Source organism: Cynocephalus volans, chromosome 8 (genome assembly GCF_027409185.1).
Source record: "Cynocephalus volans isolate mCynVol1 chromosome 8, mCynVol1.pri, whole genome shotgun sequence".
Lineage (NCBI taxonomy): Eukaryota > Metazoa > Chordata > Mammalia > Dermoptera > Cynocephalidae > Cynocephalus > Cynocephalus volans.
Window position 1 is genome coordinate 101,079,566 of NC_084467.1, and position 121,896 is coordinate 101,201,461.

At 36.3% G+C, this 121,896-nt stretch overlaps 1 protein-coding gene across 4 annotated transcripts; it reads right to left on the reverse strand.

The window, feature by feature from the left end:
* Positions 1-13,807: 13,807 nt before the first annotated feature.
* On the reverse strand, positions 13,808-119,360 carry TRIM33 (tripartite motif containing 33). 4 transcript variants are annotated; one of them, XM_063104392.1, is made up of 21 exons: positions 118,797-119,360; positions 61,661-61,779; positions 61,084-61,228; positions 60,784-60,916; positions 42,980-43,096; positions 40,262-40,376; positions 37,909-38,055; positions 37,327-37,444; positions 36,087-36,361; positions 35,107-35,271; positions 31,808-32,008; positions 28,249-28,311; positions 26,702-26,834; positions 25,185-25,248; positions 22,819-22,978; positions 21,144-21,493; positions 19,993-20,116; positions 17,889-17,963; positions 15,931-16,083; positions 14,450-14,500; positions 13,808-14,370 (listed from the first exon to the last, which is right to left on the reverse strand). In XM_063104392.1, the coding sequence occupies exons 1-21, from the start codon at positions 119,326-119,328 to the stop codon at positions 14,158-14,160; spliced, it is 3,453 nt and encodes a 1,150-aa protein (XP_062960462.1). In that variant the 5' UTR covers positions 119,329-119,360; the 3' UTR covers positions 13,808-14,157. The 4 variants fall into 4 exon arrangements, with proteins under 4 accessions (XP_062960462.1, XP_062960464.1, XP_062960463.1 ...); XM_063104394.1 differs by lacking the exon at positions 28,249-28,311; XM_063104393.1 differs by lacking the exon at positions 14,450-14,500.
* Between the last annotated feature and the right edge of the window lie 2,536 nt (positions 119,361-121,896).

A 121,896-nucleotide genomic window follows, 5' to 3' on the forward strand; every position in this document is an offset into this window, starting at 1 on the left:
ATCTATTCAGATCCTTTGGCCATTTATTTGACATATAATTATTGAGTTTTAAGAGTTCTTTATATATTCTGGATACAAGTCCCTTATCAGATACATGATTTGCAATTACTTTCTTCCATTCTGAGATATTTAGTCATCCTCAGTGGATATTTCTGAACTCTCAGTTCTATTCCATTGATCTATTTCTGTCTTTGTGTCTTTTATTGTTGCTTTGTAGTAAGTTTTGAAACTATGAATCCTTTTACTTTATTCCTCTTTTTAAAGATTATTTTAGCTGTTCTGGGTCCCTTGCAATTAATTCTATGTGAACTTTAGAATCACCTTGCTAACTTCTATCGTCAACTGGGATTTTGATAGGGATTGCACTGAATCCATAGATACATAAATTTGAGGAGTATCACCATTTTAAACAATGTTAAGTCTTCTGATCCATGAACACAAGGTATTTTTCCAAATATTTAGATCTTAATTTCTTTCAGCAATGTTCTGTAGGGTATTTTTTTTAAAGTTTTTATTGAATCATAATTGATTATACTTATTTTGGGGTATCAATGTTGACATGTTGATCAACTCAATATTACTAGCATATATATTGCTACTAACCATACTTATTCTTTATGCCCCTTGTCCAATCTCTCCCCATCCTCCTCTCCCTCCCCCCTCTGTTTACCCTAGGTTTCTTCTCTCCTTCTGAAAAGAGTAATGGTTACTCTATTGATTTTCTGCCTAGATTATCTGTCCAATCTCTCCCCCAATCTTATCATAGAGCAGATGCTTCTTCTGTCACTCTGGAATGAGCTTTGTGGAGACATCCTCTTCTTTTCTTTGGTCTCTGCTGGTGACTCTCCTTGTGTCAATGTACTCCAGGGGCTAGTGGACCATCTGCATGGTGGTTGTGGCATCCAGCCACTTTCATGGCAGCCATGGTTATTGTGGGGCTGTGGTGAGCCACCCACATGGAGGTGATGTTTTTGGCATGCTCCTTGGTGCTGGCAGTGTGCCTAGCGGTGGAGGTGGTCTAGTCCCTGTCTCCATATCTCAGGTCCCAGGTGGGCCCCAAGGTGCTGGCCGTGTGCTTGGTTGTTGGAGAGGGTTCCAGTCCCTGGATCCATACCTCAGGACCCTGGGCAGGCCCTGAGATGCTGGTGGTGTGCCGGGTTATGGGAGGGGGTTCCAGTCCCCAGATATATGCCTCAAGTCCCTGGGTGGGCCCTGAGGCACTGGCAGTGTGCCTGGTTGTGGGAGGAGGGATCCAGTCCCTGGCTCTAGGCCTCAGGTCCCCAGGCAGGCCCCGAGGCACTGTTGGTGTGCCTGGTTGTGGGAAGGGGGGGGTCCAGTCCATGGCTCCATACCTCACATCCCCAGGTGGGCTCCAAGGTGCTAGCAGTATGCCTGGGCCAGAAGTAATTTTTTGTCCTTTGCTTACTTCTAAAATTGGGGAAATTCCTGTGGGAACCAGTACTTGAGCTGTGTGGTTTAGCTAAATTGCTGCTTTGCTGCTGATTCCCTAGGAAGGCTTTTGTGTAGCTCAGGTTTTAATAGTTGACTTTATAGGTACTTCTGGCTCTCCAGAGACCTGGTGCACCTGAGTTACGTAGAAACTCTGATATGGGCCTGAGTCTTTTCATCAAATTGCATCCCATGCAATTCTATACTCCTAACCAGTCTCCTCGGAGTGGTACTTTGCTGATTGGGGTGCCAGTCAGCTGTCTTTGCTGTGCTCCATTGTTCCCCCAGTGGACCCGCCTCCCCCACCACCCATGCTGCAAACACTTCCCATGGGACGGGCCACTCAGTAGTCCCTTGTGATGACTCACCAGCCTCTGAGTGGCTCCTTTTTTTTCAGTTGTTGTGGCTCCTTGCTCCTATGTGGGTCCACAGGAACCCTATTAGTGGTCTTGCTGGCCTGGGGACCACCAAGGCCCTCTTCTCTCCTGCCACTTCCAAGCACCTTCATCCGAAGGGCACAGCTGTGGCTATTTCTGGCTCCTGCTCAGTACACTTAGCAGCTCCAGCCTTAAAGCAACCAAAGCATGAAATGGTCAGAGCGGTTTTTTCTTTCTCTCATTGTGGCTTCTCTGGCCTTCATGCACTCTGTAGGCCTCTCCTCCTCTTCCCCTGAGCTCTAGTGGCCCCAGCTTGGCTGTTGTTGCTTTTTTATAGTTGTAAATTGGTTGATTTGTGGGAGAGAGTGACGCTGGGGACTATTTCACCATTTTGGCTGGAAATGTGTTCTGTGATTTTCAGTGTAAGTTTTGCACTTCTTGTGTTAAATTATTCCTAAATATTTTTATTCTCTTTAATGCTACTGTGAATAAAATTGTTTTAAATCTCATTTTTAGATTATTCTCTACTAGTGTGTAGAAATACAATTGATTTTTGTATACTAATCTTGTATCTTGCAACCTTGCCAAACTTGTTATTAGTTCTAATATTTTTTAGTGGATTCCTTAGGATTTTCTAAACATAAGATCATGTTGTCTGTGAATAAAGATAGCGTACTTCTTCCTTTCCAACTTGGATGACTTACTTTTACTTTTTTTTTTTTTCTTCCCTAATTGCCCTGGCTAGTACCTCCACTACATTGTTGAGTAATAGTAAGAGCAGAACATCCTTACCTTTTTCCTGATATTCAAGAGAGAGCATTCAGTCTTTCACCAGTAAGTATGAAGTTAGCTGTGGGTTTTTCATAGATGCCCTTTATCAAGTTGAAGAAGTTCCTTTCTATTCCTGTTTGTTGAGTGTTTTCATCATAAAAGGCTGTTGGATTTTGTCAAATGCTTTTCCTGTTTATTGAAATATCGTGTAATTTCTGTCTTTAATATATTAATATGATGTATTACATTGATTTCCAGATGTTGAACCAATCTTGCACCCCAGGGATAAATCTTACTTGGTCATGCTGTATAATTCTTACGCTGCTGAATTCAGTTTGCTAATAATTTCTTAAAGATCTATGCATTCACATTCATGAGAGATATTTGGTGTGTAGTCTTTTCTTGTGATGTCTGTCTGGTTTTTGTACCAGCTTCATAAAATAAATTGGAAGTGTTCCCCCATCTTCTACTTTTTGGAAGAGTTTGTGAAGAGTTGTTATAAATTCTTCATGTTTGGTAGAATTCAGCAGTGAGTAAAGTTGACTGGGTCTTGGTTTTTCTTTGTATTTTTCTTGTTTTTTAAATTACCACCTCAGCTTCACTTGTTATGAAGTCTTTTCAGATTGTCTATTTCCTCTTGAGTCAGTTTCAGTAGTTTGTGTCTAAGAATTTACCCATTTCACCTAGGTTGTTTGTTATATAGTTGTTCATTGCATTCTCTTATACTTTTATTTCTGTAATGTCCCATCATTCTAGTAACTTGAGTCTTTTTTTCTTGGTCAGTTTTGCTAAAAGTTTGTCAGTTTTGTTGATCTTTTCAAAGAATCAGCTTTTGGTTTTGCTAGTTTTATTATTTTTCTATTCTGTTCCATTAATTCCAGCTCTGATCTTTATTATTCCCTTCTACTTGCTTTAGGTTTGGTTTGCTCTTCTTTTTCCAATGTCTTGAAATGGAAGGTTAGGTTATTTATTTGAACTCTTTCTTAACATAGGTATAGACAGCTATAAATTTCCCTTTAAGGAGGGTTTTAGCTGAATCTCTTAAGCTCTGTTATGTTGTGCCTTTATTTTCATTCATCTCAAAGTATTTCCTGATTTTCCTTGATTCCTTCTTTGACCCATTAATTAGAAGTGCTGTGTTAATTCCACATATTTGCAAGTTTCCCAGTCTTCCTCATGCTATTGATTTTTAATTTCATTCCACTATAGTTGGAGAAAATATTTTGTATTATTTCTACCCTTTTAAATGCATTGAGATTTGTTTTATAGCCTAACATAATCTATCCTAGAGAATGTTCCATCAGCACTTGAAAAACATATATTCTGTTGTTTGTTCGGAGGTGTATTCTATAGATGTCTGTAGGATCAGTTGTTTTATAGCATGGTTCAAGTTTCTGGTTCCTTACTGATGTTCTGTCTAGTTATTCTACCCATTATTGAACATGGCAGTATTGAAGTCTCCAACCATTATGGCTGACTTGTCTATTTCTCCCTTTATTTCTGTCATATTGGGGTGTTCCATTATTAGCCATGTATGTCTATAACTGTTACTTCACCCTGACGGATTGACCCTTTCATCACTATAAAATGTCCCTCCATATCATTTTGTTTTAAAGTCTATTTTTTCTCAAAGTATAGCCACTTGAGCTTTCTTATGGTTGCTGTTTGCATAATACATCTTATTCCACCCTTTTACTTTCAAGAAAAATGACTAGTTGCTGGCCATTTTCTCTATAATCTCCATCTGGTACTCTATTAGATGTTCATTGACCTTTTCTTTCTTTCTTTTTTATTTTTTACTGACCTTTTCAATGTCCTTGATGTCCTTTACCTTCTTTCATACGTTCTCTTTGTACTGCATTCTGTATAATTTCATCTCGATCTTCTGATTCATTTTCTGTTTTGTTTTTCACATCTAGATGTTTTATTGTTTTCAAATCTGACTGATCGTTTTTCTTCCCATATGCTCTTATCCCCCACCTCCCATCACTTTTGTCACTTGTTCCTTATCAACTTCTTAATATTCTCTTCTATTCCTTACACATATTGCATTACATCAAATTTAAGCCATCAAATATTGAAAGACTACTCTTGCACTAGTAACAATGCTAATTTAATGCTGTAATGTCACAATCTTAGAGATGTTAAAAAAATATTTTTGTAATGTGTTTTTTAATGTACTCATCCAGTAGTTCCAGTACCTGCAGTTTTTGCAGATCAGATTCTAATCTTTCTTCAAACTTATTCATATTATTATTCCTCATTTTCCTGACTTTGAATGTGGGTCCAAAATTCTTGGAACACCACCTGTGAAAATTCTTTGAGATTGAGTTTAAAGTGCTTTCCTTAAGAAAGCATTAACTTTTGTTTCTGGTAAGTACCCAGAATCACTTCAAACATCAGACCACTCTAAATTCTTAGCTTAATTTTTCATTTGTTTTTGTTTTTAGTTTGCTTGCTTGTTTGTGGTAGCTGGCTGGTATGGGGATTCGAACCCTTGACTTTGGTGTTATAATGCTGCACTCTAACCAACTGAGCTAACCAGCCAGCACCTTAGCTTAATTTTTCTAACCACATAGGTAGTATAAGTTTGTTTCCAAACTGGTTTGTCTCCAAACTGGTTTGTCAGCTTGTGAATACAAATTCTGTTTTCTTCTTCTCTCCATCTAGTTCTTTTGGGGCAGGGGGAGAGGGAGGAGGAGGAAGGGAAGACTGGACAGTATGGGGATCCAAACCCTGGACCTTGGTGTTATAATACCACATTCTACCCAAGTTAACCAGCCAGTCCTTCCAGCCAGTTTTCTTAATCTCCTGAGGCAGGATATTCTGGCTCATTCTTTTACTGAGTGTTATCATCTTTTGAGCTTCCAGGTTTTGAAAGTGTGTCTCATTCTGAGTTCACATTTATGTTGACCATGGGGCTTTGTCTTACTTCTAGAGCTTAGCCCATTCCAAAGGCGTTAGGAACAAGGATTGGCAGAGCCCTTGGAGCAGTTGTCCTTTCTATTATCTTACTCCTCTGAATTCATGCTTTTTTTCAATCTCATATTAAACTTTTCTACTAAACTTTTTATTTTTAAAATTTCCAAGTATACAAAGAAGTTGAAACAACAGTACAAATTAACATCATCTACCTTCCACTACAATTCACCAGCTGTTATTCTACTGCATTTGCATGAGCTCAGTCATGTGCCACATACTGATGTTTTGATCAACACTAGACTGCGTATATGATGGTGGTTCCATACGATTATAATGGAGCTGAAAAATTCCTATCACCTAGTGATGTCATAGCCATTGTAATGTCATAGCACAATTATCTTTTAATAAATTTAGAGCAGCCTGAGTATACAGTATTTATAAAGTCTACAGTAGAGGACAGTAATGTTCTAAGGCCTTCACATTTACTCACCACCAACTCACTGACTCACCCAGTGCAACTTCCAGACCTTCAAGCTCCATTCACGGTGTACTGTACAGGTGTACCTTTTTTTTTTTTTTTTTTATCTTTTACACTGTATTTTTACTGTACATTTTCTGTGTTTAGATATGCTTAGATACAAAAATACTTACCATTATGTTACAGTTGCCTACAGCATTCAGTACAGTAACATGCTGTACAGGTTTGTAGTCTAGGAGCAACAGCTATGTGCTATATAGCCTAGGTGTGTAGCAGGCTATATCACATAGGTTTGTGTAAGTACACTCTATGATGTTCCCACATGATGAAACGGCCTAACAATACACTTCTCAGAATGCATCCCTGTCATTAGTTAACATATGTCCGTTGATGTTTCACACACATGCACACACCACGTATTTTTGCCTAACCATGTAGCAAACACAATGACTTTATTGCTAGTTATTTCAGCCTGTATCTCCTAAGAAAAAGGTCATTCTAAGAAAATCAAACATTATTTCACATCACGTAAGATTCATACACAAATTTTCTGAGATGTCCCTAAAATGTCTTTAATGGATCAAATCCAGATTGCTGCACTGCACTTGATTACTATATCTAGAACAGTCTCCCCACCTGTTCTGCACATTTACTTTAAGAATCGAGACCAGCGGTCTTATAAATGTCCTACATTCCACTTTTAATTATTCTACATTAGATTCAGGTCAGATGTTTTTGGCAAAAATGCTACACAGGTGGTGGGGTGGGCTTTGAGTATCTTTCTTCCTTGCTAACTCCACAATGGATTTAAGATTTTTTTTTTTTTTTTTTTAAAGATGACCGGTAAGGGGATCTTAACCCTTGACTTGGTGTTGTGAGCACCACGCTCAGCCAGTGAGCGAACCGGCCATCCGTATATGGGATCCGAACCCGGGGCCTTGGTGTTATCAGCACCGCACTCTCCCGAGTGAGCCACGGGCCGGCCCAAGATTTTTTTTTTTTTTTTTTTTTTTAAATGAGTATTATCCAGCATTTCAGGTATTTTGTACCATCATAAGGGTTCTTCAGAGCACGCAGTCTATCATCTGTCAGAAATAGAAGTCGCTATGTATTATTGCCTTTCCAAACCACCAATAGTACATCTTTACAAATGAAAGAATATTGATACATGAGGGTACTTCAAAAAGTTCATGGAAAAACAACTAAAAGATAATTTGCATCTTTCCATGAATTTCTGAAGACCCCTTGTATTTACCACCACCTCAGGCCAGGTAATATGAAAAGGGGAAGCTTGAGACAAAACTTTCCACTAGGTGTTCTACCCTACCAATTTATTTTTACACTTATTATTCCCCCAAAATGCAGGGCCTAATATGAGTGTTTGTTGGAGTCCAGAGTCTAAGGATCAATTAAATTAATGTAGGATTAAATTAATATTTAAGAGCAGAGGGTAGATTTAAAAGACTTGGGAATCCAGTGTGGAAGGCTTTTCACCTCATCAGTTAAAAGGAAGAAATCACATTTCTAACCTGCCCCTTTTCATGGAGACAGAAGGAAGAGAAGATATGAAAAAAGAAACTATATGTTTGTTGAGAACTTTCTATGTCAATCCTGTGCTATAAATCATCTCAATTCATCTCCATATTAATTCCATGAGCTGGATATGACTACTCTCATTTCACAAATAAGTGAAACTCAGGGAGGTCACACAGGTTACTAGGGTTCAAACCAAAGTCTGTACAATGGCCAAAACCCATGAATTTTCCGCTATACAAAATGCATCTAGAAGGTAACAATTAGAGATTTCCATTCTGATGTTTTACTTAGTTATTCATCTTCTTAAGGTTTATATAAACTAAAAAACGACCAAAATCAAATATCTTGAAAGAACAGTCTGTAATTGTTCTTTCCATGCCTTATTCATCCAACCCACTGTACTCTTGTTACTGCTCAAACTAAAACAGCTCTTCTTAAAGACATCCAAGGCTTCTACATCGCTCAAGTCAATGGCTACTTTACTTTGTCTCCTGCAAGCACCTGGTATCACTAATACCTTCACTCCTTCTTGAAACCCCCTTGTCTTCCATTACCACCCTCCTGGCCTTCCTTCCATCTTTATGACTAATTTATAGATCTCCTTTGTGGAGTTTTCTTCTCCTAGTCCTTAGATACTGTTTCCCCTGCTGTTGTTAAGTATTCCACTCTTCTCATTCTATAAATTTCCTGGCAATACCATACTTTTACATTGTTTTAGTTACCCCCAATTATGCTACTGGTTCAACTTAAACATTTGCTAAATCCCTACCATGTGCTGGGTGTATTCAGTAATGAATAAAAACAGACATGATTCCTGATGGACCTTACAGGCTCTATAACTCCAGTCCAGGGATCTCTCATGAGCACCAAAACCATGAAGATTTGCACCTTTATTTTCCATCAAACTCAACATGTCCCAAACTGAACCCACTTCCCCCCACCCCCAACCTATTCCTTTCTTCTCTTTCCTATTTTAATATGTGCTAGTAACCCCATGGCTTCAATTCCGGGTCTACAAGAGTATGCCAAAAAGTTCATGGAAAGATTCATACTATCTTTTAATTCTATTTTCCACAAACTTTTTGAAGTACCCTTATATTTTACTTTCTCAGTCTCTCCAAAATTTCACTGCTATTCCCCACTCCCCTGTCAGAGAGCTAGTTTAGGAATCACCTAGATTACTTAGAGCCTACAATTGTGTCTCTTACCTCCAATCTTCTCCATAACCGGTTTGTCAGAGTTAAAAAATGGTCTTTCAAAAGGAAATCTGATCATATCAGCCCTCCACTCTCCACCCTACTTAAAATTCTTCAAAGACTCTTTGTAGGCCTCAGGGTAAGTCCCAAACCCTTTTACATAACCTGCAAGGCTCTCGACTTGAAGAGGACCCTTACTTGATTCTTCAGTTTAGTATTTTACCACTCCATCTTACACTGTTTCAGTTGAATTGAAATTTTCAGTTCCTGGCATACATACATATTCTCTTTCACTTACAGGCTTCTGCATTTGTATTCTCTTTTCATTCTCTCTTTGCCTTTGCCTGGTCCAGTGTCCTGTCTTTTATGAGTGAAAGAGATCACTTCCCTGACGACAAAGTTTGGGTTAGATCTTTTCCAACATGCGTTTTAACTATATTCTGTGTTAATCTTTATTATGATACTCATTATTCTAACATAGAAGCTAAATACTGTGAAGGCGGGGACTCTACGTCATTTTGTCCACTAAAGTATCTCCAGTGCCTGGCACATAGCATACATTTTTTAAATGAATTATAATTAGTAAGTCTCAACTCACAGGGTAGGAAAAAACAATTCATTTGAAAACTTTTTCAATTTTCTAATTTAATAGAAATAACCAAAACAATGTGGTTTTCAAACAAGGCTTTAAACTAATCTAATACAACTTCTACAACACATTCCAGAGCATTATAACAAGAATTATTTACAGGCAGCTAATGTATTAAATAACCATGAAAAGAAAAAAACTTGCTTTACACACCAGCAAAAAACACAGGAACAAAACAATTAGAAACTGCAACCTTGTTTTAAAAAAATTAAATATGATTATTTAGAGAATACAATACCACAGAAACGGCACTTTTTCCTTAAGAATCATATTGAAGGGTAGTTAACTATGTGCAAAAATAATAGTAGTAGGAGTAGTAATAATAATAATGAGGGGAGGAGACCAGTTGAAATACTGGAAGCAAGGAAGTAAGGCTGTGAATTTAACCCTTTCGTGTGTACGTAGGTCTACATAGAAAATTAACAGGCTTTCAAATGCACAAATCTTTTTTAATAGGCTTATGTACATGTTTCACTGTGTTTTAAAACAGTAAATGCCTACATTTTTCAGACCAGGAGCAGACATGCATTTCATTCTTAAGATTGAAATTTAGGCCACACTTGAAAGGGAATATTGCAGTGGCACTTACAAAATCTTTTTAGTACCTTCCCACATACAAATTTGGTAAATTTAAAAAAAACCCAGCATTTGCTATTTTAAAGATCACTTGTTAGAAAAGGGCTAAACTTAATTTTGTACATTCTGTAGTTTGATATGACAAATATATCCAAATTAACTCACTTATGAAGGTAATTTTTTTTCTCAGATACAATAAAAAATATATAAAGGACCACATAGGCAAACACAAGGAACTAAGATGGAAGAAATGCTATACATGCATTTTGACCAAGTAAAAGAAAGCATTATATCCAAGAGTACATGTTGAAATCTGAAATGTCTATGTAAACTGTGGCATATAAATTTTTTTCCTTAAAAAAGTACCTTCAATTTTTTTACTCAAACACCTACTTTTAAAAAAATATGCAACTTTCCCCAATTTTTAAAATAAAATGCCACAATATATTGTCATTACCTCCAGCATACATTTAAATTTATTAATTTTTAAAAGATAGACTGGGTGATATGCATACAAACTTTCCTATAAAATCACCATCCAGGAGAGGGTTCTGACATGCTATTAGGCAACAGACTTAAAGCAGTGTTATTGCTTTATCAAGGAGGAGATAACTGTGAGGAAAAAAAGAAGCATCCAGCTCTGGTACATTATCAAACTGTAATACATCTTGAAAATCTTGGATCATCTTCAGCAGTTCATTAATACAGATGGTATAAATTAAGAATTTATGGTATGAATTAAGAATCTGATTGTTTTAATTGAGGGAACTGGGGTGGGTGGATCTTTATAAAAATACTAACTGATTCAATGCTGAGTATGCAAATGAGAAGTGCTCACTTCAAAAAGAAATGAGATTTTTACGCTTCATGTGCTATATGTGAATGGAGGTGACTATGGGACATAAAGGCCAAAGGAGAAGGGGCCACAGCATCTACTCCCATTTTGAATAGTAAAAGACTATTTAATGACATGGTAGGTCACAATCCAAGGGCATAATTGGAAGACCTGAATCTACTGGCTTATTAACACTAATCACTAATAATCACATGGCAGGAGGATACCTGCTGAGGTAATTGATAAATCTACAATTTGCACACTATAAACCTTTTACTTCTATTTAAAAGCATTATTTCTTTGGATTAACCGAAAATCTCAAAACCTGTTATAACAAAAAAGTGAGACTTAACTGACTTTTTAAATTATCTAAAATTCTCTTATGTAAGAGACAGAAATCAGAAAGTACCAACTTGTTGATTCCCAAGAGAATAATTTCAACAATGGATCCAATGCCTTATCATTTTCGTGTGGTAATGGTTTCATGTTTCTATATAGAGCATGACCTACAATCTAAACATACTTCGGAACTTTCACATGCTTCACCTTACACAAAGCAATTCATTCACTCAGTGAATCAGCTGAGCCAAGTGCTGAAAAACACAAAATTAGGTCAGCAGAACAGATCGAGGAACACTTCTGATGGGAGAAGTAAGCTGAAGTGTGGCACAAACTGCAAGTTTTTAAGGAAACATTACTGTGTGGACTCTTCTCCAAATCTAGAATACAAATGTGAGAGAGTACCAAAACAAACTGCCTTCAAGGATTGATAAGATATCCATTGTTTGTCTTTTTAAGACATAAACAGAAAACACATAAGATATTGGAACACCAATTTAAGTTTTTAGACTTCTTAACCATAGTTACATTAAAGCCAAACAAATCTGCTTAGAAACACAGTGATCAGTATGCAAGAAAAAAGATTTAATGAAATCTAAAGTGAACACCTTCATTTAATGGTGGTTTGTTGATAGTTATTAATTTAATAGCAATTCCTCAGCAGCATGAATTATCTTCTGTTAACAGAAATGGAGTCTATTAAATGTTGCCAATAAAGTGGCTTTTAAATTGATTAATTTAACCAATCTTAAAAGAAACAAACAAAAACCAGAACTCCACTTAACATGGAAATTTTTTAAGGAAACATATTACCTTTTACGGCCTCAAATATTGAGAAATACTTAAAATTTGCTTCTCCCCCTCGTTAGCAGAACTTACCTATGACTTATTACCTAAGAGTTTTGAAAAGGATTCATATAAAGAGTAAATACAAATTAGAACTCAAAGATTTGACAAAACAAAGTTATATTGCAATGCATCATTTTCAAAAATATGCCCTTAGATATATGTTTACTTATAAATTGAAATAATGGATATTGTGGAAAAGAAGGAAATAGGCTTAGATAAAAGCATTTTTAAATGATTTTCTCCCTCTTATAAAGAATTCTTAGGAATTTGAAATTTGAGTAAAATGATTAAACAGTTGTTATATTTTTTTAAAGCTTAACTTTTAACAAAACTGAAAGAAAAACTAAAAGCCAAGTATTAAAGTTAGTAAACAACAATAATAAAATCAACACTGCTTAACTACACCATCAGAAGGCTTGAATCATATTCTTGTTACCCCACCCGTTGTTAAGAAAAGAGAAACAACCCAAAGGAATTTGTATAATAATTTCTTTAGAGCACTTTATTTGATTCAATATGCACTAAAAAATATTTACCTCTTAGACAATTTTGTCAAATAATTTTCTGAGTCTACTGTCTGAACTGCTTAAGCTGTATTTTTAAAAAGGCAAATGATTTGCCACAAATCTGCTGACGTCTGAAAAATATCTAATGGCAAATTCTTCTATTTTGGTCACTTTATATTCTTATGTGCCCATACAAAAGTAGGACTAAAATTTTTAATCCAACAAAAGAAAAGCCTGTATACAGTCTAGAACACATATCTTGAATCTGAGCAACACAAATGAAGAAAAATGAACCAGAGCCAAGTTGGTTTATCTGCGTCAGGTGCTATAATCAGGGTAGTAAAGGTGGGTTTACTCCACTAACCATTCAAGTGGGGATTGGCTCATTTTCAGGATTTACTTACAGGTCTCTTCTAAGTCCTTTAAGCCCCAGTCCATGCAAATGTCCCACTTGGTGGACAGATGAGTAATCTAACCCCACCGGGTTTATTTCAAAATTTTGATATTTCAATAATAAGCTGCTTCTGAAGATTTTTTAAGAAGTCTGCTCTATTAAAATAAGATAGAACCTCAAAATATGAATGTGAACATTAGAAATAGACAGCATATATTACAAATCCATTCTTGATAGGAACATTAGTAAGAATACACATTAGCTTAAAAAACAGGCTCAGCAAATGTTGCTGATCTGCCAGAAGTTTTAGTTCACTATTTACAAATAAGACAGAGTGAAATACAGAAAATTTTACACATTTGGTAGTTGACAGATTATTGTTTGCCAATAGTGGTCTATCAGAAAACTGATATGAAGGAAGACTGGATAAGAGCCAGTTATCACCTTCTCAATCAAATTTAAGTGTACAGAAAACTAGATTAATTTTGAAACAAACATTCTGCCTTTCATGGGAGTAACTGTATAATCAGATGATTTAATTGGTATGTGCAATTGTATGGAAGTGTTTTCTTGAAATGACTAATATAACTCTATATGATCCACTACTGAAAAGTTGCCATATATATTTCAGCAGACCACTGAAGTTGACTAAATGATAATCAATGATCATGTTTCCTAGACCCAAGTATAAGTAGAAAATATAACTGCTGTTGAGTTCTTTAAACCAATTTAAAAACTAAGGCCCAACAGCATCAAAATAAGAAAAAATACGATGGCATGATTCAATGCACATTTTCATTGACATCAAAGTGGAATCTGAGCTACCTGCATTTTTGAGTGGAAAACAACCAGTATGTATGTGTGCAGAGGGGGAGGCCTAAAAATTCTGTTAATATCTGTAAGCTCTAGCACAAAGAAACAATTCATAGCAACACGAGCCTCAAGTATTTACTTGTACACTCAGAATCCTGCACCCATCAATACCACATGATCAATCAACACCTGCCATTTCTAACAATCGAAGAACACCCTTAGTAACAAAAATCCTCAAATAATTTCACTTTTGCCTTTTGTTTTGCAAACAGAGCTCTCTCCCCCTTTCTTGACAAGAATGTGTTTTCTGTTCATTATTTCAATCTAATACTGTGTAAAAGCTATCAGCTTCTTTAAGGAGGTGCCCACTGTAGGCAGGATATTCCAGCAACACTTAAATAAAAGTTTTCTGTTTTTTTATTTTCATCACTTCTTTTTTAAAACAATTAATTTAAGTCCACGTCATTTTACTTTATATGTACTGGTCTCTCATCTGATTTTAGGCGTTTTCTGCGAGGCTGTATAAAGTCTTCATCAGAGTCCTCAGTTACCTCACCATCATCCTCTTCCTGCTCAAACTCTGGCAAAGGTGCGAAGGTCCTGTCTGAGTAGATCTCTGTGAGTTTATCTTCAAAGTACAATGCAACTGCTTTCCCTGCCTGAGCTACTTCTGAGTCAGCCTGCAAGCAAAAGATAGGAACATTCACTGATTGGTAATGCATATTCCTTCACCAAGTTTGCATGGTCTGAAAAGCTTACCTTCAAATTAATCTCTTGTGTGTCTGCATAAACTTGAACAACTTTCATCATCTAAAAAGGATACCAGAGTCAAAAAAAAAAGGGAAATTATAATCCTTTCTAAAGTTAAGAGACTGTATAGGATTGGTGACCAAAGTCAGCCATACTAGGGAGAACAAATTGCTATAACCAGATTAAGTGCTTTCTAAAATTCTACAGAACATAGAACCACCTTCTTTACAAAGGTCTGTTACTAAAGCTACTCTGAAACCTCAGAAATTGTCTCATTCTGAATTAGCAAGGTCAATCTGAATAGGAATTGGTCTGAATACATCAATCTAATCAAGAGAAAAATATCTGTGAAACAAATGATATCAGAAACGTTGCTTTAAAAAACTGTCAAATTCTCAACAAACCACTTAATCAGAATTATATACGTACGGCAAAATGCTAATCATAGATTATTTAACTATTACTAAAGTAGGTAATGGGTCTTCTTTTCAACTATAGTTTATGAAAGCATATTTATTTGAAAGTAGTCTAACTGCATTAAAAAACAAGACAAAAATTTGGTACTGTACTTTCTAAACTTAATTTCAAATTAGTGAGATTTTATTAATTTACTCTATGATACATTGCTACAAAGGTGACTAGACTTTTCACCTTATGAGGATTTTTTTTTAAAATGTCATCTGAATGCTTACAGAGGTAGCCATCGATTCAATTTGGATTCAATGTGGTTTATTTTAGTAATAGTCATATGGCACCCAAATTTCAACAATAAAGAAGAGATTTTAGTATTAATCTTTTTAAGGATTTTGTAAATTCTCATCCAATTCCATTTTCTTCTTCTCTATTGAAAAACTTCTATAACAATAATAGAGTTGACTTTATCCCAAATATAACAAAAATAATTTCCTTGAAAGAGGTATAGATCACATTTCTTCTCAAGGTATGGACAGCTCATCCTTATCCTCAAAAATATGCATAACCAAAGTTAATGAAAGTCAGTCACATTGTTAAAATCAGAACACTAAACATTATATACTCTGAGCTATTATTCAAGATGAGCCACCAGAGATTAGTTCATGATTTTAAGGTTCTACATTTATGTAGTCAATAATAAAATCCAAGGACACAGGTACAGACACATTTCCTAAATGTATCCAAAATTTGGGCAGTTTATGATTATGTATCACAAAATATATTTAATAACAAACTACTTTCCATACTTATCCCAACCCTTAACTCATTCAGGAAGGGGTATTCAATAATATTTTTGATTTACTATAGTTAAGTTATATACTCCAAATTATTCACAGTATACTTTCTTCTTTGTACTTGTGAATACCATGAAATTTTACTTTTGACAGGACTGAACCAGAAAAAAATTCCTTAAGTTAGAAAACTCCTTAAACAGGAAAAACAAAATCCAAAAAACAAAACAAGCAAACAAACAAAAACTAACAAACCAAGACTCTATAGGTTGGAAGCTAACATACTTCATTAAACCTTTCACAGTTCTTGAAGATTAAACGGACGTCAGCCACAAAGTCATCCGGGATTTGATAGTGTTGGGAATGTTTTTTCTGAAGTTTCTTTTTCACAGTGGATAAATCCATTGGTTTCTTTATAATTTTATAGTAGTTTGGTATCTAAAATAAACAAATTAATAAGGGTAGATAAGAATTTCCAAAAATGCCAAACTGCTTTTGAAAATGCATAGCATATTAATTTTAGGGAACAACATGTTGACTGAGCCAGCTACTTGTCAATCTTAGGTATGGTGAATGTACTTTAAATCTTCTACACCAATCCTATCATAAAACTAAATCTCATGCAGAATATGTACCAGTCTCCATAGTTAGTGGAAGTCCCCAAAATCCTATCTTTAATAAGTAGATTTGGAAAGAAAGCAGTCAGCATGGATAGCCAAATAACAGCCTTAAGGTCACATTTGGCTCATCAGAAAATTTTAATTTTCATTAAAAAGGGAAAAAAAAATTACAAAATGTATTATGTTATGATTACATCATTTATATCACAGAAGAGTCTTGACTTAGCAGCAGTGGAAGAAAGACTGTTACAACATAAGAATAATTATTAACCATTTAGTGATCATGCTAGAGAGTTCTGGCCCCAAACTTGACCAAAAATTTCTACCCTTGGGATATAAGTGAACATGAAGAAGCTATTTTTTTAAGTTCATGAAAAGAAAATACTTGAAAGTCATTTTCTACTTTGAAATCCCTGAACTTGAAGATAAGACACACTTTCTAGAATGAGATGATTATAACTTGTACAAAATATCTTCCTTCTCTCTAGACCTTTTATGCTTTAAAATTCATTTCTTAGCTTACCCAGTAAATGAGTCAACTACTATTTAATATTCTGTAACAGGCCTGGCATGCAATAATATCTTATTCAACAACTGATGGCTAGCAAATACAATGTATGTAGCATTCTTAACCCAGTTATTAAGCATTGAGCACCTCTAGTCTTCCCTGTAGCATAGAATTTGAGCCTTTATTCTTTAGAAAAGAATCCCATAAGATAAACAAAAAGCACTGACTTGCAGAATTTCCCCAGTGTCTTTCTCAATATTGTCTTTTCACATAAGAGGGCTTATGAGGGCAGAGCCAGTGTGAAAGATTCAATTGTTCGCTTTTATTCAAATATTTACATAGAGACTGTTTTCTCCCCAAGGTATAGAGCCTAAAATCATAGAATTGGAATCTTAGAAATAATGTAGTCTGGGCTGGCCCGTGGCTCACTCGAGAGAGTGTGGTGCTGATAACACCAAGGCCACGGGTTCGGATCCCATATAGGGATGGCCGGTTGCTCACTGGGTGAGCGTGGTGCTGACAACACCAAGTCAAGGGTTAAGATCCCCTTACCGGTCATCTTTTAAAAATAATAATAATAATAATAATAATAATTTCGTCTAACATTCCCACTGGGAAGTTAAGAAAGTAAAGGCAGAAAGGTATGTAATCTCCCCAGTTATAAAGATGCTTAACAGCAAAACCAAGAGACTCCTAGCTCAATATTCTCTCCATTATGATTGTTTCCCTATGTCCATCTTAAAAGTAAAAGAGGATTAAAAAAATTAAATTCATTGAGTTCTCATGAGAGCAACAAACTGTACAAGCAAATTATAACTTTAACAAATGAATCTCACATCCATTTAGCCCTAATAAAATTTTTGGTTAAATAATAACTGCTTACTATGTTATTAGGTACTATGCTAGAAACTTCATATAGGTTATTTTATATAATCCTCGGAATAACCCAATGAGGTAAGAAATAGTACCAGAAAAGAAAACTTGAGTCTTGGAGAGGTTGAGGAGGGTATTCAGGAAGCTTGAGTTTTAATACAAGCAGTCTAAGTCCACAGCCTATACTCTTAAGTATTACACAAAACTTCTTCACCAGAGAAGTACTAAGGTAGGCAACTCACCGAAGCAGGAACAGGCTCCTGGAATTCAATACTTAATTCATGACAATAGAGGTAAAGCAGAAGACGTTCACATTTCTGGTGCAAAAAAGGAAAGGAAAACACATGAAATATTTTTTCCCCTAACAACAAACATGTTCTTGAGAATGAGAACTATACCACCACACACTTATTATTAAAACAAACTGAACATAGGTCTCCAACTAAATATGTCAAAGAAAACCACCATGCTTCCTATTTAGTTTTGAGACTAATTTTCTATTCTACTTTCAATAAGAATGCCTTTATTCTAATATGATAATTAAGGTAATTTATCTATTATTAACTCTTGATCATTTATACAAACAGAAAAGTCATAAAATCAACATACAGTACTTTGTGCAAAAATTTATAGATTACCTGGTAATCAATAAGTAAATAAATTATCACTTGCTCCACATTGTAATTCCTTGAGGCAGGCAAGACAAATGTTATTATCCCTTTTCTTCAAATGACTCAACTCAGGTTCAAAATAAATAAAAACTGTCTATGTCTTCTCAATCTAATTTCAGATTTTTTTTTTACATAATCAGGAATAAACTGAAATGCATTTTACAATTATAGTTCTCTATTTATTTAAAACTTCTAAATGTAAGTTTGTACACCCTAAACACATACCTTCACTTCATAAATAGTGGAAGAGGGATTTTCCAAGTACAGTTGTCTCTTGGTATCAGTGGGGGATTGAACACCAAAATCAGCAGATGCTAAAGTCCCTTATATAAAATGGAGTAGTACTTGCATATAACCTACACACATCCTCCATACACTTTAAATCATCTCTAGATTAATTATAATACTTAATATAGCATAACTGCTATATAAATAGTTGTTATATTGTTATTGTTTAGGGAATAATGAGAAGGAAAGAAATCTGCCCGTGTTCATTACAGACGCAACAATCCATTTTTTCCCCTGAATATTACAACCTGTGGTTGGTTCAATCTTCAGATGTGAAACCCATGGATATGGAGGGCTGACCGTATATACAGGAGATTAGAGTCAAACTTAACTCCAAAGACCACAGAACTATGTGACAGATATTTTGTCTTTGGAAATAAGACCACAGATCATATTAGTAGAAATCTGAGTAAAGTGGGGAGAGGATTTTGGATTTCATTTTTAATATAATGGGAAGCTATTAGAGGATTTTATTTATTTACTTTTTTTTTTTTTTTTTTTTTTTTACAAAGATCACCGGTAAGGGGATCTTAACCCTTGACTTGGTGTTGTCAGCACCATGCTCACCCACTGAGCTAACCGGCCATCCCTATATAGGGATCCGAACCCGTGGCCTTGGTGTTATCAGCACCGCACTCTCCCAAGTGAGCCACGGGCCGGCCCTAGCTATTAGAGGATTTTAAGCAAGGAAGTGATAGAGTTGTTTACTTTTTAAAAAAGAACACTCTTTGGTATAGAAACATAAGGGGGCAAAAGAAGAAGCAGGGAGACCAATTAAGAGATACTACAAGTCCAGATAAGAAATTATGACGACTGTCTAAAAGTAAGAAAACGGTATTATAATCACTTTTGATGCTTTCATTTCTAATAGGTTTGGCCTGAGCAACAGAGGTGAGTGGTGGTGCCATTTAACGATGAGGAATATTGAGAAAGGAGTGCAGTTTTTTATGTTGTTTGCTTGGGTTTTGCTTTTGTTTTTTTTTGTTGTTTTTTTTTTGTTTGTTTTTGTTTTTTTTGTCTTTTTCGTGACCGGGCACTCAGCCAGTGAGTGCACCGGCCATTCCTATATAGGATCCGAACCCGCGGCGGGAGCGTTGCCGCGCTCCCAGCGCCGCACTCTCCCGAGTGCGCCACGGCTTCGGCCGCTGCTTTTGTTTTTTGAGAGGGAGGATTAGAAATAAAGATTTCAGTTGGGACATGTTAAGTTTGAGGAAGTTAGGTACAAGAGTTCAGAGTTGAGGGCTAGAGGTAATGATTTCATAAGTCATCAATATACCATCAGATGATGAGATTAAAAAATAAAAATTAGGTTATGCATATTTTACACAGAAAAAAGAAGGTACAGGCAGACAACTACAGAATCCGTAATAACTTATTTAACACTCACCCTTTGGTCCACTGGGCTTAACCCCTGTGCAGTTTTGCCCTTCTTACTATGTTGCAAATTATCACAATCATATTCAACTTCTGGCTTTCCAATATCTCTGCAAAATGTGCATATCCAGTCCCCACTAAACAAGGAAACAGGCAAATAGTTCACATAATTACAACAAAGCCTGCTCTACAGAAGCTAGTTCCCTAGATTCACATCTCTAGCTTGTTTTCTTTAGTTTCCCATTTTCGTAGAGTTTCTGTAGTTGTCAAATCTCATAAGGTGAAGTTGTGTGATAAACCCCCCCCAAATTTTTCCTAGTCATCTATCAGTTGATCACTTTCTGAAAAGCATTATAAAAATGGCATCTCTGCATTAAAAAGGAGTCTCTCATAACACAAAGTTGATGATTAGTACTTACAGCATAAAGTCTAAGACCAATTCTCTTGAGGCCCAGTATTACCATCACATGAACCCAAAATTCATGAGTAAGAAAAAGAGAACAGAGTTCCTGAGGTATCCTGTACTGTTCTGGCATATATTAACATACCAAAAATAAATCAATTCTTTTGCATGGCCAGTCAAAAGCTAGAATACACACATACATACCTTCAAGTCCAAGCACATGTACAAATACCCCTTATCTTTTAACTCTGCTAAGTCTATACTTTGTTTTTATCAGGATTTCTATCAAACTAGAAATTTCAAAATGATTTATTCATATTCATATTCTCTCTATATATAAATTGATAGAGATATATACAAATAGATAAATAAATAATTCCCAAATCTAGGGACTGTGTATTAACTCATCTATTTATGTCCATAGTTTACAATTCCTTCCAAAGCACCTGGCTTTGAATGAAAGCATTCAGTGGCAAAATCCTGACATTCCAGTAGATGTTATTACTCAAAGGAAAGAAAAATATGAAAAGTCTTAATTTAAAGAACAAAGTGCCAATGCTTCTTTAATGTACCACTTAGATCTCAGACATTTTATCATTCTGTTGTTAGTTCCTCTGAAAGATAATATTAAAGGAATAATAGGCTCCCTGTTTTATAGAAATACTATGCATTGGTTAAGAAGGCCATTTGCCCTGAACAACTTTCTGCTATTTTTTTTAGCTTATGAAAATAAACAAGAGCAAAAATCAATTTCACTGTACCTTGGAAAGCTAAGAAGTGTTGGAACATGACAAGTTAGATGAAAAACCTTTGGACATTTTTCACAGCATAAGAGATCGCCTCCATTTTGGCAGACAGCACACCAGTCTTCATTTGGGTCATCATCTTTGCTACTGCCATCTCCTCCAATCCTTGCTGACCTGTGCACGAGGCTTCGAATTGGGGACTTTCCATTAACAAGGCTACTGAGCCCTGACTGTTTGCAGCTTTCATTCATATCTGTAGGTTCACTTTTCACATGGTTTTCCAGGCTTGCTAATGCATCCAACTCACTCTCTAGATGCAGGTTGGTTGAAAGAGGTGGTGTCAAGCTACTCTCAGGACTGCTCAACTAAAACAAAATGATGACAAATTCTTGAAAAATCATTTAATCCTTTTGTATGCAGAGTGTGCATATTTAAAAATTATGTCTATGAATATAGATATACTGACATAACAAAATTATTTTGTAAATCACATTACTGACATAAAGAAATAAAAAAAAAGCCCCAAGTTATTTAGGCATGCTAATATACGATGTTAGAGGGTCTGCCCCTCTAATATTGGTTCACTCGAATAAGGAAATTAATTAAACTGTTAAGCACACTGACTGGGAAGTGAGTATAGAGTTGTGCTTTTCCTACAGAGAGCTGATTATGGCACAGCATTTTTCACACGAGGATCTTCTGCACAGCATTTGAGAAGCATTCTGTAATATTCTTCTACCTACCTATCATTGTAGTAATGTAGGAAGATTATGACAATGTAAATAAATCTTTCACCACCCTTTCGCACCCATTTTTATGGAGGTACTTTCCAAAACAAGTTCTGGATGAAGAGATGACACTGCTACAAACCCAACGCTAATAAATCTGTTGCACTCTAAATCTATATATACTGTGATGAATACACTAATACTCTGAGATGAAATTCCTATGTGCCAACCATGAAGAAACTGAGATAGAAGGCTGGACAGGAAGAAATAACAAAAATTGAAATTTCTAAACAAAGAAGGACTTGAGCCTTCCTTTATTTTAAATTTTTTATTAAACTGGGCCTCCCCACTAATTATCAACTAGAACATTTTATTGATTGATTGACTGATTTTTTTGTTTTCAGGGTGGCTGGCTGGTATGGGGACCCAAACCCTTGATCTCGGTGTTGTAATACCACATCTTAGATTATAAATTTTATAGAATGTTCCATTCAAAGAACTCTAGAATGGTTAATAATGCATAAACCAAAAGGCAAATTTCCCATCACGATACTCTCTGATCAATAAATTTCTTTCATGTCAGCAATCTTAACCCTGAGCTCACAGGTCCAGGACAATGCCAAGGATATTCTGTGGCCTAAGACTCAATGTGACTACTGAGATGATTATTCAGAACAAAATTCAGAACAAAACAGAACCTGATTTAGCATTATAGCAAAAATATTGACTAAATACAAATTCAAAGATAATCTCAAATGAGTACTTAATACAATTAAGTCTTTTCAGCTGACTCTTGGACAAAAAAGTTGAGTTAGAAAAAGAGATACTTAGCTTATGCCAAGCATGAAAATTGAAAGATAAATAAATGTCCCTACAACCACTATTCAGTTCAGCCTAATATTCTCAGAAGAATCAGGGAAGTGACCTCCTTAAATCCCTGTCAGACCCTGGTGGGAGTTTACCATGCAGGCACTCCTCCTGCCATCCTCTGTCTTTTCTTGTTTCACAGCTCCTGAAAAGCTACAAATTTCATCTTCAGTCCCAGGTTCTTGCTTGACCTTTACTTGATCAGATTTGAAACTAATACTTGTCTTCTCAGCAGTTCTTCCTGATGACCCACAGCTAATAAGAAAACAACAAATAAAGGTCACATATGTTTGATTGTATGATATAAATAAATTATATGAAAAGCAATGTTCACTGAAGTGGAAGCAATAGACAATAAACCTTATATAAGATAAACACATCTCATACTACAGTTAAGAGGAGTGTGGTATAAGCCTAGCTTCCAACTCTTTAAGAATGGATATCAAAGTTTCAGAAGACCTTAAAAACACATTTTATGGTTTGAGGCACTTATAATAAATCATCTAATGAGTCAAGTAAACAATTATTTTCTCAAGCCAGTAGTACAGAATGTCAACGATTCTTTATCTGTATAAAAAGTTTCAATTCTTCTCTATCTCCCTAAACATCTAAAGAAAATGACATCAATAATAGCAGTTGGTGAAGCCTCTTCAAAGGAATTTAAAGGCTTTTGGGAGCTGGGGATTGGGAGAAGAGGGAAACAAGTAGCAAACAACCTGGAACTTCATTATTTGAATCAATGTAATAATAGGCAAGAGGACAGGTACATGACTAATCAGTTTTATCGAGAGCACAAAGCGAAATCACTGTTAAGAGAAGTGAATAACTGGTAAGACTGTATTGCATTGAGAATGAACATCTTTTTCCACTCAGTTTGTACTTTTCTTCTAAAAGCACTGATTATTTAAAGTATGATTAAAAAGCCAACCAAGTATTTAATAAGACTGGTCTTCAGAATGCACACACACATCTGAGAGTACTTCAAAAAGTTCATAGAAAGATTCATACTTTTAATTCCATTTTTCTACAAACTTTTTGAAGTGCCCTCAAATATACAAATAAAAAACATTCATATAACATCTAAAATAAAATCTTTCTTGCATTGTACTAAGTAATTCAAACTAGAGAAGAGTAAAAAACAGCTAATACTTATTGTATTTTATCTTAAAACACACACGTGCACACACACACTCCTATTTCTTAAGCTCTGTCCACTGAAAAGGCCTAAAAAATAATGAATATTTCAACAGCAATGAACAATTCAGTAGCAATGAATTGCCCTGGTACTCAGAAGATGCTCTCTAAACACTATTTTCCCATTAACACGACTCAGATTTCTTGGAAAAATGGCTGATTCCAGGTCTGAGCAAAGAAATGTGCAAGATGCACCTGGAACATTGTTTCATAGGAAACAAGGAAGTTTTCAAAGACTAATGGGATTATTGCAAAAGAACTACGGAGCAAGTTTGAAAAAGCTCTGACAGGGCAAAGATGGAATAATTTAAGCCACCAATAAAAATAATATATAATGGACTAAGACATATAAAATATGTCTAAATGTATGAGTTCATGAAGTTAATTATAATAAAACTAATTGGTCACTGTTGGAGGGTGCTGGGAATCAACTCATTACCATGAAAGCTGGTAAATAAAGAGAAATAGTCAATTTTTCCTGCCCTTCCTATAACCCAATAGTTGATGACAGAAAGCTTCTCTTTAATAAAGAAATGGTACAACAATTAAAATATCACTTTTCAACCAGTAAAAAAAAAAAAAAATAGAGCCAACAGTGATCATTAATGGTTGCTATCAAAAAAAACAAAACAAAAACAGATATTATGTGCCCCTGATGGAAGTATATACTACCACCATGAAGTATCTTGCCCTCCCTTCCCCCAAATCAAACCTGAATCCACATACCAACAGAGACAAAAAACAGGAGGTAGTATATTTAAATAACAGAGAAACAGGGGAAACTCTATAGGAGAAATAACTATATTTCTACAACAAATAAATTGATGTTGATGTAAACATCAGTGATGACAACATATACAGAGCTTATTTGAATCTTATTCAAAGAAATCATGTTTCTAAAAAAGCATCTATGGCAAAAACTGGGAACTCTGAACACTAATTGGACCTCTACTGACATTAAAGAATTAGCTGTTAATTTTTTTTTAGGTGTGATAATGGTTCAGTGGCTAAAAGTTTTTAAAATTCTTATCATTAAATGATACATACTGAAATAATCACAGTGAAATGACATGTCTGAGATTTGTTTCAAAATAATCCAGACCAAGAGAGAATGGGTATAGAAGAAACAAAATTGGCTATAACTTGGTTGATGTTGAAGCTGAGTGATAAATATATGGGAGTTCACTGTAATATCCTACTTTTATTATATATACTTAAAATTTTTCTTTATAAAAAAAAAAATAGTTATTAATAATAAAATACTCACCTGCCTCGACTGCCAGTACTAGAGGTACTAGGGGGTCTCACAGGTGTGTGAGAATTAGATAAACCTAAAAAATAATTAAGTCAAAATGAATATCGATGCACATAAGAATATTTGAAATTTTATCTACTAGTTACAGAACTCAAGATCATTATAACCCAACCTAGACATTTTTGGATATCAGACATAGTAGCAAAGTCAGGGATGGCATGCATAACCTCTTGTGGACATCAACCAGCTTCTCTCAGCTGAGCCCAGACATGACTCAGACTCCTCCTCAGAGTAATACTATTCAACCAACAAAAACTACCAGATTAAGAAAAAGCTATCTGCCATCCCTCCCCAAGTCATCTGATAAAATACTCTACTTAGATTCCCGTTAATTATTCTTTTTAGAAGTCATGGAGTAATTATTAAACCTCAAAAATTATATGTTAATACTGTATCTCTTGCAAAAAATCTCATGCAAAATCCACATTTAAAATCTCATGTTCTTCATCTAGAAATAATTAGGTGGTCTGTTTCAGTAGGAAGAAAGAACATTTAATTCGCATCAGAAAAATATATTCTGTAACCACTCCTGGACTGTTAACCTGTTTGGAGTTGATTCAATTATGTATTCATGAGAGTCCCAAATGAATCACCTGGTAATAGGGTCAATAAAATAACTGAGATTATGAAAGAGAGCTATACCTCATGGATATTTAAATAGTTTCCAGTAAATTTAAGTTTTTATTTTAAAATTACAATTAAAAAATTCACTTGCCCTTCCTCAACTCTTGTTTTTTAACAATTTTTCGATTTTCTTTATTTTACAAAGTGTTTTAAAGTTGGGTTGAAACTCTTCAACTGACCATCTGTATGTAAAATATCTGACATAGAAAACATATACATCTACAAATGCAGCAAAGAATGTGAATACAGTGTGGATTGGGTACTTTAGAGTTCTGAACAGTGTAGACTATAAACATATATTAATATTATTTCAGTTAGTTAAAGACTGCCAATAAAAATTGAACAAAAATCAGGGGAAAAGTATCTGTTACTGTGATAGTTAGTTTTATGTATCAACTCGGTGAGGATATGGTAACCAGTTCTTTAGGCAAACATCAGTCTAAATGTTGCTGTGAAGATATTTTTTAGATGCAATTAACATTTAAATCAGTAGACTTTGAGAAAAGCAATTACCCTCCATAATATACGTGGGCCTCATCCAATCAGCTGAAGTCCTCAAGAGAGAAGACAAAAGTACCCCACACCTCCCTGAGGAAGAAGAAATTTTTTGCCTATAGACTCAAGATTCTTCCCTGGGTTTCCAGCCTGCCGACCTGACCTGCAGATTACAGACTTGACAGTACCCATTATCACATAAGCCAATTCCTTAAAATAAATCTCACTCAGTCTCTTACTCTACCTCCTACTGATTCTGTTTCAATGGAGAACCCTGACTAATACAGATACTGAGAGACACTTTTTTTAAAGGTGTTAAAGAAATGAGACAATATTCCTGTTTGTTTTACCTGATGATCCCGGAGATAGGGCAGAGGGTCCTGGGGAAGGATTCATGGTGCTTGTAGGCTGTGGGGGTAAGTGACTGCCTGAGATGTATCTACTTAGTAGATTATCTAAACTACTTGAGCCAGCATCTTCCAACTGAAGAGAAAAAAGATAAATATAAATTTGCTTTGATTAAAGCAGAGGAGAAATTATTAATTTCATTAGTGTTATTATTTATACTCACAGTTTACTAATAAACAATATAGTATCTAATTCAGCTTAACTGTTGCTTCTTTAGGCTCCCCTGAGAACCCAAGTAGTATAAAGTTTATGTAAATAAAAATATATAATTAATATTATTCAACAAATATCCAATTGCTCAAGACAAAACCTAATGATCCACTAAATACTATGTGTTCAATTATGAAAATAACTTTGACACACTGACACTTTTGCTCTTTCTCAAAATTGCCGTACGACCCTATTTATCAGTAACCTTGTGTCCAGTCTCCTTGCCTCTATTTCAATATCCAGAATCCTGACAGAATGATTCACCTGAAAAGAACTGTAATCATGTCAGTACCCAGCTTTAAAGCTCTGACTTCTTACAGACACAGAGAGCCCTTAGCCTGACATATGATGCCCATTATTAGACACACAAAAAAGGGATAGTCAGCAAGAGATCTGAGCCCTTTCCATATTTAGGGGCAGTTAGATAAAGCTAGAAGACCTGGCACTGTCATTTTAGGCTGATTCTCAACCTGAACGTCAATTTCCTATCTTTAAATCATCCCACCTACACTGCAGAACTCTGATGATTAATTGAGAAAATATTTATGTAAGATAGATTTAAAAGATACTATTTAAGTATGAAAATTACCTTATATTAAATTTTTCACTATTCCATATAAGAGCTGGTCAAGTTGTTCCTTCTTAAATAGTTGTTAATCTTCTACCTTATACCCACACTTGACCACTTTCAATTTTCTCCCCCACTAACAGCCAGATTCTTATGCAAATCTCCTTCTGCTTAAAGACAGAAAACTGAGCACATGTGTTTACTTCTTGCTCTCCTTTTTTCCTAAAAGTGCACTGTTTTTTCACAGCTATAGAACAAAAAGGATAGCATTAAAGTAGAAACTTTGGAGGAAACTACAGATATAAACAAAGGTGGAATTGGATCGATAGAAAAATGATCAGAATGGAGCAGCTCACAACATATCACAGGCAAAGAAGGATCCTCCTAAAAAGTAAATAGGACAATTTTCCCAAAGCCCTTTAAAAATGCTATGCAAGAGACATGAAGGGCTGAAGGTGACAGTAGGTTATGGGTTAGCTGGAGGGACAATTAAAGGACAATAGTATTTGTTACCCTCTGGAGACAGCTATTGGCCAACAATTTACTTATAAGCTATAACTACAAGAGAAGCCCTAGCTGCAACTCAACTGAAGGGCTTGTGAAGAGGGGGGCTTCTAATGTGGGCCACAGATGGAAGTGGGGCTGCATCCAACCTAAAAACAAAGAAGGGGAAATGATTCAAAGCAGACATGAAAATCCCATGTTTCCTACCTCTGCTCCCACTCCTTTTATACTTTCCACCTGCAATTTGTATCTCTGGTGAGACAGACAATTCTAAGGCAAGAAGAGTGGACAGGTCAGGAAGAGGAAAACAGGAAGAATGATGCCATTATATCCTCCCACAAGGAAATGCTACCTGAAGTATTCACCTCCAGATTTCACTAGACACAGACAAAAAGTCATCATAAATAAAGTTAAAAGTCTAACTGGAGAAACATTAATACATTTATTCATTTAAACCAATGTTTTTCGAGAGTCTATGAATAACTGCATAAGTGTTATAAATAATTTATATAATTTAAATGGAAGAAGACAATCCAATAGAAAAATGAGCAAAGATATTTCACAGAAGACAAAGACAATTCACAGAAGAAATAAAAATAATACATGAACATAAGATAACCAACCATACTAATAAAAATGTTGGTGACTTCAAGAGATAATAGCCTTCTCCTCTTTCTAGTTTTGGTTCATATATGGTTGTTTCTTATTGTGTTTGTGCTTTTGTGGTAACCACCTCTAATTGCTTTTAAAAGTAAGTGACAGCCACAAGTGTCAGCAAAAATGTGGAAAAACTAAAACCCTCATACACGGTTGGTGGGAATGTAAAATAGTGCAACCACTGTGGAACACAGTTTGGCCAAAAGTTAAACAGACGATATGACCCTGCAGTTCCACTCCAAGATATTTACCTCAGAGAACTGATAACCTATGTTCACATAAAAATTTAAACACAAAAGCTCACAGCAACATTATTCATAACAGCCCAAAAGCGGAAACTCAAATTTCATCAACTGAAGAATGAAAAAAATGTGGTATACCCACCCATACAATGGAATATTATTCAGCCATTGAAAAAGGAATTAAATACTGATACATGTTACAACATGGATAGGCTTGGAAAACGTTATGCTAAGTGAAAGAAGCCAAACATCATATAATTCCATTCATATGAAATGTCCAGAAAAGGCAAATCCACAGAGACAGAAAGTAGATTAATGGTTTCCAGGGGCTGGGAGAGAAGGAAATAGAGAATGACTGCTATGGGTCCAGTTTCTTTTGCAGTGACGAAAATATTCTGATGGTTACACAATCTTGTGAATGTACTAAAAACCTATGAATTGTACATTTTTGGAGTGCATTTCATAGTATAAGAATTGTATCTCAATAAAAACAAGTAGATGATACTTTAACAAATTAGTAAATAAAAATAAGGTAGGACAACAGATCTGCAATTAAATGCAACAGAAAGTTTGTAGGAGAAGGCATGGATTCTGCTCCTCCCACACCACTTTAAAAAATTAAAAATGGGAGGGGACACATGCTGAAGTTCCTTGTCTTGATCTCAAAGTTTTTCTGGGCAGGATGACAGGAGAAGTCTAATACGGGCTCACTTCCTTTATGATAATTAGCTTTTCAAAAATATGGAGCATCTACACTTCCTCTATCTGGGCTCTGTAAGAAAGAACTGAACCAAATTAGAGTAGCCCTAGCAAATGAGCTTAAGTTAGCAACCATCCTTCTCCCTTTGTAAGTTTCTTAAGCACTAGAACCAAGTCTTCATCTTATCCTCAATGCTGTAATACTGTGCATACCTCTGGTTGCACAAAGGCTCTCAATATCACACTTTCCAGGCCTATAATCCCAAACTACCTCACTGATGTTGCTATGAATAGTGGAAAGACAACTGGACTTGCTTAGGAGTCTGGGCTTTAAATTCTAACTTTTCAATTTATTGTGTGACTCTGGTAAAGTCTCTAACCTCTCTTACTCTCATCTATAAAACAGAGATATTACATAACATATCAAGTGATTTCAAGCATTAAACTGAAATACTGCCTGTAAAACCATTATGTAAATTATAAACTTTTAATTTAGAAATTATACTTTTTAATTTATATTCTAAAATTTTTCATTCTCTCTATATAATCTGGTACAAAACTACCATTCCCTTTGCCAAAAAAGATCTCTCCTAATATGAAGCAGGCAATCGGATTAAGAAATTCAAAGAGGAACTGATTTTCAAACAATTTTGAAGTTGTAAAAACATCCTTTAAAACTCTTACATAAACCCTTTAAATACATAAAAATATTACACTGCAGTCATAGAAAGAGTCAAGGGTATTACAGTCTCAGCAGTTTGACTGCTCCTTGCTCCCATGGTGACCCATGACTCCAAGTAACTCATACAATGCATGAGATGATTCAATATAACCCTTGCAGGTTCTATTTACATTTTAAAAGAAAGTACTTTTAAAAATAAATTAGTGAAATTTCAAAAGGCACTGAAAGATACTTTTCTGCAGGAAAATGTCACAGTTTAAAGTGAAGAGAGACCTCAGAGGCCCTTCATGTTCCATCCCTTCCTCCTCACCATTATTTTCCCTCTCAGTATATGCCCCAAAGTGTGTGATATCTAGACCTTCCAAACCCACCCTTTCTCAGCCAAACCTGTTTGCATGAGAGGTTGAGTATTCCTTTTGGATCTAACAGAAGAATAACAAAGATCTGACCACATTTTGGTCATGGGTCTTCTCTCTGGCTCTTAAGTCACAATGGGAGTGCACCATCTGACACAAAGTTTGTCTGTTGAGAGGTGGTAGAAAGGGAGGAACTAGCCTATTAACAATGCTGAAATTAATCCATTATTGTACCTCTGTTTAGTAAGTCTCATAATTTACTACTCATGCAACATTCAATTTCCTAGAACTTTAAAATATTAAGGAATGCTAGTTTTAGCACAAGAACTTTTCAAAATTTAGATATTTATATTTTACTTTTTTTAACTGACAAATAATAATTGTGCATATTTATGGGGTACAATGTGATGTTTTGATCTATGTACACATAGAAAGATTAAATGAAACTAATTAACATATCCATTACCCCACCAACCCATCATTTTTTGGTGATAAGAGTGCTAGAAATCCATTTTAGTAACTTTGAAATATATAATACACTACCACCAACTGTGGTCACCATGCAGTGCAACAGATCATTAAAACTTATATCCAAGGAATTTAAATTGGTATGTCAAACAAATATCTGCACTCTGATGTTCACTTCAGCTAGAATATGAAAACAACCTAAGTGTCCATCAACAGATAAATGAAAAACGAAAATGTTGTATATATACACATGATGGAATACTCTACATCCTTTAAAAAGAAATTCTGTCATTTGCAACAACATGGATGGAACTGGAAGACATTATGGTAAATGAAATAAGCCAGACACAGAAAGACTAATACTATATGATCTCACTTATACGTGGAATCTAAAAAAAACAGATCTCACAGAAACAGAGAGTAGAAAGGTGGTAACCAAAGGCTAGGCAGAGGAGGGCTGGGGAAAAAAGAGATACTGATCAACGGGTACAAAGTTTTGGTTGGACTGGAAGAATAAGTTTTAGTGATCCATACTTTACTCTTTAGAAATTTCAAAAAATGTTGATTGTGAATTAAAACAAAACAAAACAACAAAACCAGAAATATATACTCATCCTAATTAACATAAGGTTTTAAATGCCTCATTTAACTTAAATACAAACCTGTATGGGTGGAATATCTGGCAGTGATGGAAGGTTTTCTGGATTGGTAACTGAGGGGATTAGCTCTATTGCTGTAACAGATGGGCTGGTGGGACCACGGTTTGCATTTGCCATAGTTGCTGTAGTAGGGCTCGTTGGGTTGATTGTGGTGTTGTGTACTGATACTACAGGAAAGGGTCCAGCATGCCCTGGGTTTGAGTGCTGTTAAGAAAGAAGACATTATTTATCTGCCAGGATATCTGAACATGAACTATATTTCTACAATAATTTTCAGTTTAGGAAGGATACATAAGTGTTTGATATATGTGGCCGAGAAACAAAGAAGTGGACCTTTCTCAAACTTACATAGGAGAAGAATATTTCAAACTTAGCCTTTTCATTTTTCTATTCATTTTTGTGTAGTATCTAGGGAAAAACAGACTTGCCAGTAATTTTTCAACCTGTCAGCCTGGTGATATGACCTTATTTCAGAACAGAAGTCTATATAATCGATAATCTGGAAGCATCCACGTTTTCAAACAGCAGGCAAGGAAAGCCACTGTTCCGTCTATATTACTCTTTGACCCTTTAGTCTTTTTTCGAATAAAAATAATTGTATAATGCAGCCTGATGTGACAGAAAGAATAATGAACTGACAAAAAGGAAATATGACATAAATTTCCAACTGTAATATGGTGTGTACTTAGGAAAATCACATAATATTGGTAACTCAGAAAGGTGGATAATGATACTTAAACTGTTTCATTGTAAGGGCTGTTATGAGGATCATTTAAAATAATACAGATGAAAATTTTTGAGAAATAAATTACTGCACACATATAAATAAATCATTTGAAATACTTAAAAACGAAAAATGCTAAGATCAAGTGATTTCTGTAGGGGTGCCCTAAAGCCTAAGGAAAATGCTCTGAGATGGTTAGTTAGAGTGATTCTGTGGCTTATGCATTCTTTGAAATGGTGTACCTGGCCGCTAGCAATACTTGAAGGCTCTGCATGAACTAAGGAGTACACGGGTATATGAACAGCTTTAAGGAAATTAACGTCCATATTCTCAACCTTCATATGTACTCCTTTCTCAAAAAACCCAATTTGCCTAAGAATGCATCATGCTCTGCAGGGTTTCCTTTTCCACCACTTCTCCTGTAACTGCTCTTCTCCCACTTGATGAAAGAACAGCATACCTCTGACCCATTGCTAATCTTGTTCTAGGCACAATGCCCAAGGATGGGGGCAGGGAACTGTAGAGATAGTCAAAGATACAATTGGAAATAGTTGTGTTGGGATTTGAGACATAACTGGCTCCAAAATGTAGGCAAAAAATATTCAAATGAGTTCTAATATTTGATGTTCAACAAAATTAAACCCTTATGATGCTGTCACTGATAAAAGAGTTTTTAAGTAGTTTTGATGGACCATTGTGAATCTCAGCTCATAATCCAGAAAAAGTTCAAAGAATTGAGGAATACTGCTATAATAAAATTCTTTTAATTCCCTAACACATATTTTTGTGAACAAGTTTCCTGAGCATCACATAAAAACAAAACTGAAAAAACTAATAAAAATCAACACTGAACTCTAACTCACTCTAACAATAAATAACAGCATACAAACATACATAACTGAAAAGGAGGGGATAAATAGGCTCTGTCTATCTCAACAAAATGTACATACAAAAGAATTTTATGTTTTCTAATATTCTTAAACCATGTAAAGATATATATTTTGTTTCAACAATTATGTAGGAACAATGTAATAATTCATTCCACAGAAAAGTTTTAATGCTTAATAATAGCCTTACTGTCACTGGAAATTTAACAAAATTTCTTTTATTAAAATAAGCACTTTTCCTTCAGAAAGTTATAATAGGCTATCAAGTATAAATATATTTATTTAAACTTCTGTAGAGTAATTAGAAGGGAAATTCAAGTCCAAGGAGAAAAGAGTATAAAATTTAGATATTCAAAAGAACTTGATATGGTATTTGGGATTCCAGTGGATTCATTTCAAAGAATGATGTAAATGCTTTACATTATACTGTCAATATTTACAATACACTAAAAACTGTCTTTTGCAACTATTTAAACAAACTTATAATGAAAATTTTAAATAAAAAACTTCAATTTGAGGGAGTGTACATTTTTCAAAACTCTTTCCAGAGGTACTTTGGGCCAAAAAGCTGAAGGACCACTGCTCTAGGACCACAGTTGTTTCTCCAACTTTAGTATGCAGAATGACCTGACAGACTAAGTAAAAATTTACATGTTATTGACTATTCCCCTCCTGAAAATTCTGATTAAGTGGTTATGGCTCAGAATCTATTCTGAGCAAGGTCCCCCTTGCTCACCCCAAGCTGACTAGCAATTCTGATGACCATTAAAGTATGTTTTCAGAAACAAAACCTTCAGGATTAAATATTGAACTCTATTATCTCATAAATAGCAATCCTGGCTGGCCAGTTAGCTCAGTTGGTTAGAGCATGGCCTAACACCAAGGTCAAGGGTTCGGTTCCCCATGCCAGCCGGCCAACAAATAAATAAATTAATAAATAAATAGAAATCCTATGTAAAAGTAGCCTCACTATATAACCATAACCTCCTATGCAAATGCAATCTACTATTCAGGCAAAGATTATGAAACATGTCTCTAAATATACTTATTTTTAAGATTAAGCATGTCTACATCCTAAAAGGAACAATAGTTGAATAAAGAACAGCAAAAGAAAAAAGACATATACACACATATAAATATATATATATATAAAATATATATATATAGAGAGAGAGAGAGCTAGCTCTATTACTTTCAGGGTCCTTTTCATATATTAGGATCAAAAAGTTGCATTAGAAGAACAGAGAAAGGGGCTGGCTGGTTAGTTCAGATGGTTACAGGGTTGCCTTGTAACACCAAGGTCAAGGGTTCAGATCCCCATACCAGCCAGCCATCAAAAAAAAACAATTTCAGGAACCTAATCTTGATTTTATCATCATCTCTTGTGACTGTGGGTAAACCAAAAGCTCCTTACATTTATTTTGCCCTTCTGTAAATTAAATGGGTTGGACTATATCAGAGGTTCTTAACCCCATAGTATATGCTGGGTTTAAAGGGATCAAAGAAGCTCTTAAAATTGAATACAAAATTTCATGTGCGTGTGTGTTTTTCTGGAACAAGAAGATATACAGCATTAATCAAATTCTCGGACATATCAATGATGATAATAATATCCCCCCAACTGACTAAGTAAAACGGTGTCTTTTAGTTTTAAAATCGTATGATTCTTACAAATGTAACTCTAGGCATACTTGTCTTTGGAGGTGTGGCTGCATCATGGAATATTGAGGGCCGCTGTGCCGGGGTATCCCTGGTATTCTGGCAGCATTCTGAGCCAGTCTCATTTGATGGGCTTGAAAAGCTCCACAGTTCATGTTGCTTCTTTGCATTGTTTGCACACTGATCAATCTTGGAGGCTATAAAAAGTAGAAATTGCAATTTATGTAATAATATTTTTAAAAATAAATTTATCTTTCAATTATAAAATGTTATGGTAAAAATAATTTAGTCAGGATAAAGGGTACAAAGTAAAAAGTGTAAGTCATTCTTCTCATCTCTAGCCCCAATCCCCAGAGGATTGGTAATTACCAGGAGTTTGTGTATATCATTGCCAAATTTCTCGCGCGCGCGTGTGTGTATTTAAAGCACATCAACATTAACTTGACTGGGATGGGGGGGACAGAGCAGGAGAGACACAGGGATGGGAATGATTTGAACAAATGTCTACAGAACACATCAGATCTTAGGCAGAAACAATCTGGTTCTTTGGCCCACAACCATATGTGGAAAACAGAAAAGATCTGGTGTGCAAAGATAGGAATTTATGTACTTCTAGAGTATTGTTGAGTTAATTTTGTTTCCCATGATAAGATATTTATTTATTGCCTTTCTTCACAGCACCATGACATTCCTGCCCAAACCAGAACAAACATTTGAACTCTTTTTTTTTTTTTTCCTGACCAGTAAGGGGATCACAACCCTCGGCACGGTGTTGTCCGCACCACGCTCAGCCAGTGAGTGCACTGGCCATCCCTATATAGGATCCGAACCTGCAGCCCTGGCGCTACCAGCGCCGCACTCTCCTGAGTGAGCCACGGGGCTGGCCCTGAACTCTGACATTTGAGTCTGATTTTGTTAGTAACTTTGAAATGTGTAACTCACCTATATAGGATGAAGTGTAGTCTTGAGCTCTTCATAATTTGTATCAATAATGTAGTGATACAATACTCACCTGTTGTTGTAACATCTGAGGGGCTGCTTGTCTAGTATGTTGTTGTGTTGTTGCTGTTGTAGTTGGTACAGGTGCTGGTGGTTGCTGCATCCTCATCTGTTGCAACTGCTGATGTTTCTGTGCATACACTTGTTGTTGCATGTGCTGGAGTCGAAGCTGTGCTAAATTTATCTGTCCAGGGGTTTTACTAATGTGGTTTGTCCCTGGAGGAACTTGTCCAACTACAACATTAGGAGTATAACCAGGAGCTGGTTTACTTTCTATTACTAGATTACCTGAAGGATTTAAAAAATGAGAAGAATTTGCATGTAATCAACTACTTTGCAGATTAACCACTATCTTTCCTCCTTCTTCTGACAACTATCAGCACCTCAAAGCTGCCAATAGTACAGCAGGTTGAGAGCTAGGTTTAAAGATGATGATCAAAAACCTAATATATATCCAGGCTGAATAAATAATTTTTGATTATTCCAAATCAGAATGTTAAAAATCATTCCTAGTTACCATGCCACACAAAAACTGTTTGCTGATGCTGTATCTAACGCTATAGCCAAATTTTAACTTTTTTTTTTTTTTTAACACGAGGCCATCCAACCACTGCTTTTACAACTCCCAATGTTTAGGACTTGATTATTTTGAAAGTGAGTTTACTCAATCTGTATACAGCTCTAATTGTTGGGAAGTTTTTTGTGGTGTTTTTTTAATTGAGCTATTTGTCTATCTCTCTATAACCTTCACCTACAGTCTTTAGGTCCACACCGTGGAGTAACAAAAGCAAAGTCCACTTCTCTTCCATATGAAAAGAGCTACTCTTATCTTTCAAACATTCCTAAGGACATGATCGTTGGATATATCAGCATCTTGGAGGTCGTCCTCTAGTGCACAATTTGGCATAATCAAACTACTAAGCACCTAAGAAATTCTTCCAGAGAATGAGGAACCATTTGCTAAGATTTCTATATGAAATAGTCAATATCAATGTTAAAAGATTTGGGGGGGAGGGCGAGAGTTAGAAATGGTGTAAATTAATAAAGGCTATACAGAGTAGACTCTCAACATTCTTAAGATATAATGATGCAGCAATACAAAATCACAGCTAAAATGAGTTTCTAATGAATAACCTATTTTCCAAGTAGTTTACTATTTAAAGTTAAAAACTTAATCTAAAAATTTGCTTTAGATGTTTTCTGCTCCTATTTTGGTGTTCCAAGTTATATTCATGAAACTAATTATTTCTCACCTAAATTCACTACATTCTTTGCCCAGAAGGTGGGATCACAATGGAAACGTATTGCTCCATTAGCAGCAGGGACAGGATCACACCGTGCTTTCAAAATATGACGCAATTGAAAAGTAATCTTAAAGGGAAAAAATTTCACATTAGTCTTAAAATTAAGTACAAATTGAGAAAACATAGAAGACAAAGACATTAAAAAGTTCATATAGTCCCACAGTGTCAGTGTCTGATGAGACAGTGTCAGTGGTTAAATTACCAATCAAATCAAATGAACATGATTCAATTTCTGCCATTCCTGGTAATATATCAAGATACTAAGTATCTTCAAAAGAACACACTGTATGATTCCAGTTGTACAAAATTCTAGAAAATCATAGAAATCAGATTAGTGGTTGCCTAGAGCTAGGGGTAATGGAGGAACAAGGAAACTTTTGCGGATGATAGAAATTTTCTATATCTTGTTGATGGGTGGTGGCTATATTTGCCAAAATTCAAATTCACTCTTTAAACAAGTACCATTCACTGAATGTAAATAATATCTTTAAAAGGTCAATTAAAGAAAAATAAAGATGGTATGTGTCTCACCAGTCGCTTGCTGTACAGTAGTGCTGTGCTGCTGCCGCTTGCAATTGCCCAGTTTGTAAAGTTCATAACATGCTTCACCTGCCGGGAAAGGCCTGTGATGTCATTCTGCTGCTGTAGTAATTTCATCTGTCTTTCTTTTGTAACATTCTGAAACAGAATAAGAGCTTCACTGAAAAATTCTATATGAAAAATATCAATGCCTAATTTCTATCTCAAATGAATACCTATATTTCCTTTAACAATGGGATAAGTGGACAAGCTCATGATTATTTAATGAGCCCTATGATCAATTAAAGGAAAAGTTACTGACAAAACTGGAACTAAAATTTAGTTCTCTAAGCTAAGAAGCAATTAATTAATGTTGGATGATGTTTCTTTTAGCACACAGAATGTCTGTTAAAAAGTGTCTTTCTCCCCATACCCACCAAATGCAAAAAAAAAAAAAAAAGTGTATTCCTATTAGGTTAATCCAATATACAGGGTTTATAGCATAATGAGTTGACCTTTAGAAATAATTTTATATAATCTTAACACTTTTCTGGTCAAAGAAAATTTTGTGTCATCAGTGCCACCTAGTGGTATGGCATGAGGCTGAAGTTAAAATACTCTTAAATACCTAAAACAAAATGAAAAAGATAAATTCCAGAGATCTAAAAGGAGAAGTAGGGAAACTTTTGATATGACAAAAGTTCATAAAGAACAAAGGAGTAAGTGAAGGTTAACCAAACGGGAAAAACCAATTTCAAGGAAATGCTGCAAAGGAAAAATAAACTGCTTTATGGGAACTAAAACTCCCAGAAAGGATGGGTAATCTCTTATGTACCTTGACATTCCACATACCAAACAACCTATCTACTACTTCTTTCCTAAACATTTTCTCCCCAAAATGACTCATATTGGTTTAGTGTACAATATTTTTCCTAAGGAAACAAGTTGTTCATTTTATAATGTAAATCAATGATTAAAAGTATCCAACTAATAGAAGTTTTGGTTCACAACTCCATTAGAATTCATCCCTTTTATAAAGCTTAGGAAAACCTCTCTTTTACAAGGCATAAGATCCTACACTAGAAAACATCTATTTTTAAAATTATCATCATGTTAGGAGTATGTGGTAGATCCATCATTAGGTATTCACATATACTTTAGCCTTAAGAGGCATCTCTTAATTAAGAAACTCTTGCAACGGTTTTACAAATATTATTTTATACATATATCTAAAATATATTTATAATAAGTTCAAATGTATCTAAAGTAGTTACTGCTAATGCTCTCTATTCTCATGGTCCTCTTGGGGGGAAAAATGTATTAGGGTTAACACAACTGACTGAAGGTATAATAGGAAAGAGACTTCCAACCTCAATGATGTGAGAGAGTACTTTTAATCCCAGAATTATGTTTCAATGGAAAGATATTATTTCAAAAGACAGAAATTCAGAGATAACATTCTGTTGACATAATTTCTTTCATTTGTATGTGTGAAATACATAATATTTATAAAAGTGCCTAATATTTTTAAAGGGTTCTACGGAAAAATGGAAAAGAAAAAAACCTACTATGTACAATTTGAGGTTAATGGAAGTTAAATAGTCAAATACTCATACAGTTTAAATGATTACTATTGAAGGGTGCAGAGAATATAAACCCTATGGTCTGAGCCTACTTAAAAGCACAAAATTTTCAAACAGAAAACATTTCTTTTTTAAAAAATTCAACTGCTCGGAATATTCACATTTGAAATTTGCTGAGAACAAATCAACTATAGGCAGTAGACATGAGTTTCTGGTTAAAAATTAATTTGGATTTCATGAAGTAACTAGATTTTCATTCAGAAATTTAAATCTATGTATCAATATCAAAATATACAACACAAAGACATCATATCACAAAATTATCAAGAAGTTTAAGATTTATAAATTTCAAAACAAGCAACATTTTCAGCCAAACTATGGAAATATTTTAAAAATAAGGTGAAACACATAAATGATTCAAACAGAGGCCCAACATGCATTTACAAGGAAAAGTTAAACTGAGGCCCCATGTTAGGGGGAAAAAAAGAAATGTGCTCGGTCTTTGTCTTCATTTACATCACATTTTCACAGTAATTCTTTCATTCCTAAGAGGACATCACTATCTTCAAATGCATACAGCCTAATTGGTATTTTTAAATAGGGTTGCAAAGTAACTAACTAGAAAAAGGTATTTTTTCCAATAGAAGATGAAAAAAAACCCTCGTTTTATTTTACTTTATTTCCATACCCCCCAACCCATCTAAAAGAGCTTTCAATAAACATTAAAAACAGCTGAAGAGCAAGAGAAGCAGTTTTTGTTTTATTTTGGCTTTGAACCATACCTCTAGCTGCTGTAAGAGAGATTTTCCTTTCTTATTAATTTCATTGATAAGGGTGAAAATGGCCACTTTAATTTCCTGTTCTACTCGTTTGTTAGTCTCATTTACTTCTTTTATCCTGAATAAGAGAAATGCATCATTAGGTTATCAACTTATCCTATGTCTCTCAATCATCAATTGTTACAGAAATTCATCCAATTGGGCACTTAACAGAGTAATTATAATTAAAACTTTGTCAAAATGTACGACTTGGTTTCAGCAGACCTCACCACTCAATTTGGCCCAAACAAGTTATGTATACAGATAAAGAATAAATCTGATATTTAGTAATTCTAAATTAAGCTCATAAAGGCCAGTTTATTAGGCTGGATGGCAATCTCCTTAAGTCAGTATGACATGAATGTCATATACAAATATCTGACACTAATAATTGCCAGTTGGCATCAAATCTGGCACATTGGTCTGTTGAACCTTAATGCTTTCCAAGAACAATGTGCAGAAAAACAAATTTGCAATCAATAATTATTATCTTTTGAAAGATTAGGAGTTAAACTTAGAAACATTTATTTTCACTTATAACTTAACTACTTCAAAATGTGGGTTCTGATACTTCCATAATTCCCCCTCAAAATGGTTTCCTACTATATATGGAAAAGGGCATAAAACATTTTCAGTCTATTTTTAAGAATGACTGTTAGACATGTTAGAAATAGGTATACCCACCCAGTGGTTATGAAAGTTTTGGTTGCAAATATAAAGTGGCTGATACCTTGGTATTTACAAAATAGGAAGTGGGGAATCTCACCAATACAAAGGCATAAAATATCAACAACCAACCACAAGAGGTAGCCTTCAATTTTTATACATTCTACTTCTATACAAATTTTAATCCATACTTTCAGCCCCTAAACTGCCTCTCATTTGCCAAATTCAAATTTGAGTAACTTTAATACACTCTAAGCAATAATCTCCTTTTCCTCCTTTGTCTGTACATCACTGCTTGTTGGCCACTTATTTGAAAATTTTATTGAAATCTGTCCTTATCTTATTAAAGTGACTGGAAGACATTTTTAAAAAATAAAGTAACTGGCTGGTCGGTTAGCTCAGGTGATTAGAGCACAGTGTTATAACACCAAGGTCAAGGGTTCAGATTCCCCTACCCACCAGCCAGCCACAAAAATGAAAAAAAAATAATTAAATAAAGGTACTAATTATTAGCATTTAGAAATATAGGTCTCAAACATAAAATGATTGAGCCAAAGACAGAAATCATTAAGCTTGGTGAGAGCAGAGAAGAGTTACCCTTACTCAGACTCACATTAAACTTAAGGAGGCCTACTGTTTGTTCAATTGTGAAGTAGGAAAAAAATGTACATTAAAAAATTATCAATATAGATCATTGAAGAATGTGTCTAAAAGAGGAAGTTATCACTAGAGATTTTAATACTCTTTTTAAGCTTCCTGAAGATGAAATCATTAATATTCCCAAACCTTGGCAATCTTCTAATAGATAAACCTCTGGTTCTCCCTCTGTACACAGATTTAAGGACATATAAACCTCTGGCTCTACCTCTGTATACAGATTCAAGAATATATATAAAAAATATGTACAAAAATACAATGTATATATAAAACACATATAAAAATATGTGACTGCCATATGAATCAACTCAATGTATTTCCTCTGAAAGGGACATCCATCTATAATTTGTGAGAAGACATAGTTATCCTCTCCAGTATCAACCACAACATACCAGTAGTTTAACCTAAAACATCCTGACATTTCCCAAAAAATCCCAAACCATCAATGATCAGTGTTTATGTATACATATTATTATCTATAATCTCTGAGGAGCTTTTTATTTTCTTTTGATATTACTTCTTAAGATGAAAAGTTCTACTACATGTAAAGTACTATTTGCATTTGTTCATTCAAGTATTAAACATTTTTTGAGCATCTACTATGTGTATGTGCCATTTTAACCATCACGAATTAATGAATTTTAATATTGAAGAGAAAGTCTCAATATTTCAAAGTCTACATATTAACCCTCCTCACACCTCCAGGAATTTACAGGTTTTAATTATGCCAGCTCCAAGTGTTTGTCTTTCTAGTGTAAGAGTCCTAACCTGGTTAATCTACTCTTACAGAACTTACCCCCACTTTCCCTATCAATAAATTTAGCTTCCTTAAAAATGTACCAAAATGGAAAAACTTTTAAATAATAATGATAATGATGGCAATGATAAAGAAAATAGTAGCTAAAATTTCAGTGCTTACTATGTGCCAGAAGCTGTAATATGTATTCATGTTATAATGCTACTAGTAAGATAAATACTGTTTTTAATGCTTGTTTTACAGCTGGGGAAATAAATTTGTCCACTACTTTTAGTACTCTCTCTTCTATACTGTATCTTCCTCAGTCTCCACTTTAAATTTTTATAATTCAACTCTCTCCATATTAACTTCTTTTTCCAAGTTTAAAGCTTACACGAACTGGAGTCTATTATAAAATAGTCAATGATGTATCCTAAAAGAATATACAAACTTTTGGTCAATTAAATTTTGTTTTAATTAACAAATATTATAATTCTAAACTCAAATTATGCCATTTCCCCTTAAAAAAAAATGTTTTCTATATATGCTTAATATAACATAGTAGGAAAACAAATTTAAACTTCTCTTTAATAATTCTTATGGTTTTAAGACAACACACTTACCTATTCTGCACCTGAGTAGCTGCAAAATGAACATAATTCTTCTTCTCAAGAAGCTTAGCCAGTAGATTCTCAATTGCGCCTTTCTGATTTTGAAAAGCTTCTTCCAAAAACTGATACCTTAAAACCAAAACAAAAACTACATTTGAAACAAAAAATTTACAATTAAGATGTTAAAAATAAAGAATAGCTACATGAATCAATCTTGAAACCACACTTAAATGATCAACTCTCTATGATAACTACTAGTACCTTACCTCAACAGCAACTTTTAACTGGCAATTCTTTCCCTTCTGACCCTGAGAAGCCATTACGAAAGAAAAAAATTACTCAAAAAATGTTTGAGTACCAGAGTTTTAATTCAGGATTACATTTTTTTAATCCAAACAGTAGAATAAGTTATATACATTTTAAATCATAAAATAAAATGATATTATAGAAAATACTATTGAAGTAGGTGAAACTGCCCATAGTCCCAACATCACAAAATCACTACCACTGTAATATATAGGTTTCTCAGTCTTTTAATTATGCATTTTTATATGTGTAATTATAATATACATGCAATTTTGCATCTGACTTTTTATTCTTTGTCTTTATAATCACACTTTAAATTTTTAGTTCTAGATGCTGTATATTGTTAAACTTTCCAAAAGGGTTAAATCAATTAAAAACATCACCAACACCAGTTTTATTGTAGCTTTGTCAACATCAGCGGTGTATGTTAAAAATTCCTAATTACGATAGTGAAAATTTAGACTTGATATTAAAGTCTACTGTTCTTTGGTTACTAGGAAGCTAGAATAATAGCATTATTTGATAGTTTTGTTTCCTTTTGTAAACTGAACATTAAGTCAACAAATATTTTTGAGTTTGTTCTACATCCTTTCCATTACGGTTCATATTCTAGTAATAAATAGCCACAAATGTGAAATGATATCACACTGTGCCACAAGCCATAATGAAGGTATGTATAATCTGTAACAAAAACCCAGTGCCTAAATCAGCCTCGATTCCAAGGAAAGCCTCACAGGGAAGTCAGAACAATATCCTATTCTAAGTGCAGAGGCATGTTTGGGTTACTACAAATGCTTCAACATGGCCAAAGAAAAATAGCAAAGGTCAGAATGAGACAATGACTGAAAAAATCCAGAAGAAGACTGTGAAAAGCCAGGTGTACCATGTTATTTTTGCATTTTATTCTCTAAGTAATGAGAAACCCTTGAAGAATTCTAACCAGAATGTGGTAATCAGATTTACATTCTAGGAAAATCATCAGGCAGAAATATAAAAGACCTGAAAAAGAGGAAAGAAGGGGAAGACGAGCTAGAACTCTAAGACAGCAGCTCAGATGAGAAATCAAGGTACAGTACTGGTTGGTACAGCCAAACAAACAAGCTAGAACAAATGACTTTATCAGAGAGATCAGCAACTTTGGTGATTTGGAAGGTAATCTGTCAGGTATGTCAAGGTCCATGGTACAACCTGAAAACTGAATGCACAGTCAAAAAAATGTCACTAGAAATGAGGAGTTCAAGGTACTAACACAATTATAATTGCCTATGTGGACAATGAAATCGTGCAAGTAATGGCAGGAACCGAGATAAGGAAGCAGACCATGAGCATCTAGATGTCTGTGTCTTCACTCAAGGTCTCAGCTAAGGTAGACAAGAGGAAAGGCTATGAAATTGCTAACGTAAAGGCAAGTTTGTTAAGATAAAGGGAAGTTTGATTAGTGATTAGATTCAAAAGGTAAAAGAAGAACGGATGGCAGTGGAAGGGAAAGTATAGAGCAATACGGGATCTGTGTTATAAAAAACAGCTGGCAAGAAAAGTTTTATTTTCTGCACCGATTTAAAGAAAATCCTTTATTGTGGTAAAATATACAAAATAAAATTCACCAGTTGAAGCAATTTTAAGGAGAATATTTTTAAAGCAAGAGAAATTAAGCACATTACAATTCAAATAAGATATTAATTAAACAGCACCAAAAAAAGACATTTAATTTAAAAGACTTCTAAAGAGGTTCTACCATTGGATAGGAGACTCAAAGACTGTTCCTTCATTAAGAGCAACATTTGATTTATTCCATATACCATGATTTCTCTAAGGCCAACAAAAAGTTTTACTACATTCAATCTATACAAATAAAATACAAATATGAGATTTCCATGCTAACCCTTCAGACTTATTGAACTTTATTTACATTGTGAGGAAGGAAGAATTTTTTGAAGTAGGGCTTGATTACATCAACAAATAGAAGGGGCATTTGGTAGAAAGGTCAAGTAGTATCAAAATTCATAAAATTCTAATTCATAAAATTTAACCTTGTGCAAATTTCTCTTTTTAACCCAAAATAAATATATTTCAGAATCCTGTTTCTAAAAATATCTTGTTGCATTCATGTGAACAGGAAGCAAGCAAACACAGTATTTTCATAAATAGGATATACCTAGGTGAAAATGTGTCCTTTCTTTTATATAGGAGTTGACACCTGAGCTGGATGCTAAAGGATGAATAAGAGCTTTCTAGGTAGACACACCTGGGAGGAAAGCGAGAGCTTTCACTAGAAAAAAAAAATCTGAACATACAAAAGCACAGCATTCTGAAACCACCTGTCATTTTCAGGGCAAAGCAAAAGACAACAAAGATAAAAGAACAGGGAGGTACCAGATGCTAAAGAGCCTGGTACATTTTTGCTGAAATTAGATTCAGATAATAAATATTGGTAAACCATCAAGGGATTAATTGAAAAGTGATGATCACATTTCTATCTGTTCACTTAGATAAATTTCAATTGTATGACTGGAAGAAAAACACTAAAAGGAGCTTAAAAAATAAGGAAGCAATATGTAAGCAGTTTTGTTTACAAGCTACCTCTGATTCTCTTAGATAATGGAATAAACTTCCACTGAATTTTCTTTTTAAACTAACCAAAATTATGGCTGAAATACTTCAGAAATGGGGAGCAAGAATAACCAACAAGTGGATTTGAGTGTAATTTTAACTAATATGTAAATGCTTGAAAGTAATTTCTTAGATTTTAATCTTGAATCTTTAATCTATGAAGTAGTGATTCATAATGTGGGCTGCTTAGTCACAATGATTTCAGAATTTCTAAGTAAAAATTATGTATGCCTAGGATTTAGTTAAGAGAGTCTAAATAAAACTTTCTGTGCTTTAGGGTAGAACTATAGAAACTAAGCATAATAAATATGCTACTTGTTATCTGGTATTGATCAGAATCAATTGGTATGCTTACATATTTTTTCTTGTTCAGAAAGTATATTTAATATAGTTTGTTATGAAGTTTTTAAAAATTACTCATAAGGATGGGAAATGAATAATAAATGGGTTATTTTTCAAAAAGTTGAGAACCACTTAGCTAATAACTTCAAACTTTTGAATGCCCATTTAGGGTCCTGTTAAGTCCTGAGTTCTGTTGTTATACTCTACTGTCAAGTAAGTACAGTATTATTCTTAGTCATTGTACCTATGTATAATAATTGATGAGACTTAGTTCTGGCACTTCTAGGGAAATATATCATCTTAGTCTGTATCCAAGCTGAGTATCTAGGGAAACCTTTTTTAAAAAACTGACTCAGGTTCATTTTTTCCAGTTATTGTTTTTTAAAATTACATAAAATTTCAAACATATATTGGAGGTTCAATACCACTAAACTTATTATCCACTTCCGAAAATTATTCATTTACAGCCAATTTTATCTACACACTCACCTGCTCCATCCCCTAGATTATTTTAAAGAAAATCCCAAATATCATATTTTATTTAAGCATTTCTCAATCTATAGATAGCAACAGCAAGCCTGTTTGAGAACCTACTATATTTTCAGGCACTGTGCTGAGTATCTTACATGGATTATCTCTTTCAACCTTTAGAAAAACTTTAATGACACAGATACTATTACTATCTTCGCAGTTAATATTTGGATGGCTTAGACACCCCTTTGTTTCATCAAATGGAATAATCATCATATTTACCTTTATAGGACTGTTCTACGAATTAAATTGGTCAAAACACACAAATCGCTTAAGACACAGTAAGGGTTTAACACTTGCTACCAGTTATTCCTACCAGTAAATTTTGAGAAATTTTTAAAAAGAGGCTATGTTCGTTACTTAAGTTTCACATGTAGGAGAGATGATAGTGGCCAAAAGAGTTCAGGGAAAGCAGCAGACAGTAGGAACTGTGAGCAACCACAAGGAAAACCTAAAAGGGTAGAAATTTCTAGAAAGCATAGGGAAGCTATTAGAATTCTCATATGAACAGAACAGGACCAAAAGCTAACTTTAATTAAATCTCAAAGGGCACAGTGACATCACCTGATATTTCAGTTACCAAAGACTTCATTAGTAGAACAGGATGTCACCTTCTATTGCTATCTTCAAAATCTCTAATCTTTTCTTCTGTAATGTCTAATCTGCTGTTAATCCTAGCCAAAATGAAACAGAAAAAAATGAAAAAAAAAAAGAGAGAACAATATATCACACTAATATATGTATAACTGGCATTCTCAAAAAAGAGAAAAAAGGAAAGAGAAAAAATATTGGAAGAAATTATAATTATAGACAAAAATTTTCCAAGTTTGAGGAAAACTATAAATCTACATATTGAAGATGCTGAACATCCCCCCAAGCACAAGAAATTTTTTAAAAACTACAATAAGGTATATCATTTCCAAACTCCTTAAAACCAGAAATAAAAAGAAAATCTTAAAAGCAGCTAGAAGACGGGAAAAAAGATACATTACATACAGACAAAGACATAACAGGAGATTTCTCAATGAAAACAATGCAAGCCAAAAGAAAGCAGTGCAACATTTTAAAATTACTGAAGGAAAACTGCCAGCCTAGAATTATTTATCTAGCAAAAATATCTTTCAAATATAAAGGTGAAACTTTTAGAAATGATAAATATGTTCACTATTTTGACTGTAATGATGGTTTCACAGGTGAGAATCTATGTCACCATAAACGCAAGATCCAAAACTGCTATGATCTCAGCATAGAGGTGTAGTAAGAATAACCTATCTCTCTATCACCTCTAAAAGACTGAAAGAAAGTTACAGTGACACTGTGGAAGAGCGAAGGGGAGAACCCTTAGAAGCTGTAGTCACAAAGCACCCCACCTGTGGCTTTTTAAGACCAAGGACACATTATCTGGGTGGTTCAACACTTCATTCTGGAAATTTAATTGCCCTAAACTGGTAGCGTTTCTAGGCAATGGCAACAGCAATTCAATCTTCTACTGAAAAAAGCATCTTAATTCTAGACAAAAGAATTTGCATAAATAACTTTCCTAGGAAAGTGAGAAGTTAACAGTTTAAAGTTACCATTTATATAAAGAAACACGGCACTTTGAGCAAGAAGTAACAGAAGTAACAGAAGCGACCCACTAATAGAAGCAAAATATCTATGCTTACTATATTTAAAGACTGAAACACAAGCTAGAAAATATTTAGGCAACTATTTTAAAAGTTAGGTAAAGAATACAAAGGATCTCTTTGAACATTTTATGGCAACTCCCTATAAATCTATAATTATATATAAAAATAAAGTTTTTAAAATGGGGAGTGGCTAGCAGATTTAAAATACTTAAAATGCAATGAATGGGTTTTAATGGCAGTTTAGACATAGCTGAAGAGAATATTCATGAACTGAGACTGTACACAGGAAACTGCCTCTCTGTTTTACATTTTGAACATAAAAAAATGGGAAATGCAAAAGTTAAGGGAAATGGAGAATGGATTTAGGCGGTCTAACATATACCTACTTGAAATTCCAGGAGAGACAACAAAAAATGCAACACATGCAATATTTAGAGAGATTACTGATTGACACAATCCTAACCCAGATTTTTAAAGATATTTTAGTTATTTCCACTGTATTTTTAGGTACTGTTTATAATAATATATCTTGTGTTTTAAAAAATAAGATATTTTAGTTATTTCCACTGTATTTTGGGGTACTGTTTATAATAATATATCTTGTGATTTTAAAACTTTTTAAAAGTATACAGTCATTACTAACATGAACTGAATACTTCTATTTGACAGAAAGTATTTAAAGGGTAGGGAAACCACATTTAAAAAGATAAAATAAGGTCCTATTCTTCTTTTCCTTATACTGTAATTAAGAAGAAAAAAAATTTTAATAGGGTGGTGCCATATAGTACGTAAGTGGCTAAAACAGTCTAGACTGGGTACACAGAAAAGGGCTCTTGACGATGTGATACTTATACTAATATCTCAAAGAAAGAAACCAGGCACGCAGAGATAGATCAGAGATGCACCCTAAATGAAATGAGGTAGAGATTTGAATTGTGGCCAAAAAAAAAAAGAGAGAGACCAATCTACAGGTTTTAATCTTTGTAATAATTTTACCAATTAATAAAATTTTCACCCAAGATACTTCTCAACCCATCTGTCCCTTTGCCAAATGGATAACTTTTATCTGTGGAACTAATCTCTCTGAATGTGTTCTTTCTCAAGTCTTCTCTCCTGATATTCCTCTCTTTCAAAGTAACTCTTAGCTATACATAATTATTCTCTTTCTAGTCATAAGCAATTATTTTGCTAGATAACTGACTCTTTGGGCCAATGGGTTCCGCAGATAGTTTGATATCCTAATAGGCCCACAAACTATGATGTTAAAATTAATGAGGCTCTTTTTCAAGAAAACCCGAATGAATTAATTCTATTTTGGAGATACTCACTAAGACAAGCTGGTATGAAACCATACACAGTGTCAGTCTCATATAGACTACAAAACTCCAAGACAGCAAGGCCAGTATAAGTTTTTTCATTACTGTATAGTTATCACTTAGCATGGTACCTGGTACATGGTGAATACTCAATGAATACTGAATGAAGTCCAATAAATAAGCCATTTGTCCCTGACAATAAATGTACCTCAAAAAAATAATGCTTAAATAAGGAATCTTGATTTGTTGCTACAGCTCTGAATCTAGCTCCCTAAAAGGACTGATGGTATAGCTACGTATTCATAGGTCACTTCTGTTAAAAATGTATTCAGATTCTTCACCTATTTGGACCTTATCTGAAAGATTTTTTAATTTTTAGAATTTATTAAGGAACTAAAAAATGTGTTTGGTAAAGGTTCTTCTAATGCAGTTCTCAACCTTCACTGAATAATGAAAACCATCTGGGATGATTTATCAGCATTCTTAAAATACTGTAAAAATTCTGATAGCCAGACTATAATATAAGGTTCTTATTCAACTAGCCTGCAATAGTACTGAGGCATCGGTATTTTTTAAAATCTCCCTATGTAGCTCTAATACACATCTAGGATTGTGAATATCTGCTCTAAAGCTTATCCATATAAAATCTTAATTTAAAAACCTAATTCCATGAAAAGCTATTTGTTTAGGAAAATATTTTAGAGAAATTTCACTTACATAATTCCATTCAAGAGACCACCACTACAAACTATCTTACTCTTTAAGAAAAAATAGCTGACATTAGGTTTTAAGCAGCTACTCACTCAAACTATATTGATCCTCAAAAATAATCTATAACTATCCTTCTCTAACTATACACAAAAAAACTACAATAGAGTATAAAAAATATCAAGGTTGAGCAAGCTGACTTCCACTTTTAGCCACAATGGTGTAACTGGTACCACACTAGGCCTGCTACCACAAACTATAAAGCAAGACAAATACATGAGGCAACTGCATTCAGTCACTGGACCACAGGCAGAGAAAATCCGTAACTCTTTAGAGAGCACCACAATCACTCTGCCTTTGTCTGCAGACAATTTTACGACAACTGACACAGAGAGATCAGGCAGAGCACAGGCAGAAATCAGGGTTCAGGACTTCTGAGTAACTGGAAGCCATGGGAAGGGCACTGGAATGTAGGAAGATGTGCAGGATGAGGTTCAGGAATGGAGGGTATATAGGGGAAGGGAAGATACAGAATAAAAGTGAATTCCTCACAAACCCTTGGCCAAGGACTGTGCTACACGTGCACAAAATGAGATTACGCAAGACTTACCCCACGCAGCAGCTGCTATGAAATTGACAGTGGGAGAGAAAAACTCAAGGTCAGGCAGTTCTAGAAGACAGAATTCCAGTTGAATTCTATTTTCAAAGGGAGAAGAGACTTCGTTAACCTCCCTGGGCATCTACTGAAGAAACCAGAAAGGTTACACCTTAAAAGAAAAATCTATACCCTGGAGTGTCCTGACAAAGCCTCAATCCAAGTTTCGACAAGATCTTCCAAGAAACAGAGTTTAAAAGCTGAGTCCCACCAAGATGGAGAGGCCTTTCCAAACAACTTGTGCTTTTTCACACGTCTTTCCTAACAAAGCATAAAACCAAGCTCACACAAGATCAAGGTAATCAGGCATTAGTTTAATTGTCTGCTACATCAACAATCTTCAGAGGCAGATAAAAGAATCTAGAATTTCTACAATCTATTTATTGTCCACAATATCCAAATCACAATAAAATATTACTAGGCATTCAAAGAAACAGGAAAGTCTGATGTATAGTTAAAGAAAAATATACTCAGTAGAAACTCATACCAAGATGGTTAAGACAATGTATTTAGCTGAAAACTTAAATGGGCTCTTGTACATTTACTAAAAATGTAAATGAACACCAGTTCTTAATGAGTGAACTGAAAAATCTCAATAGAGAAATGAAACTACAAAAAAAAGAAACAAATGGAAACTCTAGAAAAGAGCAATAACTGAAATGAAAAAATTCACTGGATGGAGATGCTGTGGATTGATTGAATTGTGTCCCCAAAGTTCATAAGGTAGGAGCTTAGTTCCCACTGGAACTGTTGAGCGTGGGAAAACCTATTGTGGTAATTAAAAGGTGGGGCCTTGAAGAAGTAATTAGATTGTAGGACCATGCCATACTGAATGGATTAATAATGGTGGTCAGGAATATACTTCTTAAGGCTTTAAAAAGCACATGAGAGGTTAGTCACTCTCTCTGCTCCATCATTTTCTGCCATGTGAGACCTCTAGGTTGCTGTCGCCATCACCAAGGCCTTCACCAAATGTGTTCCCTGGACTTTGGACTTTCCATGTTCCAAAACTGTAAGCAACAAATTGCATTTTCTTATAAATTACCCAGTTCCAGGTATTCTGTTATAAGCAACAGAAACTAAATTATACAGAAATCTGGTACCAGAGAACGGAGTGTTGCTCACAACAAATACTTGAAAATGTGGGAGCGGCTTTGGAACTGGGTGTTGAGTAGAGGCTGGAAGAATATGGAGGAACAGGACAGATAACCTAGACATTGGTGGGAGTTTAGAAGACAAGAAAACCAGGGAAGGTTTGGAATGTTTTAGAGACCGGTTAAATGGTGGTGACCAGAATGCTTATGGAATATGGACTATAAAAATCATTCTAAGAAGTCTCAGATGTAAATGAGAAGGAACCTATTGGAAACTGGGGCAAAGATCACCTTGCTATGAACTGGCAAGGAACTTGGCTGCATTCTGTTCATGCCCCAAAGCTTTATGGAATGTGGAACTTCAAGGGGCTGACCCAGAGTATTTGGCAGAAGAAATTTCTAAGCAACAGAGCATTCAGGAAGCCACATGGCTACTTGCAATAGCCTGTGCTGAGTTACGTCAGAAAAGACATGATGTAAAGCCAGAATGTATAAATAAAAGGGAAGCAGAGTATAAAGATTTGGAAAATTTGCAGCCTGGCTATGTGGTAGAGAAGTAGACAGCATTTTCAGGAGAAAAAATGCAATGATGCTAAGAAGATTAGTACAAAAGAATGAGATTATCGAGAGAAGGGGAAAGAGGCACTGAAGGAATTACAGAAGTCTCTGGGGCCAACCTTTCCATTACAGGCTGAGGCTGAGGGAAACAGAATGGTCTTGGGAAACAGGCTTGAGGTACCCTCCACGGGCTCATTGCCCAAGGCAACCACTTTGGGAAGCTGCTTCCACCACCAGCACCCTAGCTGCTTTGGCTGCTCCAGCTGTGACTGAATTGGCCCCAGGTGTGGCTGGACCCACAGCATTGGAAAATACAAGCTGGAAACCTTGGCTGTGTCTATGTGGTATTAAGTCTGCAGGATCGCAGAATTCCAGGGCTCTGAAGGCTTCAGAGCCTCCATCCTGATTTCAAAAGACGTATGGAAAAGCCTGGGGACCCAGGAAGAGATGTCGCAGGGGCGGAGTCACCATAGACAGCCTTCGCTAGAGCAATGCCAAGCAGAAATGTGGGGTCAGAGTTGCAGCAGAAAAATCCCAAAAGCTCCATGCCTAGTGGAGCCATAGGAGTGGGACTGCCATGGAGATCCCAGACCTGTGTAGTTATTAGCAATGCCAGCCTGGGAGAGCTAAAGCACGGCCTAAGACCAAGAAAGTCATTGAAGTGGAGCTATCCAAGGATTTAGGGACCCAACCCACATGCCAGAGTGCAGAGGATGTCAAACATGGAATCAAGGTACATGACTCATCAGCTTTAAGATTCAATGCCTGCCCTGCTGGGTTTCAGACTAGTCTGGGACCTATTACCCCTTTCTTTTGGCCTATTTCTCCCTTTCTGAATGGGAACGTGTACCCTATGCTTGTCCCACCATTGTACCTTGGCATAGATAACTTGTTCTGATTTCAGAGATGGACCTTTTGAGTTGAAATAAGTTAAGGCTTTGGGGATGGAATGAATGTATTTACATGTGAGGACATGAACTTGGGGTCCAGGGGTAGAATGCTATGGATTGACTGAATTGTGTCCCCAGAGTTCATCTATAAGAAGCTTAATCCCCACTGCAACTGTTGAGAGTGGTAAATCCTATTATAGTAATTAAAAGGTGGGGCCTTGAAGAAGTGATTAGATTGCAGCATAATGCCATAGTGAATGGATTAATGATGGTGGTCAGGGGCATAGTTCTGAGGGCTTTAAAAGAAGAGCACATGAGAGGTTAGTCGCACTCTCTGCTCTGCCATTTTCTGCTTGGTGAGATCCCTGGGTCCCCGTCACTACCACCAAGGCCTTCTCCAAATGTGTTCCCTGGACTTAGGACTTCCCAGGTTCCAAAACTGTAAGCAATAAATTTCATTTTCTGATAAATTACCTGATTCCAGGTATTCTGTTAACATGCAACAGAAATGGACTAATACAATGGACTTAGCAACAAATGAGAGACGTCTGAAGAAAGGGTTAGTGAACAGGAACACAATCAATAAAAAGTATCCAGTCTGAAGAAGAGAGAATAAGGAAAAATTAACAAAGCATCAGGGACCCATGTGAGAAAATCATATAGTCTAACGTATATGTAATTGGAGTCCCAGAAGACAGTAAAAATGTGGGGAAAAAAATTTTTTTAATAATGGCCGATTTCCCAAATTTGATGAAAACAATAAACTTATACATAAAAGAAGTTCAGTGAACTCCACACAGTATAAATAAAGAAATGTGTACCTAAAAAAAATCATCAAACAGGGAAGACTAACAAAAAAAGAGGAAATCATGAAAGCAGCCGGAGAAAAGCCATACAACATTCAAGAAAGGAACAGCATGAATGATATCAAAAACAATGGAAGCTAGAATACAAAATAATGACACGTTTAAATGTTAAAAGAAAAAAACTGTCTATCCAGAATTCTAGTACTAACTATCTTTCTAAACTGAGATTTTCATATGAACAGAAGCTGAGAGGATTCACTGTCAGCAGACCTGCAAGATGAGAAATGCTGGAAGATATTCTTCAGGCCAAAAGAACATAACAAACAGATGAAACTCACATACATAAGAAGAAATGAGATAAAACAGAAATGGTAATAAATGAGTAAACATAAAACACCAGACTTTTACTTTCCCTTCTCATAACTTCCTTAAAAGACAGCTTAACTATAAAAGTTCGGATCCCCATATCAGCCAGCCACCAAAAAAACAAAACAAAACAAAACAAAAACAAGACAGCTAACTATTCTTTTAAAAGCACTGTAAGGTAAGGTATATAATATATGTATGAATAAATGATATGGCAATAGTACAAAGGATAGGGACTGGATAAATTGAATTATACTTTTGTAAAGTTACTGTATTTGTGAAGTGAAAAACAGTACAATATTTTAAGTAGTCATTAAGTTAAAGTGGCATATCATTATCCCTAGAGCAATCACTAAAAATACGACAGTACTTCAAAAAGTTCATTGAAAACTTTAATTGAACGATAATACAAATCCTTCCATAAACCTTTTGAAGATCTCTCGTAATAAAGATGTACAGCTTAAAAAGCTGTTAAGTAGATATGAAATGGAATACCAAAAAAAATGTATAAACTTAATGAAGGAAGAAACAAAAGAAGAATAAAACACAAAAGAGAGAAATAAAAAACAAATAGTAAATGGTGGACTTAACCTAACTATATCAATAACTACATTAAATATAACAGGATAGAGAATGGGCCTCCAATTAAAAGATAGAGCAAGGTGCCCTCAACTATTTATGCAACTTAAAACTGTTATCTATGAAAATACACACATAGTTGAAAACTCATATATTTAGGCAGCTCTACTACTTGGTTTTTTTTCTGTCTAAATTAATAAATATTTGTTGAATTGATGAAATGTCCAAATTTATGTCAAATACTATTCTACATCCTTGGGAGTCAAAAGTGAATAAAACAAAGACACCAACCCTCATGAAGTTTACATTCAAATAGGAAGAATACAAAAAATTAATACTAAGTTATAGATTATGTTTAGAAGATGACAACTGCTATACAGACGAAGAAAAAGAAAGCATGATAAAGAAGATGAGCAGTAAAGGGGCAAATAGCAATTTTAAATAGAGTGATCAGAGTAGGTCTCATTGACAAAGTTACATTTAACCAGGGACTTGATGGATTTGAGGAAATAGGCAGAGCAGCAGGGTCCCTGACATGCTTGAGAAACAGCAAGGAAGCCAGTGTAGCTATAGCAGTGGGAGAGGGAAACTGAGAGTAGCAGTAGTAGATAAAGTGCATGTGTAGGGTCTTTTAGGCCACTATAGTACAAAGACTCTGGCTAAACTGGAAGGTCAATGCAGGTTTAGAGCAGGGGCATGACACAGTCTGACTTGAGATTCACTCTAAGCCATTTTGTTAAGAATAAATTAAAGGGAGTCAATATTAGAAGCACCGAAGTGACTCAGGAGACTACTGTAGAAATCCAGGCAAGAAATGACGGTGGCTGAGATGAGGCTAGCAGCAATGGAGGTAGTAAGAAGTTGTGGGATTGGGTGATATATTTTGAAGATGGAGCCAAAATTCGTAAGTTTTAGAAAAGAGTAGGGTCAAGGATGGTGCCAAGATTTTTGGCCTATCCAACTGAAAAAGTGCAACTGCCACAAACTGAGATGGGGCAGGGCTGCCAAAGAAAAGGGTTTGGAGAAGATGATCAGTAGTTCAGTTTTGGATACATTATATTTTAAAAAGCAGACATTCAAGCAGAGATGTCAGCGTATGCAGGACAGACAAATCTGAAAGTTCAGGTCATGAGTGAGTACTGAGCTAGAAATATAAGTTTGGATATCATCAGCATATGAATGGTATTTAAAGCATGTAAGTGTAAACAATGGTGTAAGCTCTGGCACATCCAACAGTAGGAAAACCAGGAAAATAAGCAAATGAGACTGAGAAGTAATTAGTGTGGAAGAAAGAAAATTAAAACAATGAATGTGGCCTTCTGGTAGCCAAGTAAATAAAATATATTAAGGGAATGATCAAACATGTCAAATGAATATGACAACTGAGAAATGACCTCTAGATTTAGTAATGCAGTGATTATCTGTAACCTTGAAAAGAACAATTTGGTAGAATGCTGACAGTCAAAAGCGTGTATGTTTTAGAATGGGACAGGAAGAATTGGAGACTGATTATAAGCAATCCTTTCAAAAAGCTTTGCCATAAAGAGGAACAGGGACAGCTGCTGGAAGGGAAAGTGGTTTAAGGAGAAGGATTTGTGTTTTCTTTCATTTGAATGTAAAAAAATAATATTAATAAAACTACATTTTCTTTTTTAAAAATTGTTCTGAAATATAACTAGCAAAAGTATCTTGAAGAATTTTTTAAAAACGGAAGAAAAAATTGAAAAGTGATGAGAATAACTGCTAGAAACTGAAAAACTGACAACTCAGCAGAGAGAAGGGCTGCTGAAACAATATCCTTGGCTACATCCAGTAATAAGTGGAGAAACTGGCTTTCCACAGAAAATGAGTTCAACTAAGATAACAGACAGAAATGTAGAAATGTGGGTGCAGATGCTTGGTAGAGAAATAGTTGAGGTAGAGGAAGTCTGTGGAAGTTCTCTTTTGATTGCTACAATTTTCTCAATGAAGTAGGAAACAATGCCAATATCTGGGAGTGAGGATGGAGGGTGAAGTGTTGAACATTTAAGACAGGAGAAGATGTAAATGCACAATATGATTTCCAGACAACATTAAGGGTCTACTTGAGGAAAGTTCTCATGAATTGATAATGAGACCAGTTGGTATCACTAGGCCATAATGTATTTTTCTCCTGTGATGTTCAGCTGCATAAACAAAGCATGACAGGAGGGAAGTTGGGTTTAATTAGGATTGTAGTTTTGCCAAGTGAGTTCAAAAAGTGGGATATGAGAATCAAAGCTAATGCAAGGGAGTGATTAAAATGATTAGCCATGAAATTAAACTGAGAAAGGGTTAAATGAGAACACAAAAGGCTGAGGTAAAGTGAAAGGGTAGTAGGATCAATGGATTAAAATAAAAGTCACTGTGGTTGAATAATTGCAAAAGTCTGATACGAAGCAGAATTAGCTGGAATGATAAGAGATGTAGTTACCAAGAGGAATGCTTGAAATAGAATACAATTATTGGAAATGACAAGGTGTGGCATATGATCACGTGTTGAGAGGCTACCACAATGTAAAGGAAAAGCATACCGTTAGAAAGGATTTCAATGAACACAAAGACTAGGGTGTCTGAAAGATCAAATCTGTGTAAACTAAAATTTCCAGGAACTGGGGTATTAGTAGTATTCCACAGTTTACCATTAAGTTAGGAATGAGATGAAGGGGAATGACTCAAAGGTTTTTAAATATAGCAACAATGAGGGGCTATGGATGATAACATGAAATTAAAATCTGGAGATTTTCAAAGAAAGAAGAATGTTCTAAACAACAGCAAAAAGAAGACATACCTCATATCTCCAGGCTCAGTGATACATGAGATGTGAAAGAAAAAACAGCCATTAGTTAAAAGGACTGCAGGGGAAGCAGTGTCCACTACACCAAAGAAGGCAGAAAGAAGCATCAAAGAAGTAGTTAAGAACATAGAGATTCTGCTGCTGACAAACAACGAATTCCAGAGAACAAAGTGGCAGAAAGGGACAAAATTGGGCACATGCAGAGCCTAAAGAGAATTAAAGTATGACAGATGAGGGGACACCTGGGAACACGAGACTTTCTTGGGTGACAGATAAATAAGGATAAATTACTTAATATTAATTAGAGGATCACATACTGCACACAGATATTGGTATTCAATGCTGTACCCTCACAGATATGTACAATCGTTTCAATTAAAAATAAATAAAAAATAAATAATTTTTAAAAAGAAGCATAACCTAAAAAAACCAAAAAATATTAGTGCTAGATTTAGGGCAATTATAATGGAAAGGCTACAAACGTTAATGGTAAAGAGGGATTGAGTCTGGGGTTTCCTCCTATAACCTGTCAATGGAAAAGAAATTCTACTTCCACTAAGTCAACTCCATGTCCACTCCAGATGAGGACTGAAGTCAGAGAGTGTGATCTTAGAGTGACCATTCATTTCAGAAGAAGCAAATTCACTTCAAATCTGTATGTTCCATTTTGCCCCACACTGACAATCTCTTAATGTTTCTCCCATGATCTATCGCATCTTGTCAACATTATTTTTCAAATGACCCAATATAAGAAATTTAATAAACATGGTTCCATTTTTTTCCTGGAGGCTTCCTTCATAGGGTCCTCAGTTTTCATGCTTCAGGTCTAAACTAGCTACTACACGCTGTCAGAATTGAACTGAATTAAATTTTAGGACACCCAGCTAGTGTCAGAGAATTGAGCAATGTGGGAAAAAACAACACAAATGGTCACAGAAGTGTTCTATGTTGAATGGGAGTATAGTAGGAGAAAGTTTGTTCTTCCTATATTCAAGAGATAATCAGGACTTATAGATACGTGGGGTAAAGGGAAACGGTAAAGAAAGAAAAGAAGGGGCAGTTGAAGCTATCCTTTTCATGGGGAAGTGTATGCCAGCCATCTTCCTTTTCTTTTTGCCTCTTACCACCAATTTAAAAAGCTATGAGAAATCCAAGGGCTCAAAAAAGATCTGACTGTAGCTGTGAGAAAGGTAATCTAACATCTTACTGAAACTGTTAGAAGACAACCAACAGTAAGACTTAGCCCTGAGGTGAAGGCATCCACAAGATTAGTAAGTTCAAGTAAAACATCAGCCAAGGTGCAGATAAGATGAGACAAATGTGAACAAATTAAGGGTGCAAAAGTTCGATAAATGTTCTGTAGAACAGTAAGAAGTGCCTTGATAAAGAACAAAAAGTATTACCTTTATATGGTCAAGTTTGAGATATTCTGTATCCCGTATTCTATATACTCTATACCATATGGAAAAAAATGAGCATACAGGTTAAGAAGAGATCTGGGTTCTGACTGCCTGTGTTCAAATCCTGGCTATACTACTTATTGGGAGACCTTATAGAGAGATTACTAAAGCTTTCTATGAGTAGGCTTCCCTCGACTTTAAAACAGTCATAATACCAGTACCTAAACCCCTCAAGGGTAGTTGGTGTGAATTAAATGAACATTCAACATTCACGAAAGTGCCTGGCACAAAGTAAGAATTCAATAATTATTGTAATTAGGATTATTGTGTCCCCTCTATAAGAAGATTCTAATTAACTTCAATGAATTCTAATGAATTAAAAACTCTACGAAATCATATCATACAGCTAAGGAACACACTGAAGAGTGTTTAACCCAACCTCTCCTACCCTTTTTTGGTAACAGATTCATAAACATATTTCCATCCATCCAGAAAAGTTGTTCTTAGAAAGACACCTTAGAAAACTAGACCATCATTTTACTTTAGAACATTGGACCACCATTTACTTGTAACAAATAGATGCCATGGAAGCTGGGGAAATTTACTGAAGGATTTTATTATATACCTAACTACAAATTTCGTTATAGTTCCAAAATAGCTCATATGAAACAGACTCATAATAAGTGAATACTACTGAATTCTGAGGGTAAAACAGGGTTAAAATACAAAGCTATGTATTAAAGAGTTAGTAACTATGTTTATTTAGTTGATTATAAATCCCTAGCTTTTCTGCAAATTATACATCTAACATGAAATCAATATATTTATGCTTTGATGTTAAAATGGTTATCAGCCCTACTCATGAGAATACTGCCTTTTCAGATTATAGCCTATAGCCTAAATACTACATTTGGAAAAAGCTTATTACTAAACAGGAATAGTAAACAAAGAAATAATATAACTCCATTCTTGCAAACCCAAATGCACATAATGATATATTTTAACAAATATTCATAAGACAATTATGAACATGGAAACCAATAAATAATTTATCAAAACATATATTATTTCAAGAAATATAAAGAATTTAGATTTAAAATGCTCCAAGACAAAATTATGGGATCAATATTTGCTTTAAGAAGAACACTTAATTTTACAAGCACTTTTTTTATAATTTTTTTTTGTTGTTGAGAGCAATTATGCATTCTGTACCTATGTTCTTTGTGTTCCAATAGCTGACAGTCTCTACATGTCAGTCTATCACATGTTTCACAGAAAAGTTTCAATTGTTCTTGTTTGTGTACAGGGCAGAAAACAGGGCGCTGACCAGATGCTCCAACAGACTCTGTAGCAAAATAAAACAAACATTTTTCAACTAAACATAAAATTTTTGTCTAATTTCCTAAATTCTTATTGACGTTGGTATCCAAAGCTTATTAAAAACAAGTAGGAAATGCTATAAGGGCAAAAGAGGGAGGTTAACTGCAATAATTAAAACTGTATCTATCTTACCTGAAACATCTTCTTTCTTCCTGATCAAGTGATCTTTAGTGAATTTTACTCTTTGATGTGCTTCAATACATGTCTTACATAGCCACTCTCCACATTCTACACAAAAGCCAACTGCACTTGCATTGTCTTCACAACTAGTACATACCTAAAAGAGGAAATAAATACTAATATACATTAAATTTACAAAATATAGATCCACAAAATAAGAAAGGTGACAACTTTCTAACCTGCTCTCAAACATACTGGCTAATTCACTGTACACAGAATAAAATTTTATTTGTTTTCCATTTATCTTCAACAAAATCCTTTTACTTATAGATCAAACACTCAGGTAGGTAAAAATCTAATGCTCAGAACACAAAGTCTACACAAGATTTGACTCTTTAAGTAATGACTTGACTTTAGTCTTATTTAACCAAGTTTGAGAATGTTAAAAAAAAAACCACCCTTTATTTTCATTTTGAAAGACAGAACTATAGCAGAACTAACCCAAATTACTTAACTGTCCAAACATGTTTTTCTTATAATTTATGTTTTGATATCAAGAAAGGATTATAAAGAAAATTGAGAAGCATACCTGTTCTGATTTCTCATCAGAACTGCTAGGAGCTTCAGATGTGTCTTTCACAAAATAATTATCCACAAGGTCTATCTGTCTGCATTCTTGGCGGCATACTGGGCACCGTATTACACCAACTACACAAACAAAATGACATCATTAAAAAATATTCTTCAGGAAAAAATGTGGAAATTATACATAATGCCCATATAGAAACATTCATTCATATGTCACAGGCAAGACCAAAGAAATGAGCATGAAGAACTGAGTAAAATAACCCAATGAGTTATTCCATTGGGGGAAAAAATGATATCCTATTTAGGAAGAGAAAACAAGCATTATATGCCAAAAAAATTTTTTTGCTACTTTATTACAATATGTGGTTTGCTGAACATGGTTCCCCCCAAAATCCAGGTCCTAATCTTTGGAACCTATGAATGTTACTTTACACGGCAAAAGGGACTTTGCAGATGTGATTGAAGCTTTTGAGATGAGGCAATAGTTCTGGATTATCCAGTGGACCCTAAATGTAATCAAGGGACCTTTTAAGAGGGAAGCAGAGGAAGATCAGACTACAGAAGAGCAGAAGGCAACTGATAATGAAAGAAAAGATTGGAGTGATGTGCTTTGAATATGAAGAAAGGAGCCATAAGCCAAGAAAAATAGGTGACCACTAGAAGCTGAAAGAAAGGGAAATTAGATTCTCCCCCAGAGCCTTCAGAAGGAACCAGTCCTGCCAACACTTGGACTTTAACCCAGTGAAACTGATTTCAAACTTCTAGCCTCAAGAACAGTGAGAATAACATGTGTACTGTTTAAAGCCATCAAGTCTGTAGTAATTTTGTTATAGCAGCAAGAGAAAACTAATACACAATTATCTTATAAATTCTGACTTGGGTCAGAGATACCTGAATTTATGCTAAAGTGAGAAGAAAGATCATCTGTGCCTTCACCTTCTAGTGTTCTAGTATCTATCAGAACAGATAAACTGCTGAGGTAACACAGAAGCTGAAGTTGAGAACTGAAAAACAGCAGTAGAGTCAACACGACAAACTGATTACTGTGTTAGCCATGGGATTGAGGATAGGGCATCAATAACATAATCCTTGCCTTCAAGAAATGGTTAAAGACTACTGCATAATTTTTACAGTTTATAATGTACACAACTACAGGAAGCACTATATAGACTGGGATATAAACCAAGTCCCCAAGAGTTATGTAGCACACAAACTACAGGACCATGTGCAGTTGGTTCCGATGGAAAATGAAAACATAAATAAAATGTCATTCTAAAAGTAGGAATATCAGAGTCACCCAGAAGAAATATATAGATTTTAAAAATAAACTCAAACATGTAACTGTATATTTGAAATAAAATATTGTTTTGGATAGTATATTTGTTACATATTTCACCAAAAAAAAAAATTGTATGCAAAATGCTTACAAAGATCTTGCTCAAAGGAAATACAGAAAAGTAATTTTTCAAACCAAATGAAGGAACAGCACAGTGAAAAGAAAGGGGAAAAAAATAAATGTTTTCCCACTTGAGGTGGAATGAATTAAGAAACACAGTGTAATATAAACCTAGAAAGGATATAAGTATAAGTAACTGTAGGGGCAAAGATATGGGAGCAATTATCTCTTCTTAGAGTGAATCAAATTAAGTTTTCCCTGAAGAGATGATGGCACTTAAATAGAATCTTGAAGAATGAATATGCATTTAATGCGTAAGAAAGTTTCCTTGGCTGGCCTGGGTTGCTCAAACCCTGCACATTCCTAAGAAAGGCCTACTTTCAGGACCAGCCCTTCACTGGCTCCTGGGACATGACCTTTGAACCCATGGAATATTATGCTTGATCCGAGTATTTTTGTATGCCTGAGGCCACAGTTTATCAGTTTGGCCAGAAAGTTTATGCTAACAGTGTGACTTAGGGGAATGTGTATTTTAGTATGCCTGAGGCCTTGGACCATGCTGTATTCACTTTGACCACTGGGTGGACTGGAGTCCAAGCAGCTGTCAGTCCTGTGGGGGCTGCATGCCTAAGAGACTGGTTCCCCCCCCCCAAAAAAAACCCCTAGACACCAAAGCTCAGGTGAGATTCCCTGCTTGGCAATACAGGTTAAGTATCCTTTACCCAAAATACTTGCGACTAGAAATGTATCAAATTTCAGATTTTGGAACATTTGTGTATACATAATCTTGTGTATAGAAGAACATTTGTGTATAGAAATCTTGGGGATATGACCCAAGTCTAAACATAAAATTTATTTATGTTTCATATACTCTTTATACATATAGCTTGAAGGTAATTTTATACAATATTTTTCATAATTTTGTGCATGAAACAAAGTTTGTATACATTGAATCATCAGAAAGCAAGGGTGTCATTATCTCAGCCACCCATGTGGATAATCTGTGTTTGCTTGGCATCAACATCATTCCCGACTTTGAATTTATATGCTACAGATAAGCAATCATGTTCTTATACTTATTCACCCATAAGTACTTAGCAGTAAAAAATGTGACATACCATTAATAGAGTGAAAAAATAATGTGTCCAAGGTTAACTGTGCAGCACAGTGGCCTCACCAGAATATCTGGTACAGGTTAAGCAACCCTAATCCAAAAATCTGAAATGTCAGGTGTAGAATTTTCCACCTGCAGAGTCATATCGGTGGTCAAAGTTTCAAATTTTAGAGCACTTTGGATTATAAATTTTCAGAATAGGGATCCTTAACCATATTCTTATGTATTGTCCTACACTGTTACAGAATAATTAAGCACCACCCTGCTGAACTATACTGAAAGGTGACATCTAGAAGCTTATGCATGCTTCCCCTTAGACTCTGTACCATGCATGTTTTTTCTTTGCTGATTTTAATCTGTACTTTTACTATAATAAAACACAACCATAAAAGTAACAGTTTTTCTGAGTCCTGTAAGGCATTCTAACAGATGACCATCCCTGAAACTGGTTTTAGGGACCCCCAATTCAACTAAGGAGGAGGAAAGAGCATACAAACTGAGAATAACGTGTGCAAAGTTCACAAAAAAAAAAAAAAAAAAAAAAAAGGATAGGAGACTATAAAAGATAGAAAAACCTATACATAAATATGATTACATATACATAAAATACTGAAAAAGCTAATGAGAAATTTGCAACAGCTAAATGAAGGAATATTTTTGTTGAAGGACACAAAAGATGGAGAGACATTCTATGTTCTGAGCAAGAAAGACTCAGTATTATAAAAGTATCCATTATACCTTGGCAATTGAATGACTGAATGCAATTCTACCAGGTGTTATATTTTTTGAAACCCAGTAAGCTGATTCTTATAAATTTCCAATTCAATCTGGCAGGCTGACATCACAGTTTATGACAACACAAAATTCATTTTTTTCTCATTCTAAATTCCCACTAAATGATATTAAGGAATTTAGAAGATTAACACATATCCAAAATAATGAGTGTGGAGGAAGAGGCAAGGCACACAAATCAGTATGCAAGCAATTTTAATAAATTTAGATGGACAAAAATAACTAACAGTACAGAAGAAACCCAGCCCAAAGTATACAAAAAATGATGGGATACATCTGAGAAAGACTCTTACTTGTTGAAAAGATTTCCACAGAAGCTTGAAATTCAGAAACCTGAGGCATGAAGAAGACCCAGTGAAACACAGAGGAATAAATGCAAGTCTGCAGACACCAGCAAAACCCACTCCTATGCTGACTACTTACCTCTGACAGATTACCCAGCAGCCAGGGTCACTCCAGCCCAAGACAAAAAAGTTGAAAGTTCTTTAGGGATCTTTTTGCTATTTGCTTCTATATTTATCAACAAGTTAAAAAATTATATAAATGCTTGCTTTGAAATAAGAACATTTTTACATTTTCCAACTGAGTTCATGAGTGAGTGCCTCTTATAATTAGCGTATATCGGATGAGTATGCTCCCAACTCAGTCACTCAGAGCTAGCTGCCATGGTGAGTTTTGATCATTATACAAAATTGCCACCCAACTTCAAAGCCAAGCTACTGACCAGTTTTATGCATAATGTCCCTAGAACTGATTTCATGATTTCAAAGCTCAAATTCTGAGAGACCCATTCACGCTTACTACATTGGTTTCTTTTAAATGTCAATTAACTATAAATTTTTATTGGGGTATAAGAATGAGTCTTTTTTTTTTTTTTTTTTTTTTTTTTGGTGGCTGGCCGGTACAGGGATCGAACCCTGGACCTTGGTATTATCAACACCATGCTGTAACCAACTAAGCTAACCCGCCGGCCCTTTCAGACTCTTTTTAAAAGGCCAAAATACACAGGTCTACAAACTAGTTTATCTTCAGTGTTAGGTTAAGTGGAATTTAATTTCAGTAAGCTGTCTGGTGGACTTCCATCCAAGACAGATGACTAAGCAAATGTGGAAAGACTACTTGACCCCTCCAACTCAAAACACAGAAATGGGAAAATGTAACAAATTGAAGGGTATTTTGAAAAATACATAATTAAGCCTAGAAGAAGAAATTAAGCAAGAAGAAGAAATTTTGAAATGCCAGCAACAAAATGGGAACTCAAAGCCCAAGTGGTAAGGCATTGATGGAAGTGGACCACAGCCACTGTTGGACACAGGAAGACAAAGTTTAAAAGGTGAAACTGAACTCCTTCCATAAGGCCATGGGCAGGCTTTAGAAGCCCAATAGCCTAAATTCCTTGCTAGCCCTAGAATTATCCACAATAAGTCAAAACCCCAAAGTAGCTTCTGACATAGATATGTCACCAAAATTTGCATGGTCTGCACAGTATGCCAATTCAGGAAACTAATAAAAACTTCTCTGAAACCTTACAAACAGAAAATCATCTCATAAGAATGCCTCCCAACCCAGAGCACAAGAGGGACTCCCACTGAAGATAAGATCACACAATAAAACTACAGTGCACATAAGAAAACCCAATATTCTTAGAGTGGGTCAACAAACACAATAAACCAGGTAGTAACAACCTAGAAATCACAAATAAAGCAATCTGAAAGGTTTCAAATATGTGCAAAATGTTCACAGTGATAAAGGAACAAACAATCTATGAAAATGGGAAGAACTGAAAAAGAAAGAAATAAAATATAAGCACTGAGTAAATTCAAAATGCAGGTTAAATAGTAAGCAATAGATACCTGAAGAGAAAATCACCAAGATAACAGATATGAAGAAATCACGCAGAATCAGCACAGAGATAACGAAAAACGGAAACTACAAAAGAGAAAAAGATAAAAAAGCAAAAAAACTAAATGAGAAGCTCCAGCATATGTCAAAAAGTAGTTCTAGAAATTGATGGAGGATAAGGGATAGAGATGCTATTTAACTGAGATTACAATCCAAGTACTGATTGGGACAAATGGAAATAAATCCACACCTGGATAAAGTGTAAGAAAACTACAAAGCAAAATTGGAGAAAAACTCCTAACAACTAGAAAGAAAACAAACGTTAGAGTAATAGAAGACAATCAGACTTGGAGCAGACCTCACCAGTAAAACACAATACCAAGAGATAACAAGAGTAGTAACTTCAAAGCTTTGAGATAAAATAAGTCAACCTAGAATTCGATATCCTAATAAAACTTATTCAAGAGTAAGAACAAAGTAAAATTTTCAGACATATAATATAGAATAGAGTACGGCTCATTGCTGTGAGAACTAATACAGCATAAAGTTGAACCATATAAATTTGCCAATATTAAACCACTTATGAACTGTAAATACAGTGATTTCAAACTAATATTTGAGAAAATGAAAAATATTTAGAAGAGAGATGCAAAAAACAATTAGCAAAGGCATCAGTAAAACAACTGTTATATCCAAATATGAATGGACTAAAAATAAATGTAAAAATATGTAAATACTAGTTTGGGAAATTTATTTAAAAAATGAAATTATCAAACTACAACAACCTATTCTATTAAAATTAAACTTCAGTTTTAGAAAATCATTTTAATTAGAGTATGAAAGGAAAACTGAAGACTAAAATGTCAATTAAAAATACAGTAAAATCTTGCCTTAACACAGTAACTGGCACTTGGAAGCTGAATCACATAAAATACAGTTGAGTTGTTGGAAAGTGAAATAGTGTGCAACCCTGTTCACCCAGCCAATAACAAATTTCAGAGGTTAAGACTGTAGTTTGGTGTCACAATGAAGCTGCAGCTCTGAGGACCAGGCTTTGAGAACAACTGTTCTAAAATACAGGCAAGAATTCCAGGAATTTCTTTTAGTTGCTGCCATATTTTCATCTTGATTCACAAAATTGGCTCATGAAACTACTGTGAACATGGGAACTTTCTGCCACCCCACATCCCTTACCCGATGTTTCCCAACCCAACTGTACTTCTGCCCTCACATAAGTAAGAATTTTAACCTACCCATTTGAGAACGAGGGCTGTGCTGAAAACAGGAGCTAATCATGATCAAATGTGCATTAATATACTGTAAGATCAGTTAGTACTTATTGAGAAATTTATATGTTATTTCTGTATTAGTTTATTTAGTCCTTGTAACAGCTCTATAAAATAGGTTCAATGACTAACCCCACTTTAAAGGTGAGAGAGTTTATCACTAAACTTTCTCGATGTTATATGGTAATATAAATGCAGGGCCAAGATCTGAAACCAAGTTGTCTGGGATCTACAGCCCATGTGCTTAAGAACTATGCTAAACTATATCCCTAATTAAAAGATTGGTCTATTAGTAAAAACTAAGAGACTAATCTAACGCTGACATAATGTAGAGGATAAATCAGAGATAAGGCAGAACCAACTGGACTTAATGAATGACTGCATGAGGATAGAGTGGTGGGAGTTACAGCAAGAGAAGGAATTAGAAATCACAGATGATTCTGAAGTTTCTGGTGTGAGTAATTCATGGATAATTACATAATTACTCAAAATGAAGGAAAAGAGTTTTAGCCAAAATGTAATGAGTAAGTTCTGGATAGATCATGTTTAACTAGCATAGTTCTGGAGCTGAACAGTGTGGAGAGAACCACCAGCATGTAAATAATTCAAATACGAAGTACAGTTATGATTACTGAGGGAGTATCAAGGACAATACCCCTGGATACACCAATATTTACAAGTTAAGCAGAAGAAAAAGCTCTCAGATTTAGAAGACAGCTTTGAAACATTTTCTACTGCAAATCATAAGATGTACATTTTACAGCAAAAGCCAGTACATACACACGTATGACGGTATTTCAAAAAAGTTTGTGGAAAAGTAGAATTAAAAGACAATAGAAAACTTTCCATGAATTTTTTGAAGGACCTCATACAAACAAGAATCAATCAGGTCAACTACTTCTCCATTCACCATTTATGATGAACTTGTCATCACTGTACCAATTCACTTTTAGAATTATGTACCATGCTTAAATGTCAGATGACTTGACATTATCTAACAATCTTTTTATTCAGCCCTAGCTTCTCTTTCAGATACACTCAAGTGGTCATTCCAAACTTTCAATCAACACCCCTCTCCTTTCCCTTAGAAAATAACTGATTGAAAAAATACAGATATATTTTCAGGTGGAGAAAGATATTAAGGGAATTTACGTCTATGGTCTCTAATTACTTAAGTGGGAGGCCAGTCCAAGTGATGAGAGAGGGAGTCCTATGAGTTAAGGGCTGAAAGTCTGGGCTGAAAGTCTGGACTGAATAATCCAAGGAATGGGGAAAAGAAGCTGCAGAGAATAAGAAGACTACTGGCTGGTTGGCTCAGTTGGTTAGAGCATGATACTGATAACACCAAGGTCCAAGATTCATCCCTTCACAGGCCACCCAAAAACAAAAAACAAACAAAAAAAGCGATTGTCAGATGGTGTCAACAGCCCCCAAAAGTAAAACCATTTCTAAGGCTAATTCCTCTCTCTACCCCGCACCTATCTTCTATTTATCTCTATTCCCACCCTATATGCATCCAATAATAGGTACCTGGGAAACAACATGTATTTCCTAAGAGGAATAAAGGCAAAAAATAACTAGATTCTGAAGTACAGGTCACTGATCTTTTCTACAGAAATTTTACAGCAATGGAGGTAGCCACAGACTGACGTGAGTAGGAGTACAGGGAGCTGGAGATGTGAAATGTTCAATATGTTGCTCACTCTTACAAAAAAATGTTGGCAGTATAGAGGAGAGACAGAATGACTTGCCAAAAGAAGTAGAATAAAGAATACTGCTTATACCGGGAAATACTGGAGATATAATGTAGAAAACTGAAACAAGTTATAATCAAATTGGCTTAACTCAAACAAACTAATACCACAGAGTAACATATATTTAGCTTATGGTGTTAAGTATCCAGCAATTTCCACAAGTCAATTTTACCATAAGTATGAAACTGGCTAAGGTTAAAGTCATAGTTACTTATGGCCACACGTATACACATATAATCATACAAAACCTGATCCTGACATCAAACATAACACAATATATTTAGGAAATGTATTAAGCATGGATGTAATAATAAAGCTTTTTGGTATTCTTAAAGCTTCTTATATTCTTAAACATATACCGGTCTTTAAGTTAAAATTCAAAAAGCTTACACAATCAGAAAATTATTAGTAAGTTCAAAACCAAATACAGCAATGTATGTGCAATACTTAGCATCATCTAAAACAGGTGCCAACACTTTTTCAATATTAACAGAAACTTGTGTATAAACAACATCACTTTCAACTGATGATAAGGGCCAGTTACAACCTGCTAGCTATTTAAAAAAAAAAAAAAAAAGGCAATTTTAAATAGTAAAACAGTTCAGCCAATAATTTATTAAAATTTTTTATATTTTTTAAGGAGAAGAAAGGAAGGAAAAGATATAGAAATTACATGTGTTCCACAAAGCCTAAAATATTTACTATCCTAGTCCTTTACAGAACATCTGATGAACATTTAGTATAAATGAATGATTTTTCACTAAACCAGAAGGAAACAATACCATATAACCAGGAACTTCAAGACAGTTCTTGAATTCAAGTACTTAAATTTGAGAAAAAGGGATTCTGAATTTTGTTAGTGTGTATAGCTCACAGGGAAGAGGGCTTCAGTCCAAATTTGCACACATGTGCTCATGTGAATAAACCTACAAGTCTTCTTTTCTCTTTTTATAGGGGACGGAGATATGGAACTACAAAGGCCTAAGGCCACGACCTTGAAAACCAAGGATTCCATGGCTACCTGGATCCAGTGCATCTGCTTATCCACTGCCTCCTTTGGGAGGTCATCTGAATTCTGCACTGATAGGTTCACTCAGTCAGTCATCAAAGGATCATGAAAGGTCTGCTTCCCCAACCCCAGCTATGCCAGCTGAGTAGGGGAACAGTGAGGTTCTGATACCCTTGGGATAAGGCATTTAATTTGAAAATGCATTCAGTAACAGGGGAGCTGAAACAAAGTGTATCATGTCTTCTGTGGTCTGCTTACCACTGACTGATAACCATATCACCATACCCAAACTTGACCCTATAAAGGGAGCCATACTCATGAACAGGTAAAGAACAGGTATATGCCATTTGAGGAGGTTCAGTAACTTGAGGAAGACCAAGCTGAACAATGAGAACAAGCTGGCTGGCTCCTAGTGAGGCAGAGCTAATAGAAGAAACAAAGAGAACTTGAGTTTAAAAAAACCAAACAAAACAGAATTGAGAACCCCCAAAGAAATGTAATTAGAATAAAAATTACAAATATAAAAGAGAGGGACCTGCTAGAATTAAATAAACATGATCGCCACATTTTAAAAATTAGGAGACAAAAAAGAACAGCAACTCCTAAGAAGCAAATTAGTAGTTTTGAAGGTCAAATTTAAAAACATACCTATTGAAAAATCAAAGAACAAGCATATACTAGCAAATGTAAAAAAATAACAAAAAAAGGCACCAAAAAAAAAGAGGAAGAAAAATATTAGCACTAGATAAATCTAAACTCAAGTTAAAAAGCATTAAATAGGACAAAGAGGAATATTATTGCCAACAATGAAGGATACAATCCAAAAACTGTCAAAAACTTTAAGAGACAAACAGGATAGCAGCCACAAACAAAAGGCAAAAACAAGTAAAAATGCATAAACATAATATTAAAATGAAAGATTTGGTGGTTGTCAAGCTTACATTTCCTTACCCAATTTTCGAAATACAGGAAATTATGATATGGTTGGCTTCAAAAGACATTTGTGAAAAAAACCCAACCTGAACTGGCAGAAAGCTATTTATATCTTTAGTTAACCTATTTAGTATAAATCCTGCTGTAGAAATATTATGAGATTTGATTATAAGGTATTATAACAGACCCTACTGGAAATTTAAATACTATCCTGACCTTCTAAAGTGTGAACATTTATGCATCCCAAAGATGAATCTATGAATGGAATTTTTAATTTAAAAATAGAAAAATATTTTGTTTTCCTACGTCCACAAACTTTAATCATGTAACCTGGCCATGATAGAAAAAAAGTTCCAAAAATTAAAGGATTTTACTGTCTACACATATGGGCATAATTCAACTAAGAAAATAATAAAAAGATGACCCCAAAAGTGAAACAATTGCTAATTAAGAAAGAATATTGTGATTCAAACAGGAAAATTTTTAAGTGGAATTTTTAAGAATTACCAAACAGAAAACATTTATAACATAATGTATCTTATTTCATAACAAAGTATTTCAAAACAAAATACAGAAGAAAATATTTGGTATCTGTAATTCTTATCATAAAAATTAATGACCATGAACTTATCTTTTAAAGATACACACAGCCACAGTTAAACTGTTGATAGTCAAAGATAAGAAAATTTTGAAAGGATTAAGAGAAAAATGACTCATAACATACAAGAGAACAACAATAAGATTAACAGTGAACTTAGCAGAAACAAGAGACCAGAAGGCAGTGGGATGACACTATTCTAAGTGGTAAAAGAAAAAACTGCCAACCAAGAATTCTATATCCATTCAAACAAACCTGCCAAAATGAAAATAAAATAAAAACATACCCAGAGGAAGGTGGACTGAAAGAATTCATTGCTAGTCAGCCTGCCTTACAAGAAGTACTAAAAAAAGTTCTTCAGACTTGAAGCAACATCAGATAGTAACTCAAATGCTTACATAAAAAAAATAAGCACTGGTAAGGTTAATTATGTAGGAAAATGTGTAACACATATAAACCTCTTTCTCTTTCCTTAACTGATTTAAAAGAAAAACCGTATACTGTTCACTGCATAAAACGGCAATAGCAAAATGGAGAGAAGGAATGGAGGTATGTTGGAGTATGGATAAGACACCAAACCAAACAGAATACACAGCAATTAAAGAGTACTAGAAATGGCTGACATATGCAGGTTAATATAAAAGACTCTATAAATATTTTTTTTCTTTCTCTTAACTTCTTCAAAAACCATAAGTATATAAAGCAGTAACTAAAACACAGTATTGCTGAGTTTATAACATGCTCAAATAGATGTAATATACAAGGGTACTTCAAAAAGTTTGTGGAAAAATGCAATGAAAAGCTAAAACAAATCCTCCTAGGAACACTTTGAAGTATCCTCCTATATAATAATACTAACACAAAAAAGGAGGAAATAGGGAAGGAAGCCATATTGGAGCAAAGTTTCCTGTGTTTTACTGAAGTCAAGATAGTAGTAACTTGAAGCAAACTGCGATAAATGAAAATGTATATTGTTTTTGTTTTTTTTTAATTTTATTATGTCGATATACATTGTGGCTGATTATTGCTCCCCATCACCAAAACCTCCCCCCCACCCCCCAACAATGTCCTTTCTGTTTGCTTGTCGTATCAACTTCAAGTAATTGTGGTTGTTATATCTTCTTCCCCCCCCCCCCCGGTTTTGTGTGTGTGTGTGAATTTATATACTAATTTTTAGCTCCCACCAATAAGTGAGAACATGTGGTATTTCTCTTTCTGTGCCTGACTCGTTTCACTTAATATAATTCTCTCAAGGTCCATCCATGTTGTTGCAAATGGCAGTATTTCATTCGTTTTTATAGCTGAGTAGTATTCCATTGTGTAGATGTACCACATTTTCTGTATCCACTCATCCGATGATGGACATTTGGGCTGGTTCCAACTCTTGGCTATTGTAAAGAGTGCTGCGATGAACATTGGGGAACAGGTATACCTTCGACTTGATGATTTCCATTCCTCTGGGTATATTCCCAGCAGTGGGATAGCTGGGTCGTATGGTAGATCTATCTGCAATTGTTTGAGGAATCTCCATACCATTTTCCATAGAGGCTGCACCATTTTGCAGTCCCACCAACAATGTATGAGAGTTCCTTTTTCTCCGCAACCTCGCCAGCATTTATCGTTCATAGTCTTTTGGATTTTAGCCATCCTAACTGGGGTTAGATGGGATCTCAGTGTGGTTTTGATTTGCATTTCCCGGATGCTGAGTGATGTTGAGCATTTTTTCATATGTCTGTTGGCCATGTGTATATCTTCCTTAGAGAAATGCCTACTTAGCTCTTTTGCCCATTTTTTAATTGGGTTGCTTGTTTTTTTCTTGTAAAGTTGTTTGAGTTCCTTATATATTCTGGATATTAATCCTTTGTCAGATGTATATTTTGCAAATATTTTCTCCCACTCTGTTGGTTGTCTTTTAACTCTGTTAATTGTTTCTTTTGCTGTGCAGAATCTTTTTAGTTTGATATAATCCCATTTGTTTATTTTTCCTTTGGTTGCCCGTGCTTTTGGGGTCGTATTCATGAAGTCTGTGTCCAGTCCTATTTCCTGAAGTGTTTCTCCTATGTTTTCTTTAAGAAGTTTTATTGTTTCAGGGTGTATATTTAAATCCTTAATCCATTTTGAGTTGATTTTAGTATATGGTGAGAGGTATGGATCTAGTTTCATTCTCCTGCATATGGATATCCAGTTATCCCAGCACCATTTGCTGAAGAGGCAGTCCCTACCCCAGTGAATAGGCTTGGTGCCTTTGTCAAAGATCAGATGGCAGTAAGTGTGTGGGTTGATTTCTGGATTCTCTATTCTATTCCATTGATCAGTGTGTCTGTTTTTATGCCAGTACCATACTGTTTTGGTTATTATAGCTTTGTAGTATAGCTTAAAGTCAGGTAGTGTTATGCCTCCAGCTTTATTTTTTTTTGCTCAGCATTGCTTTGGCTATGCGTGGTCTTTTATTGTTCCATATAAATGTCTGGATAGTTTTTTCCATTTCTGAGAAAAATGTCTTCGGAAATTTGATGGGGATTGCATTGAATTTGTATATCACTTTGGGTAGTATGGACATTTTCACAATGTTGATTCTTCCAATCCAAGAGCATGGGATATCTTTCTATCTTCTTGTATCCTCTCTAATTTCTCTCAGCAGTGGTTTGTAGTCCTCATTATAGAGATTTTTCACCTCCTTGGTTAACTCAATTCCTAAGTATTTTATTTTTTTGGTGGCTATTGTAAATGGGCAGGCTTTCTTGATTTCTTGTTCTGCATGTTCACTATTGGAGAAAAGAAATGCTACTGATTTTTGTGTGTTGATTTTGTATCCTGCCACTGTGCTGAAATCATTTATCAATTCCAAGAGTTTTTTTGTAGAGGTTTTAGGCTGTTCGATATATAGGATCATGTCATCTGCAAACAGGGACAGTTTGACTTCATCTTTTCCAATCTAGATGCCCTTTATTTCCTTCTCTTCTCTGATTGCTCTGGCTAGTACTTCCAACACTATGTTGAATAGGAGTGGTGAGAGTGGGCATCCTTGTCTAGTTCCTGTTTTTAAAGGAAAAGCTTTCAGCTTTCCCCCACTCGGGATGATATTGGCAGTAGGTTTGTCATCTATGGCTTTAATTATGTTGAGATACTTTCCCTCTATACCTAACTTATAGAGGGTCTTTGTCATGAATGAGCGCTGAACTTTACCAAATGCTTTTCCAGCATCTATAGAGATGATCATATGGTCCTTGTGTTTGACTTTATTAATATGGTGTATCACATTTATTGATTTGCGTATGTTGAACCAACCTTGCATCCCTGGGATGAATCCCACTTGATCATGGTGAATAATTTTTCGTATGTGTTGCTGTATTCTGTTTGCTAGTATTTTAGTGAGGATGTCTGCATCTATATTCATCAAGGATATCGGCCTGTAGTTTTCTTTTTTGGTTATATCTTTACCTGGTTTTGGTATCAGGATGATGTTTGCTTCATAGAATGAGTTTGGGAGATTTGCGTCCGTTTCAATCTTTTGGAATAGTTTGTAAAGAATCGGTGTCAATTCCTCTTTGAATGTTTGGTAAAATTCTGCTGTGAATCCATCTGGTCCTGGGCTTTTCTTTGTTGGGAGCCTTCTGATAACAGCTTCAATCTCCTTTATTGTTATTGGTCTGTTCAAATTTTCTACGTCTTCATGATTCAGTTTTGGGAGCTTGTGTGTGTCCAGAAATTTATCCATTTCCTCCAGATTTTCAAATTTATTGGCGTATAGTTGTTTATAGTAGTCTCGAATGATTCCTTGTATTTCAGATGAATCAGTTGTAATATCATCTTTTTCATTTCTAATTTTTGTTATTTGAGTCTTCTCTCTTCTTTTTTTTGTTAGCCATGCTAATGGTTTGTCAATTTTATTTATCTTTTCAAAAAACCAACTTTTTGATTCATTGATCTTTTGAATTGTTTTTTGGGTTTCAATTTCATTCAGTTCTGCTCTGATCTTAATGATTTCTTTCCATCTGCTAACTTTAGGTTTGGATTGTTCTTGTTTTTCTAGTTCTTTAAGGTGAAGTGTTAGGTTGTTCACTTGCAATCTTTCCATTCTTCTGAGGTGAGCATTTAATGCAATAAATTTCCCCCTTAATACTGCTTTTGCAGTATCCCACAGGTTTTGGTATGATGTATCATTGTTTTCATTAGTTTCAATAAATTTTTTGATTTCCTGCTTGATTTCTTCTTGGACCCATATGTCATTAAGTAGAATGCTGTTTAATTTCCATGTGTTTGTATAGTTTCCAGAGTTTCGTTTGTCATTAATTTCGAGTTTTAATCCATTGTGGTCTGAGAAGATACATGGGATAATTCCAATTTTTTTGAATTCATTGAGACTTGATTTGTGACCTAATATGTGATCTATCCTGGAGAATGATCCATGTGCTGATGAGAAGAATGAATATTCTGAGGTTGTTGGATGGAATGTTCTGTAGATATCTGCCAATTCCAATTGGTCTAGAGTCTTGTTTAGATCTTGTGTTTCTCTACTGATTCTTTGCCTAGATGATCTGTCTAATATTGACAGTGGGGTGTTCAGGTCCCCTGCTATTATGGTATTAGTGTCTACTTCCTTCTTTAGGTCTAATAGAGTTTGTTTTATAAATCTGGCTGCTCCAACATTGGGTGCGTATATATTTATGATTGTTATGTTTTCTTGATGGATCAGTCCTTTTATCATTAAGTAGTGTCCCTCATTGTCTCTTTTTATGGTTTTTAGTTTAAACTCTATTTTGTCAGATTTAAGAAGAGCTACTCCAGCTCGTTTTTCTTTTCTGTTTGCATGGTAAACCTTTTTCCATCCTTTCACTCTTAGTCTATGTGAATCTTTATGGGTGAGGTGGGTCTCTTGTAGGCAGCATATAGTTGGGTCCTCCTTTTTGATCCAGTCAGCCAGTCTGTGTCTTTTGATTGGGGAATTTAAGCCTTTTACATTGAGTTGTTATTGAAAGGTGTTGATTTATTCCTAGCATTTTATTGGTTGTTTGGTTGTCTTAGGTGTCTTTTGTTCCTTGATTTCTGATTTACTGTTTGGTTTCTGTGTTTCTTGGTTCCTTAGGTTGTAGATAGCATTTTTGTTTGATTGTTTTCTCTTCATGAATGCCATTTTTATTATGCTAGAGGGTTTTGATTTTTCTTGGGTTTTTATGGCAATGGTAGTTATTTTTCAGGAACCAAACCCAGTACTCCCTTGAGGATTTCTTGTAAGGGTGGTCGTGTGGTAGTGAACTCCCACAGTTTTTGTTTGTCTGAGAAATATACTATTTGCCCTTCATTTCGGAAGGATAGCCTTGCAGGGTAAAGTATTCTTGGCTGGCAATCTTTGTGCTTTAGTATTTTGAATATATCATCCCACTCCTTCCTAGCTTTTAGGGTTTGTGATGAAAAGTCTGATGTTAGCCTGACTGGGGCTCCCTTATAGGTGATTTGACGCTTCTCTCTTGCAGCTTTTAAGATTCTCACTTTGTCTCTGAGTTTTGCCAATTTGACTATAACATGTCTTGGAGAAGGCCTTTTTGGGTTGAATACGTTTGGAGATCGTTGAGCTTCCTGGATCTGAAGATCTGTGATTTTTCCTATACCTGGGAAGTTTTCTGCCACTATTTTGTTGAATATGTTTTCAATGGAATCTCCATTTTCCTCCCCTTCTGGAATACCCATGACTCGGATATTTGAGCGCTTAAGGTTGTCTGATATCTCTCTCAGATTTTCTTCAAAGTCTTTGATTCTTTTTTCTTTCTTTTTGTCTGCTTCTGTTATTTCAAACAGCCCATCTTCAAGTTCAGAGGTTCTCTCTTCAACTTCGACAAGCCTGCTGGTTAAACTCTCAGTTGTGTTTTTTATTTCGCTGAATAACTTCTTCAGTTCAGCAAGTTCTGCTACATTTTTTTTCAAGACATCGATTTCCTTGTACATTTCCTCTTTCAGGTCCTGTATACTTTTCCTCATTTCATCATGATGTCTAGCTGAGTTTTCTTGATTCAGTTTCCTTAGAATTATCACTCGAAATTCCTTGTCAGTCATTTCAAGGGCTTCTTGTTCTACAGGATCTAGAGTTTGAGATATATTAACTTTTGGTGGTGTACTTTCTTGATTTTTTGTATTTCTGGTATCTTTTTTTTGATGTTTATTCATTGTGGCAGGGGGTTTCACAGTCCACCGGTTTGAGACTATTGACTAACTAAGATGTTGCTGTGGTTGCTAATTTGGTATGGCTACCTCCGTGATGCAGAGTTGGCCTTTAGTGCCTTGTGCGTATGGTTGCCTCGGGTCTTGGGCCTCTACGGGGAGCCACCTTTCTGGTCAGCTTGGGCTCTGCTGGGCTGCCGGATCACGTACCACAGGGTGTGTGATCTCTGTTGAGCTTTCACTTCCCGTGCAGGACTTCTCCCTGTTCCGTGCACTCTGGCCCGGGCTGTTGGGTCATGCAGTGGTGACCCCCACAGGGTGTGTGGTTTCTGTCGAGTCTCCGCCTCCCTGGCCGCACGTCTCCCCGCTCTGTGCGCACTGGGCTGGGCTGGGATGTGTCTTCTGCAACCCTCGTCTATCTGCTGGGCCTTCAAGACCCTGCTCGGCACCGCCTCGCCCAGGAAGTCTACCAGGTTTCTGCTAGACACAGACGACCGGTCGCTCTGGGTGCATTTGTAGCACTGTGTAGATCTTTCTCGGGACTTATCACCTTCCTCCTGGTATCGTGGTTATTTGTGTACTTGTCTTGTCTCCTACACCAGAGCGTGAGCTCCTCGGGGGAGGAGCCCACAGCACACGGTTCACCTTTGTATCCCCCCGGCCCGGACGAGTCCAGTGCCCACCTACAGACAGCTCTCCGGCAGGTTCAAGCGGACATGGGAACTCTCCTACCACACTATTCCCAACCAGAAATTGGTTAGGCGTTTTTCCGAACTGGTGGCCGCAGAGATGGTATCTGCCTCCCAGTAACAGGAAGTTTACCGGGGGCTGGAGTCCAGGGTGTGGTGGAGTGACAGGCGGCCCTGCCCGTACTTCCTTGCCCCCCCGACGCTGGCCGGGGACGGACCACGCCACCAGCCCCGCCAGAGAACCGTGGAGGGAGTGGGAGGGGAGGCCATCCTGCAGGCCCTGGGAAGCCCTGCGCCGGGGCAAGCAAGTGGGCAGGCTCAGTGAGGAGCCAAGCCGGGCCGGAGCTGCCACCACCTGAGAAAATGGAGGCAGCCCCGGGGCGGTGAGTGGCCCGGTGATGCAGGCGGAAGCCGGGTGGGCGTCAGCCCCCTGAGCAGGGCCAGGCCGGGGGTCACTCACAGGGCTGTGCCAGGTCGGGCGCTCACTCTCTGCCTCTGGTTTGTCGCCTTCCCCGTTCTCGGTTCCCGCTGCCTCGGGCTGCTCCCTCAGTCCCGCGGCGCGGCTCGAGCGCTCCCAGGAATCTTCTTTTATGCCGTCCTGGAACCTCGAATCATGAATAGGGCAGCTGGCCACATTCAGCGCGGCCCCGGCCTCCGGGATCCTGGCTGCATCCACAGCAGCTCTGGCGCCATGTTCCCTGTTTAGAGACTCGCTTTTGCAGCTACGAAACAGTTCTTTTCCTGTTCCATACTTCAAAGCTGTTGCCTGTAAATGAGGCAGCCTCTCCTGCTGAGGGTAAAGTGGCGGCCAGCCCCCACGACCGGCCACCAGCAGCAGTCCTCCCTTAAGAGATGGCGAGAGGAAGGTCCACAAGTTTCCCAGCTGCCTGAGGCCCAGTGGCCGCCTTTTCCACCTCAGCTACTCCGTGCCAACCGCCGCAGCCACTGCCATCTTCCGACCTGAAAATGTATATTGCAATCCCTAATGAAATCACTAAGAAATTAACTCAAAAATTATAGTAAAAAGATCAACAAAGGAATTAGAATGGCACACCAAAATATATCTATTTAATACAAAAGAAGGCAAATAAAGAAAAACCAATTAACAAAAAAACACATATAAGCTGCACAGAAAACAAATAGCAGAACAACCAACATAGATCTCACCATTTCAATAGTTGACAGTAAATGAGAGTGATTTAAGTATTCCAATGAAAGGACAGAGATAATCAAACCAGATAAGAAAATATTAACTCTACATAATTTACAAAAGACACACTTTAGATGACAGACACATATAGAATGAATAAACAGATAAATCATAGGAACAGTAATTATAAAAAAGCTGGAGTGGCTAAACATATTAACATCTGTTAAAACAGACTTTTAGAACAAAATAATTACTAAAGACAATAATGAATATTTTATAATGACAAAAATACCAATACTCAGGAAGATAAAATTATAACCATAAGTGTACATAACAAGACAGCTTCAAAATACGTTAAGAAAAATCTGGAAAAACTGAAGGGAGACATAGATGAAGCATGTAGATGGACAAAAAAATGCCCCTACCCCCCAAAAAAGGCTCACTACCTGAGGGACAATTATCAAGTGATCTAATATATGTGTAACTGAAGTCCCAGAAAAAGAGGAGATAAAAAATGACTAGAAAAATATTTTAAAAATTAATGGCCAAGTTTTTCCAACTTTAATAAAAACTATAACTAGAAATATAAAAATCTCAATAATCCCTGAAGATAAAGCCTCCAAATACTCGTGAAACCATGCAAAATCACATCATAATCAACTTGCTGAAAACCAATAATAAAGAGTAAGTCTTAAAGGCAGAAGGAAAAAATAAATACATTACATACTTAAGAAAACAGATGACAGCAGACCTCTCATTAGAAACTATACAAGCCAGAAGTTAGTGAAGTGACTTCATTAAAGAACTAAAAGAAAGGAAAACAGACACAGGAATAAACAAACCAACCAAAGTTACAAAGACTTGTAAAAAAAATAAAAACAACAGAGATCAAAGATATAGAATACATTAAACATAAAATGAGTGTTTAATGTAACAAAAATAGAATACCGCTAATCATGATGAAGGAAAAACAGCATAAAAATAGTTTTAAAGGAACAGAAATCTAGAAACAAAAATAGCTAAATAATAAAAAGAAAAATTATTAAAATAAAAAGAAGCCATGACAAAAACAGAATTATACTGAAACTTTTCAGTACATTTTTCAAGTGAGATAAAAAAGGAAAACATAAGAGAACTGGATAACACATGTTAAGAGCTATTTATAAATTTCTGGAATAGAAAACATACATTTTTTGCTATGTCTGTGGAACACTTACAAAATTTGATCTTATATTTAGATACCATAAAAAAGAAAAACAGGAAAAAATTTTTCAATTTGAAAGGTACTGATTATTACAGTCCATATCCTGTTTATAAATAACACCTTACAAAGCAAAAATAAATAAAAAGGCTCTATACACATCCCAAAAGAAAAATGGATTCCAGTTGGAAATCAAAACTAAAATTACAAGCTATCTAGGAAAAAATGTAGCAGAAACAATTCATACTCAATGGTATTACTGCTATCTGCAGCCTTAAATGTCAAAAAAACTAAATATAACAGAACTTCATTTTTTTCCCTGAAAAAAATTAAAAACAAAACAAACCACAATAAGTGTGAAAACAGAATTAAATATAAAAGCTGAAATACACAATACTGAAAACAAAATTGAGGAAAACCTGATAAACATAAAAATGATTTTTCTTTGTGGAAAAAGTAAAATAAGCCTTCAGGAATCTAATGAAGAAGAAAAATGTATATGTAGAAGTCAGAATGAAAAAAGAGTAAGCAACAAATACAATTTTAAAAGAGTATTACTAAGTCTTTATCACCAAATACTACATACTAAAGTAAGAAATTATCAGCAAATACTACAATACTAAACTAAGGAATCTTAAAATCTACAGTAAATGAACAATTTCCTAGTAAAATATAATTTATCAAAAGCAAACCAAGAAGTAAACTTGAATAGATTAGCATACAAAGACTAAACCAGCATGCTATTATTAAGAAAATCTAGAACAAGGGAGTGAAAAAAAGAAAATTTCGATTCATTTTATAGAGCTCAACATTGTTTTAATATTAAAACCTGACAAAGACAATGGCAAAAGAAAAAAATTGCGGACTACTCTAACATACTGATTCCACATTTCTAAATGAAATATTAGCAAACAACCTGGCAATCTATCAAGAGAATATTATACTATGATCAAATAAAGTTTACATTAGGAATTCAAAGACTATTCAACAGCAGAAAACTTAAGATAATCATATCAAAAGAATTAAAGGAGAAAACCATTTGGTTATATAAATAGATGCTAAAGTAAAGTAGTATATGATAAAACTCTGACATTAATAAGAACAGTAAGAAAGAGAAACAACTTAAATGTGAAAACAATCACTTATGAAAAATTAAATAGCATTCAAAAACTAGCAAAACACTAAAAACTTTTTAATTCAAGTCAGAAACCAGCCATCGTTTATCAAATAGACAATATGGCACAATAATTGACAGCACAGACTCTGGAGTCAGATTAATTACAAGCCTACCTCAGAGATATTGCAGGTTGGGTTCCAGACCAATGCAATAAAGTGAGTACCGCAATAAAGGATGTCACAGTAATTTTTTGGATTCCCACTACATATAAAAGTTATGTTTACACTATACTGTAGCCTACTAAGTGTGTGACAGCATTATGTCTTTATATTGCTAAAATATGCTAAAGATCACCTAGCATTCAGCAAGTAGCAATCTTTTTTGCTGGTGAAGGGTCTCGCATTGATGCTCATGGCTGCTGACCAGGGTAGTGATTGTTAAACGTTGGTGTGGCTGTGGCAATTTTTTAAAATAAAACAATGAAATGTGCCGTATCAATCAACTCTTCCTTTCACAAAAGATTTCTCTGCACCATGCAATGCTGTTTAACAGCATTTTACCCACAGCATAACTTTCAAAATTACAGTCAATCCTCTCAAACCCTGCTGGCTTTATCAACTAGGTTAACATAATATTCTAGATCTCTTTTTATCATTCCAACAATGTTCACAGCAACTTCACCAGGAGTAGATTCCAGCTTAAGAAACTACTTTCTCAGGGGCCGGCCCGTGGCTCACTCGGGAGAGTGCGGTGCTGATAACACCAAGGCCACGGGTTCGGATCCCTATATAGGGATGGCCGGTTAGCTCACTGGCTGAGCATGGTGCTGACAACACCAAGCCAAGGGTTGAGATCCCCTTACCGGTCATCTTTAAAAAAAAAGAAAGAAAGAAAGAAAGAAACTACTTTCTCTGCTCATCCATAAGAAGCAACTCCTCACCATTAAAGTTTTACCATGAGATTGCAGCAATTCAGTCGCATCTTCAAACTCCACTTCTAATTCTAATTCTTCTACTTCCATCACATCTGCAGTTATTTCCTCCACTGAAGCCTTAATCCCTCAGTCATTCATGAGGATTGCAATCAACGTCTTCCCAACTCCTGTTAATGCTGACATTCTGACCTCCTCCCATGAATCATGAATGTTCTTAATGGCATCTAGAATGGTGAGGCCTTCCAAAAGGTTTTCAATTTGCTTTGCTCGGATCCATCAGAGGAATCACTATCTGTAGCAGCTACAGCCTTACAAAATGTATTTCTTAAATAATAATTAGACTTCAGAATAAGAATAAATAAGGCTGCAGAATGGATGCTGTGTTAGCAGGCATGAAAACAACACATGCGTGCACATTTCCATCAGAGGTCTTAGGTAACCAGGTGCATTGTCTCCTGCACATTTCCATCAGAGGTCTTGGGTAACCAGGTGCATTGTCAATGAGCAAGTAAAATTTTGAAAGAAATCTTTCTTTCTAAGCATTAGGTCTCAAACAGTGGGCGCCCACTATAAGCAGATGTGCTGTCCTCCAGGCTTTGCTGTTCCACTTACAGAGCACAGGCAGAGCAGATATAGCATCATTCTTAGGGGCCCTTGAATTTTTAGAATGGTAAATGAGAAATGGCTCCAAATTAAAGTCACCAGCTGCATTAACACGTAACATAAGAGTCAGTGTGTTCCTGAAGCCAAGCAGTGACTTCTCCTGTCTAGCTATGAAAGTCCTAAATGACATCTTCTTCCAATAGAAGGCTGTTTCATCTATATTAAAACTGTTGTTCAGTGTAGCCACATTCATAAATTATCTTAGCTAGATCTTCTGGATAACTTACTGCAGCTTCTACATCAGCACTTGCTACTTCACCCAGTACTTTCATGTTATAGAGACAGCTTCTTTCCTTAAACCTTACGAACCAACCTCTGCTAGCATCAAACTTTTCTTCTGCAGCTTCTTCAGAGAATTGAAGAGTTGGGGTCTTGCTCTGGATTAGGTTTTGGCTTAAAGGAATGTTGTGGCTGATTTGATCTTCCATCCAGATGACTAAAACTTTCTCCATTATCAGCAATAAGATTGCTTTGCTTTCCTATCATTCCTGTGTTCACTGGAGTAGCACTTTTAATTTCCTTCTAGAACTTTTCCTTTGCATTAACAACTGGGCTCAGTGTTTGGAGCAAAAGGCCTAGCTTTCAGCCTATCTCAGCTTTTGACATGCCTTCCTCACTATTCTTAATTATTTCTAGCTTTTGATTTAAAGTAAGAGATGGGCAACTCTTCCTTTTACTTGAACACTTAGAGGCCACTGTATGGTTATATACTGGCCTAATATCAATATTGTGTCTCAGGGAATAGAGAAGCCCAAAGAGAGGGAGAACAATGGGTGAACGGCTGGTAGGTGGAGCAGTCAGAACATACAAAGCATTTATCAGTTCAGTTTATTGGCTCACATGGGTATAATTCATGATGCCCCCAAACAATTATAATAGTAACATCAAAGATCACTGATCACAGATCACCATAACAGATATATAGTTAAAAGTTTGAAATATTGTGAGAATTACCAAAAAGTAATACAGAGACAGGAAGTGAACACATGCAGTTGGAAAAATAGTGCCAAAAGACTTGCTCAATGCAGGACTCCCACAAATCTTCAATTTTTAAAAATGCAGTATCTGTGTAGCACAAAAAGCAAAGCTCAATAAAATGAGATAGATGTAAACCCCAGATCCAGCCCTTTCAGAGCTTTAATTTGTGTTAGTTCCCTAACCTTGGAATGTTAGCTTCCAACTTGTAAAATAGAGATAATAATAGTACCTAACTCAAAAGCTGTTGGAAATATCACATATGTTAATATATGTAAAATCCAGCATACTCAAAAAATGTAAGGTATTGTAAGTTACGATTTGTATCAAAGATTTTAGAGCATCATTGTATAACAGAATTTTCTGCAATAACGGAAATGTACTGATTCTACACTGTTTAATGCAGTACCCAATAAAACAGGTGACCACTGAGCACTTGGAAAGTGGCTAGCACAACTAACAAACTAGATTTGTTAATTTAATTTTAGATAACTAAAAATTAAATACCAACAAGTGACTAGTTGCTATGGCACAGGACAGTGCAGTTCTAGAAAAATGAGGAATACCTGATATGTTACTTATTTTTTTAAGACTATTAAAATTAAAAAGATAATTTAACAACAAAATCAACATACAAAAGAAAATATTAACAGCTGACCAACTTCCAATAATGGCACAATGAAAAGCAGATACTCTCCTCAAAGCCAAAGTATAAAGCTATACAAAACTGTCCAAAAGAAATACTATTTCAGACCACTGGGAATAAACTGCTAGCAGACAACATGAGAAGTACTTATTTTACAAAGACTGCTAAGGTTTCAGGTAAAAACACTGGAAGGCACAGGCCTTCTTGCCAGAGGATGCTGCCATGATCCATCCCCATTCCCACCTCGACAGTCTAGTTAGTCTGCAAGATCAGCAATTTTACTAGAATTGGGAACAGAAACAGTAGCTTTACTGCCATATGAGGCAGAATCAATGGGAAAGGGGATGAATGCAAAAACATATTTTCCCAGCTATATAGTGATTATCTCAATTTGGAAAGAAAACACTTTGCCATACTCTGGTTAGGGTCACAATTGGAGAAAGCAGCAGACCAATCACAAAATTAACACGAAGAACCTTGATATGAGAGAGTCACAGAAGGGCTGAGATACCTACACATACCTGGCTAACTGGAAAACTAGTACATCAAGGAGACCCAAGAAAGCCCTGTAAAAACTAAAGGCTGAGTGAAACTTAAAAACAAAGACTTCAAAGCAACTATTATAAATATTTTCAAAGAATAAAAGGAACCTTTGATCAAAGAATAAAATAAGATGCCAGTGCCTCAACTAAGAAGTCTGAAAAGAGAACTAGAAACTACAAAAAGAACCCACACAGATGAAAAGTACAATATCCAGAGTAAAAACATTACTACATATATAACCAATCTGAATGAACTTGTAGATAGATAAATTAAAAGTATCCAATCCAAAAAAGAGAGGAAACAAGACTGAAGAGATATGAACAGATCCTCAAAAACCAGTGGGACAATGTCAAGCATTCCAAGACAAATGTAATAGAAGTCATAGGAGATAAGAGGAAAGGACTAGGATAAATGTTTGAAGAAATAATGGCAGAAAACATCAAAACTTGATAAAATACATTAATCTACAGATTCAAACAGCTGAAAGAACCCCAAACAGGATAAACACTAAGTGAATCAAACCTAGACACTTCACAACCAAACTGCTCAAAGCCAAGAAAAAAACAATTCACCAGAGTAACAATACCATCAACATCTGACTTTTCACCAGAAACAATGGAGGCCAGGAGCAATAAAATGACATATTCAAAGTACTGAAACACTGTAAACCAAGAATTCTATATCCAACAAAAATATTCTTCAAAAATGAAGGCAAAATAAAGATAACCACAGATAAACAAAAAAATGAGAGAATGTCACTAACATATGAGGGTATTTCAAAAAGTTCATGGAAAGATTTGTATTATCTTTTAATTCCATTTTTTCACAAACTTTTTGAAGTATCCCCATGCTTATACCACAAAAAATATAAGGGAAATTTGTCAGACTGAAAGGAAATAAATCCAGAACTGTAACTCAGATCCACAGGAAGGAAATGAAAAACACTAGAAATGATAACTATGGGGCAAAGAACATACAAGACTACTGTGGGTTAAATAGAATAGTTTAATCAGACTCCCTCAACTTGGGTCCGATTGGGGGTCGAGGAGCACATTTCTTTGGAAACAAGTTGTGTGTGGGTGGAGTTAGTGTGCATGTGCACCCATGTACCTTTCTAGTTTCTTGCTATTGTGTGTTCTTGACTTTGTGAAGCAGGCTGGCCAGGAGAGAGCTCACATCTAAAAATAGAGCATGTTTACTCTGCTGGCAGCTTCTCAGTTTTTCTTTGGACTTTGCCAGTAGCAGTTGAGTTTCTGAGTTTCTCTTTTGGACTGTTTAACTCTTAGACGTGTGTGTGTGTGCTGAATAAAGTCTACTCCTACTTCAGCCAAGGCTCCAAGGACCGTTTTGTCTGGTTACCTAGCTCATAATCCTGCATGTGAAGGGTTTGCGAACAGGCTTGAGGGGTCTGTGAGCTCCATACCCCAGCCTAGTTCTACAACTACTTTTTTCCCTCTTAATTTCTTTTTTTAAAAATAAGATTGTTTAAAGCAATAACCACACTGTACTGATGGTTTTTAAAAACACAGAAATGTAACAAATATGACAACAACAGTACAAAGGAAAGGAATGAAGCTATAGTGGTGCAAAGTTGCTATATTTTAGCAAAATTAATATAGTACTACCCTGAAGTGAATTGTGATAAGATAAACACACATCATAATTCCAAGAGTAACAAAAACTAAAAACAAAATCAGAGAAATTTTAGAAGTACACTAAAAATACTAGTTAACACAAAAATCTTAGTAAAGTAGGGAAAGAACAAAAACAACATGACAACAAAATGGACAACTTACATAAACCACACCAATACTTACATTAAATATGAATGTACTAAAGACTCTAATGAAAAGGAAGAGATTGTTAGAATGGGTAAAAAGCAAATTCCAACTATATACTGTCTAAAAGAAACATTTTTACATTCAAAGACACAAATAGGTTGAAAGTAAAAGGAGGGGAAAAGATGTATCACAAAAATAGTAGCCATAAGCTGACGTGGTTACATTTACATCAGTAAAAAAATAAGACTCTCAGGCAAAGAATATCACTACACACAAAGAAGCATTTTATATGTTAAAGGATTAATACACCAGGAATATGTAACAATTATATATGTATACGTACCTAACAAAACACAAAGCAAAAATAACAACTGCAAGGAGAAATGGGCAATTCAACAATTTTAGATGAGGATTTTAATATTCATCTCAGTAACTGATAAAAACGACCATACAGAAAAATTACTATTAGAAGGCTTCAACAACATACTGACCAACTGAAGGTAACTGACATATAGAACACTCTATCCGAAGACAGCAGAACACACATTCTCTTCAAGCACAAATGGAACATTCTCAAGGACAGACCATGAGGCCAGAAATCAGCACACTAAGGCCTACAGGCCTAATCAAGACTACAGTCTGTTTCTGTGTGGACCACAGAGCTAAGAATGGTTTTGCATTTTTAAAGAGTTGCTGAAGAGGAGGAGGAGGAACAGGGAGGGTGAGGAGGAAGAGGGAGATGTAAGCGGGGAGAAGAAAGGGAACGGAGAGGGAGGCAAGGGCAGCAACAGAAACTGCAGGAAGGTACTTCAACAACTTGATAGAAAAATAGAACTGAAAGGCAATATGAATTGTTCCATGAACTTTTTGAAGTGCCCTCATATGTGGCCAATATTTACTTACTCTCTGGTCTTTAAAGAAATAGTTTACTGACCTTCAGGGCTAGTTAATAAGAAAGGTCTCAAAAATGTAAAAAGGCCTGAAATCATACAAAGTTATGTTCTCCTTCCACAACTGAAATTAATTGGAAAGTAACAACAGAAAGAAATCTGAAAAGCCACACATATTTGGAAATTTAAAAACAAACCTCTAAAAAACACATAGGTCAGAAGAGAAATCACAAGGAAAACTAGAAAATATATTGGGAAAAAATAAAATGAATTGAATAAAAATTAAAACGATAAATATATATATATAAAATATTTATTTTCATGGGATGGAGCTAAAGAAATACTTAGAATCCAATGGAACTTTCTGCCAAGACAAAATGTTCCATTCTGCACTAATATGGTAGCCACTAGCCACATGTGGTTATTGAATACTCGAAATGTGACTACAGTGACTGAAGAAGTGAATCTTCAATTTTATTTAACTTTATTTAATTTTAATATTAATTGCCACATACGGCTATTAGGTATCACACTGAACAGCACAAACTTAGAAGGAAATTTATAGCTTTAAAGACATACCACAGGAGAAAACACTTAAAACCAATCATTTGAACATGTTCCTCATTAAGCTAGAAAAAGAGCAAATCAAAACCAAAGTAAGTAGGACAAAATAAAAATCAAAGCGTTATCAATGAGGAGAGGGAAATAAAACTCGAAGTTGTTTTTGAAAAGACCAGCAAAACTGATAAGCAATTAGTGAGATGGAAGACAGGGTCCAGGGGAAGAGTGAGGGGGAGATGAGAGAGGAGAAATATTGATCTAGAGAGAAAAGGTACAGATTACCAAAATCAGGAATGAAACAAAGGACTTAACAATAGACCCTACAAAAAACAAGCAAACAAAAAGGAATATTACGAAATGTCTTACGCCAACAATTTAGACAAAAAAAAAAAAAAAAGTCAAATTCTTAAAAAATACAAATTACCAAAACTGACTCAAGAAGAAATACAAAAACTGAATAGACAAATATGAAATAAATAAACTGGATTAGTAATTTTAAATCTTCTACAAAAGAAAAGTCCAGACCCATTTGATTTTAATGTGAATTCTCTGAAGGAAGAAATAATTCCCTCAAGGAAGAAACTCCTTAAAAAATAGACAAGGCAACAGAAACTCATTTCAAGAGGCCAATATAACCCTGTTATCAAAGGTATAAGAAGACAGAAATCACAGACAAATTATCACAAGAAAACTACAGACTGGTAAGTAGAGAAGTATTGAAGAGGAGATGAGAATGATTCTCAAGTTTCTGGCTTAGGAAGACGGAGTGATTACTCAATGACAGTGCTTATAAGAGGAGGTTTGGAATCTGTTGAGATGAATTCAGTTTTAGAGATGGTAAATTTTGAGATGCACCTAGGTCACTGAAGAAGAGATGTTAAAGAAGGCAGTTGTGCTAAAAATGTACTTAAGTGAATTTGCAGAAAGATGTGTCTTATTCTGAAGTAATGGCCTACCTGGCAAGATTTCATGTACTCTCTTTCTTAAGACCTTCCTAGTCCATGTGTTGGTTTAAATTTTCTAATAAAGGTGATGCTATAGTTTGAATACTGTTTGTTCCCCACCAAAACTCATGTTGAAGGTTGGTCCCCAATGTGAGCCCTCAATGTAGTGTTGGGAGGAGGTGCCTTTAAGAGGTGATTAGGTCATTAAGATGGATTAATGTCTTTCTTGAGGGAATGGATTAGTTCCTGCCAGAGTGGGCTGATAAAGTGAGGTAGCCTCTTGTGTTTTGCCCTTTTCAAATGTACCAGGTTTCTCTTCTGCTTCTCCACCATGTTTTGACACAGCACCAGGCCCTCACCAGAAGCCACCAACCTGCAGAACCATGAGCTAAATAAACATCTTTTCTTTATAAATTACCCAGTCTCAGGTATCCTGTAAGAGAAACACAAAATGGACTAAGATGATACAGTCAGCACTTTTTCATATTTTGGAGATTCATGGGTTTTAATGAGTTGCCACCATATATCCTTTTACAGTGTTTGAAATTCTAACCATGTCCATGTTTTACTTTTTCAAAATAATTTTTTTAATTAACTGGTAGAAGAACACATTAGCTAAATAACTTTAATCAAGACTGACTTGCAAATGTTTTCATTTTTGCAAAAATTAATTATATTAGTCATCCCTTCCACCTTTAAAATTGTGTGTTAAGTCTCCTGAACTCCAACATGATATTCCTGAGGGCAGAAATCATCTAACACTGCTTTGCACAGAAAAGGAATTAAAAGCATGAGTTCAGTGAGCTGTGATTCTGGAATTTCCCACCTATAATCTGCAAAATATTAAGACCTGAAGAAAATATTCCACTGTGGGAATCTTAAATAAAGGAGACTTTAATTGACGACCCCCATAACTTTTTAACCTGAACTACAGAAAATCATCTCTTACCCCTCATTATCAGTGGAGAGTAGGAGGGAGCTGAACTTCTATCCCCACCTGGCAATAACAAGAAAAATTTAGGTGGCAAGAGGCCAGGTAAGTCATCATTTAACTTCCCATCCCCTTCCCAGGTATGATAAGGTCCCAGTGGGGAGCTGAGATTCCACCCCTATCCTGCAGCAATAATGCGGTGTATGTCACCCCTATGCTTCCTCCATCCCTGGTTTTACTGGGGCTCAGTGGAATTGAGTGGAAACCTCAACTTACAGGCAACAAAGTGGTATGGGCTGACTGGTTAGTTCAGTTGGTTAGAGCATGGTGCTGTTAACGCCAAGGTCTGGAGTGCAATCCCTGCACTGGTCAGCAAAAACAAAAAAAGGTGGTATGAGTTGGTTCATCAGTAAGATCAAGGGGGGAAGTGAAATTCCATTTCATCCATCTTCAACAAGGCAGTGAGAGTCAGCACTCTACCTTTGCCAGGGTGGTATCAGCAAGGCCCAGGGGTAAGCTGTATGACCCACCTGGCCATTATGTTACACCTAAATAGGAAGAGTGCTTGCTGAAAAAGAAGATTAAATAGAATCTCAAGTCTCATAATATCCAAAATATCCACAACACACTCAAAAATCAGCTGTCATACCAAAAACCAGGAAAATCATAACCTAATCAATAAAAGACAATCAATATATGCCCACATCGAGATGAATCTGACGGTAGAACTATCTGATAAAGCCTTAAAGGAACCATTTAAAAAATGCTTCAAAAAGCAATTATAAATGCCCTTGAAACAAATGAAAAAAAGTATCCAAGAAATAGAAGTCACAGAAAAAAGGCAAATAGAAATTACAGAACTAGAAAATATAATAACCAGAATTTGTAAAACTTGATAAATGAGCTAAATAGTCAAGGGAAGATGACAGAGAACAGAATCATCAAACTTCAGTTCAAATCAATTAAAAAAAAAAAAAAGGCTGAAAAAAGAGGAGGAAAAAAACCCCCACAGTTCCAAGGACCTGTGGGACAATAATAAACTAGCTAAAATTCTTATCATCAAAATTCCAGAATAAGAGAGTGACTTGAACTTAAAAAGTATTTGAACAAAAAAAAGAGTCCCAAATTTGCCAAAAGACATAAACCTACAGATTCAAAAAACTAAAGTAACACCAAATAAGAAAAACCCAATAAAATCCACACCAAGACACATAATATTCTGAAAGATAAAGACAAAAAAATCTTGAAAGCAGCCAATGACTGCTTTACTTACAGGGGAACATTAATTCAAATGACTGATGACTTCTCACGTAAAACAATGCAGGCCAGAAGGAAGTGGCTCAACATTGTTCAAAAGGCTGAAAGAACTCATAACCACAAATTCTACACCTAACAAATATCTAAAGAACTAAAGACATTCTCAGATGAAGGAAAACTACAAAAAAATTTGTCACTAATACATCTATCCTTAAAGTATGGCTTAAGAAAATTCATTATAATAGAAAATAATGTTATCAGAAGGAAGCTTGAATCTTTGAAAAAGAAAGAACGCTGAAATGGTTAAAAATGAAGATAACATTTCCTCACAGGTTCCTTAAATCATATGTGATGGCTGATAAAAAATTTTAACAGTATCTGATGTGGTATGTGATATAGAGGAAAACTTAATGACAATCACTTTAAAACTAAGAAGAGTAAAGGGACTTAAACAGAAGTAGTTTCTATACTTCACTCCAAATGGTAAAACATCAAAGAGACTATAAATTACAAATCATTACAATTTCTAGAACCACTAAGAAATTGTTCAAAACACTATACAAAAACACCATAAATAAATAAAGATGGGATCTTAAAAACTGTTGAGGTAACTCCCATGAAGGCAAGACAAAAGAAATGGAAGAAACAAACAGAAAGTAACAATTGCCTATTCAGGCCATAGCAGTAATTACCTTAAATACACCTAAACACACGAATCCAAAAAAAAAAAAAAAGAAAAAGAAAAAAGAAAAGACTAGCAGAGTGGATTAAAAAAAAAAAAAACATGATCCAACAATATACTGTCAACAAGAAACTCACTTCAAACACAACAACATAAGCAGACTGAAAGTAAAAGGACAGAAAAAGACAAACCAGAGAAAAACATTAAGTTTTTAAAAAGTAGGAAGACAAATTCTAAAAAGGTCATGGCAGGAGATCTGCAGACCCCTCCCCAGGGAAATGATCAAACTGTTAAAAATTATTTTTTTAAAACAACTCTATACAACCATTTAAAGTCTCTGGAAATTGACCTAGGGCATACAGTAAATAAAGAATAATTTATTCAAGAAAAGCTACTTAATCTTGGAAAAATCAGCTCTTTGAGTCTATGGCAACTGAGCCAAGACCCATTCCTTCCCTCCCCCACCAACTCAACATGATGAAAGCAACACTCCAAATGAATATAGACAAAAAGATTTCTCCCACCAGCTCCAAGTGAAGAGCTACAGTATCTTCCTCAGGAGGGGGCAGGCCACCAGCATTTCTCATCCCACCCAGCTCTGGATGGCAAATGCTAAATTCAGTGCATTGTGGCCAGAGGTAAGGAGATCCCTTCTTCCATCTAGCCCCATCTTCTAGGACAAAGGTTCTACCTCAGGCACAGCAGGTCAAAAAATAGATAGCTCACTTGTAAGACAGAGGATCCATGCCAGGAGAGGCAAGTCCATGAGACTGAGGCTACTGCCCCCCCAACCAATCCTGCTCATGTCACCCCAAGAAGTAGGTCTAGGAGAGTGGCTCAAGAATTTGCCCTGGGGAAGAAGCAGGCCATAAGAACAAAGAGCTCTGAAGCTCTTCCCAAGGATACTGACTTTATTTGGAACATAGTGTAGGAAGTTTGAACCTAAGGGCACTCAAAAACATTGAAAATGTTGGTAGCAAACAATTAAGAGGAAGCTGGCAGCTCCAAGAGAAGAACAAGCCAAACAAGAGGTGAGCTAGTTTTTAAGAGGGAACCAAGGAAAGAGACATCTAAAAGCTGTCCTCTTGGAGTCACAACAAACCTCAAAGGATAACCTCAAAAACCATGGCAGGGACGGGTCTAAATTTAATTACAACAGACTGTGGGAAAATGTCCCAGGGAATTGTCGAAAACAACAGAGGAATCAGACCACACAATTAGTAGAGCTTAACAGTTAGGTGTGATACACAACAGAGGTAGAGAGCTTAACAGAGATCAAGAAAATAGTCAAAAAGTACCCTGCTAAAACTATTGATGTCCCAAGGTAACTTTACATGCCCAAAGCTATTCCCTCTGAGAAGAGACATCAGAGGCTTCACACTGTAATGAACAACAGACTTTACTAAAATGAGCCAGCAAAGTCACTAAACAGAGGAGCAAATAACAACAACTGGCAGCCCTGGGAGAAGATCAGTATGGAAGAAGAAGGCAGTAATGGAAGAATGAAGGAATATATATACAAGAAAGAAAAGTAAAATAGTAAGTGTAAATCCAACTATATCAACCGTAACATTAAATGTGAATAGACTAAACAATCCAATCAAAAGGCAAACTTTATCAAACTGGATAAAAACAAAACAAGACCCAACTATATGCTGCCTACAAGAGACACGACTTAGACTGAAACATGCAAATAAGTTCAAAGTAGAAGGGTGGAAAACAATTTAACATGCAAACAGCAACCATAAGAAAGCTAGAGTAGAATAATGACCCTCCAAAGATATCCCAAGAACTGTTGCAGAGTGAAAGATCAATATAGAAAATTCAATTGCATTTCTATGCAATACGCAACGAATAATTCAAAAAAATTCAAGGGACCCAGAACTGCTAAAACAATATTGAAAAAAAGCAAAGATTGGGGACCCACACTCCCAAATTCAAGACTTACTTCCAAGCTATAAGGGATCTTCAAAAAGTTCATGGAAAGATTCTTGTTATCTTCTTATTCCATTTTTCCACGAACTTTCTGAAGTACCCTCATACAGTAGGCAAAACAATTTGTTATTGGCATAAGGACAGACATACAAATCAATGGAATAAAATTAAATCCAGAAATAAACCCTCACATTTGTAGTCAATTGATTTTCGACAGGATGGCAAGACAATTCAATGGAAGAAAAAATAGTCTTTTCAAAAAATGGTACAAGGGATGATGGATATCCACATGCAAAAGAATAACGCTAGATCCTTATTTCACACAAAAATTTTACATACAAAAATTAACTCAACTGCATCATAGACTGGAATTTAAGAGCTAAAACTGTAAAGCTCTTAAAAGAAAACATAAGAATACATCTTCAAGACCCTGGGTTAGAAAATGGTTTTTTAGGACTGGCTGGTTAGCATAGTTGGTAAGAGCATCATGCTGATGACACCAGGACCAAGGTTTGATCCCTGTACTGGCCAGCTGCCAAAAGTTTTAAAAAATAAAAAATGAATGTTTTTTTAATTATGGCATTCAAAACACAGAGTACAAAAGATAATATAAATCAGAACTTATTAAACTTAAAAACATTTGTACTGCCAATACTGTGGATGTAATTCATGCCAAGGAATTGTATACTTAGTACTTGGTAAAATGGTGAATGCTATTTTTATATACATATATATATTTTTCCCCCCACACACAAAAAACTTTTGTGCTGCAAATACCACCAAGAAAGTGAAAGACAACTCAAAAATAGAAGACATACGCATATCAGATATAAGGGCATAGTATCCAGACTATTTAAAGAACTCTGACAACTTAAAAATGTCCAATAACCCTATTAAATAATGGACAAAAGTCTGAATAGACACTTCGCCAAAGACATACAAATGGACAACAAGCACATGAGAGGATATACAGTAACATCAGCCATCAAAGAAATGAAAATCAAAACCACAATGAGATACTACTTCACATCCAGCAGGATGGCTGTAATAAATTGGGGGGAAAAAAAAAAACGGATAACAACTGTTGACTAAACTGTCGAGAAATTAGAGCTCTCATACATATTGCTGATGAGAATGAAAAATAGTACAGGCACTTCAGAAAACAGTTGGCAGATCCCCAACAGATTAAATATAGTCACCATACAATCCAGCAACTGCGCTAAGTATATATCCCCCCAAAATGAAAACATGTTCACACAAAAACTTGTAAACAAATATTCACAGCAGCATTACTCATAATAGCAAAAAAGGAGAAACAACTCAAATGTCCATTATTAACTGATGAATGGTTAAACAAAATCTGGTATAGCTATAAGATGGATTATTCAAGCCTAAAAAAATTTAGAACTGATAGATGCTACATAGCATGGATGAACCTTGAAAGCCTCATGCTGAAAGAAGCTACTTAACAAAAGACCACACACTGTATAACTCCATTTATAAGAAATGTCCAGCATAGGCAAATCTGTACAGATATAAAGTAAATTAGCAGTTGCCTAGATCTGAGGAAGTTGTCGGGGTAAATGGGGAAAAACCACTAATGGATATAGGGCTTTTTCGGGGAATAATGAAAATGTTCTAAAAGTGACTGTAGTTATGCTAACACATCACTCAGTGAATATTCTAAAAACTACTGAACTAAACACTTCAAAATGTGTGAATTATATGGTTTGTAATTATGTCAATTAAGCTTTTTTTTAAAAAAAAGAGTGCCTATATTAATATTAAATCAAATAGACCTCAGAACAAAAAAACAAAACAAGGAAGCTATGTACTGTTAATATCTTGAAGTATTGCCATTTACACAAGAGAAGTGACTTTATTTGCATTGACACAGGATCTGGTCTCATTATTCAGGGTAGTTACGTTCTATAAAGTTGCTGCAAACAATAAATTAATACTGTTTGAATACTGAACAGTTGCTCCTACAGGAAATATAGGATTAGGCTCCTGTGAGCCTCTCGTCACAACACTTTCAACAACCAATCAATACATAACATTGCTTTATGTTCATTTATGTTTAAAGACACTTTTATACTGTTGGTTCATTAACACTGAATTCACAGCCAAAGTGCTGTATGTATTCATGCCTGAATGAAGTTTATCTAACACATTTTCTCCATAAAGCACACACAGCCTTCGTGCACTTAGGAACACTAAAGGGCACTTAAGCTTTACACTTGGCCATTTTAAACAGTGAAATCATCAACAAAAAGTTCAAAAATGAGAACAATGTGGTACTAAATAGACTGCAACAAGGGCACATGTTCATAGTATAAGAACTGAAAGAAGGCAGAGCATTGCCTTGTCCGACCTCAGCTGGGAATATGTGAGTTGGGCAAGTCAAATTTTTTGCCACCTTGCCCATGTCTATGAATGACTATGAAAGTGCTGCAATTATTATTTTTTTTTTTTAATTTTATTTTGTCGATATACATTGTAGCTGATTAATGCTCCCCATCACCAAAACCTCCCTCCCTTCTCCCTCCCCCCCTCCCCCCCAACCATGTCCTTTCTGTTTGTTTGTTGTATCAACTTCAAATAACTGTGGTTGTTATATCTTCTTCCACCCCCCCCGGTTTGTGTGTGTATGTGTGTATGTGTGTGTGAATTTATATATTAATTTTTAGCTCCCTCCAATAAGTGAGAACATGTGGTATTTCTCTTTCTGTGCCTGACTTGTTTCACTTAATATAATTCTCTCGAGGTCCATCCATGTTGTTGCAAATGGCAGTATTTCATTTGTTTTTATAGCTGAGTAGTATTCCATTGTGTAGATGTACCACATTTTCCGTATCCACTCATCTGATGATGGGCATTTGGGCTGGTTCCAACTCTTGGCTATTGTAAAGAGTGCTGCGATGAACATTGGGGAACAGGTATACCTTTGACTTGATGATTTCCATTCCTCTGGGTATATTCCCAACAGTGGGATGGCTGGGTCGTATGGTAGATCTATTTGCAATTGTTTAAGGAACCTCCATACCATTTTCCATAGAGGCTGCACCATTTTGCAGTCCCACCAACAATGTATGAGAGTTCCTTTTTCTCCGCAGCCTCGCCAGCATTTATCGTTCATAGTCTTTTGGATTTTAGCCATCCTAACTGGGGTTAGATGGTATCTCAATGTGGTTTTGATTTGCATTTCCCGGATGCTGAGTGATGTTGAGCATTTTTTCATATGTCTGTTGGCCATTTGGATATCTTCCTTAGAGAAATGCCTACCTAGCTCTTTTGCCCATTTTTTAATTGGGTTGCTTGTTTTCTTCTTGTAAAGTTGAGTTCCTTATATATTCTGGATATTAATCCTTTGTCAGATGTATATTTTGCAAATATTTTCTCCCACTCTGTTGGTTGTCTTTTAACTCTTTTAATTGTTTCTTTTGCTGTGCAGAAGCTTTTTAGTTTGATATAATCCCATTTGTTTATTTTTCCTTTGGTTGCCCGTGCTTTTGGGGTCGTATTCATGAAGTCTGTGCCCAGTCCTATTTGCTGAAGTGTTTCCCCTATGTTTTCTTTAAGAACTTTTATTGTCTCAGGGTGTATATTTAAATCCTTAATCCATTTTGAGTTGATTTTAGTATATGGTGAGAGGTATGGATCTAGTTTCATTCTCCTGCATATCGATATCCAGTTATCCCAGCACCACTTGCTGAAGAGGCAGTCCCTTCCCCAGTGACTAGGCTTGGTGCCTTTGTCAAAGATCAGATGGCAGTAAGTGTGTGGGTTGATTTCTGGATTCTCTATTCTATTCCATTGGTCAGTGTGTCTGTTTTTATGCCAGTACCATACTGTTTTGGTTATTATAGCTTTGTAGTATAGCTTAAAGTCAGGTAGTGTTATGCCTCCAGCTTTATTTTTTTTGCTGAGCATTGCTTTGGCTATCCGTGGTCTTTTATTGTTCCATATAAATGTCTGAATAGTTTTTTCCATTTCTGAGAAAAATGTCTTTGGAATTTTGATGGGGATTGCATTGAATTTGTATATCACTTTGGGTAGTATGGACATTTTCACTATGTTGATTCTTCCAATCCAAGAGCATGGAATATCTTTCCATCTTCTTGTATCCTCTCTAATTTCTCTCAGCAGTGGTTTGTAGTTCTCATTATAGAGATTTTTCACCTCCTTGGTTAACTCAATTCCTAAGTATTTTATTTTTTTGGTGGCTATTGTAAATGGGCAGGCTTTCTTGATTTCTCCTTCTGCATGTTCACTATTGGAGAAAAGAAATGCTACTGATTTTTGTGTGTTGATTTTGTATCCTGCTACTGTGCTGAAATCATTTATCAATTCCAAGAGTTTTTTTGTAGAGGTTTTAGGCTGTTCGATATATAGGATCATGTCATCTGCAAACAGGGACAGTTTGACTTCATCTTTTCCAATCTAGATGCCCTTTATTTCCTTCTCTTCTCTGATTGCTCTGGCTAGTACTTCCAACACTATGTTGAATAGGAGTGGTGAGAGTGGGCATCCTTGTCTAGTGCCTGTTCTTAAAGGAAAAGCTTTCAGCTTTTCCCCATTCAGGATGATATTGGCAGTGGGTTTGGCATATATGGCTTTAATTATGTTGAGATACTTTCCCTCTATACCTAACTTATAGAGGGTCTTTGTCATGAACGAGTGCTGAACTTTATCAAATGCTTTTTCAGCATCTATAGAGATGATCATATGGTCCTTGTGTTTGAGTTTATTAATATGGTGTATCACATTTATTGATTTGCGTATGTTGAACCAACCTTGCATCCCTGGGATGAATCCCACTTGATCGTGATGAATAATTTTTCGTATGTGTTGCTGTATTCTGTTTGCTAGTATTTTAGTGAGGATTTTTGCATCTATATTCATCAAAGATATCGGCCTGTAGTTTTCTTTTTTGGTTATATCTTTACCTGGTTTTGGTATCAGGATGATGTTTGCTTCATAGAATGAGTTTGGGAGATTTGCGTCCGTTTCAATCTTTTGGAATAGTTTGTAAAGAATCGGTGTCAATTCCTCTTTGAATGTTTGGTAAAATTGTGCTGTGAATCCATCTGGTCCTGGGCTTTTCTCTGTTGGGAGCCTTCTAATAACAGCTTCAATCTCCTTTATTGTTATTGGTCTGTTCAAATTTTCTACGTCTTCACGGTTCAGTTTTGGGAGCTTGTGTGTGTCCAGAAATTTATCCATTTCCTCCAGATTTTCAAATTTGTTGGCGTATAGTTGTTTATAGTAGTCTCGAATGATTCCTTGTATTTCAGATGAATCAGTTGTAATATCATCTTTTTCATTTCTAATTTTTGTTATTTGAGTCTTCTCTCTTCTTTTTTTTGTTAGCCATGCTAATGGTTTGTCAATTTTATTTATCTTTTCAAAAAACCAACTTTTTGATTCGTTGATCTTTTGAATTGTTTTTTGGTTTTCAATTTCATTCAGTTCTGCTCTGATCTTAATGATTTCTTTCCATCTGCTAACTTCAGGATTGGATTGTTCTTGTTTTTCTAGTTCTTTAAGGTGAAGTGTTAGGTTGTTCACTTGCCATCTTTCCATTCTTCTGAAGTGAGCATTTAATGCAATAAATTTTCCCCTCAATACTGCTTTTGCAGTATCCCACAGGTTTTGGTATGATGTATCATTGTTTTCATTAGTTTCAATAAACTTTTTGATTTCCTGCTTGATTTCTTCTTGGACCCATATGTAATTAAGTAGAATGCTGTTTAATTTCCATGTGTTTGTATAGTTTCCAGAGTTTTGTTTGTTATTAATTTCTAGTTTTAATCCATTGTGGTCTGAGAAGATACATGGGATAATTCCAATTTTTTTGAATTCATTGAGACTTGATTTGTGACCTAATATGTGATCTATCCTGGAGAATGATCCATGTGCTGATGAGAAGAATGAATATTCTGAGGTTGTTGGGTGGAATGTTCTGTAGATATCTGCCAATTCCAATTGGTCTAGAGTCTTGTTTAGATCTTGTGTTTCTCTACTGATTCTTTGCCTAGATGATCTGTCTAATATTGACAGTGGAGTGTTCAGGTCCCCTGCTATTATGGTATTAGTGTCTATTTCCTTCTTTAGGTCTAATAGAGTTTGTTTTATAAATCTGGCTGCTCCAACATTGGGTGCGTACATATTTATGATTGTTATGTCTTCTTGATGGATCAGTCCTTTTATCATTAAGTAGTGTCCCTCATTGTCTCTTTTTATGGTTTTTAGTTTAAAGTCTATTTTGTCAGATATAAGAATAGCCACTCCAGCTCGTTTTTCTTTTCTGTTTGCATGGTAAATCTTTTTCCATCCTTTCACTCTTAGTCTGTGTGAATCTTTATGGGTGAGGTGGGTCTCTTGTAGGCAGCATATAGTTGGGTCCTGCTTTTTGATCCAGTCAGCCAGTCTGTGTCTTTTAATTGGGGAATTTAAGCCTTTAACATTAAGAGTTGTTATTGAAAGGTGTTGATTTATCCCTAGCATTTTATTGGTTGTTTGGTTGTCTTAGGTGTCTTTTGTTCCTTGCTTTCTGATTTACTGTTTGGTTTCTTTGTTTGTTGGTTCCTTAGGTTGTAGATAGTGTTTTTGTTAGCTTGTTTTCTCTTCATGAATGCCATTTTTATTGTACTAGCGGGTTTAGATTTTTCTTAGGTTTTTATGGCAGTGGTAGTTATTTTTCAGGAACCAAACCCAGTACTTCCTTGAGGATTTCTTGTAAGGGTGGTCTTGTGGTAGTGAACTCCCGCAGTTTTTGTTTGTCTGAGAAATATACTATTTGCCCCTCATTTCGGAAGGATAGCCTTGCAGGGTAGAGTATTCTTGGCTGGCAATCTTTGTCTTTTAGTATTTTGAAAATATCATCCCATTCCTTTCTAGCTTTTAGGGTTTGTGATGAAAAGTCTGATGTTAACCTGATTGGGGCTCCCTTATAGGTGATTTGACGCTTCTCTCTTGCAGCTTTTAAGATTCTCTCTTTGTCTCTGAGTTTTGCCAATTTGACTATGACATGTCTTGGAGAAGGCCTTTTTGGGTTGAATACGTTTGGAGATCGTTGAGCTTCCTGGATCTGAAGATCTGTGATTTTTCCTATACCTGGGAAGTTTTCTGCCACTATTTAGTTGAATATGTTTTCAATGGAATCTCCATTTTCCTCCCCTTCTGGAATACCCGTGACTCGGATATTTGAGCGCTTAAGATTGTCTGATATCTCTCTCAGATTTTCTTCCATGTCCTTGATTCTTTTTTCTTTCTTTTTGTCTGCTTGTGTTATTTCAAACAGCTCATCTTCAAGTTCAGAGGTTCTCTCTTCAACTTCGACAAGCCTGCTGGTTAAACTCTCCGTCGTGTTTTTTATTTCGCTGAATAACTTCTTCAGTTCAGCAAGTTCTGCTACATTTTTTTTCAGGACATTGATTTCCTTGTATATTTCCTCTTTCAGATCCTGTATACTTTTCCTCATTTCATCATGATGTCTAGCTGAGTTTTCTTGTATCTCATTCAGTTTCCTTAGAATTATCACTCGAAATTCCTTGTCAGTTATTTCAAGGGCTTCTTGTTCTATAGGATCTAGAGTATGAGATTTATTAACTTTTGGTGGTGTACTTTCTTGATTTTTTGTATTTCTAGTGTCTTTTTTTTGGTGTTTATTCATTGTGGCAGGGGGTTTCACAGTCCACCGGTTTAAGACTAATGACTAACTAGGATGTTGCTGTGGTTGCCAATTTGGTATGGCTCCCGCCGTGACTGCTCAGTTGGCCTCTAGTGTCTTGTGTGTGTGTGGTTGCCTCGGGTCTTGGGCTTCTCCGGGGATCCACCTTTCTAGTCAGCTTGTACTCTGCTGGGCTGGTGGATCACGGACCACAGGGTGTGTGATCTCTGTTGAGCTTTCACTTTCTGTACAGGACTTCTCCCCGTTCCGTGTGCTCTGGCCCAGGCTGTTAGATCGTGCAGTGGCGACCCCACCGGGTGTGTGGTTTCTGTCGAGTCTCCGCCTCCCTGGCCGCACGTCTCCCCCCTCTGTGCACACTGTGCTGGGCTGGGGCGTGTCTTCTGCACCCCTCGTCTATCAGCTGGGCCTTCAAGACCTTGCTCAGCACCGCCTCGCCCAGGAAGTCTACCAGGTTTCTGCTAGGCACAGACGACCGGTCTCTCTGGGTGCCTTTGTAGCACTGTGTAGATCTTTCTCGGGTCTTGTTCACCTTTGTATCCCCCCGGTATAAACCGCGTCTAGTGCCCGCCTGCAGCCTGCTCTCCGGCAGGTTCAAGTGGACCTGGGAACTCTCCTACCACACTATTCCCAACCAGAAATTCGTTAGGCTTTTTTCCAAACTGGTGGTCGCAGAGATGGTATCTGCCTCCCAGTAACAGGAAGTTTACCGGGGCCGGAGTCCAGGGTGTGGTGGAGTGACAGTCGGCCCGCCCGTACTTCCTAGCCCTCCCAAAACTGGTCGGGACGCCCCACACCCCCAGCCCTGCCAGAGAACCGCGGAGGGAGTGGGAGAGGAGGTCGGCCCACAGGGTCCGGAAAGCCCCGCGCCAGGCCAAGCAAATGGGCTCAGTGATGGCCGCGCAGGGCGGAGCTGCCCGCACCTGGGAAAATGGAGGCAGCACCGGGGCGGTGAGTGGCCTGGTGGTGCAGGCGGGAGCCGCGTGGGCATCCACCCCCCGAACAGAGCTGTGCCAGGGATCACTCACAGTGCTGTGCCAGGTCGGGCGCTCGCTCTGTCTCTGGTTTGTTGCCTTCCGTGTTCTCGGCGCTGCCGCCTCGGGCTGTTCAGTCGCGGCGCCGCTCGGGCGCTCCCAGGAATCTTCTTTAATGCCGGCCTGAAACCTCGAATCCTGAATAGGGCAGCTGGCCACCTTCAGTGCGGCCCCAGCCTCCGGGATCCTGGCTGCATCCACAGCAGCCCTGGCGCCGTGTTCCCTGTTTCAAGACTCACTTTTGCAGCTAAGAATCAGTTCTTTTCCTGCTCCACACTTCAAAGCTGTTGCCTGTAAATGAGGCAGCCTCTCCTGCCGGAGGCAAAGTGGCGTTGAGCCCCCACGACCGGCCAGCAGCAGCAGTCCTCCCTTAAGAGATGGCCAGAGGAAGGTCCACAAGTTTCCCGGCTGCCTGAGGCCCAATGGCCACCTTTTCCACCTCAGCTACTCCGCGCCAGCCGCCGCCATCTTGAAAACCCTCCAAAGTGCTGCAATTATTAACGCTGGGTTTACAAATAAATTTTATTGAGTAGGTGAATTCTAAAACACAGAATCTATGAATAACAAGAATAACTGATTTTTTTAATATATGATAAAAAATTTTTAATATGTAATTTTTAATTATGGCCAATATTCCATTATATGTACATACTTTTTTTTTTTTATCAATTAATCTGTCAAGGGAAAATTAGGTTGTTTCCACCTTTTGGCTGTTGTGATTAATGCTGCTATAAACACAGGCAAATATCTGAGAGTCCCTGTTTTCAATTCTTTTGGGTATATAGGTATATACAGAAATGGCATTGCTAGGTCACATGTCAATTCTGTTTAACTTTTTGAGGAACCACCAACCTGTTTTCCACAATGGCAGCACCATTTTACATTCCCACCAGCACTCAAAGGTTCTAATTTCTCCGCATTCTTGCCAACATTTTCCAGTTTTTTTAATCAGAGCCATCGCAGTAGGTGTAAAGTGGTATCTATCTCATTGTGGCTTTGTTTACATTTCTCTCAATGATAAATCATCTTGACCATTTTTTCGTGTGTTTATTGGCCATGTATATATCTTCTTTGGAGGGCTGTCTATTCAGATTTTTCACCCATTTTTAATTGGGTTGTCTTTATTGTTGGGTTGCAAAAGTTCTTTACATATTCTTGAATACTAAACCCTTATCCAATATATGACTTACAAATATTTTTTCCCATTCTGTAGGCTGTCTTTTCGCTTTCTTGATAATGTCCTTTGAAGTACAAAAGTTTTTAATTTTGAAGTCCAATTTATCTATTTTTTTCTTTTGTGGTATCATATCTAAGAATCCCTTGCCAAATCCAAGGTCATGAAGATTTATTTACTCCTGCTTTCTTCTGAGAGTTTTATGGTTTTAGCTTTTATATTTAGGTTGTTAATCCATTTTGAGTTAATTTTTGCATACTGCATGAAGTCGGGGTCCAATTTCACTCTTTTGCATGTAGAAATTCAGTTGTTTGAAGACTTTTTTTTGAAAAGACTATTCTTTCTACCACTGAATGGATTTAGTGCCCTTGTAGAAAATAATTTGGATGTACTGGAAGGAAAAATAAACTGTTAACACATGCTATGCACTGAGGGAGATAGGAGCTGAAGGAGGACAGGAGTGGGAGAGAGGCTTTTCACTATTTAGCTTTGTTTACTTATGTAACTTTTGAGCCAATATGAAAGTGCTAATTAGTCAAATGCTAAAATCAATTTATGATTTTAAAATACAATTGCTAGGCAAGCCACAGAGTTGGATTCATGCTCAGTACATCTAAAGAATCCTACAAAAGAACTGAAAAAAAAGGCACACAACCCATAGGGGGAAAATGTGTGCACTACTTGAACAGGCACATCACAATAAAACAATATCCAAAGGCCAATAAACATACAAAAAGATGCTGAACTTTACTGATCATCAGGGAAATGCAAATTAAACTATAATGTTACACACCATTACATACCCACGAAAGTGTTTGGTACAGAATTAGTAAAATTCAACTGAAGGCAACTATGTCATAGGTTAAAAAGGCTGTTGGGAGTTGCTTTGAGATATGAGCACCATGTATGCAGCATTCTAATCAATTTAGCAAATTTGACTACATAATTCATACATAATTTGAAAATTCTTGCATTTGCCTCTTGTCTCTCCAACTAGATAGTAAAAATAATGCTATTATTGTAATGATCCTTACTTCTTATTAACATATTACAATTTAGCTTACTGAACACTCTAAAGGGAAAAGTTTACTTAAGTACCTAAATAAACCTAACTTTTAAAATTATAAAATCAGTCCAACTAACTATAAATTATTTATATCCAACTCAAATAAAAGTGCCTAATAGATTCTACTGAGTTAGGACAAAGGTAGAAAACTGGCAGCCTAATCGGTATTTGGCCAGAAAAGAATATTTTTTTTTATTCAAATTTTAATGCTTTTAGGTGGGCAAGCTTTACCACTCACTATGTCTTACCTGCCTAGCTCCTGAAGACATCTGAGTCTCTGTTAATATCTCCACACGGAAAAGCCACACTTACATATAATTTTACCACTCCGCTTCAGTGGCCTGGTTTTTTTAAAAAAGAAATGAGGATATTATTACCCTTCTGAGAATTTTTATAAGAAAATAAAATAACATGAAAAAGTTTTAACTTGGAGCTGATGTTACTTTAAAGACAAGGATCAAGAATTCTAGACAGATTCAAATAAACTTGTCCACAACTAATTCTTCCTGCCATTGATTAATTCAGATAACTTATCTTGAAAGTATACAACATAAATTGAGAAAGGAAAACAGAGAAAGAGAAAATTGAATAGATGTTAAGAAAAGCCTGAATTATGGCCAAAAGCATCAGGGCCAAAATCAATCATACAATACGCACATGAGAAAGAGGGAGCATCACCTCAGCAGAAGAAAAATGAATTTCAGTCAGAGCCACAACTAATCTCTACTTCTGAACCGTATTTCAATAAACACTTCAATATTAATTTATTATAAAATACCTTATACTATTCTCTAACAACGTGAGTCACGTCTCTTCAGTAAGGTTCAATAGGTTCAAGGTTCACCACACACATCCATTTTATATACCTGACAACACATAAAGCAGAAAATTTAATACATGAAGAGAACAACTAAATGCAGTGCTCTTAACTATTACTTTCAATTCTTCAGACCCATGAACACATTAATACAGTGAAAGGATTCTAAACACTCAACCCTCCTATCTGCTCAACTGCAGATGAAAAACTGATGGAGATCTTTTGAGTGACAGTTTTTTGGATAAGTATTTACTATGTGAAGTTTAGTTGTTACATCATTCTCCAGAGATGGGAAAAGAAATGTGCTGTATAATATGCATATTAGCAATCTATTAATAAACTACAAATGGATAACGGGGCTGAATGGTCCAAAGTTCTTATTCTGGCAGTCATTTGTGATATCACTAGTAGAAATCTAAAAGTTTTTGTTCTTCCAAATCCGTTGTGGACAACAATTTGCTGTACACACCACACTCCTTGAATCCTGACTCATAACCAATGCCTAACATGAGGGTACTTCCAGAAGTTTGTGGAAAGATTTGTATTATCTTTTAATTCTATTTTTCCAGAAACTTTTGGAAGTACCCTTGTACTTCCCATCCAACCCAAACACTGGACATGGCATCAGAAGGCAAAGTAAATTCTTTAAACTTTGTGGACCAAGAGACAATATCAAGAATATTATACAGGTAATTACATAACAAAAGAAAAAAGTCCACAATTTTAATCAACAAAATTCAAAATATATTAGTAATTTAGTAAATTATTTTGCAATACAGGTCTCCTAATGAGAAGAATAGAATTCTTTTTGAGAGATAACATTTTGCTTGATTGGGGAGGACTTCATCAACTCACCATAGGTAGAGGGCTTTCCTGGCTTGGCTAACAAATGAGCAATTCAGAAACTTCCCTTTGTTACAGCCTCATTTTCATTTCTTATTTTTAAGAAAGTATGCTGTAATTAGATACTCCATTTTAAATTTTCTTATTTCTCTGACTGCTGTTGTTGGGAATAGCATGATCAGAACTTAGTCTGGTATTGTCAACATATGTTGTACTCTTTAAGCACAGCTATAGTGTGAGTGCATAATAAACACCATGTTTTGCCATCTAATTCAAAACAAAATAATACACTCCACTGTACCTTCAAAGCATGACATTTGAAATCCACTCTCTCTTCTTGTTTGAAATGACAGGTATGCACTGATAATTTTTGTAATGTTTTAAATGTCATACTACAGCCATACGTATGCCTATCAAGTTATAACTTCAACACTACAATTTGTAATACAAAGAGGAGTGCAAAGCAAAGAGAGTTTCAGTTTTTGTCATACTCAACTTTGCCATCACAGCATGAAAGCATTCATAAATAATATATAAATGAATGGGCACGGCTGTGTTCTGATATACTTTGTTTATAAACTCAAATATGAATTTCATATAATTTCCATATTCACAAAGTATTCTTCTTTTGATTTTTTTCAGCCATTTAAAAAACATAAAGACCATTCTTTGCTCACAGGTCATACAAAAGCAGGCAGCAGGGTGGATATGGCTCAGGGGCCACTTCTTGCCAATTCTTGATCTAAAGCAATGACCAACAATTAATAAGCTCTACTCTCAAGCACAGAACCCCCAATCCGAACTGTATTGCCTCACTCAAGTAGAAAGACAACCAAAGATCATCTAATGCTTGAAGAAGCCTCCAAAACAAAAAGAGATCAAGACAAAAAAGGAGGGAGGAAAAAAACCCAGAAAGCAAAATAGATAATACAGGGAACAGAAGAATATCTAGGGAAGAAAAACTTACTACTATCCCCAGAGAAAGAAGATATTAAGTCCACAGAAAAAGAAAAGAGTGCTATAAAAATTCAGTCTAAACAAGGAAGCTCTTAGAAATGTACAATGTAATTGATGAAATAAATTCAGCAAAAGGATTAGTGATAAAGTCTAGGAGATCTTTCAGAATGTCAACTGAGCAAGATAACAAGGAGTAGGAAAAGATAAAAGACAGGAGAGAATATGAACCCAGGAGAGCCAATATCCAAATAGTAACAGTTCCAAACAAGGCTGGAGAGCAGAGGAAGGACCTGATGAAAAAAGTTTAAAGTTTTCTTACTATAAATGAAGATTACAAAACTAAATAAAAAAGCACAATGAACTTTTAGAAACAATGAAAGAAAAAAATCAACACTGAGGCACACATATTTCAAAACAAGGAAAAAGAGATAGAAATATCTTAAAAGGTTCTAGGAAGAGTAAATAAACAAAACCCACTTGGGGTTGTGCAAAGAAGCAAAATCAAGCTAGCATCAGCAACACTGATATCAAAGTTCTGAGGAAAAAAGATTTTTAACCTAGAATTTCATATCCAGCAAGCTATCATTTAAGTAGAAGAGTAGGGAACATTTAAGCAGTCAAGTAGAATAAAGAGAACTTCAATAATACAAAGGCTCAGAAATTTTACTCTCAGTGATTCTTCTTTAGGATGTACTCATACAAATAAGGGAATAAAAAATGAATAAGGAAGACATGGAAATCTACGACCTGTGTGAAGTACTTAGAATCAAGATCCTCTTCATAAAACCTCCTTGAATGATTACACCCTCAGTTAGAAGGGTACATAACACAACAACAGTAAAATGTTTAAAAATAAATCTGACCAATACATTGGAAATGAAGAAATGTGTCATTGCCTGAATTCAGGGTGAGGAAAAAAATTTTCTCCTGAGAATTTCTAAATACAGGCCAGCCTATAATGTAAAATAAACTCTTAATCAACATCTGCCAGTTCTAAAAAACACCAAACTAAAAATTAGCTTCAGTAATTTCTGTGTTGGTGACACCTGACAAAAACAAATGCAAAATAACCCTTTGGAGGCTTGCTTGTTCCCTTAAACCAGGTCTGGCAGGACTCATATAGATTAAGTCCTGGTGAACATGCTCAAAATCCAAATATAAAACACAGGAGGACACCGTCTACTATAAACAGAGTCGGCAGAAGCAAGCCATAGTAAAATCAGACCTCAAGAACTTCAGATAATGGAACTAACAAAAATAAATATGAAATCAGTATACTTGAGACATTTTAAAAACAGTAAAATGCAAAATAAAGCAAAAACAGCTAAATGTAATTTGAGATACCATTTATATTAAAAACAAAAATATAAAGTATCTAGGAATAACTCATAAAAATGTGCAAGACCTTTATAGGACAAAAAGATAAAGTATTATTCAAAAACATAGAAGATTTAAGCAAATACAAAGGCATACCACATTTATAAATAGGCAGACACCATACCGTAAAGACATTTTCTCCCGAATTAACCTATACAGATGGTCCCCAACCGATCTATGATTAGATTCAGGATTTTTCAACTTTACAATGGGTTTATCCAGATGTAGCCCCATCTGGACTTATGATGGTTCAACTTAGAATGTTTTGACTTTATGATGGGTTTATCGGGGTATCAAATGCATTTCCAACTTATGATATTTTTGACTTTCGATGGGTTTATCAGCACATAACGCCATCATAAGTCAAGGAGCATCTCAATATTCAAAGCAATTCCAGCTGGCCAGTTAGCTCAGTTGGTTGAAGCATGGTGTTGATAACACCCTGCTCCTGTACCAGCCAGCCCAAAAAAAAAAAATAGCAATGGCCAAAAAGTACATGAAAAAGTATTCTACCTAATTAGTCAGTATGGAGATACACAGTGTCCACAAACAAAGCAATTCCAACAAGAACACACAAGTTTTTTAAATGAACTTTCACAAGATGATTCTAAAACATATATGAAAAAGCAAAAGGTCAAGATCAGTCACGATAAACTTGAAGATGAACAAGATCAAGGTGGAAAGCAGTGAGAATACATTAATGAATGACAAAGCTTATTCCTTACTATAAAGCTACAGTAACAGCAAAAAGGTGGAGGAATTGACTTAATTAAAAAAAATCTTAAATATGAAAAGACAGTTCTCTAAAAAGTAAAAGTTAGTTATCTATTGCTGTGTAACAAATTATCCCAAAACTTAGTGACTTAAACAACAATAATTATTTCTCACAGCTTCTTTGAGACAAAATTTGGGAGGGACTTAGCAGGCAGTTCTGGCTCAGTGCCTCCAGAAAGGTTGCAGTCAAATGTCACCCAAGACTGCAATCATCTGAAAACCTGACTAGGCTAGACATCTACCTCCAAAGTGGCTCATTCACATGGTTGGCAAGTTGGTGCTGGATGCTGGCAGAAAAGCTCAGTTCTTCTCCACATGGGCCTCTTTAAAAGATTGCTAGTGTCTTCACAAAATGGCTGCTCCCCCAGAACAAGGGATCCAAAGTGCGAGGAAAAAGCTGTGTGCCTTTAACAATGTGGCCTCAGAAGTCACTGTTAATTCTGTCTTATTTTCGTGGTCACAGAGACCAGCCCAGAGAAACTGTGGGCAGAAATCATAGAAGAGGGTAAAAACCAGAGGACAAGGAACAAGAGGCCATCTTGGAGGCTGACTACCACACCAAGTCATAGCTCAGAATAAATCTTCTACTTTATCAAGAATTCTTGTAAATCAAAACAAAAATGCAAGTGATCTAAAGAAAAATAGAAAACATATAGACAAGTAACTCAGAGAAGGAACATAAATTACATATAAAAATCATTCAAAAAGTATTGTTCATCGGTACCATATAGTGCATGCTATTTACCCATCACTGTGGCACGGGCTTTAAATATTTTTCTAAAAGTGATGCATATTTTTCATTCATCCTTGTTCTTTTTCGCACTTCCCCTTGGACCCAATGGCTAAAGACAGAGGTGAAGTTTGTGGCCACAGAAGAGACAGAGGTTAATTTATCCATCACCCTGAGCCCAATCTCTGAACTTGGCCTCAAGAAAGTAGTGATAAATAAGTCTTTCTTCATTTTATATTCTATTGGGGGCAGGATATTTATGAACTGTGATGAGTCCCTTGAAATGAAGGACTATAAATGTGTAAATCTGCCAACTCCTACTATTCTGTGGTCTGACATTCTTCCCATTAGCTGGAATGACTCTACATTATCATTTTCTTATTGTCCTTTAACGGAGCAGGTCTCAAACTTTTTGGTCTCAGAGGCACTCTGACACTCTTAATTATTGAGGAACTCAAAGAGCTTTTATTTAGGTGAGTTACAGCCATCTTGTATGTACAGTATTAGAAATAAAAGCTAAGAATTTTAGAAATATTTCATTAACTCATTTAAAAATAATAAACTCACTACGTGTTTAAATAACATTTTTATCAGAAACAAGTATATTTTCAAAAAAAAATTTTTTTTAGAAAAGAGTGACACTGTTCTACATTTTTAAAAAATCTCTTTAATGTCTGCTTTAAGAGAAGACAGCTGGATGTACGCTTTTGCATTTAATGTTTTGATATATTGTTTTCTTTGAAGAACATAAAGAGAATCTGGCCTCATACAGCTCCATATTTAAGAAAAGAGTAAAAGATATTTTAATAGCATTTTCAAATCATTGTGTGGATATTCTTTGATATAACAAAAAAATATAAAAAATATATTTATTTCTTAAATGTCAGTTGCAACATGGAATCTCAAACCTTATCAATAAACTTTTACTACTCTCTTACATTAAAATCTATCTATTGTTATATTTTGCACTTTGAATCTTTTTCCTATGCATGACTGTGAAACATCATCCACTAGTCATTTGAAAATATTAGTTCAATAAGTTACACAGATCTTCCAAATGCTCACATTTTATTCATTACACAATAAAAAAAAAATTCATTAATATCACTAACAATCTCATTCAGAAAAGCCTTTAAATACTGAGAAACTGTCATTCTCATGGCAGCAAATACAAGTTTTCCAAAGTTCTAATTTTAATTTAAAAGCTCAGTTTTTATCATTAGCAACATATGATGTCAGTTGTTTTCCTGGAAGTGACAAGCTAAATTCATTCATTTTTGAGAAAATGGCTGCCAAGTACCCATGCCTAAAAAACCATAGTTTGTCAATCATTATTTCAAAAAAAAAAAAATTATTTTCCATGAAAAAGTAGCCAATACAACTTGGAACTCAAACAATTACAAAAGTCCTTGTCTTCTTGCACTTCAGTCTACAGCAGAAGCACTTTATGCACATTTCCCAATTCATCACAAAGGATACTAATGATCAAAATTTAATAAAATAATTGTTTACTGCTTCATCAAGAACATTAAGTGAAACTGGCATACAGTAAAAGCAAAAATAAAAAACTAAGTGTGTGGTAGTAAAGACAGAATGACTTTTAGTATGGCTTGGAGCCACCATCTTAATTCATGCTAAGGCGCCAGTTGTTTTACCTATCATTGCTTTTTTTGGGTGGCTAGGTACAAGGATCAAATCCTAGACCTTGGTGGTAACAGCACCATGCTCTAACCAATTGAGCTAACTAGCCAGCACCATCATTGCTTCTGCACCATTAATATAAATGTCAGCACAGTGAATACAGCAAGTAGCGAATCACTGTACTTAATGAAAAGTTTTAACCCTGCAAACCCCTGAAAGGGTCTCAGAGATGATATCCCTACCACTACCACCATCACCACCACCACCACCACCACCACCACACCACCCCCCATCTCTGCATTCTGTGGACAACATTTTGAGAATCACTGCTTTAAGGTATTCTCACTTAGGGTCCACTGTGAGGAATACATATGAGGAAATAAAAAGCAATTAGATTCCTAACTAGAATTTTTGATGTACGGATACTACACATATATTTAAAGACTGAGGATTTAGAACATTAGTTTATAAGTTTTTACATTAGAAGTTTTAGGTAGCGGGAGAGGTTTTTGAACCTCTCAAAGTACTTAATCTATGTATGCTGTATATCAGTAGATGTCAGAAAAGCCTAGAAAAGCACCAACAATTTACCATCTTGCCTCATCTTTGTTTACTGTGAAATAGAGGTCATTACAAAGTCAATGACAGACAACTGGAAGATGACTGAAATAATAGTACTACACTTTACTGGGGGATTACTTTATAAGCACCCAATAAATTATTTGCAATGTATTAACTTATTTAATCCTCACAACTCTATGAGGTAGGTATAATTATTACTTTGAGTTTACAAATGTTAAGTAACTTACCCATGGTCATTCAAATAGCACATGGTAGGGCTCAAAAATGAATTCAGGTAGTCTGACTGCTGAATTATGTGTGCTTAACCAATCACAATGCTACAAGTTGCTAAAAAGTATTTCAGCTTTCTTTGACACATCTTTAATGACTGGTTGCTGGCGTGGTACTACTATTATCATTCAAAAACTCAAGCCTGTTTCTGTAAAATAGGACATTAGAGAAAGTGGGGCCTAAAAAGTTCCCAAACAGATAAACCACACAGAGCTAGAACTACCAAACAGTATACATACTCCTGGGGCAAGAACTTCCAAGGGCTCAAACAGAAGACTCCCCAGAGTGGCTCACCATGGTCTGTGAGGAACAGACAGAAACACTATGAGGAGGTGCTCTTCATACTACACCCAGAGATCTTCCCTTCCACTTACCACATGATTGTTGTCATCTCAGACATCCCACAGTACGTTGAAGAATTTAGAAACAAAACTATTTTTTCCATGTTGATTCTTCCATCACTCCCCACAAACTATAAGAATATTAAACTAGCGTAGATGTAAAAAGTCAGCATAAAAGGAGAATCAAAGAATTTTATACTAGAGGAACTCAGCCTCTCCAAACTGCAGAAGACCTGGAGAGGCTGCCAAGGTGCCTTGCCCAAGGGTTATATAGCTAACTAATGGCAGAGCCCAATGCAACTTACTCCCAATCCAGTTTTTAAGCCACATTATCGCTATCTCAGATGTGCCCTACCACGAAAGTCTCATCTCCTTCAAGAGTTCATTTGAGAGTCTGTTCAGATGCATCTACATAAATTTGTATTTTTATTGATAGATTATAGATTTATACATACCCATTAACTGATAGCTACTGACTCAACCTGAAAAAACATGAAAAAAAAATCACAAAAGCACTTTAAAAAGCTCACTATTGAGAGTCAACAAATATTAACTAGTTTATCAATTTTGATTTTTTGATTTTCCAAATGCTCCAACAGTAAGCAGATCAAATTTTCTCCTCAAAATATTTAAATCCATGTTTCTCAAAGTATGGTAGGTACAGAATCATGGGGTACTTGTTAAAAATGTAGATACATGGAGTCATCCACAAATCAATTAAATCAGTCTCTGAAGAAACTCCCAAATTAACATTGTAATAAGCTCTCCAGGTGCTTCTTCTTCATTCAAAAGATATTGAACATTCATTTTAAAATATTCTAGTGGGAAATGAGAGGCAAGAGAGTTAAACAAAAATAAACATTTTGGATTTTAGCTGTGCTCTGCAGAAAAAAAGATGTTATGCCAGAGAGTAACCTGGAGGGTTACTTTAAAATGAATAGTCAAAAAAAGCCTTTCTGAGGAGACATCTGAAGTCAGGAGCCCTTCACTAAGGAACAGTGGTTCTCAAACATAAGTGTGCATCAGAACCACCTTGAGAACTTGTTAAAACAGACTGCTGATCAGAAGGTCTGGAGTGGAGCCCAAGAATGTGCATTCCTGACAAGGTCACAGATGATGCTGATGATGCTGGTCCAGGACCACACTTTGAGAACCATCAATCTAGAGGGAAAAGCAATGGCATGTGAATAAGCTTATTAAGAGAAACAGTAAAAGGGCCAGTTAGGAGGCTGTCACTGTTTCAGAACCATATGAGAAAGATGGTGAATTAAACTACGAGCTATCGTTCTCTAGACCAGAGAAGATGAAATCACAGGTTTTTCAATAATACCTTACATTATGAATCATTTCACAGTTAAAGTATTTTCACATTCATTATTTAACTTGACTCAGTGAGATATAAAAGAACGAACATTAGCTACATTTTAGAGATAAAGAAATGGAGAGACAGAAACCCCTTTAGAGTAAAACAAGTGGCAGAACTGTCCCCTAATTCTAAATCCAGGTTCTTTCCAGCACAACTTGCCCTCTTTTTTAAAGAGGAAAGCAAAGGGTACATATAGGAATTAATACTGAAAAGTTATTTTCTAGACTCCTTACCTAAAAACATCATAGATTCCAGACTGAATTTGTTTTAGATACTGGTTAGAAAGCGACATTACTAAGACTGACAGTATTTAGTCTCTTCCACTTATTTGTCCTAGTTCAAAAACAAAGTATGGAGAAATGAAGAGGGAATTTGCAGATTATTCTCACTCCTGCATAAATTTTAGAAAGCCAATTTCATAACCTCAGTCCCTCAGCCGCATCAGTCAAACATAATTTGCATCTTGGGTTCCCTCTCAATCTCTCACCTAACCCGGGTTCCCATAAGAACACTGAATCCCATGTGTCTTTGCTCATGGTGCCATGAACAGTTATCTCCTATCTACCCATTATCATTTCTCCATCAACCAAAACCTTGTTCTTAACATTCTTACCCGCATGTTCCAATGGTACCTCAAACCCAAAACATCCAAAACTGAAATCATTATATCATCTCTCCACCCCACCCCCCAACACACACTTGCTTCTGTGCTTGAATTCTTTATTTGCATTAACAGCACTGGCATCCACCAGACAAGTCTGGGATTCAGCCTCCACATTTCTTCCCTCACACCAATCTCAATGCCCCCTTCCACCTCCATTCCCACTGGCAACTTACAGTTAGTTACTACTAATAATAAACTAGCTGACATTTTGTTAGTAACTACCATGTACTAGTACTAGTCACTTTACACATTTTACTTCACTTTATTCTCTCAATAACCCTATGAGGTAAGTATTTTTGTCCCTGTTTCATAATGAGAAAACAGAGGCTAAGAAAAGTTAATCTGTCCAAGTCCTAAGTAGGAAGTAGTGGCAAAGTAGACATACAAACTCAATGTGTCCCACAAAGTCCCTAACCTCCACACCAAAATGCTTCCTTCCGTAAGGCTTGATATCAGTCCTTTACTACCCATTCCAAATGATAGTTTCTCACCCAGATTACTGTCAAGATTCTAACTGGTCTCCCTGCCTCCAGCCTTGCCTTCCCTCATTCCTCAAGTGCCCTAAGTGATCTTTCTGTAACCACAAATCTGATCCCTTCATCCTCTTGATCTAAAAGTCCTTCAGGAATGCCCTTTAGTCCACACTGTACAGGATACAATTTACAGGACAAATCCCAAACTCTTTAGTACAGGTCCACAATCCCTTACTTGCAGTTCTGAAATTCAAAAGCTTTGAAATTTTAGTTTTTTCCTAAGTTTGCAACAAAACCCACCCTGAATAGTGGGAGGCTATTTATCATCTATTTATTCCATAGTGAGATATCTATGTGGTTCAACGCAGAAACATTAATGTGTTTGACGACGAGCTGTTAACCTAGACCCCTGTGGAGTATTACATGAAACCCTACCAGGAAAAAGAAAAATTCCAAAATATTCTGAAGTCCAAAACACATCTGGTTCCAAGGATTTCAGAAAAGGGATTGTGAACTCCTTACCTATTCAGCCCATCAATCCAATCTAATTTCCACCCATCACCCTACACAATCCTTAGTTCCAGGGATATATAAGGTGTCCAGTGCCCTGTGCCCTTAATACCCTCCAACCCAGTAAGGTATTCACCCTTCAAGAAACCTGCTCAAGAATTTCCCTTACAGTTAAGATTCCTTGACCTTTCCTCCACTGGGCCACAACCATTGTACCCAGTACCCATCTCCACGGCTGCACATTATATATTTGCTTCCCCTATTAGACTGTGAAAAAAGGTCTTCACTGCGTATTTTATTCAATTCTAGCACAATGCCCGAGCACCAGGGGATCATTAACGTACAATATGCTGAAACAAATTCCTGACCAGCTCTCCTTAACTCCCAATTCCTTCAAAGTTCATTTCTCCTTCATCCCCAAACCTTAGGGTTTTCCCTAACCATGCAGGCCCCTCATCTCTTCTCACTTCCCAAGCTCCTCCTTCCCAATGTCATCTTAAAATTATTTTCTACCAGGCGCCTTCTTTTGGCCCCAAGCTCTCCAATGTCTTTTATCCACCTTCGTTTAATCCTTAGTGCTCCTTCCTGCCAACAGTGAACAGGTCAAGTCCCCTCCCTCCATAGCAATCCATCCTCACAGCCCTTATCTCCTACCTACTACCTCAACAACACCTCTCCAGACCCGGGCCCTTCCACCCAAAAAGCTTCTCACAACGGGTTTCTCAGATCCCCTCTTCTCTCACTGTCCGGGTCCACCAGCTCCAGAACCAGCGATCGGCCCAGTATCTGCACATCACAAACCTCCCTCACAGCCACTGTCCCCTCCCCCAGTGTCTCGCAGCCGGCACCCCTCCCTTCACCCTCCGCGTATCTCTTGCGGTCCAGCTTCTCTGGAAACTGCCCCAGGGGCCGTGTCTTTCACCTCGCAGACCCCTCAGGATCGCGCCGGTCCCAGCAGCGCCGAGCCCCAGCACCTCCGTCCCCAGATCCTCCTGGGCTTCACAAATCCCCTGCGGCCCAGATGTCGAGCAGGGCCTCCGGCTCACCTTGCTGGATGTCGCCGTTGCTGCCCCCCGGGATGGGCACATTGAGCTGGCGCTCTGGCTCGGGCAGGCAGCGCAGGCAGAAGGAGTGAAGACAGGGCAGCAGCTTGGGCTCCGCCTCACGCCGGCTCTGCAAGCTCTGCTGACACACGGCGCAGGTGTCCAGGAGCGAGGCTGGAGGTCCAAGAGGCGGCCCCGTCGAGGGACCCGGAGCGGGAGCCGAGACTGGAGCTGGGGCCGGCGTCGATACCGCGCTCCCGGAAACTCCAGGGCCCACTGAGGCCGCAGGAGCTGAGGTAGCCAGGGCCGGGGCCGAGCCCGAGGAGGCCGCGGCCACCCCCCCGTCGTCGGGCCCGGCCGCGCCGCCCTCAGCGCCGGCCCTGCCGCCTTCCTCCTCCTCCTCCTCCACTAGCACCGCGGCGAGAGGCGGCTCCGCCTCCTGCGCCGCGGGCCCGGCAGCCCCGGCAGTTACCGGCGCGCTGCCGGTGCCCCCACCACCGCTCTCAACCTCGCCGCCGCCTTTGTTTTCCGCCATGTTTTCCTCTTTGAACCCGCCGGACCGCCCCGCGCCGCCCGCCGCCCGCGTCGCCGCCGCCGCCCCCAGCCCCAGCCACAGCCGCAGCGAGAGCGGCCGCCGAGAGCGAGCTAGCGAGCGAACCAACGAGAGCGCGCGCGCACGCGGCGCCCCCGCCCTCGCGTAGCGCATGGAGGAAGGCGGGCGCGGCGCGGGCACGTACGCACGGACGTCTTCCGGGGGGAGGCGGGGACTCGGTGCGTGGGCGCTGAGCTGTCCCCGCCGGCTCTGCAGCTTTGCGGGGTCGGTGCGTTGTGTCAAGCCCCGGGCTCTCTAGCTCAAAAGGAGTTCTTAAAGCCAGAGGCCGTTGACGCTGGACGGACTATGGCGAGAAGTGGTTATAAGCTCGGACGCAGTGGTGGTGAGGGGAGAAGGGTGGGAGACCCAGGCCGGTTCTTGCCCGAGCGAGCGTCTCCCGTCGGCGCCGTTCCCAGTGGCGGGCGCGTCTCCGCGGAGGCTTCACTTGCCTCTCGGTCAGACGTCTGGGCCTCCTGGCTCCGAAGTGCCAACCTCTTGGGCCTCTGTGCGGTGCGTTAACCGACCGCGTTCCCTTGGGTGGCTGTTGCCCAGGTGAGCATAAAGCGGGGCGTTTTTGTTTTTTTGATTTTTTCTGTGAACTGGGGATTTCAGCCAGAAATAGGCTGAAAAGACCCGGGGAGGAAGAAACTCTTTAATAGCTTTTCAGTTTCTTAAGGTGATTCTCAAACGTTGCTACATATCAGAAAACCAATAGAGGAGCTTTTTCAGAGCAGAGGTGCTAGGGCTACATTCCAGACATGAATCAGGAAGTGAAGGAGAGAGCTGATGGATATTGAAAAGTTCTGATGTGTTTTTAGTCTGGAGTGCCACCGATCTAACCAGTATTATGTTCTTCTGAGTCCCACTTAGTGTCCTAGAGTGAGCTGGGTGACAAACGTCCTAAATATCGGTAAATAGAAGCATTCGGAAAGCGTTGTCTTTTTATATGAAAAACAAGTATTTGGGGATTTGTAGTGTTAGGATCATGAAGTGCTTTGGTCTTCTGACAGTGTTCCCAAGAAACTTATCTGTGAGCTGGTATAGGTTCTTAAAATAAAGCACGTGAAAACATTTTTCATTTATTTGTTCAGAAATATTTATTGACTTCTCTATTATGTGTCAGTGTTTTAGATATGCTGGAATTACAACAGAGAACAAAACGAAAGAGTTCCCTGCCTTCAGGGAGTTTATAATCTAATGGAGGACAATTGACAATAAGTATATGCCAGGGAGTGTCAAATGCTATGAAGAAAAAATAAGGATAAAAGGGATTAGATATGATTGAGAAAGACCTGTGTTGATAAGGTGAAAGGACCACCTGTCTTGCAGATAAAGAAACAAATAGCAGGTGCAAAGAGCCTGAGGCAAATGGGGATTCTTGGCTTGACAGAGGAATAGCAAGGAGTCAGTGTGGCTGGAGTGGCTTGAGCAAGGGCGTGTGTAGTAGGACATGACATAAGAGAATTATTAAGGGGCCAGGTCATGTACAGAAATGGTCTTCAATTTTTTTAACTTTTGTGCCCTTTAAAAGAATTTAAGGGGGGTGGTTAGCTCAGTTGCTTAGAGCATGGTTCTGATAACACCAAGGTCTGGGGTTTGATCCCTGTACCAGCTAAAATTTTTCATAAGTTTAAATAGTTGCAAAGTGTAATTTCTGACATTTTGCAATACTGACATTTTTTAATTGTTATGTCATTTTTAAATCTAATGGAAAAGTAAACACTAAAGTGGTTTAACACCATCCATTTTTAAGGTACATAATCAAAAAATGTTATAGTTTATTAAATATTAAACGTGAAAAATGAAGTGTTGAGAATGTTCTAATGAGATGGCTGGGAGTCTTTTTTCCCCCCTAATTAGTTCATGTATGCGTGGATGCATATAATATTGCTAGGATGAGAGAGGGTCCTGTATCAACTCCCATTTTCCATATTTATAGACTTAAGCATTGTATTAAAAACTATATATACATATGTATGTGTGTGTATACACACACACATATATATAATGGACTAATTCCCTTAAAACTCCTTCTAACTTGTGTACCACTTGGAATAATTTCCTGCATTAAAGTACCCCAGGAGTATTCATACCCCAGTTTTAAGACCACTGAAGAATAAGACATATATAAAAAAGAGAAAAAAAGACCACAGTGAGATGGGAAGCCTTGGGTGATTTTGAACAAAGACTCAAAGCAGAATTGTAAAGAGTCACCACTATGGCTGCTTCCTAGAGAAATCACCTGTAGAGGGTCAGAGTGGAAGAAAGAAGACTAGTTAAACGGCTAATACAGTAATAATTCAGTCAAGGAATAATGATTGATTGGACCAGGGTGGTATCTGTAGAGGTGGTGGAAAAATATGGAGTATAAATAATAAAAGGCAAATAATAAAGACATTTCTCCAGCCAAGATCAAGGGTTCAGATCCCCATACCAGCAAGCTGCCTAAATACATACATACATACATACATACATATATACATAAATACATAAATTAAATAAATAAATGAA

Coding starts and splice junctions, on each gene's coding strand:
- TRIM33 (XM_063104392.1), bottom strand. CDS start 119,328: ATGGCGGAAAACAAAGGCGGCGGCGAGGTTGAGAGCGGTGGTGGGGGC. Junction 61,229..61,660: donor CTGATGAGAAATCAGAACAG/GTATGCTTCTCA, acceptor TTCCTCTTTTAG/GTATGTACTAGTTGTGAAGA. Junction 16,084..17,888: donor AGGAGCCTGTTCCTGCTTCG/GTGAGTTGCCTA, acceptor TGTTTATTTTAG/ATACCAAACTACTATAAAAT.